Genomic DNA, 144,179 nt, shown 5'->3' with positions numbered 1-144,179 from the left:
ATTTTTATAATTTCAACTTTCCATGTTTCTATATTTGGAGTTTGGGGTTCCTTCCAACACCTCAGAATCAGACGAGCACAAGTCAATAAAGCAGATTTTAAAATACGAATTTTTAATTTATTTACATTTGGTACTTCTCTTCTGTCTCCGAGGAGACAGAGCCTTGGTGAGATTGGAAGTATACATTCTAGCCAATTACCTACTAGCTTCAAAACCGTTTGCCACAGAGGGAAGACTTGAGGACATTCCCACAAAGCGTGTAGATACGTTCCACGCTGTGCCTTGCATTTCCAGCAAAGGTCATCTTTCATTAATTTCATTTTATTGAGTCTAGTTGGAGTGTAGTAATATCTATGTATTATTTTATATTGAATATATTTACTTCTTGCTTCTCTAACATATTTTTCAGTGTCGGAAAGAATCCCCCTCCATATTCCTTCATCCAAACCACAATCCAAATCTTTCTCCCACAGCTTCCTTAAGTGATCACATCCTTTGCTGGTCTTCCAAGAACATACCTCATACCACTTGGAGGCTGTTTGAAATTTTAGTGGTAATTTAAAGAACTGTTCAATTACATTAGCTTCACTATTTGGAAGAATCTTATCTTTAATGCAGTGTCTAATCTGTAGATATTTCCAAAAATGGGCCCTTCCCTTTAATTTATATTTATCTAATAGTGTTTGATAAGAAACAAAGTTACCCTCTTCAAAGAGATCATCTAGTATTCTGATACCTTTTTTCAACCATTGGGCCCAGTAAACAGTTTGTTTACCTATTTTTATTTTAGAGTTATACCAAATAGACGCATATTTTTGGGTGTTAAAAGAGATTCTACAGGCTCTATGCATGTCCTGCCAGATTTTCCTGGAGTGAGATAAAATTGGGTTCATCATATTGTTGTCTTTCTGTTTAACTGTTTGTGAAAAAAATTCTATGGGTTTGAAAGGGAACATAAGCTCCTGCTCAATTAAGATCCAGTCTAAGTCTGTGTTTTTTCCATTCCAGTGTTTTGTATGTTTTGCCATTTCAAAAGAATTGCTGTAATAAGAAATATTTGGCAAGGACAGACCTCCATCTTTCTTTGGTTGATATAATTTATCTAAAGTAATTCTGGGTTTCTTTGTACCCCAAAGGAAGCATTTTATCATGTTGTTATATCTGAGTAGTAGCTGTGGGTGAATGCACAAAGGAATCATACAAGTAAGATAGTTAATTTGTGGGGCAATAACCATCTTTATTGTATTTACTTTCCCCCAAAGTGTTAAGTTTAGCTTGCCCCATTTCTCCAAATTTGCCTTAATTTTATTTAATAGTTTTTCCATATTGATTGTAATAATTTCTTTTACATCTGAATTTAATTTTATTCCTAAGTACTCCATGTCTTTTGGGAGCCATTTGAAATTAAATGCTTCCAGCAGGTTAGGGGAGCAATTCTGGGAGACTGGCATAACCTCTGATTTATGCCAGTTAATACAGTACCCTGAAACGTTAGAATATGTTTGAATGGTTTCCAGTAGTTGTGCAACAGAGTTGGCTGGGTCCTGACAAAGTGCCAAAATATCATCCGCGTAGAGGAAAAGTTTGTGTTCCCTGCCACCTACATTAACTCCTTGAATTCCTGACTCCTTTCTTATCATTACTGCTAATGGTTCAAGAAATATTGTGAATAATAATGGACTAAGACTGCACCCCTGACGTGTTGATCTGGATATTTCGAAGAACTGAGATGTCACCCCGTTAGTAAAAACTGCAACTTTCGGATTTGAATACAGGATCCTCACCCATTTGCAGAAATTAAAGCCAAACCCAAATCTTGACAGCGTTTCAAATAAAAAGGCCCACTCTACTCGATCGAAAGCTTTCTGGGCGTCGAGGGATAAAGCTACGATCGGTTGCAGATTAGATTTATTCATCCACAATAGATGTAATAGTCTCCTCATGTTATCAGACGATGTTCTACTTTTTTATAAAGCCCACTTGATCTTTATGTATAATTTTTGGGAGTACTTTATCTAATCTCAAGGCTAACAGTTTTGAAAGTATTTTGCAATCAACATTGATTAAGCTTATAGGTCTGTAATTAGCAGGGTCTGTTAAATCTTTACCTTTTTTTGGAATTAGGGATATAATGGCTTCATTAAAGCTGTCGGGTAATGATCCACATTCAAATGCCTCCTGCAAAACCTTTGTAAACACTGGGCAGAGCACATCCAGATATTTCTTATAAAATTCAGCTGGGAAGCCATCCACGCCTGGCAACTTCCCAGATTTCATAGACATAATAGCAGCTTTTACTTCTGTATTTGATATGGGGTTGTCCAAATGATCTTTTTCCAACTGTGGAACCTGTGGCAGTACAAGGTTTTCAAAGAAAATGACCAAATCCTCCTCTTTTATTGTATTTGAAGATGTATATAGTTCCTGGTAAAAGCTTTTAAATATTCTGTTAATATCGGTAGATGATGTAATTAGTTCATTATTTTCTCTAATAGCCATAATTGTATTATTTGCGTCCTGTGATTTCAACTGTCTTGCCAATAATCGACCAGTCTTCTCTCCATTTTCATAAAAATTAGTTTTAAGCCTAAACAATGCGTATTCGGTTTTTTTGTTATAAATTTCCTGTAAATCAAATTTTAATTGACAGATTTCACGAAATTGTTCTTCATCAAATTGTTCTGCCAAACTTTTCTCTAAATTCAATATTTTCTTCTCTAATGATTGTAACTTTTTGTGGTTTTCTTTTTTCTTCCATGAACTGAAAGAAATAAATTTTCCTCTCACAAATGCTTTAAGAGCATCCCACACTGTAGCTAGTCTCTCTGTTGAGCCAATATTTAATTCTAAAAATGTACAAATATCTTCCCCAAGTTTTTTGGCAAATTGTTCATCCTGTAATAAACTTACGTTCATTCTCCATCTTCCAACTTTGCTTTTATCAACATTTAAATCTAAATGTAGCTCTACCAGAGCATGATCTGTTATTGCTATAACCCCTATATTACTGTCTATAACCCTGTCGACAAGAGATTGGGAAATAAGGAAAAAATCAATTCGCGAATACGTTTTGTGGGAATGAGAGTAAAAAGAATACTCCCTTTCCCGTGGATTAACTAACCTCCAAATATCTATTAAACAATATTCTTCCTGTAGGCTGTGCAAGGAAGTTCTGTCTTTAGTGGGTAAAGCAGATCTACTTGTGCTTCGATCTAAATAATCATCTATTACTTGATTAAAATCTCCTCCCAAGATAATTGGGCCATCTAGGCCCTCAAGCATTTTAGAAATTTTGGAAATGAAAATTTGGCTTTCTTTATTGGGGGCGTAAATGTTACATAAGGTAACCTTTACTCCATTAATTTTAACTTCCATGCACAGAATGCGTCCATCAGAGTCCTTCACTTCTTTAGAAAGTATGAAATTGAGCTTTTTGTTAATTAAAATTGCAACTCCGCAACTTTTACTAGACACAGAATTGTGAAAAACCTTTCCCCCCCAATCACGTTTCATTTTCAAAGCTTCTTCCTCATTTTTTAAGTGTGTTTCTTGTATAAAGGCAACATCTGTATCTTTAGATTTCAGATATGTAAGTATCTTCTTCCTTTTGGCAGGAGTACTGCAACCATTAATGTTCCAAGAAACAATATTGATGTAGTGATTACCCATAAAGTTTAGAAAAAAAATATTTGCCTCTCTCTAGAAGTATAACCATACTGTTCCATATATCAGTGCAATAGATCCATGTTATGCCTCTGCAATAGTAAATATTTAAACATAACCACATTTCAAGTCCTGCAAAATCAACAAAAACAATAATACAAAAAACAAATGTCCACAACACAAAAAACACTGTCTCAAAAAGGAACCTGACAGTGTGAGCAGCATCTCCTCTGCTGATTCCGGTCCGTGTTGATCCTATGGGCGGCGCCGCCATGCTCGCCGCCTGGTGTTGACAGCACTCAGCTGATCCCCGCCCCTGCCGTCTCATTTAGAATAAAGTATCCCTCAGTCTCTCCATAGCGTTTACTACTTAATCTTCTTGGACCACGGTCGTAATGTTGTCCCGTACAAAGCACTCTGCCGTTTTCGGGTCGATAAAGCTCAGCCTCTTCCCCTTCCATGTAAATCTCAGGTTCGCTGGGTGTGCGAGTGTGTGTTTCACCTGGTGTTGCCACAGTAGCTTCATGATGGGGGAGAACTGCCTCCGCTGGTCAGAACGTTCTTTAGTCAGATCCTCGAACATTGAGAGAGTGCAGCCTTCCCATTTTAGACCTTTCGCCTTCTTTGCAGCAGCAAGAACTTTTTGCCGTGCTGTATACCGTAAAAACTTCACTAGTACGATGCGTGGCGCTCGGTCGTCATCTGGTCGTGGTCCCCCGTTTCTGTGGCTCCTTTCAATCTCGAATTCCTCTCCGTCCAGTTTAAAACCATCTCGTAGTATCTTCCTGACATAATCATTCATATCATGCCCAGCTATAATCAAAATGAGGTCTTGACTTTCTAAGACAATTAAGTATTTTTCTTTCAACCATCTGCAGCTTTGGTCATTAAAAAAAAACTGCTTGTGTTACTTTAGTGAACTGAGGTGTCTGATACATATCTTCTAAAATGTTTCTGTATTTTGTATTATCCCACTTTAGGCTAGTTTTTTAAACCCTGTCAAACAAATAACCCACCACAGTATGATGTTGCCACCACCGTGCTTCACAGGTTATTTCTCTGTTATTAAAAGTGTGAGGTTTATATTTGCCCTGATGGCAAAAATGTTTAGCCTGTGTCTCATTTAACCAATCTTAATCATTTTAAAATATTTATGGAGTCTGTTAGTTGCCTTTTGGATAGCTCCAATTTATTTATTTCAATTCCTGTTGAACACACAAAAAAAAAAAAAAAAAAAAAAAAACCAGCAGGGATTCTTAATCCTGGTCCTTGAATGTCCTGGAGGTTTTGTATGTTTGAAAAACACCTGAATAAAATCAGTGGGTAATTAGCAGACTTGGACAGAGCTTGATGTCAAGTTCTGCGCAAGTATGAGTCTGAATCAGATGTGTTGCAGCATGGACATTTCTAAAAAACTCAAGGACTCATTCAAGAAGGAGGATTGAAGATCCATGACATACATTATGATTCTGATTAGAAAACGTGACATCTAGTGATCATGAGAATATCTGTATGCGAAATGTCAAAATGATAAGTGAAATGGTCAAACAATTAGAAAGAACAAACAATACAAACATATTTTGAATCTTAATTCACCAACATGCTTTCATCCTGCCCCAGCAGTCGTGCCTGAAACAGAGCCAGGAAGTGTCAAAGGTTTTCTATTGAAGTGTTGTGGTCAGTTAAAAGCTTATATTCCCTTTTTGCTGTCTTCCTTCTAATTTCACGTTATATTATTTTGTGCAAGTCCAACAGAACACAAATCAATACATCCATCATCCTAACTGCCTAATCTAATGAAGGGTCACGGGGAAGCTGGAGCCTATCCCAGCAGTCTTTGGACAAAAGCCAGGGTACACCCTGGACAGCTCGCCAGTCCATCGCAGGGCTACTCACGCACACACTCACTCCTACGGGCAATTCTTTAGAGCAACCAATTAACCTAACATGCATGTCTTTGGATGGTGGGAGGAAGCCTGGACGACCCGGAGAGAACCCACTCATACACAGGTAGAACATGTAAACTCCACACAGGAAGGCCAAAAAACCTTGCCCCAGCTGAGGATTGAACCAGCGACCTTCTTGCTGTGAAGCTACAGTGCTAACAACCATGCCACTGTGCCCAGAACAGAAATCCAAACTCGTAAATGAATGTCAGGCTGCAATGCAACAAAATATTACAGCCACGAGGTCAAGAGTACTTTTAGAGGGCATCGTACATAATTGCTCTGTGTTATTACACCACAGCTTTTAGCAGCTGCTTGTCAAAGCATTCTCGTTCAATATGACAATATGACAAATATTCTTGCACCCCTTTAAATTACATTGAAATACTGCAAAAAAGGCAACAGCATAATCTTGTTTTATACAAACCTACGCATAATGCTACCTTTGTGGACCTGGCAATATTGATGTTATGCATGTAAAATGTAAAAGGGCATTCATTTCTGACCACAATATCTTTATGTATAGATATAAAAACAAATGTCTGAATTTAAATGTTAAGTGTGATGCAAAAACATAAAGGGAAACAACTTACCTTGTGAAACGATAGATCAACACAAGTGGCTGCCTCTTCACACACCAGGAGATCATCTTCTACACTCTGTTCTGTCCCACAGCAGCATCTGCTGAGAGCCTGTTATTCTTGACTGAATATTTGCTTTTTGCAAGTCAAACAAAGACACTTACTTTCAGGACGTGCTGTGATCTGGTGGGTGAGTGCAAAACAGTGATTGTGCTTCATCTAATCATCTACACAGCTATGGTTATATCTAATGCAGCCAAACAACATGCACTTTTTCAGTCGACTTCATTTCCTCTGTAGCTGTTTGTCAAACTTATGCCACATTTGCAGTATATTGTCTGTGATTGAGTCACAATTGATTGACTACTAGCTGTATGGTTCAAAGACAGCACATTAAAACAAACAATTATTGCATATGTGATTCTGCGGGACATGGTGTTAAAGTCTGAAGTGTATCTTCTGCCTCTGGTCGCTTACCTGAACACTGATAAGAAAAAACAATTTCAATAAGAATTTCAGCTCACTGTGTAATTTCTTGCTATCTTTATTTGATATATTCAGAAAAGACATGATTATAAACACCACCATATGGAAGGAAAATTCACGAGGAAAACCAGCTTTCTGGATTGTTAAATTAAGCTTTATTGTAACTATTCTATTCAGTGTTAGCTGGCATGTTGTTATTCAGTACAAGTTGTTTCATCCACAAAGGAGGATGCTGATTTAAGTGGCGGTGCATGTGAGTACGTTTTCAAGATTTCTTCTCATTTCTATTTCTTCAGTCCTTCTATTGGCTTTAATGTCACAGCAAGACTTTTGATAAATGGTAGCAACAAAGTAAGAAATATTTTACCAACAAATCATTTTCAACAATTGCCAACTCCAACTTTCAAAACATTTACAAATCTCCTAAATCCATAGTTAACTCCCAATAGAAGATAAATGTCAGATGTTTAAATTAAGATATTTTTATATTTATGTCTCCATTAATATTACCTAATATGAACAGCGCGGTAGCACCTCTCAGATGTAAAGTGTGAGGCACCGAGCCGAAAAAAAACAGAGAAGCACAAGGAATTTAAAAAAAATATATGTCTACTTTTATTTAACAAAAATATCAAAATTAATCTTTTAGTGCAATAACTTTGGGCCCATAAAAGAGGTCAAAGAAGACAAACATCAACATAGGCATTATCATAATACAATACAATACTCTATACCAGGCTTCTTCAAATGGCGGCCCACGGGCCACGTGCAGCCCAGAACCAACTTCTATATGGCCCAACTTATGTAAAAGAATAAAGATATTAATCAAGAACCTTCAGTCATTCCTACCCTGATTAAGTAGCCTACAATCCGACAGTTATGCAGACAATGAATGCAACACTTGGTTGCCTAGCAACATCAACCCCAGCATGTGTGTTGTGTTTTGAAGTTGTAAGAGTAGCGCGAGCAAACATGTCGCTCTCTGTCCCAAAACGCAACATTGACAACGAAAACTGCTGCTTTAACCCCGCCGGACTGATAAGTATTTGTTTATTTTACTGTCACGTTCGAGCGCCAAACCGACATGTTTAATATGCAATGAGTGTGTGGCGGTGTTTAAAGAACATCGAGAAGTTTAGTTTGATATGACCTTTTTATGTTAAAAGTTAAGAGAAAAATAGGCTCTGACTGGAAATTTCATTATTTTATTTTGTGCATTTGCCCTTGTCATGTGGAACTGAATTTAAAGTAGAAAAATTAATAAACTACTTATTTTTTTAAAATGTAAAAGTGTGTATTTTTAATTTATTTTTACGGATTTATTTCCCCTTACTTTAATGACTGGCTCTGATAATCTTTATTATTTTAAAGTCTGACCTACCTGAATATCTAATTGAATAGCCCTGCTCTATACCAACTAAAATATGAAATGAAATGAAAATTAAATTAAATGAAAAATACTTTTTTAATCCCCAAAAGGGAAATTCAATATTGTAGTATATAATAATAATTAATTTGAGGAGGTCTTGTTCCGGAGACTGATGGTTGCTGGCAGGAATGATCTTCTGTATCTTTCAGTCTTGCATCGGACCTGAAGAAGCCTCTCACTGAGCATACTTTGTTGTTTCATCACTGTGTTGTGGAGAGGGTGTGAAGAATCCTCCATCATCTTCATCAGCTTGTGCAGCTTGTGTCTTCTTTGGACAATCAGCTCCAGCGGCTCCAGAGTTACTCCAAGCACAGAACCAGCTTTCTTGATTAGTTTGTTGATTCTCTTCAAGTCTCTGGTTCTGATGCTACTACCCCAGCAGATGCTGCAAAGCTGACTGCACTCTCCACAACAGACTTATAGGTGATATGCAACATTGTGGTGCAGACGTTAAACGATCTCAACTTCCTTAAGAAGTACAGTCTGCTCTGACCTTTCTTGTAGATGTAGTCAGTGTTGCATTTCCAGTCCAGTTTGTTGTCCAGCTGAACTCCAAGGTACTTCTATTCCTCCACTACCTCCACCTCCTCTCCCAGGATGGAAACAGTGCTTTGTTTATTCTCGTTCCACTTGAACAATCATCTCTTTTGTTTTGCTGGTATTTAATATGAGATGATTGTCACCGCACCATTTAACAAACTGACTGACCACCAGTTCTCTGTACTCTGCTTCTTGTCCATCGCTGATATACCCCACAACTGCAGAGTCATCAGAGTATTTCTGCAGATGACAGGACTCAGAGTTGTACTGGAAGTCTGAGGTGTAAAGTGTGAAGAGGAATGGCGAGAGTACAGTTCCTTGTGGTGCACCAGTGCTGCTGACCTCCATCTCAGACACACAACATTTCAGTCTCAAAAACTGTGGTCTGTTTGTGAGGTGGTCATAGATCCAGGTGGTTGTGGAGGTGGAGGTATCCACCTGGAATTTATGGAGCTTCTCACATAACAAAACAGGCTGAATGGTATTAAAAGCACTTGAGAAATCAAAGAACATGACCCTCAGAGTGCTGCCTGAATGGTCCAGATGAGAGTGTGCTCTCTGGAGCAGGTATATGATGGCATCTTCAACCCCAAGTCCATTATGATATGCAAACTGTAATGCAAACTCTCCAGGACTTTCATGATGTGAGATGTCAGGGCAACCGGTCTGTAGTCACTTGGTTGAGGTGGTTGTGTTTTTATAGGCACTGGAACAAGGCAAGAGATTTTTCAAAGCACTGGGACTCTATTTATTCTCATACTGGTGTTGAAAAGGTGCTGGAGAATCAGACATGGTTGTTTTGAGCAGGTCTTGAGAACTCTGGGACTGACACCATCTGGACCTGCAGCCTTGTTCTGGTTCAGTTTCTCAAGTTGCTTCATAACCGGATTGCAAGACACAAACAAAGTGGAGGTCTCAGGATGTCCTGATGTGGAGGGAGATGAAGCTGTGTTCTGGTCCATGACTGAGCTGCAGGGTGACAGATTGGAGGCATGACAGGAAAGCAGTGGTCTTATGAAGGGTGTGTGGTCTGTTGGGCTGGAGGTAGGTGGTGAATTGAACCTGTTGAAGAATATGTTCAACTCATTAGCTCTGCCCAGACCTCCATTAGGCTGGTCCCCCTTTAACTTGAAGCCAGTTATCTTCTTCATTCCAGACCACACATCCCTCAGGTTATTCTGCTGGAGCTGACTTTCTAACTTCTTCCTGTAGTCCTCCTTGCACTTCTTAGTTTGTGTTTTAAGTTGTTTTTGTGTTGCCCTCAATAACTCCCTGTCTCCATCCCTGAAGGCTTTCTTTTTGATGTTCAGCAGCTTTTTCCGGTCACTGGTGATCCAGGGTTTGTTACTGGGGAAGCACCTCACTGTTCTTGTTGGGACAATGCTGTCCACACAGAAGTTTATGTAATCTGTCACACACTCAGTCATGGCATTGATGTCGTCTCTATGAGATTCACAGAGGACGTTCCAGTCTGTAGCCTCAAAGCCTCCTCTAAGAGCATCTTCAGCTTCAGCAGACCATATTTTGATAGTCTTTGTGATGACTGGTTGCTGCTGAACGATGGGCTTGTAGGTGGAGGTGAGAAAAACCAGATTATGGTCAGATCTTCCTAAAGGAGGCAGGGCAGAACAACTGTATCCATTATTCATATTTGTATAAAATAAGTCCAAGATCTTATTTCCTCTGGTGGAGCAGCTGACAAACTGCTGGAATGTTGGAAGAGTTGCAGAGAGGGAGATGTTGTTGAAGTCTCCGGAGATCGCCATGAAAGAGTTTGGATGCTGTGTTTGTAGCCAGGCAACGACGGAGCTGATGACATCACAGGCTGTGTCTGGTGCGGTACCAGGTATTATATAAACCACTACCAGAATAACACAGGTAAACTCTCTGGGTAAATAATATGGACAGAAGCTCACAGCTAACAGTTCGATGTCCCTTGTGCATATCTTCTCCTTGACAGTAACATGTCCAGGATGATACCAACACTGGTTAACCAGCACTGCAATTCCACCACCCTTTAGCTTTCCGCTGTGTTGTCTATTGCGGTCTGCACGGACCGCTTTAAAACCCGGTACAGAAACATTACAGTCAGGGATGTGTTCATGCAGCCATGTCTCGGTGAAGCACATAATACTGCACTCTCTGTATTCTTTCTGAGACCTTGTTAGCATCTCGAGCTCATCCATTTTGTTAGCTAGCGATCTCACATTACCCATTAAGACGGTCAGGAGAAATGGTTTAACTCTCCATCGCTTTGTCTTCTGTCTCACTCCCGCTCTGCAACCTCTTCTCTTTCTTTTCAACTCCATCGGGATTTGATGTGTTGTTTCACTGATAATCCTGATTTGGGAGAGGTTAATCAGTTGATCCTGATTGTAAACAAGTCTTTCATTGCCATGGAGACTCATCATGACAAGCCTCGAAAGAGCCAAATATATGCAGAAAAATCTTCCTTGCTGGACATCCTCCGAACCAGCATCCAATCCTCAGAAAAAAATACCTAATTTGAGGTAATATCTATGTGAGAAGACTTTGTACTTTTAAAAAATCCTGATAGCAAGTCAGAGCTACTACAATTTGCTGCCAACAGACGACGCAATCTAGAATGGAATGATGTAATATAAAGTTAACTAATCAGTATAGTGTTACATGTAACCTGTTAAGACAATGAACTAAACAATCTGAAATTCCCAAATAATGCAAAACACAACTGACAAACAATCAATAGAAGAACCTAAACCCCTCTTTCACTTCCCCCCTAACAAGATGGTACTACCCAATCAGGCCTCAGCCTTTTTAAGGAGCTCCAGTGCAGCCAGGACTCTTTTCTTTGGCAGGCTTGGGAACTCCACACAGGAACTGGCAACTCAGAAGGAAAGTATATTAACTGAAAGCAAAGCAAGTTTACAAGGTGACAAAATAAGTTTACTAAATGCATGCGCCCAGTTAGTTAACCCCCTGTCAACCCAACTAATGAAAATATGAAAAATGATAAAGTGGGTCTTTAAAGTGTTTACATAACTAATTGATGAAAAAAAAAAAAAAAAGAAAGCTACCAGACTTTTACTGTGTGGCAGCTGATGCTGAGATCACATAAAGATGGACACAGGTTTGCGCTCTCCAAGTGCTTTTCTAGTTCGCAGCTTTTTCCACCAATGATTTTCTCTTTCTCAGCTGTTTAGCGGTGTCAGGGCCCATGGCCTGTCATCTAGCTGATCACCATTCAAACCATCATCACTTGGGAGATTGGATACACCTGGTTTTCTTCCTGGCACTGCCCTCAGACAGATGTGCTGGATGCTTATTGGTCGCCCTCACACCCACCTACCTTTGATTGGCCAGATCTTCTGCTGAGCACCAAAATAAAGGCTGTCAACGACTTTCGTTCGGGGCAGCTGTGTTTGGTTGAGTCTTTGTGCCACAGCTTGCAACTCATTCACTGAGAGTGAATGAGGTTGACTGTTTGGTGTTTGTGTCTTAGTGAGCTTTTTTGTGATTATAGCTGGGTTGGTGCCAGCTTTGGTTTATGCTTTTGTTGTTGGTTTTTTTTTTGGCTTTTGTCTGTGACTCTTGATGCTTTTTAAGGACAAACGGGTCCTAAATAAAGCCGTCATTTCTGTGCATCTTCCTGATTTCCTTGTGTTTATGTTGCCACCCCTTTGTACCCCTGGACAAACTCCATCGGGGGTCATAATAAGCGGAGGAAGCAAATAAACCGAGCCAGGTCAGGGAAATTCTTCCTGCATTTTCTCAGCCATGTTTACCTTCCGAGTTTGTTCTTCACGACTATGTATTTTCATCCTAACACGCTATTTATATGCAGGGTGTGGCTATCAGGTATGCGCAAAAATACTTAGAAAATATAAGAAATGAACAATTTCAATTCAGCCCGAACGCTTTGCGTTTTTACAAATTTACAGTAAATTGAGGGGTCTAAGTATATTTCTTACTGTTCATGATTTAAAAAATATATAGATTATCAGAACGAGGAATCACTTCACTTAGGGTTTTCTCTGAGCAAGAGTTCCAACCCCGGCTTTAAGGTTCAAATGCTTTTCACACTATTTAGAACTTCAACTCTAATTTCACAGAAAATTAAAGAAACTTATATTTAGATAACCACTATATGATTATTAAAGTCTATACATTGTTTGAGACATATTTTATTATGATTTTGTATTTTTTTTCTCCCTATCTTTCCATCCCCTTCTTGCTTTGCTGTCTGTTCAACAGCAGAGAAAAAGTAGATTCTGGAGCAGAGATGTGGAAAAGAATCGTACTTGATTAATCCCAGAGGGAAATTGCTGCATTACAGCAATCGTTAAAACAGTCAAACACAGTGACACAGCAAGAAATGAACAGAAATAGAAAATTAAAAGTATGTAAAATAAGGTGCTCAATTAAAAATAAAAATAAAGACTTGAACAGATAGGTCAGACGCCATATTTAAAAGATTTGTGACTTAAGAACCCCCTGCCATGCACAGATATGGAGTTTGGTGGCCACAGGAAGAAAAGATTTCCTGTCTGACAGCATCCTCCTCTCTGACATCTCTTCACAACATGACTGGCTTCACAGATGTGTTTGTTGATTCTGTTGGCATCAGCCACGTTCAGTCTGCTGTCACAGCCCACCAGCCTTCACACAACGGCATAAAGAATCGCACTGACCACTCAAAACATCCCAACCATTGTCAATGGCAAAAGTTGGAGGAAGAATAAAGAGATTTTATAGTGAAGCATTTACTCTGCTAAAGTATCTTGGGTTTCACTTTCATGATCTGATGGTGTGTCTGCGGTGAATTTTGGGGTTATTCCTCAATTCTCCTGACTTATGAGTAATGGACGTGTCAATATTCAAAATGAATTAGGGTTCCTGTGATATTTACTTATGTACCATCTCTATTACAGCATTTGTACTCAGGTTGACTTTTGGCTTCTTATTCAGCACAGTTCTCCATCAGACTTTACTCGATGAAGCAGATGAAAGCAGCACAGTTCAGGAGGAACGTCTCATCAAGACAAGCTTTAGGTCTTCTCACACTGACATCTTTCAAACATCAAATGCCACATAAACTGATATAATCACTATTAAAGTAAACATGGTACTGTGGAAAAATTATCTATCTTGGACCAGAAATCAAATCAAATCAAAGATACTCTATTTATCCCCGAGGGGAAATACAAGGTTCAAGCCAGCTCATTCAAGGTTAGACATACAGACATTTACATTTGACAAGTTTACAGAACGAAACTGATATTTAGGCCCTGCAGCCAGTTTTTTTTTTTTTTTTTTTTACCAGTGCTGCTTTAAAATGCAGAAATGACATGAGGAAGGATGGGTGGGTGTGGAAAAAAAAAAGAAGTATCTCTACACTTCACCTAAAGGGGGAAGGATAAAGATGCAACAAAAAAACACCCCTCTAAGCATAGGCACAAATCCAGACAATAGACAACACACAAAATGGGAGGGTCTCCAAGTGAGGTTGCAGCCAGCCAAGCACCGCACCCATCCAACTCGACGTCCATGAGTGGAGGGAGGGGCAAGGTTCGGAGAAGGCGGTGAAAGATAGGAGAGTGTGTCTGTAACAGTGTGTGTGAGTGTGTGTGTTCAGTGAGTGAGTCTGTGAACTTTCCCCAGTTCATCTGTGCCTCCTGATGTAAATGCGGCCTTGAGAGCTGAGTTCAGTTTAAGTTCCACAGGCCTGAGAAAGGGAGGAGGGTTAGGTGGGGGACTGAGCGTCAGACAGCATTACATTCCAGGAGATGTGATAACCGGCCTGCCCAAGGCCAGTCAGGGAGCCAGATTCAGATAACAGCTTTGTTTTGGGTCAAGCTAAACTTCGTTTGGCTCAGCTTTGAGTCCTTAGTGGTCTCAGTCGGACTCCGAAACAGCTGAATCGGGGTCAGTTTCCACCAAAACTGAGCAACGATTCTCCAAGATGTTTCCTACTTACGGATGAGCTCCAGAACCACGACCAGCTCCAGTCACGGTCCAGTGTTGTCGCACATGAGTTCGAGTGCTAGTTGCGCGGCGTAGTCCATCACAGATCTTCCAAAATTTGCTAGACACCAGGAAACCGCACACACCAAAAAGCAGAAACCCAGTTATCATAAATCCAATTGTGTAGAAATCCTCCACAGAAAGAAGCAGCAGGCACATGACCTTCATCACATATCCAGCAGCATGCATTCTGTCGGGACCTGCGGGCTCCCCTTCACCCATTCTTTGGGGGGAAAAAAGATTTTATAAGTTGCATTGAGAGACCAGCTGACTAGATCCATGATTTAAATTCGGAAGGAAATGGAGCAAGAGGCTCAGATAGATAGATAAATGTTTTACAGTGAAGGAGGAAGTGGTGTGCCACAGATTTACTTCATCACTTTTACGTTTTTTAAATAAGGCATGTAAATAATTAAATTTAAATATTAATTCATATTTTAACAGCATAAAACAATTAGCGTCTATTCGCACCATGCTTTTTGTAGCTGGGTCATAAAGGACTCTAACAACACAGATTTATTTCATTTTATTTTTTTAAGCCTTGTGCATTCAGGACTGAAGCACATGAAAGCTGAGTGTATTAGTAGAAAGTGCAGGGCTTAGTTTAACAGGAAACAATGCTGCCTTTGTGAACCTGGCAATTTAGTTGTTTTATGTCCTGGCACTTTCGGCTGGTTAATGAATGCAGCTTCCAGTTCATAGCATTTGTCTTGTTTACACACCCTCCAATGCCTTGTTTTCTTTTTGTTCATGTCATATGATGGATTTTTCAAGCTGCAGGAATTCAACTGCAACATATTGTTATACTGGCTGGATCTGGTTTTAGTGTATGCAGATTGTAGGTCTTTATCCCATAACTACATATATGACTAATGAAGTTTAATGCATCTATTGTAAACAAAAGGAAAAAGAAAAAAGTTTTTGAAAAAAGAAAAAAAGGAACTGCAGCCTTGTTCAGATCTAAAGATATTATGCATGAAGGCATAATAAAATAGTCTGGTCTTTACTGGATCTAGAAATACAGTAAATGCAACATCAGATGAACAACACCTGTCTTGTACATAAAACATGCCATACTAATAAACTCAACTTCCCTTTTTCTGATTACATACTGTCATGGACATTAACATTCAGATCTAGTTTGTGTTTCTCCAGCTCATTGTCTCCTAATTTGTCTCTGAAGAGGTGATTAGCGTAGTGATGCCTTCACTAACTTGAAAATTAAGGCTGAAGAGGATAAATAGTGGAGAGGGATAATAGTTGAGATGGCTTGGTAGCAGATTTACTTGTTTGGGAAATTGAAGATGCAAAGGGGAGTGGAGAGTGACCACCGCTGTAAGTGGTCTATTTATATTGTGCACAGACAGTGGGAGCAAGTTTCAACGTACAACATGTAAAGACTTTGAAAATACTGGAAATAATGTGTGAAGAAACAAATTTACTGGAAGGAAAATACTTAGTTGTTCTTTCTTTTTCAAAATTTAATTTCTGTCCCTCAATTTCTGGAAAATCTGTTAGTCAGTAACATTATCATTTATAGTGCTGAAATTTAAAGTTCCAATTAAGAAAATTAAAATGAACATTTCATGAACTTCTGTATAGATAAAACACAAGGTCAGAAATCTGCCAACACTGTTTCCCTCTATTTTATTGCACCAAACTGAGGGCATTAAAAAAGGGGCTGATCTTTTGTATGAAGGTTGGAATTTGTCCTTCAGTAGCGGTTTGTACAAGAAAAGGGAAAAAAAATATTTATTTCACAAAAAGGATATTCTCCGTATTTGTAGTTGGGCAAATTTTCAGGATACTACATGTCACTGTAAATCTATCAGCAGAAACTTGAGGGGGCTGACATGCATCTTGAAAGAAGACCGGAAGCATGATCCTGCCAGCCTGATGGCAGTTTTCACTGTAACTTGTCTATGCTGTGGTAGGAAGTCTGGTCTGCCTGCCTGTCTTTGACATTATAATATAAATATTTAAACAATGCTTTGACAGCAATGGTGAATGATTTGTTTTTTTATTCAGCAGTGCAAGCCCTGTTGTAATAAATGACTCATAACCCTGATGATTTTGACAAACGTGTGATTTTTTTATATAGGAGTTGTAATTTTCCAAACCATTTCGGATGATTTGACAGATGTTTGCTTTCTTGTTTCTCCAGATCAAAAAACAGCTTGTTTTGTCGTAACATATAGATCTCGTTCCATTCCCATCTCAATCAGATTTTCAAATTCTCTCCACAGGGACAAGAAAAAAGCTCTTGTTGGTGTTTTCCTGAAAGCTTGGCTGTGACAAGTATACATACAAACATACATAATTATGTCTTGTTGCATTTTGTAGAATTTGCAAAACATTTATCAGAGTGCCTTGTGATGTAATTACACGGCAGACCTCAAAGTACCAAGAAAATGACGATTATTTTTCCATACATTTATGTCCGGTTTAAATAGATGTTGTTAGGAAAGGTAGACTCATGATCTGTTGCTTACATGACTAAAAACTATAAAGGGAACACTGATAGAACAAGTCTTTGATTTTGATGAATGAAACAGTTGAAAATCTCGACCTATTACATCGTGTAACGTAAAGAGAAAAAAACAACATAAGTGTGATTGGAGGAGTTCAAAATTATTAACGGTGGTCTGGAGTCAGAATCAAAATAAAAGTGGAAAGTTCAGATCACAGGGTGGAGCAACTTCTGTGGAAATTCTTCAAGATAATTAAAGAGGAGGTTCAGTAGTGTGTGGCCTTCCCATGCATGTGGTGCAACATGGCGGCAGTGGATTGGATGTCAGGCCATCATACCAGCAATCTGGTTCTGATAGTTGGACCAGAAGCATGAGTGGACATTTTGCAGCGCTCTGGCAATGCTCCTCCTGATCCTTCTTACACAAAGGAGCAGAAAACAATCCTGTTGCTGGATTGTTGTCCTCCTGCAACCACCCCCACATCTCCTGGAATCTGCCCCAAATAAAGAAGGGACCCACTTTATGTCAAAAAATGATTTATGACCCCTGTCATCCAATGAGAAGCTGCCACGTCACAAGTGGGCGTGGCTTAATGAACCGGAAGTCCCTCCCCTTTGTGATCCAATCAGCGTGTGCTACGTCACGAGTGGGCGTGGCTTAACGATCCGGAAGCCCCTCCCCTTTGTGATCCAATCAGCGTGTGCCACGTCACGAGTGGGCGTATCTTAATGAACCGGAAGTCCCGCCCCCTCCGTGATCCAATCAGCGTGTGCCACGTCATAAGTAGGCGTATCTTAATGAACCGGAAGTCCCTCCCCCCTCTGTGACCCAATCAGCGTGTGCCACGTCATAAGTGGGCGTAACTTGGGTGAGGGGCGGTCCCTGGACCACGTGACGTCCGGAAGTGACGTATGTCCGTACGTCATCTCCCTCCTCCCAGGCGTGGCTCTAAAAGTGACGTCATCCGTGGGCGGTCCCTGGACCACGTGATGTCCGGAAGTGAGGTCATCCGGCGGCGGTCCCTAGACCACGTGATGTCCGGAAATGACGTATGTCCGTACGTCATACCTGGGCGGACATGTCTTCTGGACGTACGGCATGCCTGGACGGTGTGCCTGGACATGCCCGGACATGTCTTCTGGACGTACGTCATGCCTGGGCGGTGTGCCTGGACATGTTAGGGGCATGTCCGAACGAGTCTAGAGGTATAAAGAGGGGTCCGGGGGGGGGGGGGAAAAAAAAAAAGAAGAAAATTAAAAAAACGTCTAAGAGAAAGAGTAATAAAATAAGGTAAAGAAAGTTTTGGGGAAAAAACAAAAAAAAATCCCTTACCTTCTCCATATGCGTGTCACTCTGATGCAATCAGTATTTCTTCAGCGATGAGACGTGGTTTTTCGCCTTTGAGTCTTTTGGGTCTACTGGAAAAGAGCAAACTTATCATGGGAAATGCAAAAAGTAGTATAAACAGAGTTTACAGGGTGGGAAGAGTGAAAAAAAGTTTTTTTTTTGCTGGCTGCAAAAATCCTCTCTGAGTCTGTTTGTATTTACACCCCCGCTCTTCTACTGGCCCGTGTGGCAAGCACCCCCTCTTGTCTGCAGCAGGCTTTTTACGACCCTCTGTTGGTGTGTTTTCAGTGACTTTCGCGTTGATAAACTATTGGAAAAAAGAAGAAGAATTAAACTATTATGATAAATGCAAAAAGAGAAGTAAAAAAATAGAAGTGTTAGCAAAAATAAAAAGTGCTTATAAATGGATGGGAAAAGAAAAAACGTTGTTTTTGCTCCTTCAGTCTGCAAAATCCTTTTTCCCCTCGGTGGTGGGACATGTGTTCTCTTGTTGGTCTGAAAGAAGAGCAAAAAAAAAGCCAACTTATTATGATACTTGTAGAGTTTTAACTGATAAAAGTTAACGGAGTACCTTTTTTCTACACATGTCTATCTGCTGCTCATGCGTTTTGAGTCTGTTTTTACTGAAGGAAGAGAAAAAAAGTTCCTTTGACTGTCCCTGTTAAAATCCTCTAACACTTGGGTTAACTTACAGAGAAGTGGCAGCAAGCTGTTAGCTGAGATAATACAAACAGAACATTCTTTCTGTCTCAAAGTAAGCTTTTATTGCTTACTTACCCCCCGTAGCCGGGAAAAAAGTTTTAAAAATCAGACACCTGGTCCATGTTTAAGAGAAAGGGTTTTTTAAACTATGGATGCTCATATATTTAACAGAAACGTGTGGTAAACATACATAACTTACAGAGAAGCGTCAGCAAGCTGTTAGCTGAGATAATACAAACAAAACATTCTCTCTGTCTCAAAGTAAGCTTTTATTGATTAATGACCCCCCGTAGCCGGAAGAAAAAAAAATGTGATGTTTAAGAGAAAGGGTTTTTAACCTATGGATGCTCATATAGTTAACAGAAAATGTCTGGTAAATGTCGGTTAACTTACAGAGAAGTGTCAGCAAGCTGTTAGCTGAGATAATACAAACAGAACATTCTCTGTGTCAAAAATGAGTTTTTATTGCTTAATGACCCCGTAACGGTCAAGAAACCTGTCAACAACGGTTGCTTCTTATCTGAAAAAAACAGAGAAACAAATTATCGATGTACGTTTCCAAAAGAAATATAAAACCAGTCCTTTAGTCACTTCTAAAAATCACCTCGCTCCGAGAGACAACCTCACAACGCAACCATGTCACGGGGTAGGGAAAAAAAAACTTCTTCATGTCTAGGCTTTTCATTTATCAGACTTACTGATTATCTTTAATTTATCCGATATTTAGAAATTATAACGATCGCACAGATCCACTCGCCTCCATCGAGAAACGATCTTGGGGCAGGTGAGTATTAAAATTAACGATTCATCTTTTTTTTCTAAAAGTTATTTTTTAACTAAAATTATTTGCTTTTTTTCCTTTACCAGATTTTTTTGATGAATGGGAGGGAATAACGCTTACGCAAACAGATTACGGTACGTCTTTCTTTTCTTATTTAAAACGTAGCGTCTGTCATTATATCATGATTTAAAATATTTGTTTTCCAAATGCTTTACTCACCAGATTTATTTAGAGCAGCGGCCCGGCTGCCGGAACCAGAGGACAATATACGTCCCGGCGTGATCCGGTCCATTCCTCAGCTTGAAGAGTCTGGATCAGCCCCAGACCGGTCTGGCATACAGGCTAGCATCCCGGCAATCCGTCAAGTCGTCAACAGGCTCCGCAGACGTCCGGTCGTCGAGGGTCCGGTTCCCGGAGATGAGGGCTCAGCTCCACGGATTGATTGTGAACAATCGGAAGCCATTACTACATGCACGATAGGTAATATTATTTATTTATTATTTCTTTTCAAAAGTCACCGCTGCAATAAGCTTCTGCAAACAACCTCGTGCATGTTACGTCACTTCTTGGCGACGCATCCTGTCTTTTACTTCACCTTTGGAAGTAAAATAGATTATGTTTTCCTCTCTCTTTTTTTTTTTTTCTCCAGAGACGCAAACCAACGCTTCTCGCGACGCGTCCCATGTAAAACAAGGTTAGTTTTTTTTTGGACTCTTATTATTATTATTATTATTATTATTATTATTTAGAAATATATACAAATATGTCTTCTTGATACGTTTTCAGAAACACCGGACGCCGCTTCACACGGCGCTGCCAGTGTTGGTCAAGGTAAGTCTTTGAATCAGAATAGAAATGAAAATATTAATATTAATTTTAATGATTATTATTTTATTGTTAGAAGTTCAAACGGAGGAGATCAGGACTTCTGCACCGACAGGCAGCATCGGCACGAATCGAAGTAAGCCCCACAAAATAAAAATAAATTTAAAAAAGATATCTTCTCATAGGAAGAAAAAAATAAATAAATAAAGTTTTATCCGAACTCTTATTTTTTGGGCTTCTCTCCACAGGAACTAGGCGCGCTCTTCCTGCCGGAAGGAGGAGACCCGGCTTTCAGAAACTACGTTGTAATAACATTAGTAACGTAGCATTTTATTTTATTAACATATCATTGTTTTATTAACAGAAGTTTTATATATCATCTATCTTTCGTTTTGTCTTGAAATGTAGCGCCGGCAAGACGGCGTAACCGCGGACGTCCACGTTGGACGTCTCTGACATATCGGAATCCGCTCAGCAGGAGGGATAATTACGAACGCCGAGGAGACACGCTGGAGACATTCCTGCATCTGAGCCGTACACTGTCTGAAGTTTTAACTACGCTGGGTAACATGCTTCAAAGGTAAGCTGTAAAGGTGTGACATTTTCTACTCCTGTACTATCATGGAAGAGATAAACAGATTGTTAGATTCACTCAATCAGATTCCAGCGGCGTTCGCTAACCCATCTATTCCGTTTCAAGCCGATCAGCCCGTTCAAAATAGCGCGGATCCTGTACCGACTGATTTTAACAACTTTGATTTAATAGATCACGCTCTTCTTAACCTACATCGGCCTTTGCATGACAATTTTAACACACAACCCATAAGTCTTCCTGGGACTGAGGTTGAAGAGATTTCACTCCCCGTACAAGATAGCTCTTTAGCACCATCCAGGGGACAAACCCGTCTCATCGCGGGAGAAGACCTGAGCGGTGCTGCTGAAGCTGCAGCTTCCCCTGACATTCTTCAGTTGAACGAAGCTGTACAGTCTGGAGGAGGTATACGTGGGTCAGGAGAAGCTGCTTCGCTCGAAGCAGGTCGTCAGCTGTCCCGCGAGCGCTTCAATAATCATGAATTTAGACATACACTGAATCTGCCTGCCAGAGACATTCCAGACCTCTGTCAGTTTTACATCGATGTGCAGACGGGTATTGCGGAATTTGTTGATGAAGTTTACCCTCAGATTCATCGCGGCGATCTGGTCCAACTAGAAATACTGAGCCAGAACAGTCAGAATCATATATTATTACCCGTCACTGAGCCATCCCAGGGAGAGATAATGGATTTATTCGGGGATTTGCTAGACCGGATGGTACAGTCAAATGATAGTGTAGCTTCAGATTCTCGCCTAGAGCTTGTTGTGCAAATCATAACAAACCCTTCAGGCGGTGCTAAACGGAAACTTGAAAAAACAATAGACTGTGAAATTGTTCAGAAAAAAAGACGTCATCTGTACGTCGTGAACAATAGACAGGATGAGCTGTGCTTTGCGATAAACTTAGCCTTTCTAATCTCCCCCCATTTCACAGATCAGCAGGCTGCGTCGTTTGGTACAGAACTGCAGCTTCGGGCAGGTCTGAATGCTAATTCGCCCGTCAACTTCAGCGACATTCGTAGATTTGAGGACATTGTCCAGCGTAAAATCATAATATTTTACAGAACAAAAGACCAGCGTCCCTTATCTAAATTTCAAACAGATTTCCCGGACCGAACAAATCCGCTGTTTTTTTTTCTCGCACAGAAACACTATTACGGGATTAAAAATATTGGAGGATTTATAGGGGGTAAATACATTTGCCACTTTTGCTATAAATCTTACAAAAACTCATACACGCACGCCTGTCCAGGGTTTTGCTCGGTATGCAACGTTTCTTCCTGCACTCAGGAAGAGGAGGCGTCTGAATTTTGTACGGATTGTAACAGAGTATGTCGCTCACATGCGTGTTTTTTGCGGCATAAGCAAACTAAACCCTGCTCCTCTGCTCAAACTGCTGATAGCATATGCTCGCTGATAAAACGCTGCAAAAAATGTCACACCACATACCGCGTGGCCAAAGGGAAGGCTTCTCACACCTGCCCTAAATTAAAATGCAACATCTGCGGCGAAAAATTAGCGGCCAAATCAGACCTCGATGTGCATCAGTGTTACATTCAACCGCTAACCCAGGATAAGAGGCAGGACAGTAATCTGATTTTTTACGATTTTGAAACATTCACAGACGCACAGGGTCAACACGTACCATTTCTAGTCTGTACCAAAACGTTGAAGGGTGTCCGATGGGAGTCTTACGGTTTGGATTGCGCACGGCAATTTATCTTGCATTTCAGGAGACCGATGTACCGCGGATCTACTTTTATAGCTCATAATTCCCGCGGCTTTGACGGTTACTTGGTGCTGAATGCGATGCTTGAGCTTGGCCTGAAGCCCTCGCTGATTATGCAAGGCGCAAAAGTTCTCTGCTTTAGCGAACCTGATTTCCGAACGAGGTACATCGACTCACTCTCGTTTCTCGCCATGCGACTTAGTCAAATGCCAAAAGCCCTGGGCTTCGATGATTGTAGCAAAGGCACGTTTCCTCACAAATTCAGCTCGGAGGAGCATCTAAATTACATCGGTCCGTATCCACAAGCGTCTGATTACGGCGTGGACGGCATGTGTCAGCGCGAACAGGATGAGTTTCTTAGCTGGTACACGGATGCGTGTAAAGGGGCCTTTGACTTTAAAGCTGAAGCTCTGCGTTACTGTCGCAATGACGTCGAGCTTCTGGCACAAGGATGCCTGAAATTCAGACAGCAGTTTGTCAGCGACACGAACGTGGACCCGTTCAGCACCGTAACAATAGCGGCGGCGTGCAGTAAAGTATTCCGTACAAACTTTCTGCCGGCTAAAACACTGGCTATCCCGTCCCCCGATGATTATCGACGGCAGTGTAAGAGTTTTTCAAACGCTTCGATTCAATGGCTCGAGTGGGTGGCGGCCGTCAGAAACATTGACATTCAGCACGCGTTAAAAGGCGGAGAAAAGCGGGTCGGACCCTACTTTGTAGATGGTTATGCGCAGATTGCCGGTGAGCATTGGGTGTTTTCATACCACGGCTGCTTTTGGCACGGCTGTGCGTCTTGCTTTGACCCTCAGGGCATTTCTCCTATCAGAGGGCTTCCCTACGAGGAGCTTCGCAATGCGACTGAGCAGAGATCCCGCACGCTGGAGACAGTTTACGGCGTGCACGTCGTGGTCATGTGGGAGCACGAATGGGTAAAATTAAAGGCTGAAGATGCGACAGTGCGCGCGTTCATTGAAAACCTAAACATTCCAGAACCTCTCTCACCGCGTCAGGCTCTGTTCGGGGGACGGACGTGCGCCGTGAAGCTTCGGTACACAGCGGCGTCTGGCGAGTCAGTGCGCTACGTTGACGTGACGTCCCTTTACCCGTACGTCAATTATACATGCGCCTACCCGCTTGGACACCCAAAAATAATCAGGCGAGAATTTCTAGATCCGCGTGAATATTTCGGCTTCATCAGAGCCGTGGTTCTTCCTCCGCGCGCTCTGTTCTTCCCTGTTCTGCCCTTTAAAACCTCGCGCGGAAAGCTCGTCTTTACGCTCTGCCGGACCTGCGCGGAAATCAACAATCAGTCGACCGCATGCGATCACAGCGAGGAGCAGAGGGCGCTGACAGGTGTTTGGGTTTCAGAAGAGTTTAAGAAAGCTCTGTACATGGGGTACAGAGTGTGCCGGATTACTGAAGTGTGGCATTTTGAGAGACGCGACGATTCCATCTTTCAGGGCTACATTCGCACCTTTCTTAAAAACAAGCAGGAAGCGTCCGGTTATCCGACTGACGCGGCGGATCAGGCGTCCCGTGAAGCATACATCTCGGATTATCAGACGCATCAAGGTATCCGGCTAGACCCTGAGAAAATCGAGGTTAATCCCGCAAAACGTCAGATAGCTAAAATCTCACTGAACTCCTTCTGGGGTAAATTTGCTCAAAGGAGCCATTTGACTCGGACCTCACTGGTCACTGATGACGAGGAATTTTTCCACTATGTGTTCTCCGGCATGTACAACGTGGAATATCTTTCCTTTCTGAGTGAAAAAACAGCCATGATTCAGTGGACATACCACGACCGCGTCATAACTCCTCCAGGTAAAACCAGCAACGTCTTCATCGCAGCGTTTACCACCGCTTACGCGCGCCTGAAATTGTACAGTTATCTGGAGCAGCTGGGGAACAGGGTTCTGTACACAGACACTGACAGTTTAATCTATGTCGTGGGAAACGGTGAGACGGGTCTAGAACTCGGACGTTTTCTAGGTGATTTGACGGATGAGCTGGACGGCGACAGCATACAGGAATTTGTTGCCGCCGGGCCTAAAAGTTATGCGTATCAGACCCGCGAACGCCAGAAAGTTGTCATGAAAGTTAAAGGGATTACGCAGACGCGCGATTTCGCGACGCACATAAACTTTGATAGTATCAAAGATTTAGTGGAGGGCTTTCTAAACGACGCCGACAGCGCAGGGCACATCACCATCCCACAGCACACGATTTGCCGTGATAAAACAAACTTCAAACTCAGGAATCTTTCATATCAAAAAAAATTTAGGGCCGTGTATGATAAGAGAAGACTTTTTCCTGACGGTTCTACTCTGCCTTTTGGTTACTAAATAGGAAGAAAATGTCACACTTTTCAGCACCTGATGAAGCAGAGGCCTTTGAGTACAGACTCAAAACTCCATTTTCATGTTTGTTAACAGGTCCGAGTTCCTGCGGGAAATCCCATTTTGTAAATATTGTTTTGAGAAACTGTGATCATGTCATGGATAAAGTGCCAAAAAATATTGTTTGGATTTACAGCTCTTTCCAGCCCATGTATGCTGAATTGCAGAAATTGAATAAAAACATCAAGTTTGTTCACGGTCTGCCAAATTCTTTTGACGAGGAGTTGTTTCCTTCTGATCAGACGCACTTGCTTATTCTGGATGATGTCATGTTCCAGGCCTCCGAACATCCTGAGGTGGTGAAAATTTTTACAGAGTACCGCCATCACCGTAACATGAGCGTTTTCATGCTAACTCAAAACCTTTTTCATAAGGGTAAACACAGCCGGGCCATTAGTTTAAACACAAACTATATGGTGCTTTTTAAAAATCCTCGGGATAAATTACAGCTGAAAATATTAGCTCATCAAGTTTTCCCATCACAGAGAGCCTTTTTTCTGCAGAGCTTCGAAGATGCCACCAGAGAGAACCACGGTTATTTATTGCTGGACCTGACAGCCACCTGCCCAGAACAGTACAGACTGAGAACGGGGATACTCCCCGGTCAGTGGCCTGCCGTTTACATCCCCAAAAAGTAAATAATAGATCATCATCAAGATGTCAGCGCGCATAAAACGGAATGCGGGTTTACTCAAAGCTCTGTATCATGCAACCCCTCGCCGGCGTAAGGAGATCCTGAAGCACTGCTCATCAGACTTTCTCCAGGCTCTGAGCGAGATTGCTTTAAATCTTTTAAAGGGTAACATTCCACTGTCGTCTTGCCAGTACAGAAAGCTTAAAGGTCAGAAGAAAATTATCAGATTGCTGGCCGATAAGAAAGCAGGGATAAACCGTAAACGGACGGTTTTAAGTAAGCAATCTGGAGGATTTCTATTACCGCTGCTCTCCGCAGCCGTGCCAATTCTGGGTAATATTTTAGGTGGAATCATCAGAAGGTAATCATGTCATCGCAGAAAATGTTTCTCATCACGCCTCAACAGTTAAACCGTCTAACCCGCTCCGGACCAGGGGAGAGTATTCGAGATAAGGCTGAAGAAGATCTGGATGAAAAAATGAGAGCTATATTAAACGAACCGGGCTTGGGTTCTTATGAAAAGATTAAGAAATATAACTCTCTGTTACAGAGATATCTCACCCTAATCAAACAAGGTCAGCAGGGTGAGCGAAGCGTTACTCTGACTTTACAAAACGACGCTGTCAGTGAGCGGCTGACCAGCGGACATCCTGCGGATCAGCCTCTGACCAGCGAGCGTCCCACCGGTGAAAATACTAAACACTCGGACTTGGATGAAACTGCCGTCGAAGTCATTAAAAACTTGCCCCCGCGCGACCGTCGAAATGCTGAGTACATTATGAAGAAATTAAGCGAAAGTGGTGGAAGCTGGACTGTGAGAGGGGAATTTATTCACCGGGGAAAAATAATAAAAGGTTCGCACATGATCGACTTACTGAAAAACCTGAATCAGTCTTTTAAAAAAAAAAAATCTCAAAGTCAACTGCCGAGAGGCTGGATGGATTTTCTAAACAGCTTGCGAGAGATTAACGTTCCTGTATCCACCGTGACAAATCCTGACGCGCGCGAGCAGTACCGCCTTCTTCTCCAGAAAGATGAAGATTTACCGGAAGCGGTAAACGCAGGTTGGGAAGCAGGGAAGAAGCAGAAGAAGACTAGAAAATTAACTTTATCCCCGCGCTGGGTTACGCCGGAGCAGAAAGAAAGCGGACAAGTTTCCACAAGACTGCGGAAAATTCGTAAGCCGCCTGCTTGGATAAACTTTTCCTCGTGAAAACAGAAAAAAAAAAAAAACATTTGTTTTGTCTTTCTCAATAAAATCTTTATTCATCACTTTTTTTTTTTTTTTGCGTCATACTTTTTTCATACACACTGAATTAACAAAGTCGGTAACAATCTTTAAACATTTGTAGAGAGCAAGTCCCGTGATTAAAACATTGTGACCGTTGATTTCCGATACAGCGTTGATACTGCTTTACAAAGTTAGTTACCTCCAGGTCATTTTTTAACACGTCGTCGGTATACAAAGATAAAACTTGTTTATAAGAGAATCCCCAGGCACGGTGACAGAGATAATAAACGCAGTGTTGTCCGCAGGCTGTAGACAGAGGATGCTGAAGCTGTAGAGTGTGATAAGATATCTGATGTGAGCGGTCTTCCAAAAACTGCAGAATGCTGGCTGGGTAGTGAAAAAATGTGGGACTGAAACCGTAAGAGTCAAAAAAAGTCGACGTTCCATCCGCCTCCAGGGTAAGACTAAGCCAGTGCTCTCCGGGTTTATGCGAAGGATGCGTGTTGACTATAAAATAGCAGGGTGGCTGAAGCTCGCTACTCAACGAATGTAATTGGTCGGAGGCCCACACGCCGCAAAATAAATTTTTCCCCAGCACGCGCTGTAAAAGACTCTCCAGCTGATGGTTATTCATTCTGTTTTTGTTTTTTCAGTTTTAATAATAATCCACCAGCACCTGTCTTTTTGAGTTGATCTCCAGAATAGAGTCGTAGCAGGCGTACACAATCAAAGTCGTCGTGTGCGGAAGAGGCACCCTGAATCTCATTTCCAGCCTCAGACTACCGCTGGAGATGGGTGACAGGGCGTCGCTGTCCTCGGTGGCGTTCAGATTAAAGACAAACAATGAGTAGCCCTGATTAAATTCAGTTCGGTCGATGCTCAGCGGTAAATCTTTAAGATGTCTCCCCGTGGCTATAAACATGTTGTAAAACTCCCTGACCGAGATTCCCTGGTTGAATTGAGGCTGGAAGGCCTTGGCGGGAACCTGTCGGCCGTCCTGACATAAGGCTAAATATTCCACGTCGTTATGGATGAAATTAAACGGGGAAAGATCTCTTCTTCCTGTGAATGCCTCGTGGTGTACCATCCCCAGCACCACGTATTTTGGCACGGCCCCCAGAAACAGATTCTCCTGGTTAGAAATTCTGGAATTTTCCGGAATAGAATAAGTTTTCACCGTAACTCTCTGGATGGGGTAGAGGGCGTGACCTTTCAGTAAGGCCGCAGAATGACCTAGCCGCACAGCGGGGGAAACGGCTACTTTTTTGACAAACAGGGAGGCCCCCAAGATTTTCAGACGGAAAGTGGAGTCCCTGGCTGCTGTGAGACAGAAATGGTCGCTGGCTCTGGTCAATTTTATCCTCAAATCCACCGAGTTCAAAAGCAGTCTTTCGCAGAAAAATATGTCTCCGTGGAGGGCCCCGAGCAGATGCAGCTCGCTGGAATTCGCTGTGAGGGCCGCTCTCTGATTTAAACCCCTGTTCGGTCCGTTATTTGTGACGATGGAGTCAATAGCCCCGGCTGTATCTTTCATGAAAAGCCCCGCTGAAAATTGACTCTTGAGCGTGTCCTCTGAGAAGTTCAGCAAAGTTTCAATCATGGAGCGGTAAGGATGCGTTGCGCTGCTCTGCGAAATCAGTCTATCCCCGAGGATGACGTCGCATTGGCTGAAGATCGTATTCAGAGCGTAATTGATGAGCCCCACCTGAGCGTCGTCGGCCAGAACGGTGTGATCCGCGTTAGTAATCCGAAGCCGTAGATGAAGTAAAGTGTCATTTAAATCCAAATATTTCTCCCCATCACCGGGAATAAAAAACTCAATAGGACCGCCGTCTGTAATGGCTGAAAGAGGAGAAATTTCAGTGTAGGTTTTATCCTCTATAGACAGCTGCGTCATCGGGGCCGAAAATAAATCTAATTCAGAAAGGGTGCACTCCGACGATTTCTGATGTAAAAGAGCCATGACTACGTGGAAAATTATTTTTTAATTTTTTTAAAATATGTCCGTGCTCCGAGCGACCTTCCTCTCTCGGGCTCTGCCGGCAGCGACTGATTTTCTCCTGGCGGGAGCTTTGCGTTTTTTAGCGGTGCGCAAACGCTCACCCGGAGGACGTCTCTTCGGTCTGCGCGAGAGGACCATGATCCCACCTGATCCCTCCTGATTAGCGGGATTCATAATTTTCCCCATTGTGTGGCTCACCACGTCGCTAGCTATGTTCTTTGCCGCTGATTTTAGATGAGGCTTGGCTATGGCGAAACCTTTTTTAAACAGAGGGGTAACGAAACGGAACAGTTTGGAAAAAATGGATCCTACTCCGCGGCCGTACATCACCGGCGCTCCGTAAAAACCGGGTAGGGATCCCCCTACTTGACCCTCATAATAATTTACGAAACGATGAGGATCTTGTCTCAGAGCCATCTTTATTTATTTGACGCAGCCGGTTTAAAGTGCAGCTTCACTATGCTCTTTCCGTACACAAAGTTTACGGGTCTGTCACGATCAGTTTTTATTTCTATCCGAATGCTTTTCACGTAACTTTTCGACACGCGCGCGTAATGCACTGTATTATATCTAATGCTCACAATGTCCCCGTAATCCCCGCTAACATTCACGACAGCCAGCAGCGGTACGTAACTGTCCCCCACCGCTTGGTACTGAATAAGATCGGTGTAGACAAAAAAGTTATATATCCCAGTTCTCAGGTCGCTGGGGTGAGGAGAAGAGCGGTTGGAGATAGTCCACCAATCATTCGCTTTTAAGCCTAGCATGTATGCTAAGGGCCTGTAAGCACGGATTTTATATTGACCGTCGCCTTTAAAATCGACACACTTTGTCACAGCATTGTATGAAACGTTCGCCGTGGGCATGTATCTTCTTAAGGCAGGCTGAATCTGATCCAGCAGCTCTTTTTGCCGTGCGTAATACCCTCCTCGGCTAAATTTTACGCTCACCAACGTTTGCGTTTGTGATTTTCCAGAACCTTTTTCCGTCTGTTCATCTTCCGATACTTTCATGAGCTCGAAAAATGCTGCGTCCGGTTGGAGATTATACCACGTGTGCGGGTAGACGATCTCGCACAGACCCACGAGCCACTCGCCGCTCAGCTCAATGGGTTTTGCTAAATCAACAGTATAGCTGGAACTCGTGTTATCTTTAAACACGTCCTTACTAGAGTTGGACGGCAGCGTCACGTAAAATCCGTCTTGATGTAATAGATCCATATTGCTGAATGCTTGAACCTCAACGTACGCAGGTTTTTACGCATTCGTTAGGTCCGAGGTTTTAACCCAGCTGTTGAATTTCTCCGGCCAGTTTTTCCAGCGTACTAAAACTTGTTTTTCACCCCCGATCGTTCGCCGTTTTAAAACCTCCTCTACCTGATACGTTCTGTCTTTACCAATCTTTACTTTCTGCAGCTCGGCTTCATAAAAGGACCCGTCGATGGACTCTCCGTCGTAATCTTGGAGTTTGTACACGGGCGGGGTGCGTGGAATGCACTCTGCTACCGAGAAAACCTCATCCGTAAAGCTCTGCTCATATTTTTTATCAAACACTCCTCGCAGCTTTGATATTCTAACCAGATCTCCCTTCTTGAATTTCATCTTGCTAGCCTTTGTAACATACCTTGCTCCGTACAGGTTTTGAAAGACTTGAGAGGCGGTCTCATCAGTCACCTGCATGGGGGTCATCTTTATACTTTGGTGATAGCTGTGGTTATAACTTTTCACCAAATCTTGCAGGACGTCTATGTAACGTTTGGTGTTGTTGGCGGTGAAATATTTCCACATTCTTCCTTTCAAAGTGCGATTGAATCGTTCAACCACCGATGCTTTGAGGTCGCTAGCTGTGGCAAAATGTGTAATTCCGTGTTTCTTCAACAAAACTCTGAAACTTTTGTTGAAAAATTCTTTACCAGAATCCGTCTGTAACTTTTTAGGTACGCCGCTTTCTTCAAATACGGATTCGAAAGCTCTCACCACCTCCACCGCTGTTTTCTTCTTCAAGACACGTACGAAAGCCTTTTTTGAAAACACATCTATGACCGTTAATAAATAATTAAAATTGTCGTTATGTTCGGCTAAGGCACGCATATCGCAAAGATCTGCTTGAAATTGGTTCAAAGCCCGTGGGACAAAAACGATATTTCTGGTAAAATGGATTCTGGCAGGTTTATGCAGAGTGTAAGCGTCTTGTTTGGATAGAAAATCTCTGACATTATCAATTCCGACTTTTTCGCCCGTTTCATCTTGCACGCCCCGTCTAAGTCGATCTATTCCTCCGAAGCTGCCTGGATGCTCAGGGTTGTAATACACTTTTTTCATGATCCTTTTCTCCTTAACCATCCTGTCCTCTAAGTTTTTACTGAATAAAAGAAAAAGTCATGAGAGCTCTTCTTTTATGCCATTTCTTTATTTTATTTTTTTTTTCATTCAACATCATAATAATAAAAACCTAAGAATAAATGATGGTGAAGACTTGCTCTATAATGGCGTCTTCCAAGTGACTATGAATAATACGTTGCAAACTTTTCAATTCAGACGTGATATTTACACTCAGATTGTTTTTCACACAGTAACACATCACATCGACAAACAGAGCATAAAGTGTAAATAAATGAATAGGTGATACAACAACACAAACTCTTGTCCATTCCCTAACAATGTTTTCAAATGTCTCTGACATCCCAGATGCATCGATACACACGGTACATTGTACAATCGTCTCCCAGGGTGTCAGGATCGAGTGAGAACGGACTTGGTGTAAAATGTTTTCCAGTCTTTGAGTTTCTAACTTTACGGTAAACTTCTCCGCACCTTTTTGAGTTAAAACTCTGTTTTCGATGACTCGCTCCAAAACATCCATCAGCCAGTAGTCAATGACACACTCCTCCGCATATTTAGTTAGTTTCCTCCAGTAATTTCCCATATTTTTTCCGCCTTCTTTATTAACTTTTCCAATACTCACTCAGCATTAAGAGCTGTCCTATTTTAACAGGATCCTGCTCAATCAGATCGTCTAACATGCTGTAAAGGTCCTCAATCTTCTTCACCGATCTCAGTTCGTATAAAATAGTCTCCGCTGCAGTTTTTACTCTGCCATCATCGGAATTAATGTTGCGAAGGGTCAACAGATGCTGGATGGCTGGAATAAAACGAGGAGTGCATAGCCCTCGTATGATGCCGTGAAAGTTGTCTCGGTAGTAGTCATCCTCCACCGCCTCTAGACAAGGATGCTCTCTCTGGCTAGGATGATTGATCTCGCAACCGTAGCAGTTAGCTCGTCGAAACTTGTGAAGGGTCATCGTGAGCAGATGGAGTACCGCTGTTTTCACAACTTTAATGAAGGATGAAAACACCCATCCGTCCGGCTCATCATCGTTGCCATTCGTGCTCCCCTCGGACGGGGTCGGGGAAGTCGGCGGTGTGAGTACTGACTCGGTCAGCCACGTAGCCAGAGACCCCGCCTGCTGGGAGTCCTCATACCCCTCATCCGTGGAGACTGAATCCTCCAATGCGCCCCTCGACTCCTCCGCGGAGGAGGGCTGGTGCGGCTGCTGGTGCTCCATCTCGCTCGACAGGACCGCCTCTGGAGGACTCTCCACCCCATCACCGATGTCATTCGCGGTGGCTGCAGAGGTCGGCTTCAAGAGCATGGTTGTCAGACGTCTCTGGCGCAGGGTTGGCATCTTGGTTCAACAGTGTTGACGTACATTCATGCGGTCTACTTATATCATGCTAAGGGGGGGGGGGGGGGGGGGGGGGGGGGGCTTCCTCCAGCACACATCGAAGGTCCAATGAGAAAAGATTGGAAAAGCAAAAAGGGGCGTGGTCTACAAAAATAAGGTTTTTTTCACCGCTAATGTGTCTTTCCAATTTCGACACTCGCGGAAAAGGGAGTCAAACTTGTCCTTCATTTCTTCCACCTTGCTCACCCAGGATTCGCTCGGCAAAACTAACACCGGTCTAAAAACACCGCATTCTGAATTAAAAGACTCCAAAACAAAGTCCTCTTGACCCATGCGCTCCCCGGAGGAGCGGAAGCTGGCTCGGAAGAACCACCGACTTGAGGCGCTGGTTTTTGACTGCCATATAGCGCTGTAACGAGGGATTCTTTGGCTCTCTGTAAATAATTCCCTTCTCGATCGTTTGGCTGGAGTAGCGAATGCCTGATCATCCTCTTCTTTTTCTTCTGCTTCTTCTTCTACCAGAGAATCCCGCTCAATCTCTGAGCTGCTGCGCGGCATCACCATTTTTAAGACAGCCCAGTCTCCTGATGTCAGTGAAGCGACATTCGCTAAAGGCCCAAAACTTTCTCCATCGCACGCCTGGTACAGGCAGAGCTCACCGGTTTCATACTTGAAATAATATCCCCAGCTTCCACGCACTCCGTATGCAGCAAGAGACCATTCATCCCGCAGAGATTTGAATGAACGCTGCTGGACCCGCTGGACATACACAGTACTTTTTGCAGGAGCTCGAGGAATTAAACCGTTGTCCTCATAGACGGTCACTGCCGTTTCGCTAATCACAGACGGCGGCGGTGTAGCATTCAGTCTGATTCGATTCTCTTCATTTGCCATATTGCAGGTCCAAAGAGCTGATTCTCTTCTCTGTTGCTCCATTTCTTTTTTCTTTTCCTTTTCTACCCCAGTAAGTAAGTAAGGGTTCTTTTTTTCCCCCCCCCGGACCCCTCTTTATACCTCTAGACTCGTTCGGACATGCCCCTAACATGTCCAGGCACACCGCCCAGGCATGACGTACGTCCAGAAGACATGTCCGGGCATGTCCAGGCACACCGTCCAGGCATGCCGTACGTCCAGAAGACATGTCCGCCCAGGTATGACGTACGGACATACGTCATTTCCGGACATCACGTGGTCTAGGGACCGCCGCCGGATGACCTCACTTCCGGACATCACGTGGTCCAGGGACCGCCCACGGATGACGTCACTTTTAGAGCCACGCCTGGGAGGAGGGACGTCACTTCCGGACATCACGTGGTCCAGGGAACGCCCACGGATGACGTCACTTTTAGAGCCACGCCTGGGAGGAGGGAGATGACGTACGGACATACGTCACTTCCGGACGTCACGTGGTCCAGGGACCGCCCCTCACCCAAGTTACGCCCACTTATGACGTGGCACACGCTGATTGGGTCACAGAGGGGGGAGGGACTTCCGGTTCATTAAGATACGCCTACTTATGACGTGGCACACGCTGATTGGATCACGGAGGGGGCGGGACTTCCGGTTCATTAAGATACGCCCACTCGTGACGTGGCACACGCTGATTGGATCACAAAGGGGAGGGGCTTCCGGATCGTTAAGCCACGCCCACTCGTGACGTAGCACACGCTGATTGGATCACAAAGGGGAGGGACTTCCGGTTCATTAAGCCACGCCCACTTGTGACGTGGCAGCTTCTCATTGGATGACAGGGGTCATAAATCATTTTTTGACATAAAGTGGGTCCCTTCTTTATTGCCCCATGCTCTTAACACTGCTAAGAGGCAAACATTCTTGCCATGATGCAGATGGATGTGCCATCCTGGATGAGATGCACGACCTGTACAGCTTCTGTGGCTTGCAGACACCACCTCATGCTAATTCTAGCGGTGAGGGCACTGGCTAAATGTAAACATGACCAATAATCAGCCAGAAAGGTTGAAGACAGGGATGTGGTCTGGTACCACCATTGACGCTGTCTAGCTAAATGCCTCTCGTTTCCACCTGTTGACTGTTCCTGTTTGTGGAGTAGCAGGTAAAACTGATTCACAGTCAGTGTTGCTTCCTAACTGGACAGATTTATTTCCCAGAAGTGTGACTGAGTTTGAGTTACATGGGATGCATGTTCCCTTTATATCTTTTGAGCAGTGTACATGTGTAAGAGGTATGATTGTAAATCTGTTAGCCCATAACTTCAATGTGGCAGCTAAACCTCCCCATTTTCTGCTTGTCCATTTGACTGACCTGTTCGTGTAGCAACAGGCCCACTGAGGCTGACTGAGCTGGATAGCAGGTGGTCAGATAACACTGAAATCTCACTGTTGACTCACTTATATGGTTCCTCTGCTGCTAGCATGATGCATAGTTGCAGCAAACGCACAAGTCAACATACTAAAACAGTTGTATTTATACATTTATACAGACTAGGCTGTCATGCACTTTTAGAGACTAATTTCTTAATTCAAACTGATTGCTGACATTTTTTAATTTCCTACATTTGAACAAATGTTTAAGCTTTGAGGTCAAAATGACACATGCAATGTGCACATCTGACAGCCAGCCCGATTATTTGGAAGGTGTTGGATGAGATATTGGATGCAAAGTTTTCTCTTGACATGGAGGATGGTTGGAAATCAATATGTCTGCAGGGAAAAGTGAGTACAGCTTTAAAAAATGTCAGACCTGTTATTTAGAGGTATTTAGATATAACCAAATCTAAGTCAATTTAAAATGTTGCCACTTTTTTTTTTTAATTGTCACTTTTCTTAGATCAAGCTTACTTTTAAATTTTAAAAAAACCAAAAGTTTTCAATTTACCAGTTTAGACTTGGTCATCGTCTTTCTAATCTTTTCTTTGCATGTCAGAAAATATGATGAATTATCTGTTATGTCAGAAGAATGTTGTATACTCAGCTGCACTAGCAGCTTTTACAACCAGTGCAGAAAATGAAAATTAGTTAATTTCATGCTAACTTTTGCTGACTTTGAGGAAGTACGAGTGAAAAACAAGTCCCAGACAACTGTGGCATTCTGCACAGGCATGGCGAGGCATGGCCTATCACTATGATGGATCAATAAAGTCAATTTGTAGTTTAAGCTAAACAAAATACAGGTTTTATTGGAAACTTGAACCATACAAAACATGTAAAAGAAAAGCCAGTGTGCTGAATGGACAATTTAAATAATGAGACTGATTAACTGGGTACCAAGTGACTGATCCTTGCTGGAAAAGACAACATTAAGAAAAACAAAAATATTTTTTTGGCATTTTCATGACAAAAACACTAAAAAAAAAACCAACTTAGAAAAACATTTAATTTGTTCAGTTGAATTTATCATTTATCCTGATTACTTTCCCCCAAAAACACTATCAAGTCTGATTGGCTACTGTAGGAATCCATCCTCCACATTGTCTGGTGATCCAAAATGTTCATTTAGAAACCCAAAACCCTTGTGATACAAGCATGTTCTCTGCTTTTCCCACTTCAGATATGCCACAAAATCTTGATGCCTTTTTACAACTATCTCACAAACAAAGCGTTCACCGTTTCTATGCAGAGGTAGAAAAAAATGTTGGATTCATGGGCAGCACTGCTGAAAGGCTGGGAACAGGAAGACGTAGTCATGTAATATGGCGAAATATGAAGAATTTATAAACGTTTTGTGTTCTGCGATCTTATGGAAGTAATCATATAATGACTTCAATTGAAAATGTATAAGTTTTCATGACTATATTGCCAATTTCACTTTACAGTCACTGCAAAGCTGCAAAGTTTTGACGTTTTCAAAGTAATGTCTCACATGTCAACCAATTCAGGCCCACACTATGGGTAGGAAAGGGGAGGTGAAGACCTGGCACTTGTGCCTGTATATGTCTTTGAGCTATAATGCTATATCTGTGAGCCTATGACTTTGATGTAGCAGCTGAACCTCCTCCTCCTTTCTTTCTTTCCTTCTTGAAAGACTTGTGCCTTTATAAAGTGCCTGCATTCCTTCAAGCAGTGTTGCAGAGTCTCTTTAAGGGGGCATGATGTCCTAGAAAGGAGAGCTTGCATATATTTTGATACACATATTCAACCAAATCTGTGTCAGTTCAACATCAGTAGGTGCTTTTCTTTTTTTTTAACCTCCCTTTTACCAGCTTACTTTACCAGCTTACTTTGCTTCAATCCATGGTCTTGTTGAGCGGAGATGACTTTGTCCTTTTTGTTCTTTTTGATTGTGGAGCTCTTATACTGAGAGGTGAATGATGTTATTGTGCAATCAGGGAGCAAACCTTGGTAGATATCAAGTTATCAGGGGTTCTATAGAGTACTAGGGGTCATTCCTAGAATGGTCTTTAAAATACAGTGCCTATATAAAAGTACCCCTGAGATGTGCTCCTATTGCTAAATTGAAACTACATTACCAATGTGAAACACGAAAATCCTAAAATTTCAAATGATAAAATAATGAAAACCATTTCCTATAATATAGTGTATACGTAAGGGATAATGTCTGACGAGGAGTCCATTATCAGACCACTGCTGGTTGGGACTTTGTGGGACGACAAAATGTTGCTCTATTCCCATCTCTCCTGGACTGACAGAGTCCTGTAAGCCTGCAGACTGCTTTCACAGCAATGTCACGTCACAGACATGACCTGGCATGTCTCCAGCCCAGCGTCTGAGAGGCGACATGGTTGCCACGGTTACCAGCTAGCTAAAGTCAGTACAATAATTTAAAACAATCAGGCTATTTGACTTTCTAATATGGTTTTTAGTCTACTTTGGACATAAAAACGCTCCAGATGTTTTTCCCTCATTGATATTTTTTATACCAATCTGGGTCAGCACAAGCTAACTTGGATTTTAAGGTATTTTTTTAAGGTATTTTAAGGTATTTTTTCAATTTATTTTAGCTCCACTGTGAAAATCTTGATTATATAATTTTTGTCTGAAGTTCCTAAACAAAATTTCTGAAAATCAAATATGGTGTGAATTTCCCCACGTTATCTTTAAACTTTTCTATTGCTACATTCTTCCTTGATTAGTACTGCTACACTCAGACTGACATCAGGTTAAAATCCTTACACAGCATTCAAAGTTCCTCCCGTGGGCTCACCATCTGCGGGAGGAGCCGTAGGGGTCGGGTGCAATGTGAGCTGGGCGGCAGCAAGGGGCGGGGACCCTGGCGGTCCAATCCCCGGCTGCAGAAGCTGGCTCTAGGGACGTGGAACGTCACCTCTCTGGTGGGGAAGGAGCCTGAGCTTGTGCGCGAGGTTGAGCAGTTCCGGCTAGATATAGTTGGACTCACCTCGACGCATGGCTTGGGCTCTGGAACCAGTACCCTCGAGAGGGGCTGGACCTTCTTCCACTCTGGAGTTGCTCATGGTAGGAGGCGCCGAGCAGGTGTGGGCATTCTCATCAGCCCCCATCTTGGTGCCTGCACGTTGGGGTTTACCCCGGTGGATGAAAGGGTAGTTTCCCTCCGCCTCCGGGTGGGGGGACGGGTCCTGACTGTTGTCTGTGCTTATGTGCCGAACAGCAGTTCAGAGTACCCACCCTTTCTGGAGTCCTTGGAGGGAGTGCTGGAGGGTGCTCCTTCTGGGGAATCCATTGTTCTGCTGGGGGACTTCAATGCTCACGTGGGCAATGACAGTGAGACCTGGAGGGGAGTGATTGGGAGGCATGGTCCCCCCCCTCTGAACCCAAATGGTGTTTTGTTATTGGACTTCTGTGCTCGTCATGGATTGTCCATAACGAACACCATGTTCCAACATAAGAGTGTCCATATGTACACCTGGCATCAGGATTCCCTGGGCCGCAGTTTGATGATCGATTTTGTAGTCGTATCGTCGGACCTGCGGCCACATGCCTTGGACACTCGGGTGAAGAGGAGGGCGGAGCTGTCAACTGATCACCACCTGGTGGTGAGTTGGCTCAGGTGGTGGGGGAGGAAGCCGGTCAGTTCTGGCAGGCCCAAACGTGTTGTGAGGGTCTGCTGGGAACGTCTGGCTGAGTCCCCCATCAGAGCAAGCTTCAACTCCCACCTTCAGCAGAGCTTCAACCATGTCCCGAGTGAGGCGGGGGACATTGAGTCCGAATGGGCTGTGTTCCGTGCCTCTATTGCTGAGGCGGCCGACCGGAGCTGTGGCTGTAAGGTCGTTGTCGTGTCGCCTGTCGTGGCGGTAATCCCAGGACTCGTTGGTGGACATCAGCAGTGAGGGATGCCGTCAAGCTGAAGAAGGAGTCCTATCGGGCCTTCTTGGCCTGTGGGACTCTGGAGGCAGCTGATGGGTACCGGCGGGCTAAGCGGCATGCGGCCTCGGCTGTTGCCGAGGCAAAAACTCGGGCATGGGAGGAGTTCGGCGATGCCATGGAGAAAGACTTCCGGACGGCTTCGAGGAGATTCTGGTCCACCATCCGGCGGCTCAGGAGGGGGAAGCAGTGCTCCATCAATACTGTGTACAGTGGAGGTGGGGAGCTGCTGACCTCAACTCGGGACGTAGTTGGTCGGTGGAAGGAATACTTCGAAGACCTCCTCAATCCTACCAACACGTCTTCCGATGAGGAAGCAGAGCTGGTGGACTCAGGGGTGGACTCTCCTATCTCTGGGGCTGAAGTCGCTGAGGTGGTCAAAAAGCTCCTTGGTGGCAAGGCCCCGGGGGTGGATGAGATCCGCCCGGAGTTCCTTAAGGCTCTGGATGCTGTGGGGCTGTCCTGGCTGACACACCTCTGCAGCATTGCGTGGACATCGGGGGCGGTACCGCTGGATTGGCAGACTGGGGTGGTGGTCCCCCTTTTTAAGAAGGGGGACCGGAGGGTGTGTTCCAATTACAGGGGAATCACACTCCTCAGCCTCCCTGGTAAGGTCTATTCAGGGGTCCTGGAGAGGAGGGTCCGCCGGATAGTCGAATCCCGGATTGAGGAGGAGCAGTGTGGTTTTCGTCCTGGTCGCAGAACAGTGGACCAGCTCTATACCCTCTTTGGGGTCCTGGAGGGGGCATGGGAGTTTGCCCAACCAGTCTACATGTGTTTTGTGGACCTGGAGAAGGCATTCGACCGTGTCCCCCGGGGGCTCCTGTGGGGGGTACTCCGGGGGTATGGGGTACCGGACCCCCTTGCTGTCCGGTCCCTGTACGACAGGTGTCAGAGCTTGGTCCGCATTGCCGGTAGTAAGTCGGATTCGTTTCCGGTGAGGGTTGGACTCCGCCAAGGCTGCCCTTTATCACCGATTCTGTTCATAACTTATATGGACAGAATTTTTAGGCGCAGCTGAGGTGTTAAGGGGATCCGACTTGGTGGCCTCAGGATTGGGTCCCTGCTATTTGCGGATGACGTGGTCCTGTTGGCTTCATCTGGTCGTGATCTCCAGCTTTCGCTTGAGCAATTCGAGTGTGAAGCGGCTGGGATGAGAATCAGCACCTCAAAATCTGAGACCATGGTCCTCAGCCGGAATAGGGTGGATTGCCCTCTCCGGGTCGGGAGTGAGGTCCTGCCTCAAGTGGAGGAGTTTAAATATCTCAGGGTCTTGTTCACGAGTGAGGGAAGGATGGAGCGCGAGATCGACAGACGGATCGTTGCGGCGTCTGCAGTAATGCGGGCTCTGCGCCGGTCTGTCGTGGTGAAGAAGGAGCTGAGCCAGAAGGCGAAGCTCTCGATTTACCAGTCGATCTACGTTCCTACCCTCACCTATGGTCATGAGCTGTGGGTCGTGACCGAAAGAACGAGATCTCGTATACAGGCGGCTGAAATGAGTTTCCTCCGCAGGGTGGCCGGGCTCACCCTTAGAGATAGGGTGAGGAGCTCGGTCATCCGGGAGGGGCTCAGAGTAGAGCCGCTGCTCCTCCGCATCGAGAGGAACCAGTTGAGGTGGCTCGGGCATCTGGTCAGGATGCCTCCTGGACGCCTCCCTGGTGAGGTGTTCCAGGCACGTCCCTCTGGGAGGAGACCCCGGGGAAGACCCAGGACACGCTGGAGGGATTATATCTCTCGGCTGGCCTGGGAACGCCTTGGGATCCCCCCCGCAGAGTTGGCAAATGTGGCTGGGGAGAGGGATGTCTGGGCTTCCCTGCCTAGGCTGCTGCCCCCGCGACCCGACCCCGGATAAGCGGCAGAAGATGGAGATGGAGATGGAGCATTCAAAGTTGTATTTACACAGGAACCAAATCTCATAGAAATGTGAAGCTAAATGTAAACATTTTAATATGATGACTTGGAAACTATGTTCAAATTGTCTTAAGATAGGTCTTGTGACACGAAGCAGAACCTGGGGTCTTTGATCAGAGTTCAGAGGTGGACATTGCCACCTTTGCCACCACTCTAGCTCCACCACTGATCACAGATCAAAAGACAATTTCTCTACCTTTGGAGTCTGCCTTTTTTGCATAATCTTTAAACTGCAAAAATCAATTATAACCGTCTGTCTTCACTTGCTGTCATACAAACAAAACAGGAGGATGGAGGGCGAGGCAAATCTAAGCCTGGAGCTAGCATCTTTTGATCCGAGTGTCAGGGCCATGTGACACCTGGAGAGCTGGAAAGTTCACTGGAAAGTTCAGATCTGAAACTCTCTCCCAGTCTTCGTTTGATGTTGACAGAAAAACACAGACATTATATATTATAGACAGAGAGAGTTGGTTGATATCGGACAACAAAAAAAAAAAAATCGGCATACCACAGTTTGAAAAGCATGGACTTCAAACATGGCAATCAAGCTACAGTCATTTGTGTCTGTTTGTGTGTGTGTGCATGTATATGTGTGTGTTTGCAGCCAGCATGTTACATGTGCACAAGAACAATTATCTTCTCTCACGAAGCAAACTAGTAAGAATTGAAATGTTAACATTTGAAGAAAAAGAAAATTCAGTTCTGGCTTTGTGGCATCGCCTAGAAGCTGTCTTAACTGTTTACTATAACTTTTCGCCATATTTCCACTGTTTGCATTGTACCTTTTCCTAGTCACCCTATCAATCCTGAAAATAGGGGAAAAAAAATATGTGGCTAAAGAAGAAGAAAATAATAAATAATTCTTGTCACTTTCTTAACCCACTGAAAGGTCGCGAGAAATTATTTATTTTGCTGATTACTTCACATTGCAAGTCACTTAAAATTATGCCTGATGAGGTTTTACATAATATATTGACTTGATCACCACTGGACATAGACTACACTGCATTATGATCCTAAAAAGTCCTAAACCTTTCTGAAAATGTATCTGAATGATATAGTTCACATAAAACTCCAGATTGCTGAAAAGGGTTGAAAAGTCTATAAAGAATGTGTGACTTGTTTGTGTAATGGATTGTGTGCAACCTTTGGCGATCTGTTGGTGTTCTCTTTTCCTTGTACACATGTTGACCATTTTTGGCTTTCTGTGCTTTATTTGTGTAAATTTTCCTGAGTATTCGGTTTCCCTCTGAGGTAATCTCAGCTCATTCAATCAGGGTCTTGAATGGACAAGCCCCCTGGTGTCCACTCAAGTCATCATCTTGTGAATTGAAGATCTGGCTTTTATTTACTTGGTGATTGCTTTAATCAAGTTTGGCTGAGTGGGTAAAGTTAAACTAAAGTATGAAGTCTTCCAACAACAATGAAAGCTAGCTAACAGGTGTGTTTTAGAAGCTTATTCTGGTGGATCATATTTGGCATATTCGTAACTTAATTTTGTGAAGGACTGGTTTAACTGGTTTTAAGAAGTGCTGTGAAAACATGCTAATTTTGAATTGTATCTTAAAATTAATATGAAATCACTTACTCATCAACTGCGATGAAAAAGTGATTCAAAACTCTTAATCGGTAGTGTCATGGTGAACCATGCCTCCTAGTGAGTAGGTGAACCAGAATGGTGAGTGTCCAAATACCTTTATAGACCCTATATACAGGTGAAAATGGCATGTGCCATGTGTAGAGATCTTGAAGGGGTGTTTCCTGTTCATGTTAATGTGACTGATCTTTATTGAATAATCTATGTTTTATATGTATATATTGAGCCATGTTGGAATGTTAATAGCCTTGGCTACATTTTACTGGCAGGTTGATGTACGTAGTATAGTTTGTATCTAAGCATTGTATTAATTGTAAAGTGAATGTCAGTTAATGTTGGTTTGTCCTCTTAGGGGGGGCCTCCAGTATAAAGCTGGAGGAGAAGCTTCAGGCGCGAGAGAGCATTTTTGTTGTGATTGAGCAGCCATTGAATATTGCTTGTCCAACTGCTAGCTGGTGCATGACTGACTCATGCGTTTTATTTTTGTAACTAATAAAGACAAGACAAAGTTGAAGAGCTGAGCTTCTGCAATTTTCTCCTACCACTATAACCAACCTCACACGTGGTATCAGAAGTTAACCAGGGAATGCCTCCTAAAAAGGGCCGGCAGCAGCAAGTGGATGACTGTGTGGAGGAAAATACAACAAATGATATGAAATATACTGACCCCCAACCAGGAGTTAGTGTAAGTGCTTCAGCTGATGCCAGCTTGGCCACATTGGCAAGGATGTTTGAGAGCTTCATGCACGTGCAAATGGAAATAGATAAAAGACATGAGAAGGAATCTGCCAAGCAAGAACAAAAACTTGGTGTATTGACTCATCAGGTCACACAGCTGCAACTGGATTTGGAGGCCTCCAGGTCTGGTCAGTCAGCTCAGGAGCACTCTGGAGTACCAGGAGGGGAACCCAAGTTACAAAGGTTGGAGGATTCGGATAATATTGAACATTATCTTACCACTTTTGAAAGGCTTGCAGAGGTTTATGGTTGACCACAACAGCAGTGGGCGGTCCGTCTTATTCCATTGTTAACAGGGAAGGCCAGGTGTGCTTTTGGAGCCATGAACCCTGCAGATACTAAAGACTGTTTTGTTAAGGAGTGCAATACTAAAAAAAATACAAAATTAACAGAGATACCTACCGCCAAAGGTTTCGTTCCTGTGAAATTCCAGCAGATGAATCTCCTCATGAGTTGTATACTTGCCTCAAGGACTTATTTTGTAAGTGGGTTCAGTTTGATTCATGTAGCAAGGAGGAACTGATGGATAAAATGGTCCTAGAACAATGTCTGGGAGTGCTGTTGCCAGAGGTAAGGGCTTGGGTTAAAGAACATAACCCAGAAACTTCTGAGGATGATGCAGACCTTGTTGATGCCTATGTGACTTCTCACAAAGGACCAGGAGTTTATTGCTTTGCTGGACAGTTTCAATCATCTGGAGGTACGTCTGAGGGGCCTGGTAAAGGTGGTGGTTCATTTACTCACACTTCAGGTCATACTAAGAGGCCATCAGTATTAGATTCTTTCAGTCGTAAGGGTCAATCAAGCAATAAAGCTGAGGTGGTGTGTCACAACTGTGGTGAAGTTGGTCATATCTGCCCCTTTTGCCCTCTTAAAAAACCTAAAAGTACAAACATGTGTTATGTTCCAAGACCTGAGCGGTTTGCTTCTCAAGATGCGTCTCTTGTGGCACCAGTATTAGTGTCCTGGTGAATGCAACATTGTTACCTGCACTATCAGACACAGGTTGCTCACAGTCCCTTGTGCAAGCTAAACACATTCCAAGAGGGTTGTGGGATGTGGAAAACACACTCCCATTGGTGTGTGTACATGGACATAGTTCAGAAGTGCCAACTGCTGAGATCTATGTTGAAATTCATAACCAACCTTATCTTATGAAAGTTGGCGTGACCCCAGACTTGCCTTATCCTGTTTTGTTGGGAACTGATTTTCCGGTGTTGTTGGATCTTATCCTGGAGAGTAAGAACAAGTTGTGTGGAGTTGTTACCAGGGCTGGCACAAAGAAATCTGGGGAAAAAATCACTAAGTCTGTTGCTGTTCAGTCAGAATTTGGAATTCCACATCCTGCTGAGCCTAATTCTGTCGTGGCAGCTCCAACTGTTTCTGGTCTGGATGCTGAGACCAGTGACGTGTTACAGTTAATGCCATTTTACAATGAGCAGGTGGATCATAGCTCAGGATGCAGTCAGGAGGACAGAATGGAGAGACGTAGGGGGCAAATTGAGGAGTTATTGCTTCAGTCAGCAGAGCAATCAGAGCAAGAAGTTGAGGCTCCAGAACTTACTGATGAGTTCACAATCTCTGGTGATATGTAACTTTAACAAAAGAACGATCCCACACTTGTTGAGTGTTTTCAGAAAGCAGATGCTAATTCCAGTTTTCTTTCTGAGCATTTTGTGTTGGAAAATCTCCTCTATAAGGTTTCTGATGGATGTAAATAGCTAGTTCTTCCAGAGGGGCCAAGAGTTGAAGTTATGAAGTTAGGCCACACTATCCCATGGGCAGGACATTTGGGTTTAATGAAAACTTTCCACAGAATAAGCAAGAGGTTTTATTGGCCAGGAATGTACACACAAGTCAAAAAGGATTGCTAAGCATGCCCAGAATGTCAACTCACGGCAGGAAAAGGTACGCTTCTGCAATTTTTTTCCTACCACTATAGCCAACCTAACAGGTAGTTTAGCTAAATACAGTTTCAAAATCAAACAAACAAAGGGAACAGGTCATCATTACCATGTAACTCAAAGTCAGTAACATTTCTGGAATAACTATCTGTCCTGGGAGGAAGTGCTGAGAAATTTCCTTCTCAGCAAGATGTTTTGCATTGGAAATTAGTAATCACACACTCATGTATTAAGTTTAAATATTTTTTAAAAAGTTGAGAAATATGAATACACACACATACACACACACACACACATATATAGATATATACATATATAACATATGTATAATATATATACATATACATAAATAATTTTGCCTGCTGTTGTACAACTGGAACAGACAACAGGTGAAAATTAGAGACAATTAACTAGACAATCCCCATAAAGAAATAATCCTACAGGTGCAAGAAAATGCTTGGTCTCATGTGGTTGGAGTGTGTGAGTAGTTCCTGCATGACAAAGGCATTCATGCTGTGGACTGGCCTGCCCATTCACCAGACCCAACTGCAGTCGAGCACTTCTGGAACATTATGTCTCGTTCCATCCACCCATGTTGCACCACCGACTAGCCAGGAAATGATGCAGCGATACCATTGTGGTTCTGAAGCAGATACAGAATGAGTCTTTTACATGGACAGTTTAGTTTAAAGTTCTGCAAGATGGTACTGTTAGCAAGAGTAAAGTTATTTCTATCTACTCTATGTGTTTTGTGCCTTAAATTCCACATGCTGTGCAAGCAAACAGCTTATTGATTCAGACAGCCTCCCTCCTCCTCTAAAGACAGACCATGATGGATAGTTTCCAGCAGAGACATCCTGATATTTCTACAAGCAGCAACCTTTCAACAGCTGATCTGGATAATCTGCAGAAGCTGGAAATGGTGGTAAGTAAATGTAGCAAGTAACTAAAGTGCTTTGTTCTCGAACTGCAGATACAAAACTGCTTACAGGAGTATTAAAAACATGATTAAATGTCCTGCCATAGTGCATTATGAGAAGGCTAGTGTATATCAACAACAGCTGCGAATGCGGTATTCTGCAGCACAGGCGCACACCAGGGAATGGTGTTCTCACTGCTTCTGTTCGCTTTACACCTCTGACTTCAGCTGCAGTTGTCTGATGACTCTGCCTTAGTTGGCTGCATGCCAGAGAGGCACCAGCAGGACAACAAGGGAGGTCATTGCCAGTCGTGTGGACTGGTATTAGCAAAACTACATACACTGCTACACCAGCAAGACCAAGGAGCTTGTAGTTGACTTCTGCAAAAGAGCCCATCCTCACCCACTGGTGAACATGCAGGGCAGACATTCATAGTGAACTTTAAGTACCTGGGTGTTGCCTCAAAAAGCTGGACTGAACAGGCAAAATGCAGAATTCCTCAGTTTGGTAAAGTTCCTGCAACATCATAAAAGATCTTCATAGTTTGCATTTACACTAACAGAATAAAAGCTGAAAAAAAAAACGTTTTTCAATTAATCTGCACACTGTAAAACATTTCAGTCCAGATCTGAAGAGTCTAAATAATGTAGTTTTTATCAGGACCTTGTACAATGTGGAGAATAGTGATACTGTGGGCACAAATAGCAAAATGAGGAACATGGATTATCAATCCATGAACGTAGATTTCCACCAGCTTTTTCTTCCTTTTTACCCACTGGTCGATTAACTATTTAAGTTAAGCAATTAAAATGATGTATCTAAAAAAGTGGGCAGTGGGTAAGACAAATGCTACACAGAACCTAAAGCTGAGAAACCATCTCTCAGTCGCTGCCATTGTAACTTTGGGGAGTATCACAAAAACAAAATATGATCTGGAGTTGCATAATGATCTGATTATAGTATTAATATTTGCACTATAGGAAAGAATCCAACAGAAAAACCTTCATGTGTTGTGATGCATTTTGCCTCTGTGTGTAAAAAAAACACTACATACTCTCACTACGTGCACAAAAGTAGCAGAAGGAAACATTTCCTCCATTTCTGTTTGGTTGCCGAATAATATGGTTAACAAGCTTCATGATATATTTTATTTGACTATTTACTGCACTAGACTTTTTCTTCTTTTCCATTGTGTGAATGCCTAACAGGCATCTTATTGGTATGGCTACGGGTCCCTGCTCTTGAGTGGGTGCTGTGTTTTTCTTTTCCTTGGCTCTGGCTGCAATTAAGGGGAGGCTGTATGACAAACCCCACGAGAGAAGGTGCATGTCTTTGAAAATTAAGTGAAAACAAAGTGGTGTGAGTGGGTGGAGAGTCGTAGAAATAAGACATGTAGATAAATTAAGCAGCATATTTAAAATACATCTACTTGAGCAATTATGACACTTCTATTGTAAAATAATACACAGACCTAATTAGAGATGAAGGCATGAGAGAAACTTAATTAGGGGTCAAATGATTTCTTTTCTTTCCTCTGACAGCAACGTGTATTTACTGAAAATACAGAAAGAGACCATAAATGAGCTCTTTGAGTTTCAACTTGTATCTAATAGAAGCACCAGCAAAGTCAAAGATACGCAAAGGGGAAAAAAAAAAAAATCAGGTAAACATCTTATTTTATGAGGCATAAAATCTGAATTTCTGTTGATGAGTCCTTCCGTGTTTGGCGTATAGGAAAGAAAGTTGAATGAAAGTGCTACAAAAGTTATTAATCTGATAAAGTTGGTCCACAGTACGCTGATGGACCAGAATTATTATTAATTATAATCTTGTTTTGTACATGGCTTTTTGTGAGATGTGGAGAATCTGTGCTGCGCTTCAAGAGCAAAGCAGGTTACCAGAGTGGTATGGTGGTTTTTAAGCAATCTGTTTTTCCAACTGGTTTTCTGGAAAATACCAATAGAGTTGTCTTTAACCAGAGAAATGATTCATTTGTTTTATTCTGAGTTACAGTTCAAAATTTATTTTGGCCATTTGATTGGACGGCCGTTCTTGTCCCGGCATGCATCAGCAGGAGGGGAAGTCAATTATTGAAGGTAATATGCTCAAAACTGTGATGCGGCTGACTGAGTGTGAAAACATTCCAGATATCCTTTGGTTTCTTACTCTATGAAATTTCATAATAAGTACAGTCAAATTCACAGCTCACGTTCTCTCTGGTGATTTTTAGATGATGCTGATGTTATAAAATCAGAATTTTATAAGATAGCAGCAGCTTACAGGAACCAAGTAAAAAAGGTGTTATTGGACTTTCTAATTCAAATCTGATGCATTTAGATCTTTGACAAACAGGAAAAAATATATGATTGAAACCAGTTTATTTGAGGATTTAGTAATGACAACACACACATCAGCTTTACTGTTTTAAGAGAAGAAAACTGCAGGATCAGCAGAGTGCCTCAAGCCATTTCTGCTTAGATGAGTGTCAACATGCCGGAATAGTTAGATCTCCATCCTCATTATTTGTATGTTTATAGAGTTGTAATTGTAAAGAACAAATCCAAATCTATTGAACAGCTCTAATACAACAAAAACAACATGTACCTGCAAGCTGTTTTTTGTAAAACTCTATAAAAGTCTCAGCACCCAGCTGTGAGAATATAGAGGACATGCAGCGGTTACAGGTTTCAGCTTTAAAGGGTCTTTATTTGACAATTACGGTTTTGTACAGTAAAGGATTTTAGTTTGGCACACTTCCTGTGAAGTTGTGGTTGGAAGAGGTTGGAATTGCAAAGTGTTTCTGAGAATGCTTGTCCTCTTGAAAGTCAAACTGAATTGTAAACAAACATGGTGCAAACAAAATGATGTTCAGGTTTCATGGTGAAGCACAGATGTGTTCATTCAGTTCAGTATTTTGATCATGCCAGTCCATAAAAAAGGCAATCTTAGACATAAACATTCTGTTACTCAATTAGCTACAATCCAGTTGACAGTCCAGTTCAACTCAACTCGTAATCAAATCAATACAGTTCAATCAGTGTTATCAATGAAAGGAGATCCCAGTAGGGATCAATAAACTCTTTCACTAAGCTGAAACATCCATTAGAAGTAAGAATTTTAAGTCAAAAAACAGGCGGACGATAAACAAACAAGTCTTTGTAATGGCCCGTCCAACACCCCCACACTCTCCTTCTCAGCATGACTCACTACAGAGAGGATGGGGTTAATTTCCAGCACTCATTCAGCTCTGCTTTCTCTAACCATGATGTAGGAAATCATTCTTACCATTAAAATAATCACCCTATCCAGCAGCTCTCCCGTCTCGCAAAGCGCTTCTTTGCCCCCGCTTTCTTCAGACGCAGTAAACAAGCTTATAGTCTAGTTCAGTTCCAGAATTACAGATGTGTTTGAGTCTTTTGCTCCTACAAACATTAAAAACAAACTCAAGTAATACCTTCTCTAACGATCTGATTTTTAATACCTTAGATAAATAAGCTTTTTTTTTTTTATTTAAGCTCATCCTGTCCATGAACATCGGGAATATCAAAGAGCAGCTCAACAGATGGTTTCTGGACACATTAAACATTTATTAGCAGCTTAAAGACAGAGGAGGAGGAAAATCATGAGAGAAATACAGTAAAGTTCAGAGAGAAAGACACAAGCCTCACGGAGAATAAACAGCCGAATGCATTTTGCACATGAAAAGACGAGATTACCAAAAATCCTTTCGAGTTAAGTTGTTAAAGCTTCTGCTGGAGCAGGAGAGGCACTGACAGCATGCAACAAGCCGACACAGTTAGTAGCAACCATAAGTACTGGACTGCTTCACAGTCAGTCCTTTAACTGACAGGAGAAATATAAAACACTTTCTGAAAGTCACATTTTTCGGAACTGTGCATCTCATGGTGAAAAAGTCATTTACAGGTCATATAAATCATATCTGCATGAGATTACACCTTAATAAACACTTTGCTGAAAATGGCAACATTTCAATTTACAGTAAAAAATACAAGATGGAAAAAAATTAACTGCATACCTTTGCATTTTTTCCAGTTTTTCTTCACTAAATACATGATTCCTCACAATGTGGGCTGCATACACACTCATTAACATTGTAACTCAGCACCCTGTGTCCAATGGTGCATTTAATTTAGTCTGAAAATCAGAGTTTTTTAGTCATAATGGTAAAAACTAATAGTTTTTCACATTTTCTGTGGTAATAAAACAAGTATTATAGAAGACGTTGCGCATAAAAACACCTGACATTATGTTCAGTGCCCGGTTGGGGAGTGCTGTGTATGTGTCTTTTTTAATCTATCTATTCATTTTCTTTACCTCCTTGATCTAATTCAGCATGGCACAGGGAGCTGGAGTCTCTCCCAGCGGCCGTTAGGCGAGATACAGGGTCTACCCATTGGTTTGCCAATTTCACACTCACTCCTATAGTCAATTTAGAAACACCAATTAACCTAATATGCATGTTTTTAGAGTGTTGAAAAAAAGCCAAAGTGCTGTGAATGTTGTTACGAGGCAGTGGTGTGCTAACCCCATCGTGAAAAGCACCAACACTGGAAACTAAGAAATTCAGACATCCCATATGAAACAAAACCCACCATTTGTATTTTTTATAAAGACAAAGAGAATTTTTAACTGCATGATAAAGCAAGATGTTGTCACTCTTCATGTGTAAAGATGCAATCAGAAGGTTTAAAAACATCCACATAAAACTTAAAAGTGAGATTTGGCTCCGTTTTCCTGAAATATGGTGCAAAAGAAAGCAAAGACAATCTGATTAGGTGTAAACACATGACTAGAAGCAGCAAACATTGCTGGAAACCACAGGTGCCATCAACAATCACTCGCAACCAACGAAAAAGAAGCATTTGCTTCCACAATCTAGATTATACATATCAGATTTTTTTTTTTAAATTAACTTAGTTTAAAAAGATAAATTAAAGTCAATCTACTTTTTTTCCCACAGTATTTTTCACAGTTTTGCTGTTTCATGTGCAGAAGCAGAATAAAATCAAGCCGCATGCACACTGTCTTCATAAAAACGATCAATCTGACTGGAACAGGAAAAAGGCAACAACTTGCTGTTGAAATAATCACCTCAACAATTATATTTGTGCTTCTTAAAATAGGAACAAATCTTAGAATTTGGTGAGAATGCGAGGTGAATTTGCTGACTTAAACAGACTAAACACTCCCTTAATTTCTCTTACACAGTCTTTCTGTACAATAAACTGCGTAGAAACATCAAAGATCTCCTTTTGTCCATTTGAGGCTTCTGTATAACAGTTGACATGCTGCCTCTGTATTCTTATGCTGACTTACTGATCTTTTGTCCCAAGTTTGAACGCTTCCTCATTGCTCACAGAAAATGCTGACGGACAGGTTTACACAAAACGACCCTCTTGCTTTAAAGTTATGATGGCAGGTTCATCATATTCAGACAAGATACTGCAGTGATAAATCAAAGCTTCCAACTGCCTCACTTGCAGCGAACAATGTGATTGACAGGTTCTTTTACATCTGAGAATTTATGTGGAGTCATGGCTTCGCTCGTGTCCCACTATGCATGTGATTATGTAAATGCAACAATTCATTACTCTGTTATCGTTGCTCACCGCGCCAGACTGCATCTTTCTGCAGATTGTATTATAAGTCAAAGGATTCTCAGAAAAATACTCTGACCCGAGCCGTTAAACAACATGTTTTGTTTACTGAACAAAAGAAAAGATCAAAGAAATTCACATAATTCTAAAATTTAAGGTTCTTTTCAATGTAAAAGATAATGACATAAAGAAGCTCATATAATTTCCTAATTTGGTGTAATAAATCAAGACATTCAGCTCAACTTTTAGAAGATTTCATCTTTACAAAACTTCAGAAGTTTCAATCTTTAAGTGTTTAGAAATATAAATACAACCCTAATTCCCCAAAATTTGGGATCCAGTGTAAAATATAAATAAAAATAGAATGAATTGCAAATCCTGTGAAGACATATTCCCAGTAAAGAATAAACATCAATCCAGATGTTAAAACTGAGACATTTTAACATTACATGGAAAATATTAGTTCAGCTGGAATCTGACGGCAGCAACACATCATTAAAAAGACGATCAGCAGTCCTTTTAACATCTGTCTCCTAACATCTGGGAAGTGAGGAGACCAGTTTTAGGAGTTGTCCTATTCTGGTCTGATGCAGAAATTAAATTCATTTTATGAAATTAAAGATATTAATTTAAATATTTCATTTATTCAACGATATGAAATTTAAAGATATGAAGAAATTGCCCTGTGATGGACTGGCAAGCTGTCCAGGGTGAACCCTGCCTTTCACCAAAAGACTGCTGGGATAGGTTCCAGCTTCCCGGCGACCTTTAATCAGACTAAGCGGTTAGGACAATGAATGAACAAATTTAAGAAATTAGTTTATGAATTTCCTTTGTGGGGAGGAATAAAGTATCTATCCATTCATCCTCCCTGAAACAGATGTCTGAATGGGAACAGATGTTGCTCTGAAATCTTTTCAGCATTCATGGAGCCTTTCCAGATGTGAACGGATCCCCCGCCATCGGCACAAATGACACCATCAGAGATGCAAGCTAATGAACTGTCCCCTGACAAGCTGAATGGTCCATCTCCTCTCTAGTGACATGGTGTCCAAACCTCATACAATATATACTACAATATATCTACAATAATAAATATTTTAATTTGATTTAATTGATATTTAATTTAATAAATAATTTAATTTACAATAGTATTTATATTAGCTTAAATAATTATTAAGATCCAAATAAAATAATTAAAATGTATTTAAATAAACTCCTTTAAAAAAGTGACCTGTTTTGTTTTGTTTTTTTGCTGTTGAACCCAAATTAGAAAGTCAGGCAAACCGGTAAAAGTTCATTTGGGGCCCTGCCGCTGCACACAGATTCCTCACTCTTTTCTTTTTTTTTAATGACATTACACACTGTAGATCGTGCACTGACAAACTTCTTGTTTTCAGACATTTTTGCACGAATTTAGACAGTTTGCTACAGTCTGGTGTAATGGGTTACTGTGAGGATCCGTAATTACAGCCACATACAAGGAGCTCTGGACAAATGACCAGTTTATTGGTGAAGGAGAATGAGCAGAGGATCACTCCAGGTGACTGGTCTGCTGAAGAAACCAGGCTCCAGATGGGAGGTAAACGGAAGGGCAAATTACTCGTCCAGGCAAAGACAAGGCTCGGAGATCCAAAGACAAGCAAGGGTCGGTAACCAGAAGATCCGAAAAGTAAAGGTGTAAAGGCAAGTTGGGTAATCCGGGGGCGTGAAGCAGAAGGTCGGCAACTGAGGAACAATCCGTAGAACGCTGGAACACAACTAGACATAAGTCTGATGATTATCTGGCAGAGAAGAGGAGATTGGAGGGAGCTTAAGTAGGCAGAGAGAAATGGAAACCAGGTGAACTGAATGAAACAGCAGAGACAATTAGGAAGCCAACAGGTGGATAGAGTTACCACTGATGAGCGCCAGCCGATCAGGCAAAACACGACAATCTGGTGCACTTCTGTCCATCTCCACAACTCAGATGCTCCATTGCTCTAAAATTCTCCTTTTATACTCGTCTTACTCACCTGCTGCCAGTTCGCCTAATTAGTTGGCAAATGCTCCTCCAGGTGGTTTTAATTTGTGCCAATTAACTTTATGGCCTTTTTTCCTTTCCTTGTTGCTACTATTTGTGATGTGTTGCTGCCATCGAGGTCATAATGAAGTAATATCAATATGAAATAATAAAATGCTATTTCATTCTATCTGGAATAAAATATGGGCTGATGATATTTGCAAACTATTGCATTAAATTATTTAAATTGTACATGCTTGATTTCCAATTTCCTCAGTTTCTTAACTTAAAGAAAAAGTACACTTTAAAATAAAACAGGTTGTTTCAGATTTGTTGATTAATGTTGTGCTTATTTGAACATAATAACTTGCATTTTTTATTGTAATCTATAAAAATGAAAGATGTCATTCCAACGCTTTTATCATGATTCAGAACCATAATTTCATGCGTCATATAATCCATAAACCACCGACTGCCACTGTGCTAAATTAAAAGAAGAATATTTTAGTCATTTATGGCGTTTCTGACAGTAGATACATGCAAACTGTTACGTTTGCACCTTTTTTTCAGGTTTTCTGTTGATTATCAGTTTAACTGTTTTTTTAATGGAGCTCATTTTTGGTAAACATGGTAATAATGATGATCATTTTAATGATGATAAAAATAAAATAAACATCTTGGAACACATAAAGTTTGCAGAATTCTCCCTGTGGACATAAGGATAGAATGCGTTAAAAGCTAAAGCTTTGGTATAGCACGTCCACAATCCGGTGTCTGAACAGACTTTTCTGCTGCTGTCCGCCATATACACGCCATTCACAGCTAAATGAAGGTTGTGGAGATACTACACTACACCGACTGTAGATCCAAACCACCTGTTTCAAAAAACAAAGTTTCATCACTTCACAACATTTCAACAGATTTTTTCACAGCAATCATGCTACAGGTGGCACCACGGTTTTCTTACAACGTTTTTTCTTGTGTATATATCTTGTGTATATATATATATATATATGTATATATATATATATATATATATATATATATATATATATATATATATATATATATATATATATATATACATACATATATATATATATATACATACATATATATATATATATATATATATATATATATATATATATATATATATATATATATATATAATTTTTTTTTTTTTTTTTTTTTTTTTTTACACTGCATTTTTAAGTTTTTTTCTTTCAGTCAAACTTAAGAGAAGCCTTCTGGGGATTTTGGATAATGAAGAGTGTAACGGTGTTTCCTGCCATGAGAGACAGCGAACAGGCCTTTTTGTTTACCTTTCATCTTCACAATTTCTCACCAGCCTACCTGATTATCCTCCTTTGACTTTTGTTCTAATGTCAGCTGTTTTATTCAGCTGTCAACAGCCTTTAGCATACTGTTGTGGCGTCACATGTCAAAGACTTTAGCAAGCGTGCAATTCTTTTGTTTTCTATACCTGCAGCTTAGGCTTGCAGCTTGAGTCCCACTGTAGCTCCAACTGGTCTTGCAGACATCACTGATGTGAGTGCATTTTGGTTACTCCTGCTGGCATGATCACAAACAGAATGACCACTTGCATTCATCATCACCGTTTTTATATTTGCCCCCCTATAGCTCCATTGGAATACAGTCTTTTTGGTGATTTGCTTCCATCTTCAGAGCTTAAATCGCACAAGAGAGTTAATCGGTTGAACAGTTCCACCTGGTGACTCCAGTCTTTCTTGACTTTGTTGGCTGCTACAGTGTTTCTTCTTCATCTTCACCTGTTGCACTTGTATATAGGACTGGCGGGTTCTCCTGCAGTGAGATATCATCCACTCTCTTAGGACCACTGTCCTCAGGTTCTTCAGGTATGGATGGATCAGAGTTGGTGATTACATACCCCGGGAGGGTGGCGTGAGTGTTGATCGTAGGGGGACCTGAGCTCCAGTAAACGCGGCTGGAGGCGAGCGTGGTGGAGCGTGTGGAGATCCCACCCCCGGCCAGGTGGGACTGACTGCTGGTGCTGTTGTTGTTAAGACCCACAACCACAGAGCCGTAACGGTAGCGGCCGCAGACCACCGGGCCCTCCCACTCAAACGCCAGGTTCCAGCGTGTCCATGTTTTCTTTATTTCTGTCTGGACCTGTGACAAATTAAGCAATAAAGACAAAGTAAGACCAGTATTGTTTTTAATATAACTTCAAAATAAATCTGAAGTTGGTACAAGTACAGTAACGCTTCATTTTGGTTTACATATTTGTAGTAAAACATAAAGAAATGTTATTGTCTACAAATGAATTATGTTTATTTTATTACACTGCTAAGAAGTGCAGTTAGCAAGTACTCCAGTAAGACCATTCTCCAAGTTCAGAGTTTATATCTGTCCTTTAAATTATGATTTAATAATTCTTTAATAATTAAGAGAGTTCTTAAACAAACATTAAGTGTTATAAGATGTGTTTTTACAGTTGGTTAATTGAACTAGACTCAGTTCAGTGTGATATAGCCTTTAACATCTTTTTCACAAAATATGAATCTCTCTTTGTAAGAAAAAACACTAACTATTCTAAATAAAATGAAATAACAAGCTATGTTTTATTCACAGGACCAGGTGGCTGTGGTACTTTTAGTGCAGAAAAAAAAATAAATAAATAAAAATGTACCATTCCCATTACACTGCCTTAAGCTGTTGTTGGTAAAATAGGCACCTGGGTGGGGTGACATTGGCATGATCACTCTACTCCGTACACGTTCCACTGCGTATGTTCTGTAGGTGACGTGTATTCATGCGTATAGATGTGTGTGTGTGTATATATGTGGATATGTATGGTTTTCTCTCTCCCTCTCTCTACAAGGTGCTTTCTGTCTCCTCTCTACTCTGTCTGCTTCTTCTCTTTTCCTTTCTCTGTTCATTTTCTATCCTCTCCGGTCGGGTCCAGCAGTACCATACAAACGTTGTGATACAAACACTTATGCTAAATAAACAGAAAAATAAATTATGAATAATTATATCTATAAAGCTTCCCTTGGCAAAGTAAGTCTGCTCAGCAGAATACAGCATCCATACAATCATTCTGCATGCTTAAATGCTGGACAAGACAAAAAAAAAATACACACCCCACCCCCCCTCAAACAAACTGATGGTTTGTCACCAACAAACAAAAGAAAACAACAAAAAATGCTATAGTTATTTATATTACTTTTTACATCTTTGCCTGGATGTGTCCAAGGTAAAGCTGGGAAAGGTTTTTACAGCCTTCATCTTGTGTGTTGCAACTATAGTTAATGCTAGTTTTATTAGCATCAAGGGGTTTAGCATGTCTCAACAGGTGTGTTATACTGACACTACACAGTCAAAATTTGACAAATTTTTGTCCAGAATTTCTTTTCTCTCATAAAATCAATTTAATTTCCAGTCATGACAATGTGCTAAATCCTCTCGGTGTGTATCTTTTGACACGTTTGGTGTTAAAATGTCACCAACAATTTTAGATGCATTCGCGTTTTCACTTGTGAATTTAAGCGAAGGAGTCAACAAATGGACCAGCTTACGCATTGGATAAAAAGCGTGGAGACTTCCTTTAGCATCCTGTTTAACTTTCATCAGAAACAACGGTGTTTGATATGGAAGAATCTTCTGACAGAAGAACAAATCCGATTTTAAATGGTGTAACTCCACCTTTCGGAAAATCCCAGTGAGATCCCACTTTATGTTACCACCATTTAAAGGGAAAGAATCTATTTATGGTTTTTGCTTTTCACTACCTCCAGTGATAAACGATGTGAAAGTAAAAAAAAAACACTCACCTCTCCATTGCAGTAGCAATAAATGATGGAAACAAAGAAGCCCTGCAAAAGAAGAGGCTGATATGTAACTTTGGAGTTTGCAAAGCGTTACGCATCAAATCGTCACAGCGATCAAATCTTAAATGTCTAAAGTACAATGACTTATCTGATAAAGATACCAAACAGGTAATAGAATTGTCTTTTTGCTTTTTTTTTTATCCACTAGAAATGAAAGAAACTATGATTTCTCTGGTTCTGTCTGTTCCGACCTGCTTCACTCTGTGTTCCAGCTTCACGGCATGACAGCAAGAACTGAAGCGAGAGTTTCTTTGAAATGCTGAATTACAGAGAGACAGGAAGCTGTCTTTTTCTGTTTGACTGTACAGCCTATTATCACTCCTGCTACAGGGATTTCAATCTGCTCATATTATCACATCATGGATGTTTCACATGCTTCCACGTGACTTTAGTACAGATCTACCCATGGGGATTGAAGCGACCTTGAACTTTGAACTTTGTTTTTCTTGTGCATCTGCAGTGTTTGCATGTATACATGTGAACCTGTGTCTATGGTTACCTGGATATACTACTTCTTGTCGAGGTTCATGCATGACTGTATTGAATTTTTTTTTTTTTTTTTACTTTATCTTTTTTGTTTGGCACAGACAAATAATGAAATGTGCTATTTAGATATAATTGCTACTATTTGTGGGGAAAAAATCACTAACCATAAAGATTTTTTTAAAGTAATTATGTGGTATAAAGTAAGTTAAACTCCCAGTTAATTGCAAATATATAACTATAAGGTATTACATCACTAAAATTAATATTAGTTTATGTAATATTCTCTGAAGTCATAGATACACTACTGTATGTGCATGTACTTCTGCAGTGAGTATGTTTGCAAACCCTGGTAAATCACTAATATCATTGAAATGTCGCACATCATAGTAGCCAAATCATAATAAAAATGAACACAAATAACTTTGCCTTTCAAAATTTTTCTTTGTTTTCTTTAGAAATACTATGACTTTGAGTTCTACTGTTCTAAAAATAAATGATGAAAGTTACACAGAGAGCACAAATACAACTGCTCTGATGTTGGACTAATACAGTGTTTCTCAAATCTGGTCCTCAGGCCCCCCCCCTGCCCTGCATGTTTTATAGGCAACCCTACTTGAAACACACCTGAATGAAATAAAGGGATTGTTAACAGGCTGCAAAGAACTTGATGAGAAAGTTCAACAGTCTGACTCAGGTGCTTTGGAGGAGGAACATGTCTAAAACAGGCAGAGTGGGGGGGGGGCATGAGGACCAGAACTGAGAAACACCGGACTAACACATAGATAGAACATAGATGCTCCTGAACTTCACTGCTGATGTATGTTTAAAATGAACGCGTCATCTGGTTGATGTTACTTTAATAGGAAATTCACCTCTCTCTCTTTATTCATGGCGTAAGCCGTTATGGAAGCACCATGACAGTCTGCTGTCTTGACGCTGCAGCTTTCAGTTTCTTTTAGAAAAAAATGTTCTAGAAAAACATTCCTGAGCTTCAGATTCTGCTTTTAGGGAAATGAAGGATCCTCAGATCTACTAAACCACATGTTACATTGCCTTAATGGAAATATTTATACCATACATAAATGAATTGTTGGCAAATGTGGTGAGAAAGACAGCTGCATGTTTTTCCTTGCTATGAGGTGAATCCTCTACAGGGAGAATCTCGATGATCTGCAGAGTGTCATGTAAACGACAAGTCATGTCATTTTACTCAGTTTACAGTAAAGAACCTGAGAACAGCTCTGACAGAGGAATCATATCCTCCACAGTGTCAGCATAGTACATATACTCTTGTACTGTTATTGTATCTTGTAGGAAAAACACACAGTACAGATTGTACTTGTCGTCTTCTTTCCATTTTTCAGAAAAGCCAACTCTATATATGAGGAAAGTAAAACGGCTTTTTCTTGAGTTAATAATATTTCTTCCACACTTCTTTTTAATATTTACATTGTAATTATTTAACTAATAGCTCATTACTGAATGTTTGTTAAAGGCTTGGATGGTGCTCAGACAAGAGCATAAAAAAATACCTAATAAAGAGTAAGCCTCTTTATATTGGCCGTTATCTGACTGATGTTCAGAGGTTTTCTGTTTAGTATTCATCCATCACAAAAACAGCCAAATAAATTCTGTGAAACAGGGAACCAGTGGAAAGTCCACTGGGATTCTGGTAGACATATGCAGTGTCTTTGTTTAGTTTAGAATGGGCATTACTTTAGGTCGTCCGTGAAATTTAGCATTTGAGACTTGAGAAATTTGAATTTGAGACTATCTCTATTTAAAACAATTAGACAAATAGTGGGCTTGTCCTACGTTTGTGATGTTTTTAATTAATCTGGTTTTATTGGTTTGTTGGATGGATTGATGCTGGCAATTTATTATTTTTTGACTCACAGAATAAAACAGTCATTTAATTGCTCGTTATGGAAAAAAAATGTGTTTTTGTTGAACCTGATGATGCATTTCCAAATGCAAAGATAGTGGCAGAGTCACATGCAAATAAATCCCATCAAATTTATCTAAAAACTACAGATGTGAAATAATTGCTTGAGGGTTTAACAAGTCCTTTCCAACTGACTGAACTGCTGTAGCCATCAGTAAGAATTATGTCTGCTCCATCTGTGGCATATTTTAAGTTATGTTTATGCATAGTTCATGCATTTTGATGCTAATACTAATAAGGTGAATACCCACACAGACATCTAGCAAGATATGGTTGGGATTATAAAACTTTTAATATCTTATGAACCAAGTGATCCCTACAGACTAAACATGAAGTCAGTGTGACTCATGTTTTCCTGTTTGTGAACTCTTCTCTTCTTAACGTGAACAAGCTTAATAGATACAACATATGTAGGCAGGTATATAAATATGTAATTATACAAGAAAAAACAGGATAAACAAGGCTGACGGATGACGGTGGACACATGAAGAGACCAGGTGATGACACATTTAAGTCAGTTTTTAATTTGTGTGGGGTTTGTTTTTTAATCTAACCCATTGCTGAGACTGGCCCTTCATCATTTTCTGCTCCTCTAATGGATTGAAGCATCTGAAGATGATGGAACACCTTTTATCTTTGGCCAATTCATTCAGTCTAAAAGAGGACTTACTGTACTTCTTTCCAGCTCAGTATCTTTATTCTTGGTGAAGTAGGTTTGCATGATTCACAGTTCACAGACCCTTTTTGGAGCCCCCACAGTTGTCCAAAACAAGCTGTTTCAACACACATCTCTTTCAGCTCCTTCACCTTTTGTTGTACTGAAAGCTTAGAAATCAAAGTGCAAACTCTGAGGTAACAGAGTCTTATTTCTGGCAAATAACCGTAGCTTATTAAACCTACTCACACGTATTCGTAGGTTATGTCAACGTCTGCACCAACATGAATCTTTTTGAACTGGTTTTTAGGAACCACAGAACTCATCTAAAAAGAGACATCATCATCATCATCATCTTCATCTAGAGCTCTAGCTTACTTAAAGTCATTAGGAAAATTTAAATATAATACCTTTAGATTTTGCCAGCCTAATCCATTTTTTAATTCTTATTCATCTCTTAAAATCATTGTAATAACTGCATAAAGTAGTATTGCACAGATAACACATTTATGGTGTGTCTTACCAGTAAATACAGCTTCTTACAAACAATAATGTATAATATTTATATAATGTAATTATTTATTAAACATACAATAAATGCAGGAGTAAGTGAAAATGTTCAGATCGTGTAGCGATAAAACAGGCCTGATCATTACCCTTCCACCACCATGCTTGGTATCTGGTGTTTGTGCTGATATAATGTGTTTGGGTTTCTATAAATCTTCATTTTAACTGAACGTCTCCACTCTGATCATCTGATAAAGAAATATGGTTCCAGATGTGGTTTGTTCTGGTGGAACGCTGCAAACCAAAGTGCTGTTGTTTTCCTTTTGCAACCCTTCCAGAGAAACTCCACTTATAAGTCTTTTTCATGAACTTTTATATTTAACATGCTAACTTCCTTGTGATAGACTGGCGACCTGTCCAGGCTCAACCCTGCCTCCCGCCGGAAGACAGCTGGGATAGGCTCCAGCTGCCCAGCGACCATTAGTCAGACTAAGCGGTTCAGAAAATGAGTGTATGAACGAATGAATGAATGAACTGAGGAACTGCGTCTGACCTTGCTGGGACACCTACTCCTGGGAAGATTAGCAACTCTCTTCTGTGTTTTCTACATGTGAATAATAATTGCCAGCATCATATATTGGACTGGAAATTGTTTTATAAAACTTCAAGGACTGAAGTTTCAGCCAATATTTTTTCAAGACCACTGCTGGTGTTTTTCCTCCTTGGCGTTGTGTTTACACACACCCTAACAGGAAGCTTCTCAATTGATCTAAAGAACATGGTCTTTCCTTCCATTTCGTTCTGTACACAAATGTTTAAACACAGACATTCCACACATTTAAACATTGTCGACATCACAATGATTAACAGGAATAAACCCAACAATACGTTGTGATGCGGCGTTTAATGTGACTGGAACATCAATGACGTGTTGCGTCTGAAGTGGCTTTGGGTTTCCCCAGCGGACATGGCAACACATGATAAGTTAACAACCCCTATTTATCTCTGTAACGAGTCCGCATCAGTGCACATCCCTAATAATCCGCTACCTCTGAGGATGAACTCGCTACGTGGTGTCGCGGGGTTCCTGGTGACGTCTCAGAGATAACCAACGGGAATGTCCCTTAGTGTGTGTGTGTGTGTGTGTAGTGACGTCGGTCGGCAGCCAATGTGACGAGGCCGCTTTGTCACACCTTCTAATTGAAAGAGTGTTTTTATTTTCTCACATAGCAGTGAATTGGTCAGTAGACTGGATTTATGTTTCACTTGTCCTGTCTTGTTGATAGCTAAAAGTGCCTTATTGAGCTACTTTTGTGTTTTTGATAGATGGAGTACATTTTAATCATAAAAGCTTTATGAACCACAACCTCAAACTGCAGAGTTTACATTTTCTACTCTACTTTATGTACTTTTGGTCACATTTTGACAGCATTTCCTTGACAGCAAACTTTGATAAGACCAGCTATTATTTTATTTATAAACTTTTCTCACAGGTTGATCGCCCCTTTTCAAAACAGCACAAAAGTAAATAAATAAATAAAATTTGATTACTGCCGTTTGCAGTTACAGTTTCATCCTGATCTCAGATGCATTTTGTTGGCTTGGGCTGTGCCAAAAGTTACTTTCAGCTTTTCATTTTATCACGCTTATTTAGGGTGATTGCACAGTTCAGCAGGTAGATCTAAATCTATGATTTCGGGACATGGAGGGGATGAGGATGGACATTTACAGGTACTTTCACTGGGAAACACAGTGTTTTCCCCACAAGAAGCCTGTTTCAGATAAAAATACAGTCTAAAAATGTCCTTTTAAACAAGCAATTGTTAGTACAGTACATGCAACACTTTCAGCAAGTTCAGCAAAATACTCCGTACAGGAACAAGTTCCAGAGATTTTTTTCTTTTTTTTTTTTTTTTTTTTTCTTAAAACATTTTATGTTCTGTCAGGGACACAGAGTTCCTGCATGCTAGTCTGCCTTTAAAATATTCCTATTATGATTTTTATGATGTTTTTACTGGGTAGTTTGTTCAGATTTAAAACTTCATGTCTGAAATACTCGTTTAGTTTATGGAAATACTGCTTTGGATTTTGCCACCATTTGTTTCTATTGAATATCTAAAATGACAATTTCATTGAACGAATCTTCAAAACCTTCCAACCTTTGTCGATACCAGTGGGTGAGCATCTTCTCCTCTTTGATTTCACATATTTCTGCGAGACCAGGCTATTTTCTACTGTATTGATCAATCCTTTATTATCATAAACAAAGGATTTCACACTTGAAGGCAGTTTCCCTCCAAGTATTAGGTGCTTCAATGCTTCAACACACCTTAATCAAGTTAAATAGATCTAAGATCATGTTAAGTTCTTCACAATTATCTGTCCACACCGGGAAGCGTGGAAATGTCTCACCCCTGCAGAACAGTCCCTCGCAGCATCCCTGCTGTTAACAGATAGGAGCTTGCCATCAGAAACACTGACAGCATTTGCAATATTAGTTTATTCAAACCAGTAAAATATGGTTTATTTCTTTTCCTGGGGCTTCCTGAAGCTTCCTTCACAGTTTCTGAGAAATGATTTAATCTTTCTCGAATACTGCAGATAAATGGCATGTTATGGGGATCCTCAGTCCTGGTCCTCGAGGGAAGGTGTCCCGCAGGTTTTTCCAGTCTCCCTGTTGGAACACACACATCTGACTCAGACTCAGACAAGCTCTGCACATGTCTACTAAATACACATTGATTTGAATCAGGTGTGTTGCAGCGGGGACACTTGGGAAGCCTGCAGGACACCAGTCCTAAAGGACCTGGATTGAGGATCCTTGGAAAGAGTTTCCAACAAGCATGTATGGTATAAAAATTATTTTAAAAAAAAAAAACATTAATTTTTTTCTATTTTCTTTATGCTAGATAATTTATTCGAAGTGAAAACATATTGAAATAGTATAAACAGTTTCCAAAGTTTCTTTTTACTTAGGTCCGTATATCAAAGCACGGTTACTGGGGGGGACACAGACTCTTATTTTAAACTTGAAAATCACATCAGCTCTGGAATGAAAAAAAGAGGAAAATCCTCGAGTTTAGTCACAAATTTAAGTCCGTGGAAGAAGTATGAAATTCATATTTTAACACAACCAGCCAGAACGGCTGCTCTTCATGCCTGCAGTGTGTTGAAAGTGCGGCCGCTTACCCCTTTAACTGCAGCAAACAGTGCATTTACCAAATTCTGTCCTTCCTGGTGGCTCCTCGTGTGGCGCAGAATTGATTTATAAAATACTCCTTCTAGCTTATAAAAGTCTAAATGGTCTTGTTCCACCTGACCCTTCTGACCTGCTTCAGCCTCCGGCCTCCTCTCAGTCCCTGACATCTGCCAGTCAGCTGACTTTGGCTTTGACAGGGTCTAGCCTTTAGCTCAGGGGATCGGGCTTTTGCAGTAACACCTCCTCAACTTGGAATTAGTCACCTTTGATTTTCAGACCAGACTCTCATATCTTTCGGTTTTTAAATCTCATTTAAAGGCACACTTGCCCCTACTAGTTTTTCTGTCTTTTTCTATGCGTGTTTATGTGTTTGTGTAACATTTTGAACTAATATTTAAACTAAGATATATTTTTAATGTATTTACTCCCTGTATAATACACTGGTTTAAGGCTGCTGTTCTAAATGTTGGGTTAGCTGACTCTAAATTCTTCATGAATGTAAGCATGAATGGTTGTTTGTCTCTGTGTGTTGGCCCTGCATGCACTATGGACATGTCCAGGGTGTACCCCGCCACTCACCTGATGATTCCCCGCAAGCCTTAATTGTATTAAAGGTGGAGTATGTAAGATTTTCAATAATTTCATAATAAATTAACTAATAAAATAACTACAATCATAATTAGATAGTTTTTTGAACATGTAGGTTCCAGTCTGTTCATATTTGATGTGTTATTAAATTACAAGTTTAATTAATGACGAATGACAAAAAGCATATTTTTTTACTGGTAGGAAAACATTTAAGAAGGGTCTTTGTCATTAATTAAACTTGTACTTTAATAACACATCAAATATGGACAGACTGGAACCTACATGATTAAAAAAAAACAATCTAATTATGATTGCAGTTATTTTTTTAGTTAATTTTTTTTAAATATTGAAAATCTTACATACTCCACATTCAAGCAGTATGGAAAATGAATGAATATTTATAAATGTGGCAATAGCTTTTTTTTTTTTCTTTCATATTTGTATTTTGACATGAAAGGTTGCAGATTCTTATTTATTCACCAAAGCAGTTCATGGTTAGAAAAGGATTTCACACAATGAGTCATAAACTGAAGGCAGAAACATACAGTCTGCACCTGTTGATTAACTATGCCCTGTTCAATAGGAAGTGATGATGCATGGTGTATAATTTAGTTTATTAAGTCACACACAAAAAAACTTAGTAATGAAATAAATCAATCTCATAATCATGCTTCTTCACATCAAAATGAAGCATAGTATTGACTCTGACACACACAGTAACCCTGAGTAATTTATTTATGAGACTATTCTGGCTTCGTTCCTCTCCTGGAAATGAAAAAGCAAAGGTTACAACAAGCCAAGCTGTAGCACGCTCTCAATTTCTAGTCTGTATTAACAAAACTGTGCTTTGTGATTTTTTATTGAGTTAATAATTTATTATCATTAAATCACTGATATTTTACTTCTGGGAAAATAAATTTATTATTTCAGTCTGTCTTACTTGTTTAGCATCTTCAAATTTACTCTATAAAACAAGAATTTATTATTTCTGCTTGTTCAAATGTATTTAAGCAATTAAAAATGTTATGGTTGTTTATGTGTTTTTTTTATGACAAAGCTGCTTTAATCCAATCGTCCAGCTTTCTAGACTTTATATTAAGATAATGAGATGCAGAGGAAGACCATTTTCAAAGTGCATCTATCTCCAGGGTCAATGCTTTTCAATTTTATTTACAATGAAATTATATGAGTTATGTTTCTGGTCATGTTCTGTAGCTCCAACATGTTTTATACAGTTTTTGTATCTTTTGACCTTGACAGAAAAATAATGTTTTACAGACTTAATGCATAATCGGCTCCATAGTTACAACAAAACAGTTCAGTTCTTCCTGCAAAATGCTTGTCAGTGTGTATTTGTAGTGTTTCAGGGCCATCGCTGCTAACGGAGCCCAAAAACAGAAAAGATGTTTCCAGTTGCAATTTTCCAGTTCAAGAGGACCTGAAATGCGGAGCATGCGGAACTTGCTCTAAAATGGCCTTCGGGTCTCTAAATAGCTGAAGTAAATGCTGAACTTGTGACTTCATGGTCAGTTAGGGACGGCACTGATGCATGAACACAAATCATGTCTTTCTGGTATGAATTTGAAAACGTTTTCTTCTTGTCTGCTGAGTAAAATGTAGCTTTTCATTTTGCTTATTTTTCCACTTATATCATATTTTCTCCCTGTGAAGGTTTGTGTTGAAGGTTTCTTCTTCATTCAAATGATCCAACAATCAATAAAAAAAAAGAAAGAAACTGGTAACAAAATCCTTTCCAGCATGTTTAAAATTTGGACATTATCGGCTTCCTGCTACATAAATGTGAGCCTCTTTATTAAGTTTTATTTTTTATTAAACCTTGTATTTATTAGGATCCTGATATAAAAACTCTACATTCTAAGTCACATTCATGATTAGTGCAGGAGCAGATCCGACATTATTATAATTAAAAATGCAGAACAGAAGTTTGTTTTTTCCTCTGTTTAATTGACTTGTGATGTTCACGGGTCTGTGCAAAGTGTCTCTAATGTGTTCGTATCTTAGACACCTGCTGATTAACAACAGAAACAGAAGAGTTAATCAAATAGACAAGTTTGATGTTCACATAGTCACAGCGTTGTGTGGAACAGCGTGACGCCGGCTGCATAAAAGCTGCAGCTCTGCTGTATGTAAATGTGTGTTCACAGTGCACAACATCAGTCCAGTTAGACAACAGATGGAACAGACGTTTGCAGTCTGGAGACGCATATAAAGTGACTCACGTCAGTGCAAACGTAACCCTGAAGAATTTGAACATTAAAATGGAAGAAGTCACTCAACTTTAATACTCTTGCCAGCAGCTATGCTATAAGTGACAAGCTGTAATACATCCACTAAAGAGAGAAAGAATTATGTAAAGAATCTTGACTGACAGACATTAAGGTCATGGCAAGTGAAATGAAATATTACAGGCAGCAGGTAATAAAAGTACATGTTTTTAAGCAGCAACGCTGAACTGTGCTCCTGCTCTGGCTTTGCAGGAAGAGGAACATTTCCTGGTGGAACATTCCTATTAGACCTTGATCTGCAAGAACATGAATTTGTCAAGTGCTGGAAAGTACACATGAATTACCTGAAATGAGTTGAAGAAAAGTTCGCAGTACATGCGAATCTCCCAGCTGGGACCCTGAAACGTATGCGGCATCCCAACAAAGATGATGTAATGGATGCCAAACACCAGCACGAGCACAAGGGTGGACTTTGCCAGCTTCCTACCGAGACAAAAAAAAAACACAAACAACACAAACAGTGTCAAAACGGAGACGTTATTTCACCAAGTAAATTTTAAATTTTGTAGCGTTGACGTAAACAGCCTTAACCACTTGATAACTGAGAAATAAAACAGAGATAAAGACAATTATAAACTGCTGTAAGATGAGCAGCAAACTTTCTGATCATTAGAAAAACAAACTAGCAGTAAATTTGATGTTTTTGGCTTTAATGGCTTGGAAAGCTCAACGTACCATGACTAATGGCTTTCTTATTTTCTCTCCAAGTCGAGCTCATATTCCTCTCTTAACATGAGATGAGTCTTCTGACTGACATGGAGAAGTACAGGATACGATTTCAAACATGTCTCTGCGGAAGACGAATTTCCTATTTGCTCTGTGACAGCTAGTCAGATGAACGAGAAATGTCTCGGCTTACGACTTAGGCTTGGCGTAATGGGAACTCACACTCTCAATTCTTCAATTAATCTGGAGATCCCTGAGCGGAGTAAAGCTTGTTGTTATTCAGTCCTGACTGACTGAAGTCCAGTTCTATGACTTGTATATATATATATATATATATATATTGTATATATATATATATATATATATATATATATATATATATATATATATATATATATATATATATATATATATATATATATATATATATGTACATATATTACTTATGTACATGTATCACTGTGAGCAGTCCACTACTCAGGGAAGTGCTGGGCAACCCAAAGGCACATAAGGATTCACTATTCTGCATTGCCTTTGAATTAATTTCTCAACCATTTTAGATGGCTAGAACGAGTGAGATATTACCGTGGGTCCCTGGAAATTACATATTGCCTGATAAGGCTTTGGTTTCCTGTAAGAACTGTTGATGCCTAAAAAGATTCAAATGAAATTATATAAGTTAAAAGAAGAGGGAGAGAGACATATTTTTAAATTTTTCAAACTACACTTGTAAATATATTTAGAGAGAAATTTTATTCCCAAACTCCCATTGTCAAGCAATACTTACACACATCCACACCCTGCTGTATTTTCACATCAGCAATTATCTGTATTGTTCTCTCCTGCTGGCACTGGCATCAGCGTGTCAGATAAAAACTTCTAATTACAGTGTATCATCTGAAAGCGGGAATGTTTTGAATGCTGCAGGCGAGGACGTTTTGTATGGATGAACGGGCGATTTGTCAGGAAAAATAGTAGCGATCAGGTGCTCGGATTTGACAGCCAAATGCAGCAGGTGCCATATAGACGAAAAGAAAAAAGACAAATAAAGTATGTTAAGTTGGGGCAGTAAAAATAGAACCAAGCAGGTGGGAAAAAACAGAAAAGCTAATAAGTACAAGGGACAGATTGATGGTGGTCAAACCAAACCTTCAGCCTCATGAATAGATTTCGCAGCTTGTTCATAAGTTAAATAAAAACTACAGTTCAGAACAAATGATTCTGTAGTTGTGGGTTTGTTAGTCCTGGACAAAAAGCTTGAGTTGAGGAAACAGATTAACCTTTGACACACATTCATGGGCTCGATTTTTGCAAGTGCTCGACAGCTGCCGGTTCATGAATGCGCCGAAATACAGAACCACAGATCACTGTTGGTGAACCTGCAGGGCCACATTTAGAAGAGAATGATGTGTCTGAAGGGGAACTGTTTGAGCTTTTCTTCACCGAAGAGATCATCGCTCTGTTCGTCCGCGAGACTAATTGCTACGCGGACCAAGTAAAAGATGCAAAGGGGGACAGAGCAGGACGATCTAGTTGTGTTGCTCACTTTGAGTTTCCAGTTAGATGCACCCCTGATCTTCACCAGTAAAAAGTCCTAAAGCAAAACTGTAAATAAATTTTTGTGGGTTTTTTTTTTTTTCAAGAAATATATGCAAAAGACAGGGAAAAGACAAGATGAACATATTTTTTCATTCTCTATTACAACAATAAACAAGAAAGATATGTGTTTTTGAAACAGGTAGGCATGATTTTTTTTTTCTGTTTGTGAAAAAAATGCAGTTTTATAAGGAAAAAAAGGTCATTTTTTTATGCAGTGTGATGAAGGTTAACCGCTTTGTGGCTCACTCTGGAGACAATCATTTCATCCTGCAAATGAATATCAAAGTGCAGATTATTATTGTACTTAGGAATAAAAAAAAAAGTAATTTTTGTATTATTAATCAGATACACTTGTTGAAATGTTGTCTTCAGTCAGAGGTCCACAGCAACAAAGGGCAGTACAGAAGGCCATAACTAGTCACACAAGCCCAACAGGAGCCTTTACAATGAATGTTTGTTGTTGTTTGTAACACAAGATCATCTGCCCAGACCCATTTTCCAAAGCAAGTTAAACACAGCTGAGCTAACTACTGGGTTCAGCTACCCTGGCTAAAATTTAGTCCATCAGCAAACATAAGTTAACACGCTACCATTCATGGTTCGGTTGTCACTCCGTGTGCACCCAGGAGGCATTTGGGCTCTGGGTTGAGCTGTTTGCCACAATTGTTTAGGAATTGCTGAAAGCCCCTAAAACAATTGTTTTAGTTACACAGTATATGTAAATCCGAGAGAAGAGACTAGAAGAATATGACATTTGGTACATTTGTGGGTGCATAGTGAGGCTACATCCACAACATCTGGCTAAATTAAAGAATCTTCCATCTGATGCAGCTGTGTCGGCTTACTGCTGTACTGCCTTTTCATACTGTTTTAGTATAACGCATGGCTGTTTGACGATCTCTCCAGTGTACCTCAGCCCATGCCTCTAGTTAGTTGTGATAGGCTACGTAGTGTTATATATGATGTCATAAATCGGATTCAGATTAATTAAAATGTAGGAATGGACTTCTTCTTTTCTTAGGAGAGCTGTCTGAGTCTTAAGGATGCATGATTGATGACTGTGTTGCACTGAGGGTTTGTGCTATGCGTACCGATGCATGAAAATCAGCCACCAGTCCTGAGTTAACAATGCGTTCCTAATGCTGATTAGGTTCAAGTGAAATTGGGAACACATGCCACACACTAATTTGCTGTAAAGTATTTTCAGTTTACAGCTTATAAGAAGTGGAACATGGCACACTAGAGGTGTGTAGAATCGTACTGCATGCATACAGTAAGTACTGAACACACCCAGTTGTCACTTATATCTCCACATATATATATATATATATATATATATATATATATATATATATATATATATATGTATACTATAGGATTCCCTATAGTTTGGAATCCTAACAAATATATACATATATATATATATATACATACATACATATATATATATATATATATATATACATATATATATATATATATATATATATATAAATATATATATATATATATATATATATATATATATATATATATATATATATATATATATATATATATATATATTTATATATATATATATATATATATAAATATAATGTACATATAAATATATGTACATATAAATATATACATATATTTATATGTATATATTTGTATGGATTCCAAACTATAGGGTGCACCCCAAACTATAGGGTGCAAAAAAGCTCAATTCATACAATTCATACAATACTGTGAAGCGTATGGACCAGATCTAAACTGGGATAGACAGGGCTCCAGACTAACTTTTTGCACTGGTTTGGGTGCACCAACATAAAGTTCAGGTGCACTAAAATAAGCACCATATTTTAATATAGTTTAAAGATTGTCTATTAAATATTACCTGACGAAGGGATACATTAATCTGTTTCTGTCCTGAGTCTGATTATGTAATGTTAGGTATATAAAAATTATATTTATATTTATATTTAATTATATTTTCTTTTCTGTTTTTGTGGCTTTAGATGCATTTGTTGGACAAAAACCTGACAGGAAGAATGCATGAAAGAAAGAGGAGAAACTTAGCCAGGACTCAAACCTGGCTTGGTGAGCTACAGCCTCTGTATATGAGCCAGATGCTGAACCAGACATAAACATCAATTATTGTATTTTATTTATTCTTTTAACATAAAACACAGCAGTCTTTTGCGTCAATACTTTGGTTGACAATGATGTTACTTTTATGTGGATCTCTGCAGGAGAGCCTCTCTGTAGCTCAACCACACAGGGTTTGATGGAGGCTGCTGTTGTTGCTTGGTGAGACACCCTCCTTGTTTTTCAGTCAGTTTCTATCTTCAGCCTCCTGCTTCCACAAAAACGGATGCAGCATCCCAACTTCTTTAACTGCAGGCCTCTCAGCCACTGCTAAACGTCTGGAAGAGACTTGATCCCCAAACGTGCAGGTGACATCATATATGCAAGAGGCTACAGAGGCCAAAATACCTTCAGATTATCCTCAGTTTCTTTTTCATTTGGCTCAGAAATTATTAAAAAAAAAAAAAAAGGTAACTCCAGTTTGTTTTTGTTTGTTGTTTATCCACATTGCAGAGATCACAAGTTGTCTGATCTCACTGGTATTAAAGATTAATTTGCGTGTATGCATGAAGTACACAGCTTATATATAAGTGTTCATTAATTTAAAAATCATTCATAATAATCACTAATGAAGCAGGCAGAGATGTTTTTAATATGTTCATGAAGGTACAACCCTTTTGGCAATGAAATCTAAAAGTTAGGAAGTATTACGGGCATTAATACCGTTTTCTGGTCATTTTGTGAGAAGAGACACACATGACCAAACTTCCTTCTCATGGTGTTTGACCCTGTTTTAATCCTCTCACTCTCTGCACAAGTCAATTTCAACTTGGTTCGAGTAACTCTCCTTTTTCACTCATGTGAAAAAGTTGGAGATTAACGTGGCAATAAAACTCTAAAATCTCGATTAATAAGAAGTCCCAACCTGAACAGTTTAGTTTCAGTGTCTTACAGAGTATCAAAATACTTGTGATTTTATCATTTCTCAGAAGTTAAGATATTCCTGACATCCTATTGGAGAACATCTAAGATTAAAAGGTTATATTCAACATATTCAGCAGGTACTATAACTTAACTGAATGTCATTAAAGTGGTATGGCTGTAAAATAAGAAGAACAGTAAGTCTTACAGAGGTACCAGATATTAAAAAAGCAGAATTAAGGAAACATCAACATCCAAACTATTTAATACAACTTTCGATAAACTTCTTATTTGGACATGGGAACAAATGGCTTCTTTTGGAAATGTGGGCAGTTTCGTACAAACCTGTACTGCTTCCTGGTGTCGTATCTCCCTGCGTTTGTCTCTCGGATCTTTGTGGCCAGGACTCGCACAATATTCACAAACAAAATAAAATTCAGCTGAAAGAGATAGAAAAACATGTCATTTGTCCAGCTGAATATAATAAACCAGAATAGCATGTTAGAATGTGATGGATGTCAGCTTAACTTGCAGTATATGGAGGTGCTGCATGAAAAAAGAGCAGCCCTGATGACTTTAAGTCTGTTAATCATCTTGGATAATATTCTTTTTGCACTCAGCTTTGGATGATTTTGATTATTATATTCTGCACCATTATTGAAAAGTCATTTAGGTTGATAGAAAATGAGTTGTAAACTGAGTTATGTCTTTCCTGCAACCATTAACTTGTTTTTCAGAGTCATATGTCACTAAAAAACTGTAACTGTGCCTTTCGACACCAAAGAGGATTTCAATTCAAGCTGCAATTAGTACTTTGATTTTTTCTTGATGTTGCATCTATATATTGCGCCTAACCATGCATCATATACTGCAAATTTAATCTAGCTACAACCCATATATGGCAGATGTGTTCTTCCCTGGCTAGTTTCTGTCAGGCTGTCTGGGGGCATTTTAAGATATTCAGGCGAGCCAAGGCCAGCCTTCAGTGTTCCTGGGTCTTCCCTGGGGCCTTCTCCCAGTGAGACATGTCTGAATACCTCATAAAGGAGGTTTCCAGGGGGGAACCCTCCAAGCTATCTAATCCGGCTCTTCTCATTGTGGAGGAGCAGCAGATCTACCGAGCTTCTCATCTTATCTCTAAAGTAGAGCCCAGTCCAGATGAAACTCCTTATGTTTGCTTGTTTTTATGATCTCATTATTTCAATTACTACCCACAGCCCATAGGTGAGGGTAGGATTGTATATCAGTCAGTTTATTCTGAGCTTCCACTTTTGGTTCAGTTCCTTTGAGTGTTTTTGATAGTAGTAAAGGGCAAAAAGTAGTAAAGAGCCATTTATACACACACACACACATACATTTATATATGTATGTATGTATATATATATATATATATATATATATATATATATATATATATATATATATATATATACATACATATAAGGGCCCGACCGATATGGATTTTTTGATACCGATACGGGTATAAAGACTTTAGAGCAGGCCGATAGCCGTCACTGTTTTATCAGCTGACCTCTTTCTTTCTTCATCGTATTTGACAGGGAAACCAAAGTGTTCCCACACAGGGGATTTGATTGAACTGAGGCGTTCAAGTTCCTCCGCTCGCCATGACCACGCTGCACTTGTGTGGAACGAATATGCACGCAGCTTTTCTTTTTTTTTTTTCTCGTATCAATCCGCGGATCACGTGTGTGCCGAACAGTAGATACAGATCCGAACGGATCGCGGATCAATGATGATCCGTTGCACCACTCATAATAATAAGTATGCAGAAGTTGTGTAAATGGCACACAGCCACCAACTTTCACACACATTCACGAGGCTAAACACTGTTCCTAATCCTCTGTTAGGAATGTAATCAAGAAATGGCAGTCATCAGGAAAAGTGGAAGTTAAAGCAAGATCTGGAAGACCAAGAAAAATATCAGACAGAACAGCTCACAGGATTGACAGAGAAGCAAGTCAAAACCCACGTTTGACTGCACGATCCTTCCAGGAAGATCTGGCAGACACTGGAGTTGTGGTACACTATTCCACTATAAAGAGGGACTTGTACAAATATGGCCTTCATGGAAGAGTCATCAGACGGAAACCTCAAATATGTCCTCGCCACAAAAATCAGCGTTTGAAGTTTGCAAAGGAACATATAAACAAGCCTGATGCATTTTGGAAATAAGTTCTGTGGACTGATGAGGTTAAAATATAACTTTTTGGCCAGACTGAGCACAGGTACGTCTGGAGAATAAAGGACAAAGAATTTAATGAAAAGAACCTCTATCCAACTGTTAAGCATGGGGGTGGATCAATCATGCTCTGGGGTTGTCTTGCAGCCAGTGTCACAGGGAATATTTCACAAGTTGAAGAAAAAATGGATTCAATGGGATTCCAGCAAATTTTGGATTCTAACCTAATGCCATTTGTGAAAAAGCTGCAGTTAAGGAGAGGATGGCTTCTACAAATGGATAATGATCCTAAAAACATCTCAAAATCCATGGTGGATTCCATCCAGAGGTATAAACTGAAGGTTTTGCCATGGCCTTCACAATCTCCTGACCTCAGCATGATTGAAGGTCTGTGGATAGACCTTAAAAGAGCAGTGCGTCACAGACAGCCCAGAAATATCAAAGACCTGGATGATTTTTGTAAGGAAGAATGGGCGAAGATACCTAAAACAAGAACTGAAAGACTCTTGGCTGGCTATAAAAAGCGTTCACAAGCTGTCATACTTGCCAAAGGCGGTGTACAAGATAAAAACTCTTCAGGGTGCCCAAACTTTCACATACGCCAGTTTTTGTTTACAATTATTTTAAAAGTGTAAATGATGGAGGAAAGATATAAATTTTTTTTACATGTTATAAGAATGTCTAGTTTGTAATTTGATACTTTTTGGAGATTTTCCCTCTTTTGTTGGCTTCTTTTTGCACCTCAAAATAAATTTTTACCAAGGGTGCCCAAACTTTCGATAACGGAAAGGTTTAAATTATTGGTACTCTTATGTTTTGAATCTGGAATCCTTATTAAAAAATGAAACACTGATATAGTTCTGTTTTATCATTTAATTACTGAAAAAAATGTCAATTTTTGTGGACTTTTGAAGCACATTTTACAGAAGAAAGAAACAACTTCCCCACTTTTCATGAATAATTAACAATTATAACTAACTTTCTGTGTCAGTGCGCAGGAATGGTAAAAGCAGCATATGGTCTAATTTGGAAAGATTTGCTTTTGCTTTCAGGAGATAATCGGCAAACGCCAGCAGGGAAAGGGTTCTTGTACGTAACGTTAATGCTGCTTCTGATTAGAATCAGTAGGAGATTTTCCAGTCGCAGCTTGGTGGCAACTTAATTACCCCTGTTTGCGCTGATGACTCAACTCAAAAGTGTTCCTTCAACAACTGTGTAATTTTTTAGTAGTCTGGTCATTAATTCAGAGCGTTTGGAAAAGTGGCCCCTCACAGCATGATGGCACATCAGTAGAGATCCCCTCTTCATCATCACTTGCCTTAATTTAGCTTTTTTTGAATACACACACAAACATTATAATAATTATATATATATATATATATATATATATATATATATATATATATATATATATATATATATATATATATATATATATATATATATACACTACTCACACAAAAAGTTAGGGATATTTGGCTTTCAGGTGAAATTTATGGAAAATGCAATATGTTCATGCTACAGTGATATAATATAAAAGTAAGACATTTAAGTAGAAGGATGCACTACTGATTTCCTCATCTCAAAAAATTCATTCAACACAAAAGGTAACAACAATGGTAGTTACACCACAACAAAAAATTAGAACGTCTCAATATCTGGTCATGTGCCCTTGAGCATCAATTACAGCTTGACAACGACGTCTCATGCTGTTCACAAGGCAACTTATTGCCTGCTGAGGCATGGCATCCCACTCTTCTTGAAGGGCAGCCCTCAGGTCATTGAGGTTCTGGGGTGCAGGGTTTCGAGCCTCTACACGACGGCTCAGCTGATCCCACAGGTTTTCAATGGGATTCAGGTCTGGAGAGAGTGCAGGCCATTCCATTTGAGGTACACCAGTCTCCAACAGCCGTTCCCTGATGATGCGGCCTCGATGAGCAGGAGCATTGTCGTCCATGAAGATGAAATTAGGCCTGTGCTGTTCATGTAGGGGCACAATCACTGGATTAATGATGTTATTCAGGTAGTATGGGCTTGTCACTGTACCATTCACAAAGTGTAGGGCAGTTCTGTACCAAGTGGACACCCCTGCCCACACTGTAACACCGCCACCACCAAAAGCTCGCCTGGTGACAACAGTGGCTGATGCATAGCGCTCTCCCTGACGTCTCCAACATCGTTGCAGGCCATCATTTCTGCTCAGTGTGAATCGACTTTCATCAGAGAACAGCACTGAGGCCCACTGGTTCCTCGTCCAGCGTAAATGCTCCCTGGCCCATGCAAGACGATGATGCCTGTGCCTGGTGGTGCGGTCAGGTACCCGTGCAGGTTGTCTAGCACGCAGACCACGCTGATGGAAACGGTTTTGAATGGTCTGACGTGACACTTGGGTGCCTCTCACCTCTCTTAAACGTGCCTGGAGTTGAGTGGCATTTATCATCCGGTTTCTCAGGGCAGTGTTCACAATGTAGCGGTCATCAGCACGGGATGTAGCCAAAGGACGTCCACTTCTAGGCCTTTCTGTGACTCTTCCAGTCTCTCCATATCTCTGTTGCAACCTGCTGATGACACTCTGTGACACTCCAAGCTCAGTGGCCACTTCTGTCTGAGAACGTCCTGTTTGAAGCATCGCAATGGCAAGGGACTGTTGTTCCATTGTTAGGTGTCGTCTTGGTCTCATGATGTCAAAATGTGAACAGCATGATGAGGACAACTGTTTAAACACCAGCTCTAATTGAACCAGGACATTTATTGGTCAATTCAAGGATCACACACCTGCCGTGATTTTTGCCGTTAAGCTCCTTGTTAGAGAACAGCAACTTGTGCAAAATTTATTGAAACATTTAACAGTTGGACATGTGCATTTAAAAGCTTAGAGAAGATCACATTAAGTTCACCTGTACAGGTTTGAATGCATTTTAGGCTTGTTGTGAAATTTCACCCAAAAGCTGAATATCCCTAACTTTTTGTGAATAGTGTATATATATATACTGTATATAACTGGTCTCCACTGCCTAAAGATTTCTCAGCCCCTGAAGCTTCATTCATTCATTCATTCATTCATTTTCTGAACCGCTTATTCCAATTCAGGGTTGCTGGGAAGCTGGAACCTATCCCAGCTGGCTTTGGGCGACAGGCAGGGTACACCCTGGACACCTCGCCAGTCCATCGCAGCCCTGAAGCTTCATTACATTTTACAGTGGATGATTTTCATCATTTCCATAAGCAATAAAGGCTTTTGCTCCATACTACGTTAATTGTTCTGTATGTTATTTAAATGTGAGTAACATGTTGTATTTAAAGATAAAAGAGAGTGTCTGTTGGGTAAATCTGGATTATTCTTCATGCATGAAAATACAACTTTTTGCTGCACATTTTGTGTAGCCATTCACACCCTGTCACCTCTAGGATCTGCAGAATATGTCCACTTTTGGTAGAATTTTTCTTTTTACAAACCACTGCTAATTTCTGCGAGAAAGAAAGTCAGACTCAGTCTATTACTTATTTTCTTCTCAGTTTCTTTGTCCTTCATAGTGCTTCTTTTTTCTTTTTCAAGTAAACCAAACATCATTAAAAGAGTCTCAACAAACTCTGAGGTTACATCTTGTCTTGGTGTTAATTGTGTTCAAACGCCATTTAGTTTTTTTTAACTTTATTTGTTTTGTCCCTAGTTCCGAGGTAAGTAAAAGCATGAAGTAAAAACAAGGCCTTACCAAGAAAAAAATTAAAAAAAAAAAAAAAAAACAAGATAAAAAAATACATACAACGCATGCATATAAAAAAGAAATATAAAAAATTGTTGCATGCTTGATGTTCCTTTAATCACTTTTTGAATGAGCCTTGAAGATGAATTACATCAACATTATCTTATATAGGGAGAAAATACTTCATGAAAATACTTCCTTTTACTGACAACACAGACTTTCTAAATGCAATATGTCTACAAGGTCCCCTCTCACAGTCATCTGGTACCACTGCCAGGTCTTTGTTTTAAAAGGTTCATTTAAATGAGGAGGAAGAAACCAGGGGAGAAGCTTGTATACATGTAAAACAAGAACATTTCACATTTTGAAATGATATAAAAAAGAACGTTTAAAGCTTTAGTTTTTTTTTTAAAGAGTGATTCTATTCTTTTAAGCTTTGTTCTCCAGTAAACGATCAACTAGTAGTCCAGTTTGTCATTGCAGGGGGGAAGATCATAGACAGTTAATATATCTTAGCAGCACTGTAAAAAATACCTTCATTTTGTTTAACATTTTGTAAAATACACTGAATGATTTGGGCTATTTTATTAACATGACCTTTTCCAAAAAAGTTCAATAAAATTCTAAGATATAAAAATGCATTCACCTTGTTCAGCTTCTCAGACCCTAAAAATAAAATAAAAATTAAAAGTGCTATAAATGAGGCAAAGCCTGAGAACTAGCTCATGCAGATAACTCCAGCTGCTGTTCTGCATCCCATGTGATCTGCCTCAAACGTTTCATGCCACATATCAAACAGACCCACCCAATCTGAGCAGTGTATTTGAGCTGCAGACTTCCTCTTTTGCCTTCTGCTACTAGCTTCTACTTTTGCCTCTAAACACTGCATAGTATTTCCTTTTGTTCTGGGCCTCCACCATCCTATCATCCACCTGAGAGCTTTGGGCATAAAAGAAAATATTGTTGTTGGTATGCGCTTGAATATTTAATGAATGAATATATCCATCCACAAAGAGGGATGGGATTGGGCTCCAGCTCAAGCTTTTGTCATCAACTTGGGGGTTTTCTTACTAAACTTCTAGTTTACTAAGGACACACCATGTTTTTAATCTTCAACAGAAAACATTATTTTAAAAGCCAGTCTTCATCCTGGTTTACTGTAGCTGTAAAAATTAATTATGCTTTTTTTTTTTTTACATTTCCAGCTTGAGTAAAGATAACTGCATCCATTATAACATTGACATGTTGACAAATATCAGGGAAATCATTTAAGTAAAGTTTAAATAAAAGTGCTCTAAGGGTTGAACCATGAGGGACCCCAACAGAGTCATCATGGTAAGGAGATTTAGTGTCATTTATATATACAGTCTCAGTCAAATGTTTGGACTGGTGTTCCATTGAATCTAATGAAAAAAGATCAACATTTTACTAGTGTACATCATTTTCAACTGGAAATATACAATTTTATCCACAGAATTGCCTCCTGAAAAAAAATTCAAATGAGTTCAGGGACATAAAATAATATATTGGCTGATTATCAAAACTGAATCTAAACTTCACTAACTTTAATATTTCTTTTTTTTTTCTTTTTTTTTAGCAAACCTTGAACTTTCTCCAGCAACACATAGGTTGCAGATTCTGTGACGTGATGGCAATGAACCCCAAACTGCAAGGCTATGGCCTTTATCAACGAGCATGACTGGTCATTTTGGCACCCAGTTCTTCTCAACATCAGAAATAACAGGAACAATGTGATGTGACTGATTGGACCATGATTATCCATATTCATTTTATCACCAGACATTTCAATTGGGGTGAAGTCATTTTCCAGACAGAACTTCTGATTATCTGAATGTCAGATTTCTCTTGGTTTTGGGTGAAAGCCATGGTAAATTAATAACTCATACTTTTTTTTTTTTTTTTTTTTTTTGTCTTTTTTGTCTTTTTTAACATCTAAATGTAAATTAGGTCAATTTATCCAACAGTATGTTGTGGCAATGCAATTCACACATTAAATCATAATTTGTGCAGTTATAGTGCCTTCTTTGGCAAAAAGATATCAGTAATAAGTAAGAATATTCATAAGTCTTTATCTCCATTTTACCACAGAGCACCGGTCACAGAACTTACTAATGAATGAATATGGAAATTTCAGATAATAATTTTCTGCATTGCAACCTATTTCACTTCTGCACTGAGGTGAAATGAGCCTTCAGTATTTCTTGAGTTACTGCAGGAGTTTTTAAACACAACCAGGTTTTATAAGGAACATGCATGTTGGATATATAGCTGAGCCTGTAATACACAGTGGTTTGTTCCTTCAACATATGCAGGTTTTTGTAACCTTGACACACAGTAACATTACATAACCTGTCATTAGAGTGACTAATCAGTGTGGCGTATGCAAAATGGTTCAATGGATGTAAATAATTTCCATTTCATGCTGACTTTATGATCCTTTTGACAGCAACCTAAATTTGACATTTACTTTTCATAAGACTGTTCAACAGTTTTATTCAGATGTGAAATTGTGTGGTCAATGATGATGTATACAGATCAAAGAAGGAGTTTTTTAATAAATAAGTTTGAGTGTAACATGCCAGGAGATGGTTAAGGTACTCATCACCATTACTTAAAATGCCAGAAACATTTTGGCACTTTCTGACTTTAGGTCTAATATGAACTTTCAATGAAAAATATATCAGTTTAAACATCAAATATTAAGAGCTGAAAGAAATATTAATGTTAGATTTAGGTCTTCGGTCAATATTTCAGCAAATGCACTAAAGTACTTTACATTTCGGTTTCATCCATATGGGGCAAAATGAGTTGCTGGTTTTCTTTTCTGCTGAGTGATTCAGTAACAGCGTCTTGTAGCATCATGCAATCATGATGAAGCATTACTTTAACTCTCTGACCACTGTCCAACACATCGACCACATTAGCCATTGTGAGATTATGGCTGGGATCTGTAGCAGTTCTGAAGTCTGATCCAAGCACTGTTTGTCTTTGTCCCAAAAAACACAGAACCATATAGTCAATCCCACTGACTTTGTTTTCTCCTGCGCAGTCACAGATATTCTAAAAAAAGAGGTTCATTATTTTGCATTAGCTGCCAGCATAAGTGGTTTGTACATGCGATTAATTAAAAATTGGACATTTTATTCGCCCATTGTACTCCACTCAAAACAGAGAACGAGCTCCACTTTCATACTTAAACTCTGCACAATAAACATTTTCCCTGTATTACGTTTTTCCTACGGTAGATGTGGAAGCACCTTGGTCAGGAGCTCTTTTAAGCTGTTTAAAAGTTCGTTAACTATCAAGAAACTGTTGTGGAAATTTCCTGTTCTAGCTTTTCATTCATATAAACCATTAGATATTCATATAATCCAGAGTCCATATTCCTTATGTCATAATCCTGATGCATTTGTTACAGGTCTGAAGTGATTATGCTGAACCCATGAACTTAAGTCTAGTAACACAGTGTCTACTCAGTGTCTTTACAGACAGACATAGCTAATTCTAGTGCCTTGAGATGTCTGCACTCTGTGATCTGATTTACCAAAACACTCGATGGGTTTCTGGCTGCGTAGTAGGATGTCATGAGGCCATTGCAACTTGGTGGCCATCTGGCTTTTACTCTAAGATAACAAAATACCATTCTTGATTAGATTAACACAGATTTAGGGCAACTGACGCCCTTATGCGAGGGTAAAACGGATGGTTCGAAATGTAGAGCATCTTCAGATCTCTGCGCCTTTAGCAGCTCTGAACCGACTCAGCAGATTTAAATCTGTATCACTCTGTTCATTTAAAACTGCTCGATCAACTTTGTAATCTTTTCACTTCAGAACCAGCATCTTTGTGATTGACAGAATTTTTTCCTCGACAATACACAATAAAACAATTTATTGTTTTATATCGAAAAGCTTCTCATCATTTTTCCACCTTGACATCACACCGCCTTCTGAGTTGTTAGTTTACCAGCACAGGAAACATCAAAAACTGCTCCTCAGGGGAAGTTTCTGTGTTCACGAATGATGCAGCAGATTCCTGACCAGCCTTTAGTACAGTCATGTTCACGCACACACTTGCTGCGTACTGCCTCTCTTCTGCTGAGAGGTACACTGCTTACCAATTGTATCTACAATAGTAAACACATTCACATACATGTATGTTCTGACATCAATACATAGAAATTCATCTGCTTTTCTCAACTTTTTCAAACAAAAACGTGGCTTTTTCAAAGAAAAATGTTGCTATTGAACCAAATTAGTAAATAATGTAATGATTTTCCTTTCCTTTCTGCATTGGCAATTTAAACCAGTCATAAAACACCTGCTGTGGAGCTGATGCACGAACATCCTGAGCAACTGGACCAAACTGCATGTTTTCCCAAACATGTCTGGTGTTCATATGTAAAAACACCTCAATTGATGGGATGCGGATGATGATACATCAGTGACGCCAGAACGAACACATCTTTGTGGCAGCAGGATATAAACTGAAGTAACGGGACACAAAACGTCAGTGTGCAAGCACAACGGCCACCGCAATGCGGAAGCGCCTGACTGAATGTGGTGCAGAGATTTTACACATCTTTTCTGTATAAAATATCAGCTGTGAGGAAACTGGCTCACCTAGAGTCAACTGAGAGAATGAAAAAAGTGTTCAAACGAAGGCCGGTGTGTAGAGAAGCTGGGATCTGCTCCAGACATATTGCTTTTATATCCACAGGGTGGTGTTTCTAATGACGATCCCTTCTGTAATTTTTATGCTTCTGGGCTTGCTGACACCTCAACGGTGCTAGTACTTCGAAAAAGTGCAATCCACAATGGAAAATAAAAGAAAAGCCTGTGGAGTTGAGCTGAGTCATATAAAGCAGAAAAAAAAACACCAGACTGTAAAGATTTAGCTTGGGATGCAAAGCTTGGGTATACTATCAGCCATAGAAATTCCTCTGAAAGTTTTTTAAGTTGGATCCACAACCAGTTGGTAAAGTCTACTTTTCACTCTCTTACCCCAATCGCTGTCAAGATGGGCACCTGGTAGATCCACTTGATGTTACCAGCGCTTAACTCCCAGCACCTGCAGGGGGGAAAAGGAAATTAATCTGAAGAGGCAGGAAAGGAAGGCTCAATAGTCAGCCTGCAACAAGTCAGCCTTTAACTTTGGAGTAAAAATGAGATGAGAAATAAAAATAAGGAAATTTGATTGAACATTTATTCAAAAAGAAAATCTACTTAGCAACGAAGAGGGAGGATATAAAACAAGGAAGGCTCAATCATCATGTATTAATTGATTTTATTATTATATTTTACTTTGTTTATCCAAAAAAGTGTATTTTTTTGGTCGATAATTCTCAGCAGGTTCCAATCGTGGAGCAACAATAATTTAATAAGTATCTCCACAAAATTAAAAACGGGAGAAAGGATGGTTTTTTTTCATCAAAACGTTGCTCATCTGTTTTCTCTCTCTCTCTTTTCCAAACACAACTTGGCTGACGGCGTCTTTACCTTGGTCTTTCACAGCACTTGCTCTAAAGCTTCCAGCTGCTGCATTATATGCTCACTCCTCCTCGGGATTGTGCTGCTTACTAAACCATCCGCGTTTAATTGGATTTCACACATGGCTCTAATGTCACCACAATTAGGCAGTCACCATACTGTTTCCTTCTCTCTCTCTCTCTTCATGCTTATTTTGTGGTATTTACTTTAGACTGCTTGGCCTATTTTAAACAATTTTGATATGTTTTTTTCTTTTTTTTTTTTTTTTTTTTTTTTTAATCTTATGTGTATTTTTTGTCTGCTTGGCATGACAGAAGCTGCAAATACTGTAGGAGTTTTACAGTGTCCTGCTCACTCACCTTGCATCTGCCAGCGTTGCCCTAACAATCGCCCACACTGCCACAAACACAGCTGGAACACCTGAAATAGCAACAAACACACACAAACACACACACAGACATATATATTATTTCATATTCATTCAGCAAATGCGTGTGGATCCTGGTAACTGGTGTGCCTTAGAAACTGAAAGACACTGGCTTGTGAACAGTTCTTTATACCGGTGCTATAATGACACACGCAATTACACATTCACCCAACATGACATCCCTGCTTCCTTTCCACCGACCTTGATGTCCATCAAATCTAAAGAAATGCAGCTATTCCAACAAGTTCAATCTACTGTATATGATCAATACAAACAGAGGAAAACTTATACAGAGGTGTTTGTGTAAAATCTGTTCAGACGTATTAATTCAAATCTTTGGAACAAAATGTACTCAGCTATAAATTCTGAATAAAATCTTACATCTCATGTTGAATTAACAACAGTGTAGTAGGGAAGAGTAGGAACTTATTTTACACATAAAGTCTTTTAACTTGGGAGCACATACTGATTTGCTTTTCATTGAGTTCATCTGAATGTATGGAGTGACAGATCGATACCCTGAGTGAGAAGAAAATGTGTAAAATGAAAAGTTGTCATGATGTGGAAAATATAATTGAAGGTTAAAAAACTGTGAAATAGGAACACATCAGCAGGTTGTTGTTTTATACTGAGTGGCATCATGGGAAGGGAACCTCATACATACACACACGTACATATACATATATACAAATATATATCGATATATATATATATATAGTTATCCTCAGATTTATTCATACCTTTTCTTCAAAGAAAAGGCTGAATTTAAAACAGTCACTCAAACAACTAGAGACAATACCTACAAATTTGATAAATTATAATTCAATGTTAAAAGACACCGTTTTTTTTTTTCTTTTTTTCATTTAATTGAGTTGAAGAAAAAAAATTGGTCCCGGACAAATTAAAGCATTTTTCTGATGAACAGTGGGACAAAATACCTGTCAACAGGTGCAAAAGTCTGACTGAGAGGAACAGAAAACACCTGACCGTACCAGAAACATTAAAGCATTGTTTAACAAAATATTAATTTATTAGTGATGTGTCATATATACACACCACCAACTGGTAAAGAGTGTGGACCATGATGTCAGATGTGACAACTGAGTGATTAATTGTGGGATTTATCAAACGGGTTCTCCTACAGCCTTCCTCTAAACCAGTGCTTCTCAACAGGGGCGGTACCGCCGGCGTTCAGAGACTGTCAGGGGGCGCTGGGAGCAATTTTTCAAAAAGGGGGGGTGAATCAATTGTTCACTTTTAATGATAAGTCCTTTTAGGTCAGTGGTCGACAACTGGAGAAAATCCGTCTCACAAGATCATATTGCTAAAAAGTTCTCTGTCAATGCGCAGACACAGTTCACAGCAATGTGCTAACAGAATGGCGTGGTCAAGCTAGAGAGAGAAGAGAGACGTACAGCACGTCAGCTGCGTTGGGAGCAGAAGAAGTTAGCTGTAAGCAACTGCCTGTTTATTTAGCTGTGAAAGTTTTGCTACAAGCGATTAGCATTAAAACCACACAGCTTTTCTAGTTCCAGCAGATTCCTGTGTCTGCTTTACTGCTACAGGGTGAAGTGAAGGGAGTTTACTCCGAAGCTAGCTGCAGCGTCTCCTCCTCTCAGCCTTCAGAGCTGGTAAGTTTAGCTGTTTCTGTCTGAGGTTTCACAAGCAGTAGGGTAGAGCAATGCGGTTACTAAACCAGCAAAGAAATGTTGACGGTGAAAATGAAGACAAGGAAAATAACTCTTTTTTTAAAGTCGAATGCTAACATAGGTGTTTAGTTCACCTGGTACAGCAGCCAGGTGTAGGTTCAATTCCGACATCTCCCTGACCCATTTTCTCATCTACTGCTCAATAATAAAGGACAGTGAAGCCCACACAATGTTAAAAATATAACACACACACAGTGTACAAATAACATGTTTAACAGTTTTCATTTGAATATAATTTATAAATAGATAAAATTACAATTAAATAAAATAGGATGCCATTCAGTTGGTCAGAAAAAGTTTGGCGCCACGTCTAGTTGCCCAGCCCAGATATATATAACAGCTAAAGATTAGCAAGTCGCATAAAGTGCAATTAATTTACTTTCCATATGCCACTCATCCAGGTTTCAAACTGGCAGTACCACCATTTTCATTGCTTCAGACGTATTTAATGTGAATGCCCATGTGGGCATTCACATTATTGAGATCCTGTTCGGCCATTTTTATTATTATTCCGCCAAACTTTGCCGCGCTACTCCTCCTGTGCCGTTCAGGTCACTTCAATCATTCACATCTCAAACCCTGCAGCTCTTTCGGGAGATGTGTGCTACTACTTTTGTAGTTTCAAATCTTTGTAGTTTTTGAGATATTTAGCATTTTGTAAAAAAAAAAATTAATTCAGCCTTGTGATTAGATGAAAGTCCTTTCAACCAAATGCAGAATGGACCTTTCAAAAATTCAGCACAGCGGTTGGTCGATTTTTTCATAATGACCTGAAAACTGCTTCAACAGGGTTTCGGAGCTCTGCACCAGTGTGCAGTGTCCAGTCCATCAATTTTTCCGTCCCCACTGTATTTCCTGCAAAATGTTTGAAACGCTACTCCTCCTATACCTTTTGTCTCACTTCAATGATTCAAATGTCAAACTGTTCAGCTCATTCAGGAGATATGTGCAATGACTTTTGGTCTTTGTAACATTTAAACTTTTTAAAGTATTCAAGTTTTTGTCAATTTTTCCAATTCGTTTCTGTGATTGGACAAAACAGAAAATGCAGCTCAGTGATTGGTCCATCTTCTGCACCGGTATACAGGTGCGCATTGGTATGCAAGGCAATGGTTCAAACCCGGTCCTGGACATTGTACACTATAATGGTATGTCAGTTATGCACACAGACTGGGCTTCGGCTTCAAACTGTGTAATCAAAGTGTGGCCTGTCTACACAAATAAGATATATCCTGTGCAATATTTGTTCTCAAAAGTTGTACAATTAATACAGAGGATTAGTTTAAAGTAAAAAAAAAAATGTAGATATGACAGTAAAATATTACTTTTGTTGTTAAAATGCTTCACACGAAACAACATTGCTCATGTTTAGCAATAAAGTCTTGAACTGATTACACAAGCAGTTCTAAATGGTTTTCTGCAATGATTAATGTTGTTTAACAACTGACTTAGGAATTTTAGTTGTATTTACAAACTATTTAAAATAATCTTTTTGCAATTCTGCTGATTACACAATGGTGGCAAAGGCAATCCCATACCAATGGCAAAAAATATTAGCTCTCCTGCCAGGGTGTGAAGAAGAAATTTAATGGCATAGTGGTAAAACGAATTGCATTTCATTCAGAAGGTCATAAGTTCAAATACAGGTGCTGGATTTTCATAAATCATATTAGATGGTTGTGCTGATCTATATCTACTAGATCTTGTGTGCTACTTTGCACATTTAAATCTTGAGCTCTTTTGCCAATTCCACACTCCAGGAAGTGTAAGTTTAGATGATTCTGCCATGTTTACATTGGATTTATGTTTGAGTTCCCACCACATTATTGTGCAAAATTGAAGAGAAAGTGTTTAATTACTCTCCCTTGTCACATATCAATTGCTGTATTTGTAAAAAAAATAATATAATCATTCTTAGATTTTTTTCCATGTCTTTTCAGGCACATTTGAAGTTTATTCATACACATGCTGACGCATTTAGCATAATTTTCACTTCTGTGAACAGACCACTGTGTGCATGTAATGTTTTCTAAGCATGTGGGTCACTTCTGGGGTGTAGACTGGAGACTGATGAGGGTTGAGTTTAAATTATGTAAACAACATAAAATAAATAAATAAATCAACACTCAGCAAAGGATTGGAATTAGAAGACGAGTCCTGCAATGTTAATGGTACAGAGTGGGTGGGTGGGGGTGATGGGGATATAAAAAAGGGGGCATTGGTTCAAAAAAGGTGCTGCTCTAAATGTAAAGCAGGAAAACTGACAGAATTATCTAAAACAAGGTGGATAAAGTCATTTTTTTGTGTTTGGTTCACAACTGTGACAAAGCACTACATGCCCAAAATATTTTATAATGCCAAACACATTTTTTAATATGATATGAGTAAAATCTTTTTACATCCATCAAGGCAGAGGCTATGTTTTCAGCGCCATTGGTCTGTTGGGTGGCAACACAACTCAAAGAGTTATGACCAAGCGGCAACCTCTGGCGATAAAAAGTGCATAAAACTGCAGTTCCCCCCTCATCCGCTAGGGGCTGGCTACAAAACAGAGCAACTCCCATGTTAAAAAGACCAACTTCATTTCATTCATTCATTCATTCATTTTCCTAACTGCTTAGTCCAATGAAGGGTCGTGGGGAAACTGCGCCTATCCCAGCAGTCTTTGGGCAAAAGGCAGGCTACACCCTGGACAGCTTGCCAGTCCATCGCAGGGCAAGACCAACTTCACAGCAGAAATAAACATGTTTACAGCCTGGTTCAGAAATACATTTTTGGTTTAATAGGTCTGGTTTACCTTCATGACAACTGTGGGGGGAGTGAATTTTTTTCTAACTCGCCCGTTTTAAAGTAATTTATTCTCAAAATTTGGCATATTTAGGGGCGTGTCCTTTTGATTGACAGGTACCAATCTCTGGCTTCAAGTCAGAAGAACGTAGAACAACAGCAGTTTTTAGCGGGTTAACAACGTGACTTAGCTTTAGCCCGCTTACTTCCGTTAGCTGGTTAGCTCCTGTTATCTCTGGGTTAGCTTGGTTAGCTCTCAGCTACAGGAAGTTCAGAGTTCACTTGATGTCAATCATCCACCATGATGCTCACAACCCCTCTCTCACATCCACCTCTTTGCCCATATTTGTATTTTCTGAGCGAGACAACACACATGCCCCTGCCAAGATGGCGATGGTAGGAATCGCCCATCGAGCTTCAGTTCAGCTCTTCAGAAACCCATGGGTGATGTCATGGGGGCTCCGTCCATCTTTTTATATACAGTCTATGATTATGACAAAGTTTAATTCAATTTCAGGAAATGTTAGAAATGGAATAAAGAACAAGTAACTACATTTTAAAGGTGATCTGGATCAAGGTCCAGATCAAAGCCATTTGTTTCATCAGTATGAGGGTGTGTTCTCAGTCAGGGATTCAGAAGAAGATGTAGCATCTCTCCTGATGATGAAACCAATAGTGATATCAGCTTGCAGTATACATAAGTGTTGTGTTGTTCCACTGTACACGAATTAGTTTTGCCCTTGTTTGGAAAAGGCAGAAGTTAAAGTAGATCTACTGTATTAAGGTATTGATTGTTTTGATTCATGCTCTGTGATGAAATCTGTTGCTGTCAGCCCCCCTCTCAGCTGTTGCTGACCTGCAACCAATTCAACAAATCTGTGGCGTTACCACTGAGAATTTTAAGCTTATTTAATTAATGCACGCAAGTCCATCTGCACTGATAAATAACCCAAATCATTCCCTCTATAGGAACTGGGAGAATAGCAGCCAAATCTTTCCAGCCAAGTATAAAAGGGACCTTTGCATTTCGTTACATCAAATTCGTATAGAACAAAATACTTAATCTGAGAGACGAAGCGAGGCAAACAGCAGCAAGACAAAATGCAGTAAGAAGCATAAGCGAAGCTGTGCGATAAGCAGCGATTAAAAATAATGAAAAAGCCTGAAAACATTTCTTCTCATATATCTTCAACTTCAGAATTATCAACACAGCTGAAAGTACATTTGGTGTCTCCTGAATATTCAGCTGCTTAAGCAGATGTGCTTGCAGCCGAGGGGATAAAGATGGGCAAGATTAATTTCTCCTCAAAGTAAAGACACTTCTGTCCGTCCTCCTCCTCAGAAACCCGTCTAACTGTGGCAGCCTCATTACAGTGAATATAATTATGAACAGGAACTCTAATGGCCTGATAAGTGCTCAACCATCTTCCAATATATAATCTGCTAACTAGGGACATTTTAATCTAATTCTGAATTTTATCTGCAGCTCAGAGTAGAAAAAATAAGTTTTCATAACTGAGTGAATTGTGAAAACAAAAAAAAAGCAGCAATAATTAACTTATTGATCACTACTGCTTATATTCCCCATCAGAAAAGGTAAAGATCTGTAGTATTATTCCTTGTTAAATATATACTTGATAAAAAAAAAAAAATATGTAATTATTTTTTATGTTACACAAAATCACACAATGACAATGTTTTTCCCACAAATATAAATATATGAATAACTGAAAGATAATTGAAATTTTACTCAAGAGAAAACCAGAACATTTTACAGGCTTAAGTTAACTTTTCTGATAAAACAAATAGTTTTTGTTCACATTAAAATCCTGTCCTGTCTACAAAGTATTTTTATCCTCCCTAGATTTGCTTCCCCTCTGATCTCTTGCTTTTTTAATGCTGTCAAGACAAAACATATGCAAAACATGTTAAATGCACTGTAAGTTTCAATAAATAAAAATGAGGAAGGAGATTGCCATTTGTGACAACCCCATGCTATGCTGCTGTAATCTGCACACATATGCAATCTCTTAAATCAAACCACTAAATCAAATAAACCAAAAAATGATGCTAACCTTTTATGATTAACTCATCTCACCTGTGCATTCCTGAAGTGTTTTTCATTCATACTAACAGTTGTCGAGCAAATATAAGTTATTTTGTGTTCTTAAGAATGAGGTTTCCTTATATAAAGCAAAGCTAATGGAGTGACACAATCGTGATTTAACTTGCCAAACCAAGTGTACATTTGTATAAAAATAATGCAGCCAGTTGGCAGTGGACTAATCACTGACCATGGTATTCACCTGCATTCCCTGATTGCATTAATGCAACAAAGATTCGATTCTATTCTATTCTGTTCTGATGACTCTGCAGTTGTGGGGTGTATCAGTGATGGACAAGAAGCAGAGTACAGAGAACTGGTCAGTCAGTTTGTTAAATGGTGCGGTGACAATCATCTTATATTAAATACCAGCAAAACAAAAGAGATGATTGTTGACTTCAGGAGGAACAAGAATAAACAAAGCACTGTTTCCATCCTGGGAGAGGAGGTGGAGGTGGTGGAGGAATAGAAGTACCTTGGAGTTCAGCTGGACAACAAACTGGACTGGAAATGCAACACTGACTACATCTACAGAGCAGACTTCTATTCTATTCTATTCTATTCTATTCTATTCTATTCTATTCTATTCTATTCTATTCTTTAGTCATTTAGCTGACACTATCCAAAGCAATTTACATATGAGAGTGAGAACAACACAAGCACTAAATCAAACAGTAGAGGACATCATAGGAGGGTGTTAGTGGACTGCTGCGAGTCCAGTCGGGCACAGGTGTTGACATGTCGTATATATTCGCAATGATAAAATACAAAGAATGAATACCACATTATTTGTTGCAAAGAACAGGGCTAAGTTCTCCAACTCCTCTGATAAATATAGTTAAGTGGTGGTAACACAAGGTGTCTTTCATTGGTAGATGTAACTGTTGAGAGTGAGTGTAGCTCTGGATTAAGGAGTGAAGGTAGACAGGAGCTGCTTGAGTTATTGTTTTGTAAGCCAGAAGCAAAGCTTTAAATTTGATGCGTGCTGCGACTGGAAGCCAGTGGAGTGTGATTAGCAGAAGTAACCTGAGCCTAATAATGCCTTAACATCGACAGCCATTGATGAAATATACTCTTTTGCAAATTGTCAGCCTCATGGAAGTTTGCCTGTTGGATTCAATGACCATCTGCTTTGCTTATGCTTCTTTGTGTCTTCAGAATAACATTAAAAAAAAAGCTATTTTCTCACTTACCCCATCCAATGAGTATAAACCCCCAGAGGTATTTGGAATCTGACCGAAAAGCCATGAAGATGAGACTGTGCAAGTAGAGGCCTTCTACCAGGATCCAGAAGTAGTTGGTGGCCAGAAAATAGATGAAGAGCAGTACGGTCACCTTGCAGCCAATCTAAAAACAGAACATTAACACCAATCACATCCAGTTGTAACGTTTTTAATACTGGTTATTCGTTCACTTTTGTACTCACAAACTGACTTAATACATGACAGGTGCTTCTGAACAACCTCATAGAGGTGTAAAAGATGATGCTACATGTATGTTACATGTTGCATGCATAACAGTGAGGAAATGCTTTTCCTACTTTGTTAAAATGGCAGGTACAGAGATACCATTAAATCTATTCATTCAGTCATTCATCATCCTAACCGCTCAGTCCGATTGAGGGTCGCGGGGAAGCTGGAGCCTATCCCAGCAGTCTTTGGGCGAAAGACAGGGTACACCCTGGACAGCTCACCAGTCCATCGCAGACCATTAAATCATTAAAACTTTTTTTATTCACTAAAACATAAACACACAAATTAGTACTTTTTGGTTTAGCTGATGATAAGGTGATAAACATTCAACAATAAAATAAGTTTAATTCAGCAGAGTTCCAGATATGGTTAAGGTTAGGGTTCCACATACACATACACATAGTGTATTTTTATAGTGTATATAAAAATACACTATGTGCTTAAAAATATAACCCCAACATCCAGACTTGTAACGTCCACCATGTAAACTGATTTAAGTACACTTTGATGAACCACTTCCACCAATCATAGTTAATTTATAGTTAGGATATGACTATTTCCTGAGTTGGAGTCTGCATGTACGAGACCCAACTGTCCAGGTTATGCTCATTGCTCTTATAGTTATGGGTAGTCTAGCCACCCATTACTTATGTAGCAATGGGGATGTTACCTGATGCACTGAGAAGTACCTCGCTCTATTTCTCTAATATATTAATGTATAAATATATACCAATATTGCCCTCTCTAACTTATTTCTCCTTTTTTCTGCAGGTCTTCCTGAATAAGTGCAGTTGTACATGTAGATCTGTCTTTCCTGTCGTCTCCACCCCAACCAGTCGAGGCAGATGGCTGCCCTCCCTGAGCCGGGTTCTGCCGGAGGTTTTCTTCCTGTTAAAGGGGAGTTTTTTCCTTCCCACTGTCGCCATATGCATGCTCAGGATGGGGGATTGGATCGAAGTCATGACTTGATGCAATCAGTTGGTTTCTATTATAGGATATGTATGAATTGGCTTGAAATGATGTGTATGTTGATTCGTGTATGTAAAGTGCCCTGTGACAACATTGTTGTGAAGTGGCGTTGTACAAATAAAGTTGAATAGAACTGGAATTATGACACTGTGGTGTGGTGGTTAGCGCTGTGGCCTCTCAGCAAGAAGGGCACTGGTTCAATCACTCACTTGGGGCAGTGGCTCGAAGGTGGCATTTCTGTGTTTGCATGCGGTTCTCCATGTATGCATGGGTTCTCTTTTGCTCCTCCCAATTAACCTAACATGCATGAAGTAACACATTCCTCAGAAACATAAACCTTTTCCCAGGTTACTGTGGCGTGTCTTTAGGAAGTTTCTTTCTTACACTACAGAAGAAACTATTTTGGCAATTAATGACACAAAAAAGCTTTTGTTGGTCTGTCCTTTCTGAGCTACTGTGGAAACACAGCAAAAACATTTTCAGTGTTTTCACTAGCAGTGCCAGTTCTCTGCTGTGGTGTGCTTTGGACTCAAGCTAGTCACAATAACAAACTCAAACTCATCTGAAAATTGGGCTGCTTGATTGATTTTCTGAGTCTTTTGTCAAATAAAGGCTGCAGTCTGTTCACTGTTCACCTCTTTTATGCAAAGCTGCACCTTATTATACATCTTCAGTCTAATTGTACATTGCTTAAATCCTAATTTTCCATTTTTATCTGGATATTTGTAAATAATAATGTATTGTACTTTTTGCATCACATTTTATATTAGTTTTTGCTTTCTGATTTCACTGGCTATGTGGGATGACCTTGCATCTCTTTCTCCTTTCTGTTCTGCTCCTGTAACGCTGCTTAACATGAGAATTTCCCAGTCTGAGTTTATTAAAACAATCTGATTCTGATTCGAATAAAGAATTATTAACAGTGATTTCAAACACTTTACACTAGAAATACCAGGATTTTGTAAAACTGAATGAAGTTTTTTGTAAACTCAACAATACAGAAAGTTAAATCAGGACCTAGACTGGAGCTGTTATTTATCTGATTTTCATTCATTTGTCTAATCGTGTTATTACAATATAGTACACACATCTTGTACAGCTGACCTCCAGTACAACTTGAAGTTGTGTCAGAAGTCTTCAAGTGACTGTCTGCTGTATCAGGGAGGAGCAGAAGCAGGAACATTTAGCAGAGGACTTTATGATCTGGTGTCACCAGGAGCAGATTAACACAACAAAAGATGCTCCTGAACTTCTGCAACTTCTGTAATCAGCCTGTCCTGATAGAAGGGCTGGGCATGGAGGTGGTAATGTCTTACAAGTATCTCTGTCTACAGCTGGAGGACAAACTGGACAGTTTGTGGTTGTAGACCCAGGATGTACTTCCAGAGGAGGCTAGCTGCCTTTAACTCCTGTAGAAAACTGCTGCAGATCTTTCACCAGTTTGTGGTTCCCAGCGCTCTGGTGTGGTGTACTGGGAGGGAACACCAGGAAGAGGGACGACAAATAGACTGGACTGATTGATAAAATGTGCTGGCTCTGTGGTAGGGTTGGAGCTGGTCTTAATAGTTTCATACAGGAAGACATTGGATAGGCTGCTGGTCAGCATTGATGATGTCATCCACTCGCTCGCTTAGCAACAGGCTGCTAAAAACTCCCTCCTACCCAGGACCATCAGACTGTTTAACAGCACAATAGCACCACAGTATTATCATCTTTGTCACCTGCCTGCCACTTCTTATTGACACCTGCGAGTTGTTGTCACTTCCTTTAAACCACTGTTGTCATCATTGTGTACACATATCAATATATATTCTTATTTTTCTCCACTGATCTGTCTATGATGCATTTTTGATAGTAAGATCATTGTTTTGCTCTTTACAGAGCAAACAGAGGTTACTTTATATTATTTCTATTGCTTTATGGACCGAGCGCCTCTTATTGAAATGTGAAAAAATGATGAATGATGTAAAATCTGAAGCTACACATCACATACCTTTAAAGGTTCCTTTTTTCATTTTGCATTTGATTTTATTTTAGTTGTATTTCTGTTTTTCAAATCAGAAAACATCCTTCTTGTGGTTCTTTTAGCTAGTAAAATGACAACTAGGAACTATAGTGATCATGCTTCATCATTCCGGAGATGTTCGTCACCTCAAATGGCATCATTTGTCTGGGGGTGCAGCCCTTCACTCCCAGACTGTCTGCTTTATTTGATGCCTGCTGCCTTCAGCGCTGCTCTCTGTCTCGTCCATGTCACTGCTGTCAGACACAAGTAGCAGCAGCAGCATTGAAACATTTGAGGCACTTTGATGCTGCTTGAGATATGGATACATGCACCCATTTGGTGGATCAAAACCAGTCGAATGAACGCTTCCTCCCAGCTCTGGTACTGAGCCAGCAGTCAGGACAAGCCACTAAAATACCAGTCATGGATCCAGCTTCAGTTCTCCCCTTTATAAAGTCTTTATATAGACTGGAATGTGAAAACTGCAAATGACAGAAAAATACTCAAGTGGATTGATTTGTGTGTGTGTGTGTGTGTGTCTGTGTGTTTGTGGTAGTGTGATGATGGTGGGGACTTTCGTCCTCTTAGGGCCCTGAGTCCTGGGCTCCATCTGCCCTGGGTGGCCGATGTCCATAGAGTTAGAGGCTGCTGGTCTTGGCCCATCATGACTTGTGTGGCCCCTGGCTGGGGCTACCTTTGCCGCCTCCAGGGCAGATGCAGGGTCGTCTTTGTTGTGGGGTGGCTGGCGTCTGTGCTCAGTGGTGGCTACCGTTCACAGCGGTCTTGGGGTCCCCCTGTCCTGCCTCTGACCTTTGTGTTGGCCGGGTCGCATATGCATGATCATTCATCTTCGAACACTTTTCACTCCATATTTTCTGCATGCTGACACAGTCCCTGTGTTGTCCTGCAGGTTTACTCCCTAACAGCCATTTTCAGTTCGTTTCCTTTGTGTGTGTTGGTTTTGTTGTCTACATGGCCTGTCTTTGTCTCCTTTTTTGTCTGTTTCTGCTTCTCGCTCCATTCCTTTTTCTTTTATCTCGGGTCAGGTCCAGGAGGACTATGTAAATTCCATAATAAACAATAACTCAAAATAAACAAACAAATACAAAAGGAATCCAGATCATCAAGGGGAGTTTTACACACTACCAGTCAAAAGTTTGGTACACATTCTCACTAAATATAATGAGAAAAGTGTATCCAAACTTCTGACTGGTACTGTACATATAAAGCTCCTCTTGTCAAAGCAAATTTGCTCAGCACAACACAGCAGCCAGACCATCATCGCTTGCTTTAATGCTGGACAAGACACCATTTAGATACCACATTAAGCCATCTACAAGTCAGTGATATTTTTATAGTGTCTGCATTTAAGCGTTGTGATGCACTTGAAGTGTACTTGAAAGAGACTTTCTTATGATATGAGAGAATATTTTAAAAATGTGACACAAACAAGCAACTGAATGTTTGCATTCTGTGCATATTCATATGCAAATGCTGCAAGTGTGCATACTATCTACAGCCTGCCAATTGCTTTACATAAGCCATAACGCATAAAGCACATACATGCAGGCACATCATGTGCAATGGTAAATTGTGTGAACAACTTAATAATTTGTCAGTTCTATTGGCTGCATAACTATGACTGAGTTTTTATTAGAGATCCAAGCAGTGCACAGCTTCCCAACTCAAATTTACAACCCCAATTTTTGCTTAACCTTGACTTACTTTGACATTTTCTCATTGGAGAACGCTGAATCTGCAGTTTCACAACAAAAGGCAACTACCAGGTTCATCTGATAAATCCATAGAGCAGCTTTAAGCCCCAAACTGAATGGCTTTTACATAAAAATACACAAATAGGCTGCATTTCAGGATGTTTTTCTAAAAACCACAAAAGCAACAACACAAAAATGTGCTGTGGAGCTGCACTGCCAAAGCATCCACATATTAAATGATTGTTTCCTCTTACTTATGCTGCTTTGTGGGAGCTGCTTCTTTATACACTCCTTCTTTATGTTCATCTGTATATTAATCTGCCACCGTATGACGGTAGCGGCTTATTTATTGCATCATTTGGAAAATAGTGGAGAAAGCCTTCCAAACTGCAAAGATCCCCACAAACAACAGTATTCTGTATTATTCTCAGGATGCAATTCAGCAGCCTGTCTGAGACACACTGCACTGATTTGACAGCCAGGTGTTACATTTTTCATTTTATTTTTCTTTAATAACAGACAGAAAAAAAAACCATTTAATTTCACAGCACATCTCAGCATACACTTGGTTTAAAGCCAAAAAATAACTTGTTTTTGTCTGTCTTCATCAGTTATCCTACTCAATAATCACCAACTATTTCTCATTTATAGTCTCTGTAAAACTGGATATGTGGATGCACATGAATGGTTTACGTTGAAATTAAATCCCAGAGAAAGAGACTCCTCTCTTAATACACTTTGGGGAAGATTTCTACATCTGTCTTGTAAATTTAGCAGTTGCTTTGATGCCACAGCTGAATTTGTTTTGTTTTTTACCAGAAAGGCAAATTAATAAATCATTTTTCTTCTCACTCTGTAATTAACTCGAGTTATTTGGTTTGTCTGTTGAAATCCTGTATATTCATTAGTACAAATTTATGAGCATGTGGAGTTTTATAGTTGTAAAGATGTGACGGCTGTATGATGTGATTGCATTTAAATTTCAAATCACCAGATACTGTCGATGACTATAATTAGGCTGGAGGGGGGGGGGGGGGGGGGGGGGGGGGGGTTCCAGTACACTAATAAATACAGCTTAGAATAATTAATCAACTTTTAGAAGAACAGCAAACATGATTTAAAGGGTAAATAGACAGATGGATTTACAAATCCTTGATGAATTGCCAAATTGTTTATTTATTATCAGAAAGCATAAATGTGTTGTGTTACACTGGACAGCAACGGTTGAGTGTTTCTATTGGAAAACTTTTCTCTATTTTAATTTTAATCCATAAAACCTCATCACTCTTATGTTTCATAGACAGCATGTATTTATCTGATAGTTGGAATTAGGTCTTATAAATCTTGCTCAGTATATAGTAGACATTGCTATATATTAGTCTGTTATTTTATTCCTTGTTACTTATCCTTAAACTTCCACTAGAGCCCAAAATGACCTGGCGATTAAAGCTGATTCTGATGTATTCACAAAGCGCTTTACAAGAAGGGATAAGCTGAGTTAGGTTGGGTGGATCTTCACTAGAGCAAAGTGGGAAGACGAAGTGTGTCAGTCTGACCAAAGGACAGGAGAGGTTTATGGTGGACTTTAACATGGCTGAACTTCAGTGGGCAAAGAGCTCCACAAAATTCAGTCTGGCTGGATAAATTATGTGAGACATGAAGCTGTGAGGCTGCTGGGATCTGTCATCGCAGTTGAGCGTCATCAGCATAAAAATAACGTCACTACATACAACCACTGGCTGCTTTTTAAGGTATTCATTACTGGTACAAGGTATGGCTTCATGAGTGTTGCAATAAACCAATTGCAAAGGAGCACAGTTTGTTTTCATGTTACACAACATGTTAATCCAGGTTTCATAGCTCGTCTTCTGACTTCAACGCATTTTGATCTAGACAACTGCTGTTTACTGGATCTATTCCTTTTTTGGACCATGCTCTCTAAACCCCGAACGTGGTTGCGTGTGAAGATTCCAGTAGAGCAGCAATCAGAAATACTTTGACCAACAACCATGCCACATTTAAACTCTCTTAGATCTCCTTTCCTTCTCATTCTGATGCTCCGTTTCAACATCACCAAATCATCATGACCATGTCTACATAACTAAACGCACCGAGTTGATTTCACGGTACATATCTTTATTAAGAAACAATTGACCATAATGTACCCAATGGTTAACTATGGTTATACAGTTATAGAATTTCAAATTACTTATATTGTTTGTTTATTTTCCAATTTGGTTGGTATTATGTGAAAATTGTGCATGAAAGCAACATCTTTTGCGAAGCCACAAAGTGGGGCTGGGCGATATGACCAAAATCTCATATTAGGATAGTCCTCATTTTATATCCCCATAACGATCTACATAACAATATAAAATTGTTTGTGTAATTTTTTGTCAGTCATCAGTTATGTGTCAGATGTGCTTGACAACGGCAGCAGTGATCTCCTTCCATCTGGGGGAACCATAGCCGTATGGCGTTTATGGTAAATACCTTTGGCAGCGTTTGCGTTTGGAGTTTATTATGAGCTTTCGCCTCCACCCTACGCTGCTTTTGCGGCTTTTGCTCGTTGACTCTATTCTTTATTCTGTATTCTTTATCCTGATTCCTGCGCTGGTGAGAAAATTTGTTCGTTGTGTCGGAGTCCGTTGTTGGGACTGTGAGCTAGTCCATTGTTGGTTCAATTCAATTCAATTCAAATTTATTTATATAGCGTCAAATCACGGCAATGCCATCTCAAGACGCTTTACAGACAGAGGGGAAAACATAATGAAGGCCATGGTTCCACATCCATGCGACAGAAATTTCCTCTATTTTATAAACAAGCTCATCAGTTTTGGTTAGCGGGTCACCTTTTAGTGAATTATCCTGCTCTGAAACACGTCTTTCTCCATGTTTGTTTATATATTGCAGCATGCATGCCGTAAAGCACATCTTGACATAAAATACTGCAGTAAAGCACCTTATTGTGGCGTTTCATATGAAACAACATTTTCTATCATCCAAAGGATATATATCATCATATCGCCCAACTCTACCACAAAGTAACTCTTAGATGCATGAATTATTAAAAAAAGTAATGCCACATTTTCTTACATGCAGTATTCTACTTTTACAGACATGCACGGATACTTTTCTATGTATTTATTTTTTTGACTTTTTATTTAGTTTATTTATATTATCTATTCTATAGAAATATTGAAAAATATATATCATCATATTTATGTAATAAAAATATTCCATGACAATGGACTATTTTCAATACAATTATCACTGTCCTGTTTATCACTGTTGGTAATTATGTCTATATATGAAATGTTATACTATATTTGTTTATCCTTCAGTGAGTGGCAGTGTGTGTTGGTGACTCTCCTAATGTTCACTGAAGTGACAAAGTTGCAAATATACCATCCTAACTTGTGAATATACTGGAAAACAGCATTTAAATAGGTGTGTCCTGGAGTGGACATGATGCATCAAAGGGTTAATCCTAAATCATTATGAACATGAAAATAAAATGTATGAATTATTACATAAAAATAAAGAATTACATAGTTAATATGGAACAAATGAAACATTCATTTATGCACCCCATTAACAGCAACTGTGGCTTACTGGCAATAAAAGCTGGCTATTTCTGTAACATGAAGGTACATCAATCTAGCAAGACAGAATAATTATATTCGTTGGACAATGTCTTATTAACACCTACTGATGTGTGGTAAGAAAAATCTATTTAAATATGAATTAATGTGGACATTTTGTGCAGAAAAGTCTGCAAGATTACCTTCAAATATTGACATCTTTGTATTTGATCTAACAGAAGAAAGAACGATAAGAAAATAAAATGATGGAGGCTTCATACTTACATACTGAGACTTGTCAAGTGATGCTACGCTGACTGTCTTCAAGTTGTCCAACAGGGCCGAGTCAAAGTCCTGCAGTCCTGCACTTGAATAGACAACTTTGTCCTTCACAAAGATGCTGGCGGCACGTAACATGAAGGAAACAAACAGGTGCATGTGGATGTAGTTTCTGGTGCAGTGAAGACGTCTGTCAACAAACCAAACACATACAAGGTGTTAGTTACAGCTTAGTTAAAACAATTCCATTAAGAACCTGCAGATTTTCTGCAGAACATGGACAGCTTTCCAAAAACCTGAAAAGATTTTGCACATTTAACAAGAGATATTGGTGTAATGTTTTTTCTTTGTATATTTTTATGTAAACAAACAAAAAAAATGTGTTGGAGCAGCCATGCAAAAGTTTGGGTTTAGTAACACACACACACACACACACACACGGTGTGCATGCAACTTTTTTTGACATGATTGACAAGAAATGTTTAAACCATTTCCAGAAATTGTCCTAACATTTCACATTATTTCACTAAACTTTGGTGAAAACTAGCTGTCCTTAAAGTTCTTCCACCCAGGGGGCCTGGGTCTGGGCTGGCCCTGGATGGTGCTGGATCGGCTGCATGTTGTGGGGTCCTGATCGGGGCCCTCCTATCCCCTGCTCCCCCGGGGGTATCTCACAGGGGACACGTTGGGAAAGAAAGGTGAGGGCGTGCATGAGCCAATGGATGAAGTGGTGAATGAATGTTAGAGTAGAGGGGGAGTAAGGGGAGGAATCAGGGTGTAAGAATTTAGTAAAGTGGGTGGCCGCTGGGATAGGAGGGGGGGGGTGTATGCAGATGGGTGGGGGTGTGTATGTGGGGTTATGTTGGTGGTACGGGTGAGCGATGGGGTGGGTGTACAATGAGGAGTGTGAATGTGGATAGAGGGGTGTAGGGATGTATGTGTGTGTGTAGAGTGGGGTATGCGTGTATGGAAGAATGGGTGATTATAGAGGGAGCAGGGATGTGTGTGTGAGGGGGTGTGTGAGTATAAAGAACGGGGGTAGGAGAGTGTGAGTTTGAGCGTGTGTAAGAGAATGGGTGGATAGGGTGTGTTTAAGGAGGAAGTGTAGATGCGTGTGGGTGTGGGTGTGTGTGGGTGTGTGGGGGTGGAGGTGGGTGAGTGGGTGCATGTGTGTGCCCATGTGTGTGCACATGTATGTGTGCACATGTGTGTGTGTGCGTGTGTGTGTGTGTGTGTGTGTGTGTGTATATGTACGTGTGTGTATGTCTGTGTGTATATGTATACATCTATAGGTTGTTTTTTTCTTTTTGTTTTTGGGTTATTTTTTAGTTGGGTTTTTTTTTTCTCTCCCTTTATCTCTTTCACTTTTCTTATGAGGTGTTTTTTCTCCCCTCTCTTTCTGTCTTTCGTCTGTCCTCTCTGGTCCAGCAGTACAAACTCTAAAATTCAAACAATAATACAAAATAAATATAGAAATAAAATAAAAATTCAGAAAGTCAAGGGGATCATTATATCTATAAAGCTTCCCTTGGCAGAGAAAATTTGCTCAGCAGAACACAGCATCCAGACCATCATTCTGCTTGCCTAAATGCTGGACAAGACAAAAAAAAAAAAAAAAAAAAAAAGTTCTTCCACCAGCTCAAGACTTGACAGCGTTTGACAATCTCACAAACTCCTGCAGCATTGTGATTGGTTCTGCAGTGTTTGTGTTGTTTTATGCAGCCAATCCTTAATACATTAAGTGCCAGCTTTATGGGCCAGCTTGTAAAAAGCCCTTGAAGCAAATTTAGCACCTTCAGTTATTATTACCATGTGAACAAAAGGGAGACTGCTGTATATATGTGATAAACTAAAAGAGATTAAAGAGATGGAGATGCTTCCTTTTAATATCCTCTTCAGAAAAAGCCTTTGTGTACACACTTTAGCCAATATCTAACTTATTTCATTTCAGGGTTGCATTATTACAATCTCTTCTGTATCCTCCCCATAACTTCTCTCTTTCTGGGAGGATTTTTGTTTGGAGGGAAAATATTTGCAAATTTAATTCACTTTGAAGGGAAACTTTACTATGAAGCATGTTGGTAGACTCATGATGTCAGCTTGTGTTGCAGCGTCAAGAACAATTTACTTAAAAGAGGAAAAAATGGTTGAATTTTTCGGCATATTCTGACAGATAAAACAAGTTACTTTGAAAAACATAAGATGGGCTCCATAATTTTACTATTATCCTTCATATCCGTCAAAATCCACAATGAACCACCTGACAAGGTGCTTCTTTAAGATGTTTCTGTGACACTTAATGAAAATAAAATAACCCAGGAATCTCACAAAACCTGGAAACTTTTTGTAGAAAAAAGTGAATGTCCCAAACAAGCAAAAAGTGGCAGTAAACTGTAACTCTAAAAGCGGTGCCTTCCAAACCAGACAGGGGCCCAAAACATTGCATCAAACTCTCTGTTTTAAAAATGTCAAACATTGAAATTGAAAAGAAAATAGAAGTTGTGGAAGTTAAAATATCAAAGAAATGTTTAAGCATGGCTTTTGGAAATCAAGCTTTTATTCACTCAGATATTCACACCACAACGAGTCCTGACTGTCACTTTACTGTTGATGCTCCTGTTAACTTCTTTCTCCCAATGTTCTCTCTTTACTGTCAGGTTAATAAGCAACATACTGAAAGACACCTTATTCATAAGCAACAAACTTGGCATCAATCAGAAAATGCAGCCAGTTACAGAACAACAGAGGGTACTTGAAAGTCCAGCTCTGCTCTAATGGTAAGAGTTCACAGAGCAGATGGCTCCTCAGAGACCCAACTCATTATTGCCAGTAAAGATAAACTGTTGGTATGTTGCGTATGAACTGTGGCATATGTATGACCTGCAAATGCATATCATTACACAAAGATGTATTTTCATACTTGTTTACAAGTATGAAAATACCACACTAGAACCCACACTATTGCAGGAATAAAGCTCGAGCTCTTGACACATTGCTGTCCTTGCAAAATACAAAAGAAGCCAGCACAGCACCTCTACACAAATTTCTTTCTCTTTGTTAGACCTGAAAATGGTTTTGCTCCTGTCAGTGACTGCAGAAGTAGCGTATCTGTAGCGGGCAGCATTTTTAGTGTAACTAGCGCCTTTACTGCTGCTGCTGCCAATTATCCTCAGGATTGAAGATGGTGACCATGTTTGTCTGTGCAATTTATTCAATGCTGAATATCTACTACTATGTAGAACCAAAGCATTTTCACACCAAAACTGGCAAAACACAAAGTGGTGCACATTTTTTGTCTGTTCCTTTCTCTCTCTTTTTTTTTTTTTTTTTTTGTTTTAGTTATTTTACAATTAATTGTTACTTTCAGAAAATTCATGCCGTCATGTTTGCACTGGTCTCCCTACACTGCATCAAGTAACCTTAGTATTGATGGACTGGTGTTTGCAAACAATTTTAATGAAGCTTTAGACTGTTTTTTACTAACTATATGTAAGAATATCCTGAATAGGCAAAAGAAAGGCTTAAAACAGCTATTAGAGATGCAAAAGTCTGATGATGGATCAAAACCAGAAATTAAACATGTCATCGTGACAGGGAAAAAATGGAAAGGCTGAGGACTGGACAATGTTTGTTGTCCAGTCCTCATGATCTCAAAATCAGATCATGACTGAAACGTGTACGAGACATTTTCAGCCGATCCATCAACAGACCCAACTGTTCATCTTTCAGCACCCTGTGGTCCACTGGTTACTAGCAATGCACCTCTGAGCTGGTTGCAAACAACCAAGAATACCAAAAAGTAAGTGAGGGAATGCCATTCCTGCCAACTGAGAGGAAGCTGAGCAGAAACGCTGGAAAGAACAATATTAAATACAGTTTAAAATGATGGGCTTGTTGTTTCATCTATCTCTCTCAGGGAGGTGTCAGAGGAAACATATCAAGCTTCTGTTTTAATTTCCAAAGTGTCTGAATTACTTCACAACCCAGTTATTAAAAAGTTATTAAAAAGAAAGGCATTGTTAAATTACATAAATTTTGGAGCAACGTAAAAGCAAGTCCAGAATCCATGGTAACATACCAAACACTGTTCAATATTTGATGCTAAAACACCCATTTTAGATGAACAATGTTCAGTCTCCCGTTGAATAAAGTTGCTGTTTGAATGTGACAACATTACATGATGTTTTACTTACAGAAAGCAATGTCTTTTTATTGTATTTTGTTAATGTGAATGCCCATGGGGGCATTCATATTATTGAGATCCTGTTCGGCCATTTTTATTATTATTCCGCCAAACTTTGCCGTGCTACTCCTCCTGCGCCGTTCAGGTCACTTCAATCATTTAGATCTTAAACTGTGCAGCTCCTTCAGGACATGTGGGCTACGATTTTTTTAATTCTAAATATTTGTAGTTTTTTGCGATATTTAGCATTTTGTAAAAATAAATTCAGCCTTGTGATTGGATGAAAGTCCTTCCAACCAAATCCGGATTGGACTTTGCAAAAATTCAGCACAGTGATTGGTCAACAGGGTTTCAGAGTTCTGCACCGGTTTGCATTGTCCGGTTCATCAATTTCCTGTCCCCAGTGTCTTTCCTGCAAAATCTTTGAAACGCTACTCCTCCGACACCGTTTGTCTCACTTCAACCATTCGAGTATCAAACTCTTCAGCCCATTCAGGAGATATTTTCTACGATTTTTGGTCTTTGTAACATTTAAACTTTTTAAGTTATTCAAGTTTTTGTCAATGTATTGAAATCTGTTCCTGTGATTGGACGAAACAGAATTCAGCTCAGCGATTGGTCCATTTTGTGCACCAGTACACAGGTACACACACAAGGCACAGTTTCAAATGCAGCATTTAGCATATAGCTCCATTCTTGTTTGTTGGCTGTTGCTTGTGTGACGGCATGCAGTTCTGCAGACTGCTCAAAGTGAGCTATCAGTCTCAGCTGCACACTTCAAGGAGCAAAGGAACTTATTTGCAAATATCTCAGTTAAATATGGAGAATTTGTTCCAACAATGCTCCCTGCAACATTTCAACATTTTGATTAATGTTAAACAACTTTAAAAAAAAAAGTTTTTCACATTGAACAATAGTCTGTCACATCTTTACTGGAGTTTAGTTCAACCTTGCACATGTTTTTGCAATCCCGCTAATTAAACCCTGCTGGATGAGAAAAAAAAAGGCAACTGGAAAAAATGTGAACGCTTTTTCCAAGGTGCAGGAAAGAGTCCAAGTGGTGTTGTGAGTAAATCAGTGTGCTTTAATGCAGGAGTTCATGCGTTCAAATCCTGATGTGAGCCAACTAGAAAAAAGTGTCGGTTATGCTTTTTTTTATGCTTTTTTTTTTTCAATTTCTAATACATATGCAATTTCACTTCAATCATTCAGCATAGTTCAATAAATGGGCATTCACATTTGCTATTATTTCAATAATAGCTGTTTCTAGGTTTTTTTTTTGTTTGTTTTGTTTTGCTTGTCCTGTCCAGCTTCAAAGCAATCATTACTCTTTTGCTGAATTTACATATCAATTCTTGCCCTTACAGAGAAAAGAGTGAACAAAGAGAAAAGGAAAGTGAAGATAAAAGATACAGCAGACAGAAAGCAATGGTACCAGTTGATCAATGAAAGCAGAACAAACAGACACCCAGCTACATGCATAGTAATACAGAAAACTACCTCTGGTATCTGCAAGAAATCAAAGCTGTCAATCATCAAGAGCATCTATAAAATGCCAAACAAGCTCAATACCGTCACTACAGCAACACAAAGGAGAACAACAGTTATCAGTGATTAAACACAGCATAAGTTAGTGAATATTAGAGCTAAGTATCAGGAATAAATAGTGTTCAGTAATAAGTGCAAAGATCATAGGGAGACCAGGAGAGTCCCAAGACCCCAGAGACCAGCAGCCCCCCCCCCCCCCCCCCCCCCCCCCCCCCACTGTTCTAACTTTTTTTTAAGTTCTTTGTTTTATCTGTTTACTGCTATAGTGGGCCGTCTTGGCTTCTGTAACTACAGAAGCCAAGAGAGAAAGTTGTCAGTGCAATTTGGAGGAGAAGAGCCCTAATACAGGTAAGCTTCATGTTGGAAATCAGCACAGAATCATACATACCGCAATGTGGCGTCTTAATATCTTAACATTGTCTGTCATGCTGTGAGCTACTTACAGCTAAGTGGTGAGATAATGTGAAGCATATTTTATATGTTACACCAATTCTCCCAAGTTTATTTTGTTTCACCTCTGATTCTACAATCCTGTACATACTGGTGCAGGATGATACCCACCAGTAAAACTGCTGACTCACTGAAGATGGTAACCTGGAAAATCACACCATGGGTATCATCACTTCAGACACCTTAACTTAATCCTTTCCTCTCAGGTCCTACTAAGAAACCGCTGGTTTCTCACTCATAATGAAGAAAGTACAAAGCCGTGAAAAGCTCATGATTATCACACTCAGTCGCCATGTTCATACCGCTGGGTTGCTCTCTTAAACCAGTGCATGCTTGTAATGTAAGGCTTAACACTCTCAGCCAAATAACTTGTTTCATTTCAATTGAGGGGTCACAGGCTCTAATTTGCTGGAAAAAGAAACTACCAACAGCATGGAGGAGGAGGTTGTTTCTGGATCTGGATCTGTTAGAAGTGAAACACAACGTGACAATAGATAAACTTTTCAGTCCACTGATTCAGTAGCACAGATGCCTGTCTTCTTTTAGTTCATGTCTAGTGATTTTGTACATCCGGATACTGAGGTTTTTATCCAGACAAAGCTAATAATGCTAAAATTTAGAGATTTTCTGGTGAAAGATGTGAATTTTTATTATAATAACATATAAACAAACTGCTGAATTAATAGCAGCAAAGCAAACAAACTCATCCCAATCCAATTTCCATAAAGCTGTTTGTTGTATAAAACATTTAGGACTTTCTCATCATTACTTAAAGCTACCTTACACTTTTTTAGTAGACAAGATCTTTGAGTTGAAATGTTTTGCTGGACAGCCAAAGAGCTGCACAAGGATGTGCTTCATGTATCATCTCAGCTCTGGTGAGACAAACCTTGGCTGTGTTTCAATCAATCAATCTTTATTTAAAGCACTTTTCATACAATAAAAAATGTGGTGCAAAGTGTTTTACATTAAAAGCTAAAGGAAGAGCAAAAACAATATTGCTTATCAAATTCCCCAAAACCAAACACCCATAAAACCCACACATACAAAACATAGGAAACATGTAAAATCATGTCTCAAGAGGCGCTGTCCCGACCCCATTAACTGTGTCGGGAAGCTAAGACACTGGAAAAATAAAAGATGTTCAGACTAAATGAAAATTTAAGAGAATAAAACATGAAACATTAAAATAAAGATAAGAAACACTAAAAGACAAATAAAAACGTTAAGATGAGATCACAAAATTAGGAGAATACAACATAAAAATAAATAAAATAAAAATGAATAAACAAAAAATAGTTTGATTATTGCTAAGACTATGAGCGGCATGGATTAAGTTCTAGGATATCATGCTCTTATTTGAGAAGTCTCAGTTGACACTTTGACCTGAGTTAAATATTCATGTCTTCTTCTCCATCAGCTGTTAGTGTGGCAGGTCCTATCAGGGCCATCTTATTTCTCTTTTCCTTTATTTTTCTCGCTTATATTAAGTGCTCACACTCACAGAGAAAACATTAAGTTTAGAATGTTATGGTGGAAACAATAAAAACAAATGTTTTGAGGTCCAGTGCAGCGCACGTTTCTTACAAACTGACAAAGTCTCGTATTGCGGCAGAGAAACCAGGCTTCTTTGACTCAGGTGTGTACTTATGAGACTTTACTGTGAGTCGTTGACCTTGTCACAACAAACATGCACTCTTTAAAAAGCCAGGGCAGCTTGCTCAAAAGCAAAAGAAAAACAAGCGTCCTGAAGAATACCAATTCATGTGACAAACTTTTCTGTAAGCTATTACTGGTTTTGTTTTAGTAGAAACAATGACAGTCAATCACTATGTCATTACCTTGTTGACGAAAATATGCTAAACAAAACATGAAAGGTCATCAAGCAACATTTATATACTTTCCAGATGTTTGAGCGAGATAATTACCCTACTGGTAGAGTAAGCGCTTAATCCCTTTTACAACGATAGAGATAGGCTCATTCGTTGCTTTTATCCATTCCTCTGGAAGCAGCAGAAATGGTTTGGATGCACATCTGCCACAAACCAACTAACAAGCAACCCAACTATGGGCCAGATCTATTAAAGGTTTGCAGGTAAAAAATATGTGCAGTCGTTGTACATGCAAGATAAAAGTACAAAGTGATTAATAAACAGCGGACACCGAGAGCTGCAAAACAGCACATCTGGACCCAGAATGTCTGTAGCAATGAATATGCAATATGGGCTGTTCTAACACTATTTTATGTGTGTTGGGAGGAGACAATATAAATATATTATATATATTAATATATAAATTATATTTCAAATAATGTCTTTAGGATTCCACAAATTTTAGAAAACAAGCAGATAACATGAAGTTTTGGCTTGACAAATTGCAAATACTGATGTAAACTGAACAGATAAATATAAGTAAGAATTAAACAACGCTGCGCGTCGTGTTGTTCTCGACTTGGCGCTGGGCATTATAACCGTCTTAATGCACGGTTCCGAGTTGTGTAATCCGCTTATGCCATAATCCCACACAGTAAACATTTTATAACAAATTTCTATTTATTTTTTACATTTGCTAAATATACTATTTTATACGAACTATTTCATGTTGACCTGGATGTAGTTCTTATGCCAAACAACCGCTGTCAGACTACAGCACGTTTCTCTGATTCACCTGTTAAAAGACAGCTGATCTGAACCAGCTGATTAACGAGTTGCTATGGTGACGCCCTGTGACGGAGGGATATTAACAGTGTTTAACTCACTGAACTACGTGTGCATTTATACGAAAATAATGCAGCCAGTTGTCACTGACAATGGTATAAACTATGTTTAGGTGAACTTCCACAACCTACTGCAGTTATTCTACATCGACCTGCAGCCGGAGCCGACTGAGACTGGCCGCCTGGGAGTGCTTTAGGACGGGAGAGGCTCCCGCTGCTCCTTCCTTATAGCAACTGAAGAATAAAATGTGCCTTCAAGTCAGTCGCCAAAACACCAGAAAAGTCTCTAGTCGCTAGTTGCTTTTAACAAAAAGAAGTCACCAAGGGGGGTTTGGAAAGTCACCAAGTTGGCAAAAGTGGTTGAATAAAACCAAAGCGGCTGTGGGAGGAGTTTACAGCACAGCGCTGCAACGCCAGAGACGCTCGATTAGCAGCTGAAGACACCAGGAGAGGAAACTGCAAAGAGAAAAATAATCACACCATTTTATTTTCATGATCGTTGAAAACCCAGATCGTAGTTGAGATTAAAATCCCAACCCTACCATTTATGAAATCACTCTTCAGCGTGTGGTTCAGGTAAACGTGCAAAATTCTAAATTCCAGATGCATTACTGCTCACAAATTGGGATCTTACACTGTGCACCTCATTCACCTTCTTCATCTCTGTGAAACACTTTCTTTTACACTTAAAGAGGTGATATAAACCACAGTACGCAGCAGCAGCCCCACTTCAGACCACCACAGACAAAACTCAAAGTGGAGCCGAAGGTGAAGCCTTTATAACAGATCATAAATCTCACTATTAGATCGCAGCAATTGTCTTATTAACCACAGAAAGTGTGTTTGTTAAATTGGCTGAAAAGATCTTTGTCCACTTTAAAAGAGTGGGGGGACTGGTGCGCGTGTTGCCAGGCTATCTCGCTGCAACAGCTCAGGAAACATCAATACACCACGATAACTTCACACAGCAAGTAGTTTCACATAATGAATTGGAACTTAAAGAAACTCCTCAAACCCTAAAGAGCATCCCTCCAAACGTCTGTGTTTTATCTCAGGGGATGCCTTAAGGTCTATAATTCCTTGTGAGTGACTACTTTCTTCAAGGTCTAATCTGAACTTGCAGAGGAAAGAATTTGGTGTGGTCATCGCTATGTGAATGTGTGTATGATGGAGAGGAAGCACGTACATAAAATATGAAGTACTGCATACATATACTTGAGTCTGAATAGATTTTTTTTTTAAAAAGCACCATAACTCTACTGGTACAGCTTAACCAAGCTTAAAAGGTGTTTTAATGGGTTGAACTATTGACATTTCTTTTCAGAGATCATAATCTAATAGTCGATTTCTATTCATTATAGATTCTGAATACATCCATACTATAAATAATCAAGCACGCTGTCTAGACTAGATTCAGAGTCAATGGATTTGACGTCTTCATGAGCTTACTTGACACATTTAAGATTTCAAAAGAGTCATGTCATTACCAAATGTTACGCTGTATTCTCTGCAGAACTGACCCATTTGGCACATTTTCACACGTGTGTAAAAGATTCAAGACTTATTTTTTATTTTAACTGCAGACTGCAGTATCTGCAGTGCAAGGAGAAGGATCTTAATGAAGCAACCCTGTGTTTTCCAACACCATCCTGTCATTTCAGCTCCTGCAAAAGGACAAATTTACCTCATGAGACCAGTTCTGTTTTAAGTCTTTTCCTATAAATCAGAAGATTCTGCTCAAATCTGACACTCGTCTTCACTTGGGGGGGGGGGGGTTATAAATTAGTATATCATTAATAACGGTGTTTAAAATGTTATAAGTTCTATTTTCTAATTCTATTTCGTTTTGGGTTTTTTTTTCATTTTTAAGTGCCTAAAGAAACATTCTGATGAGAAATGGAGCTATAGAAACACATTAAATTGAACTGAAAAGAAGTAGTTGTAGCAGTTGTATAATCAGGTAAAGAATTGGCTCCCGCCAGTACCTTGATGATGGGAGTTTCTGTCACCCTCTGCCTCTACAGACAATTTGTGATTTACTCTGCACTTTGTTACAGAGACAATGCAGAAAAAAACCCCTGACTTACCTGAAGTATCCAATTATCATGATGGCCACAAGCAGAGAGCTGAAGGACACGGCGTAGCCAGTGGTGTACATGACATAAAGCCGCTCAAAGAAGTCTTGCTGTGAACACAGAGAGAAATGGTTGCAATTCAGTCCCATTTTTTTTTTCCTCAGAAGAGCTTTACAGACTGGAATGACTGAAATATAACAGCTCAGACTACTTGACTGCGACCGTGTTAGCAGCTGAAAAAAAAAACACATGTGCATTCAATCCTGAATGAATTTAAGGGCTTAAACGACGACTCACTTGAGATTGGAGGAGAATTTTTAATGCCACACCTTTTCATCAGAAATTTGAGATAACACCATCTTTTCAAGCACTGGTCAAACGAAGAAAGCCGGAGGATTTAGCTGATAACATGTACAAAAGATGGCTGCAGCTCTTTTAAGCAATGGTGTCAGTTCATTTCCACAGCTCAGTGAAACGTCCTTTATCCAGAACGGCTGCTTGGATGTCACACGGTGGGTAGAATCAGCATCCAAACTTTAATTCCAGTCACATTTTTCATTCCTTTGTTAATATTTTTAGTATTTACATAACTGCATGATAAGAACGAAAGATGCATTAGAAGACTTTGTGAGGAGCAGCTTTATGTGTATAATGTATGAAGGTGAATGAGCTGAGCTGAAAGGTCGGAAGCAGCTGTGAGTCATCCGGTAAACGTTTGTCTGGTTTCTGTAAGCAGCCAGTACCAAACCACAAAGAACTGAGTTCATAGAAGGACCTGAAATAACTTTCACTCCTTATTTTCTGTCTGAAAGATGATATTCATGTCAGCAGCCAGAAGTGGCCGTGCTCGAGTGTCAGTCTTTGGTTAATCGTTATCTGGAGATAATGAGTTAATTGTATCATTTTCTAGCGATAAAGAGATACATTTTTACCTGTTTTTACCGACGTTTATCTGTTTGTTTGTCTGTTTGTGCTCAAGATAACTCAAGAAGTTATGGACTGATTTTCATCAAATTTTCAGGAGTTGTTGGAAATGTGAAAAAGAAGAACTGATTAGATTTTGATGGTGATCCGGATCACCGTTTGGATTCAGGAACCTTTTAAAGGATTTGTTAACACTGTGCTTGGCGGAGGTTTGCGCTCTCCGAGTGCTTTAGTTATCATGAGAAAACAAAGTTTGTTTTTTTTCAAAATAATGATATGATTAAAGGTGGTTTCTGTTTTATAACTGATTTTATTGATCAAAGGAGACCTTTGTCAGACTGGATGGAAGTAAAATTTGATGAATTAATCAGAGATGCATGATGCATATCTCACTGTACTGATGCATCCCAGTAGCCTACAGAACAGCTCTGCACTGGGATGCCCCTTGGACCCACCAACTGAGGTGTTGGGAGAGAAGGAGATAATGGCTAAACTTCATCCATGTTGAAGGACAGTTCCCCTCCCCATCCTCCCACTTTCCTCCTGAACACTGACAGTCCTGCAGAGCTCCTTCAGTAACAGACTGCAGCATCCAAAGCATGAAGGAGTTGGTGTAACACAGTGGCAGTTAGACTGGAAACCAGAGCAGCTCCCAGTAAATCAGAAACACACTCAATAAATTCCCATAACATGTATTAATGTACGTATTACTTCTTATCTTTATCACTCATATATAAAAAATAAGTAGGTTTCTGGTGAGAACCTGTGTGGAGCTCCCCTCCATGCATGCATGTTTTCTTTCCCACAGTCCACAGACAGGCATGTTTGGCTGATTTGAGTCTCTAAATTCTCGTTTGGTCTGAGTCTGATTGTTTGTCTCTCTGTGTTGGTCTTGTAAAGGACCAGGAACTGATCCATCTCCTTGGTGACCCTGTATCTGAACAATATGTTGGGAAAATAAAGATTAATTTCTAGAAATAAGGTGATGACTTATTCCATTACCACAAGAAAATGGTGTTAAAAAACACACAAGCACGGCCGCTCTTGGCCTCTGTTGATCATCTATGAGGATTGTGTTTGATGTTGAGGAGGTGAAAGCCGAGTTAACAGTGAATTTCTTGCAGGGAAGGAAAAAAAAAAACAGTACAATTTGACTTTTTTAACCAGTTATTTCAATTAACACAAATTAAATTATCTGTCCATTTCAACTTTTTATATATTTCTTGTGCATGTCTTTCTGAGTATTAATGATTTTGTTCTGTGACTCCAGCACAGTGTGAAACAGGGGTCTCCAACTCTGGCCCTGGAGGACCACTGTCCTGCAGGTTTAAGATGTTTTCCTGCTTTGACACTCCTGACTCAAATTGAAGGGTAATTGTACTGGACCTGACAACAAGCTGTTGGCTAGAACCTGCAGCAAAGCAGCCGTCGAGGACGGGAAGCTGAAATCCCTGTTGGATGAAGTTTGCAGCTGTGGAGATGCAAAGTCCCCTCTAATGGCCCCCTGCCCTCTTTTCTCTGACTCTGCTCAAACCAGATGCATTTTAATTGGTTTTCCTGCACCAGGCTACCTAGTTTTCACTTAATCATGTCTGACTATAATCATCATTACACCAAGTCCAGCCACCTCACTAAGAGCATCTCAGATTTTTACATGTAGCGCCGCAGCCTGTTCATCTTCCTGCACGTTGACCCGAGTCAGCCACACTCTGTCCAATCATATTTATTTCTTTTCTCTTTTTTTTTTCTTTACTTTAAAATGGACAACTGAGCGTTTTTATGAGTCACCGACATTCTGCCATTATTTTCTGTTCATTACGGATCCAGAGAATAAACAACCCAATGATTTTTTTTCTTCGGACTTCCGCCTCTGTGATCAGCTCTTCGATCACGCTCTGATGTTCTTCTTTGCAGCAGGATTTGCCTTTATGGACTGAACAATAGGTGAAAAGAGGGGCTTGTTATCACGCTGCGGAGAGTCGTTTTTGGAAAAAAAAACCTATGCGGACTCATTTTCTTGTGCATGTACGCTCAATTTCACACTCACTGACTCTTACAAAGTGAGCTCAACAGGACAAATGTAGGTGGGTACGCTCCACATGGTGCACATATGTTTTGGGTTTTTAACTACACCAGCATTCATAATAAAATCTCCTGAGGAGAAAGAATCCGACCTAAAAGGAAAGACTCGGATTAGACTCACAGCTGGCATGTCACCAGAAACTCAGCTCCAAATGAATAAAAAATACAAAAGATGTCACTTGCTTGCCATGTAAACCGACACATTATTATTGAGATATTTGCATTATCTTTTATAGAAGATGCTTTATAATAAATTAGTTTTCTCGGCTGCTATTTGTGCAGCATCTCAGACTGAAATATCAGTTGATGCAGCATTTTGTGACCATGGTTCTTCACAGGTTATCCTTTCCCTCTGTCATTTTGTTAATTGGATCAAACCTTGCATGTTTTCATTGTCTGGATTATACGCATAATCCATCCGTATCATTTACCAATTCTACAATAGTTTAATTTGTCATATAATTACTTAAAGTACAGGAAAGCGTGTCGCACCTGTTTGTCCCTGAAGTTGATTTGATGCGCATCTCCATATGCTGCCGGCAATGCAATACATTAACATTACAGTGAAGCCTGCTGCCGAAATGACAAATCATTCATTCATTAATAACGATTAGACTTTGTATGAAGGGATTCAGTTCAATGCAGTTCATTAAACCATTCAATACAATTTAACAAAATATAAAGAATTTAAAAGTACACATCACAACTATTTTCTCCTTTTTCCTTCCCTGTGTAGCGTGTATTTGACACCTGACCGAAACTATGTAATAATCTATGTAACTATTAGCATCACAAACGTTTGTCTCAAACCATCAATTCAGATCGATGAATCTATGCTGGTATACACACAGTGAAGTTGGAACAGATGATTATATAAATCTTCCTGATGCACATCTTCCAGTCACACTTACCTTCGCCTCCTCGTCGCTGAAGGGCTGAAGGAAGCGCAGACACTCTGAGTAGTTAGTCCATGTTTTATTCCACTGCTCCACAAATACCCAGGAACCGTTGACATCACACTTCCTGTAAGCATGTCCTGTTAACATAAATAGATACAAATTATTCTGTTATATTCTGCTATCATATTTTTTAAAAAAAACTATATTATTTGTCATGCAATTAGATACATATATAGCTAAATCAACTGTGTAGATCAGGGGTGCCCAAAGTCAGTCCTCGAGGGCGGCAGGTCCTGCAGGTTTTCCATGTTTTCCTGTTCCATCCCTGCATTAAATGGACCCAACAGCCAATGAAGTTCTGCATTATGACTGATTGATTTGAGTCAGGTGTGTTAGAGCAGGGAAACATGGAAAACCTGCAGGATTCTGTTCCTCAGGGACAGGAGATGGACACCCCTCGTGGAGATGCTGGATAGATTAAAGTAGATTAATATTTCATTAGAGGAAACCTTCATCTCATCTCATATCTCTGGCTTTCACAAATTTGCCTTTTAGATATGAAGAGATACTTCGAAAATCACTTGCAATGCAAATGCAAACTGAGTCTGGATTCATTTGAGCTGCTTCCAGTTCAAGTTGTCATTTTTGGGGATGCATTTACAGAAAAAGGAAAAAAAAGGTTAACCTTTGTGATTGAAGTCATAGATGTAAGATGGGCAGGGAACCTTTGTAATCTGTCCCGGGGAGCCATGGGGCCAACAAATCAGACCATCCCAATCTGGAGGGCACACCTCATCTGCAATGAGATGGAGAGCAACATCCACATCCAGCAGCTGCTTGATGGTTAGATTAGCACCACTTTCCATCACAAATGTCTATTTCCTCACCTACAAAATGCATTGTTAGAAGTGGAAATAAAACTGTAAAGGTATCAGATTTAATAAATGCACTTTAAAATAAATTAGTTTGATATTAGCTTGAAACATACCAGCAAAGGTTAACCCTCCCCCATGCACACACCCACACCTCACACACCCTTCACACCCATCCAAAATGCTTTGTTTCTGAGCAATAGTCAAAAAAATTAAATGAAACTAATGTAACAATCTTAATAAAGTTGTCCCAGCAGTCACGATGTTGCTTAAGATCCATCTATAGAAGAAAAAAACTAAATATTCTACAGAGCGACGTCAGAAATAACATTCTCAGGATGAGTGACCTCTAGTAAAGAAAAATGTTCTAATAAATCTATTAAAACTTATTGATTGGTGTGAAGCTTCTAGTGAAAAGTAACAACAATAACAACAAAGTATAGAGCAGTCAAGGAAATAACAAGCAGGTTTAGATTAAGTTAAATTCATAAGAGGCATTCATAAGAAATAAATAAATAAATCCCAATCACTCTGCTCCATCGACACTGCGCAAAATCACCACTGATCTACATGCACACCATCCATTTTCTCGACCCACTTATTCCAGTTCAAAGCAGCAAAGGGACTGCAGCCTATCCCAGCAGCAACAAGGTGGGAGGCAGAGTTAATCCTGGACAAGCTGCCCAGTCTATCCCAGTGCCAACACCAACAAACTACAACCCTCACTCACACTCACTCCCATGTCTGATCTTAATTACTGACTTTAATTAACCTAACATGCGTGTCTTTGGACTGTGTGGGAAAGTCAGAGCTCTGAAAATAGGAAGGATATGGCTTCTCACAAGTCATCAGAGCAGTAGTCACCAACCATGCAGCTTCTATTGTTTCCCTGCTGCCACCTGACTTGCATCAGATGCGAATGAACAGTCTGGAGCAGAGGTTGATTTTTTTCATTTCAATCAGGAGTATTGTGCCAGGTAAACACCAAAAACCTGCAGGATGGTTGATCTTGAGGACCAGAGTTGGTGACTTCTGCATTAGAGATAATCAGGTACACTTTCACTTTGGTGTGATAAACTGGTTTTGTTCCAAGGTCACTGTGAGCAATGAAGAACACAGCACTAAAAGCTAGCTCTTTGTTTCAAAACCACACATTTATAGTTGTATTTAGGTAAAATGTGCCAAATCAAAATAAAACTTGTTGAAATTGTTAGATCTGTAATGTTATTATTTTTGTATTGTTGAGGTAACTTCAGAAAGGATGGGTCATTTATTAGAACCTAATGAAATCTTACACAGTTATAACGGCAATAATCAGGTACACTTTCACTTTTGTGTGACAAACTTGTTTTGTTCCAAAGTCACAGTGAGGGACCAAGAGAAACAAAGGTGGCTTCAAAAGAAAAGGGGTTTATTTGCCCAAAACAATGTAAAGGAATCAGGTCTTTAAAAGAGGTCAGCTAAGCAAAAAACTAAATCCAAGTCCTAAAATAACTAAACTAACAGACTAGGTAACAAAATCAAGATAAAAAACATCTGACCTAACAAACAAGAAAGGGGAGCTTAAATATTGGCTGATTGGACCAGTTACAAAACATATGGGGTAACGGTGTGTTCAGACCAAACGCATTTTGAGCGTCAAGAGCGGCAGGTTTCCATGTAACGTCTATGAGGAGGCGCGGCAAGGGGGCGTCGAGCTTTCTCGCGTCGCGTTTTGAGCGTTTTGGGCGTCAAACGCGCATCAAAAGCCAGAGATGGACAAAGCTGAACTTTTGCCGCTTGACGCGGGGCATCAACCAATCAGAGCGATCAGCTCGCAGCTGCTGGAGGATTCCTGTGGTGAACCCAGACACGGGGCTGAGATGCGACTCTGTGCAATATTTAGGATAACCATTCCTTGCTAAAAAGCTGAATGTTACTGATTTGGCAACGTAGCATGATACGTTGCCTAGCAACGCTTTGTTTGGGGTCGGCGGCAGCTCTCAGCTGAGTGCGGCTCTTGTTGCATTAACAGTGACTATCACTGCCCTACGACAATGTTCTCTAGCTTTATTTATTAAATAAAACCATGCCATCGCTCTACTGAATCCACCATCATTCAGACTGACCGGAAGGAATGCGCCACCTCCCTCCTTCTTTTCCGCCGCCTTTGCCGCTCACTCCAGACAAGCGGCAGGAACGTCAGGAACGTTTTGGGTGTCGGACACAAAAGTGGCAGTTTAGTGACCAGCGTCGAGTGTTCAGCATTTTGAGCGTTTAAACGCGTTTGGTCTGAACACACTGTAAGACATATTAGCGTACTAACAAACTAAACAAAGAAACAGAACCTAAAAGCCAGTTTAATTATTCATAACAAAACTACAACCAAAAGAAAACACAAACTACTCAAAAGTTGGGAAAAAAATTCATATAACAAACATTTAAAGAATCTTAATTAAATAAAAACTACTGATCTGCCCCTCTAAAATAGAGGTCTTCAAAAGGGCCCGTGGCACTTCCTGCCCACTGGCTTCCCTCCTGTGCACACTCCCGCCCCCCAGTGCCTAAGCTGCTCCCTTCTGCACCATAAGAAAGAAACATAAGGTTAAACAACACACAGTTGAAAATACAGTGGCTTCTTAATGTGCACGCTAACAAAAAGGAACTGAAGCATTTCAACTAAGTTTAAATATAAAGAAAACTAAATCACTGAAAATGTGTTGGTGCTCGCAGTTACCGCCTTTAGATGTGTGGCTGTTGGTCTGGCGTTCACAATCACATTAGTACATTAGATTTGCTGTTTAAGATTCAATGCAAAGAGAGTCTTTGGAGCTCTACAGTTTACAGTATTGTTGAGTCTCTGCAGGCAAGTGGAAAAAAACCCACCTTGAATATAAAATACACTCACCCTTATAACACAGCAATGGCCTGCAGGCATCTTGTAATGTGCAACAATTCAAGTTCTGCTTCACTTATACGTGATTTGAGGACCAGAAAAAACAAGAAGTTCTACTGTTTAATATTTGGATAACAAATCTGGGGCAGCATAAACACCCCCCCTTGACACACACACACACACACACACACACACACACAAACACCCAACTCTGTTCCTGTCCACATCCAAACAAGCTCATGATGTAAAATCTCATAAGTATTTCCCAGCAGTTTAACTGAATACTGGCACAAAAGCTGCTGACTTCACACATTTTAACCCCAGTTTATTATTCCAAACATTGTTATTGTCAATCATTCATTATTCTAACTGCTTGGTCTGATGAAGGGTCAAGCTGGAGCCTATACCAGTAGTGTTTGGGTGAAAGGCAGGGTACACCTTGGACAGGTTGCCAGTCCATCACAGGGCCACACAGAGACAAACAACCACTCACGATATTCATGTCTTTGGACGGGAAGAAGCCGGAGTACCCAGAGACAACCCACGCATACACAGGGAGAACATGCAAACTCCACACAGGAAGGCCACTTTTCAAAACTCACCCCAGCTGAGGATCAAACCAGCAACCTTCTTGCTGTGAGGCCACAGTGCTAACCACTATGCCACCGTGCAGACCCACATTTTTATTATAATCCCAGCGATCATCATCATTAAATTCATTCAGATTACTCCAGTGTTTCCCAACACAGGCCCCCTGTCACACACACGTCTCAGACATGTTACTCATCAGAAACACCTTTCTGAACTTTCCCTCCAAGTTCTTTGCAGCCTGTTAACGAGCCCTTTATTGCAGTCAGGTGTGTTAAAGTAGGGTTACCTACAAAACCTGCAGGGCAGGGGGTCCTGAGGTCCTTAACCGTTCTGTGTTGTTTGTTCTACAACAAAAGGTAAAGCAACCTGTACCTGCAGTTCCTGGTTCCATGTTGGAGAGGTTCTGATAGCACTGCATTTTGACTTCATACAGGATGAACATCTGCTCCTGAGCAGAGAGAGGACCATCAAAGCCCATCTGTGGAGCACAACAAACCAGATCAGGTCCGTGACACAGTGTCTGCAAAATGTGCGAATGAATCATTTACTGCTTAAAATTTCCAAGAATTTGGCACGTCGTGGCATCTGCCATCTGCTCTGGACAGATGGCAGAACATAGTTCACAAAAAGCTGTGAAATAATGTCAGAAAGGAACAGATAAGTCTACAAAATCCATTTTAGTGTTGATGTTTAAATATAAACAAAGACAAGATGTCTCTCGCCTGTGAATAAGTGGTACAGAAAATGAATGACTGAATAAATGCAAGACAATTTAAATGCAAACATTTGCAAATACTTTGACCATTTTTTTCTGTTTTTAATTATAGGTTTTCCTTTTTATCCACAGGTTTTGTTCTCTGAAGCCTTCTTAATTGTGATTAAAAAATATGACATATTCACGTTTGCCTATGTGATGAGACTTAAGGCATTACTACAGCCTTCTGTAGTGTGTGTAGCAGGATATCTCACTAATCCAAGATATTTTTTTCCCATTTGGTCCGTCATGCACACGAAACCCAGATTTATGCAATCAAATACAATTCTTTAAAAAACTTCCGCCCAAAGTGAAGATTTAAAATCATATCTGGTTAGGCGGATAGGTGTGGATGGATTTCTTCTTGAAAAACAAGGTCCTGTGAACTATTTTGTTAATGATCAGATGGAGGAAGGCATTTGCTTCTCCTGCTACACACTCCGCCCACAGTTGTAGTAAAGTTAAACCTGTTCTATTTAACTTAAAATGTTTTTTTTTTTCTTATACCAGCCTGTAAACATGTTTATTACTGCTGTGAAGTTGGACTTTTTAACATGGGGCTCTATGGGGATTTGTTTTGAAGCACCTAGTGGATGAGAGAACAGCAATTTTTGACACAACTGCATAGGCTTCACTTTAAACCGCTGGAGGTTGCCGCTTGTTCTTAACCTAGCCAACCCTGGCACCTGATCAGTAAAACACTTGTCATGTCCACAAATATATGAAAGGAGAAAGAAAGAAAAAAACATTTACCCCATGATATTTAATCTAGCCCATGTTATCTTTACCTGTGAAGCTGTGTTGCTGCAGGAGTACCGCCCTGATGTTTCAGCTATGTGAATTTTCCAGGTGGTTTGGTTGCTTGAGTTAAGTGCAGTTTGAACACAAAACAGACCGAAGGAAAGGAACGTGTGAAATGTTTTGAAAGCCCTCGCCTAAACGATCGAGTCCTCAGGACTATCTTACAGTGAAAGCCACCTAAGGCAGAGTTCCTAGCATCAATCTGAAAGAAATGAGTGAACAAGAGCGCTGGACTCCATGTAGTAAAAATAATCTTAACAGGTAACATGTTTAGTTTTTGAAATATTAAACGGATGGGCCAAACATCAAACAACCAAAAGTCCTTCTTTTATTGTTGTTTGATATTTGGTTTTTGCATAACTAATCATTATATTTTCTATTACCTCATTATGTCCAAATAGAAAATCCTTGCAACAACTTTTCTTTTTCTTGATCTCTTCTTCAACCATTTAGGTTCATTCATTCATTCATTCATTCATTTTCCGTAACGCTTACTCCAATTGAGGGTCGCGGGGAAGCTGGAGCTTATCGCAGCAAACATTGGGCGAGAGGTGAGGTACATCCTGGACAGGTCTCCAGTCCATCACAGGGCATTCATATTATAATAATTTAATTAAACTAATCCGTTTCATACTTGAAATGATACTGTAAAAGATATCAGGTCTGACTTAGTAAAACTGCTATCTTTACTTTTACAGACAACTGAGCAGAATTCTTCAGTCAAGACCCGAAAATGTCAAAGTCATTCTGTGGGGACGATAAATGTCACAGCACAGTTTCACTGCAATAAAAGCAGGAGTTGTGGTGGTATTTCAGTTTTGGACCAAAGAGGAGAGCCAACAGACAGTGAAAACAGAGATTACAATACATTATTCCACTGGAAGCCTGATGCACCTTTATGTTTGTGTTAAATGACGATCAAAAGGCTTTTTTGGTTTGAGGCACAGCACACACTCCCCCTCTTTCCTTTGTATTTTCAATACCAATTCCAAGAAGGTGTTATGAAGCATTTCTACTGTGAGATGAACTGACACTTTGTTTTTTTTGTCTGCATGTTCTGGTTTTGGAGGTGCTGATGGGAATCAGCACCTCCAAATCTGAGACCATGGTCCTCAGCTGGAATAGGGTGGATTGCCCTCTCCGGGTCGGGGGTCAGGTCCTGCCTCAAGTGGAGGAGTTTAAATATCTCGGGGTCTTGTTCACGAGTGAGGGAAGGATGGAGCGCTAGATCGACAGACGGATCGGTGCGGCGTCTGCAGTAATGCGGACTCTGCGCCGGTCTGTCGTGGTGAAGAAGGAGCTGAGCCAGAAGGCGAAGCTCTCGATTTACCAGTCGATCTACATTCCTACCCTCACCTATGATCATGAGGTCGTGACCGAAAGAATGAGATCTCGTATACAGGCGGCTGAAATGAGTTTCCTCCACAGGGTGGCTGGGCTCTCCCTTAGAGATAGGGTGAGGAGCTCGGTCATCCGGGAGGGGCTCAGAGTAGAGCCGCTGCTCCTTCGCATCGAGAGGAACCAGTTGAGGTGGCTCGGGCATTTGGACAGGATGCCTCCTGGATGCCTCCCTGGTGAGGTGTTCCAGGCACGTCCCTCTGGGAGGAGACCCCGGGGAAGACCCAGGACACGCTGGAGGGATTACATCTCTCGGCTGGCCTGGGAACGCCACATTTGTCAACGCAGAGTTGACAAATGTGGCTGGAGAGAGGGAGGTCTGGGCTTCCCTGCTTAGGCTGCTGCCCCCGCGACCCGACCCCGGATAAGCGGCAGAAGATGGAGATGGAGATGTTCTGGTTTTATTTGATTGAATAACTGATGTAAAGACTAAAGATTATGTGTACTGATGGTATTTTTATGCATTTCCCGGTTTATCTTTGTATTCAGTACTTTCCATCTGCTTAGTTGTACCATTTAAAATATTTCAAACTATTTTACATGTATTTGCTTAGATTTTCAGTTAATATAAGTTTGTTTTACTTTTATTTTACTTTTTATTTCTATTTCTGTTTTAAGATAAGTCATATGAAACCAGTCTCACCACAAATAAGAGAAGAAGGCTCATTCTTTTTAATAACGTTTCCAGTCAATGAACAGATGAGAAAAAGTTTTAACCAACTTAGTTTTCACCTTCTCTGATTGTCTGCAGACTTGACAATTATTCCAGCAATTTTAATTCCCTTTTTAAATTCATTGAAATGCTGAAGAAAGAAATGCATCGTTATAGATCAGTGCTATCTGACAACCTGTCACACTGTCCGGGGAAAAGCATGCTGTTATTGTGCCATGTCGAGTTTACAGAACCATTACAGAAATGACATTTGTCACTGTTTGTTTTGCCGTTCAGTAGAACAATCAGGCCTCTTGAATGTATGGTCTCAGCAGACTCTTGCACCACTGATAAGACGCACAATTTGATGTCTCACTACTTCCCAGTGTATGTTATCACAGTTCATTATCAGTTATTTTCAGCAGTTGAGTCAGGATGGTGGCAGGAAACACTCTATGGTGGTCTTTAGGGCTGGGCGATATGACCAGAATCTCATATCCCGATAAACCTCCTTTTATATCCCGATAACGATCTACATAACAATTTTAAATTGTTTGTGTAATTTTGTGTCAGTCATCAGTTATGTGTCAGCTGTGCTTGACAAGAGCAGCAGTGATTTCCTTCCATCTGGGGGAACTATGGCCGTATGGAGTTTAACGAGTAAATGCCTGCTGCAGCGTTTGTCTGGAGTTTATTATGAGCGCTTTCGCCACCATTTTACGCTGCTTTTGCGGCTTTTGCTCTTTGACTCTGTTCTTTATTCTGTATTCATTATCCTAATTCTTGCGTAGGTGTTAAATGAGTTAGTTGTGTCGGAGTCTGTTGTCGGTTCCACGTTGGTCTTTTAATATCCAAACCGCATCCATGCGACAGAAATTTCCCCTCTTTTATGAACAAGCTCATAATTTTTGGTTGGTCATCTTTTAATGAATTGCACTGCTCTAAAAATACGTCTGCTACCGTGTTCCCCCATGTTTGTTTTTATATTCTAGCATGCATGCTAGGGGTGGGAAAATCAAATAAAAAAAATAGAAAATCTGGATATTTTTTGCTTGACAATTTTAAAATCTTTTTCTTTTTTTAAATCTTTTTTTTTTTCAAATAAATAAAAATAATTCATGATGAAATCTTAGTCATTTTTATTGTTTTGGTTGATCTTTTAACTTGTCTTCTTGGGCAATATAGCAGCAGAATGATGGTCTAGTTACTGTGTTGTTTTTTCTGAATTGAAATCAAGAAAAAAGACAGGCAAAATAAGTTTAATACATTTTTTTGGGTTTTTAATCTACAAAAATTATCAGTAATTAGGATTGAATCAAATCGGGACACAAGCATATCGTCACAGCCCTAATACATGCCATAAAGCGCACCTTGACGTAAAATAGCAGAAAAGCACCTTATCGTGGCGTAAATGATAGAGTGTTATATGAAACAATCCACATTTTTGATCGTCCAAAGGATATGTATCGTCATATCGCCCAGCCCTAGTGGTCTTTATGAAAACATGATTGATGTTACCCAGATACTCATTACCCATCTTATTGTAATTTTATCAAATAAAAGGACTGACACTGTTTTTAGCTGATCAACTTAAATAACCAAGTTTATAATAAGGTAAGCTCATCGAGGCGAAAGGCTAAACTTAACATAAGCGCCAGCAGAGGATTTAAATATCCACCAGCAATACATAAACCAGTTTTCATTCTCATGCAGAGGTGTATAATTCAGGTACCATAAAGTAGAAGTCCTACCATGGCGTTGGATCAACCTGTGCATTCAGAACGGGTGTTTTCACAAACAGACTCATCTGCAAGGCAGTGGAGCTGAGCTGGTTTAGTGACTGGTTGGAACAGGACTTTTACTTTACGGCACCTGGATTACACACCTCTGTTCGCCTGTAGTGGGTAATAAAAATATGATGGGATATTGGGGCAGCGGTGTCAGAGCCAACGACTCAAACACAATGATTAAACTGGGAATCAAAGTTGGCTCAGTTCTGAAGACTAGAGTGCAACCCCTGCAGCTGACTGTGTGAACAAAAATGTTGCAAAAGTTGCTCATCATCAGGGATCAGACTGAACACATGTATGCTCAACCAGCAGCTGCATCAGCGCCGCCTTCTAGCGTTGTGTTTCAGGACTACTCATAAATGACTGAAAAGTGTTTTTGAATTTTTATGCCACAAAAATAATTCCCTGTTTGTTGGAGTCATTAACTTAGTCTGTCGGTTCAGTTAATAAAAACTATTATTGAATACCAGCTGCAGGCAGGAATGTCCACCAGTAACATGAAACGGCCAGAAGTTCAAACTGAGCATAAGACTGAGCAAGAATTGGATTTAAGTTGGTCTGAGGGTTTCAGAAACTGCTCATCTACCTGGATTCTCACACACAATCATCTGTGGGGTTTCAGCAGCAGGTGTCTGGGACAAACTGTCTTGTTGATGTCAGAGGTCAGAGGAGAATGGACAGACTGGTTGGAGATGACAAGGTGTGTAGAATGTTGTTCTGAACAACATGTCCAACATTGAGGGAGATGGGCACCATGAGCAGAAGATCACACCAGATGCCACTCCTGTCAGCTAACTGGAAGTGGAGGTGATGATTAGCCTCCATTTCTGCTGCAACATTCAGGTGGTGGGGTCAGAATTTAACACAAACAGTATAAAACTGTAGATCCATCCAGCTTTCTTTTAATAGTTAAGGCTGGTGGTGTAATGGGGGGTATTTTCTTTGGCACGCTCTGGGCAGCTTATTAACAACGCCACATGGGTTAAACACCACAGCCTACCTAACTATAGTTACTGAACATGTCCATCCTTTTATAGACACAGTGTAGCATCTTCTGATGGACGCTTCCAGCAGGATGATGCACCATGTCACAAAGCTCAAATCATCTCCAACTGCTGTCTTCACAATGAGGATGAGTTCACTGCACTCCAACTGCCTCCACAGTCACCAGATCTCAGTCCAGCAGGGCTGTTGTGGGATGTAGTGGAAACGAGAGATTCTTATCATGGATGTACAGCAACTGTGCTTCACAAGGTGTAAAGTCTGCTTCATGTCAATATGAAGCTAAATCTCAGGAATGTTTCCAACATCTTGTTGAATCTACGACACGATGACAGTTCTGAAGGAAAAAGAGGTCCAACACGGTACTAGCAAGGTGAACCTAATGAAGTAGCCAGTGAGTGTATAAAGGTCCAATAAACTTGAAGTAATATAGAGCTGCACTGCAAAAACTGAAATCTAAGTAAGATTAAAAATCTTAAATTGAGTACACATATGCCTATGATTTTTAAAGGTAAGAGAATAGTTTTTATGCCAGAGAATTCCTCTTGTTTTAAGAGTATTTTGACTTGTTTTGGAAAGTCTTGACTTGCCAAATTTTCTTGTTCTGTTGGCAGATAATTTATCTTATTTTAAGCAACATTTACCTAATTTTTGTATATTTTTTTTTCTTGTTTTTTAAGGCTGAGTTTTTGCAGTGTGCTGCGTACTTGGTCACACTTTACGTGAAGTTACAAAAATTCTTGCTAATGTTCCACAACAAATATGAAACTAATAATGTTTCATCGCTACAGTAAATATCTGTCAGTCAGTTGAGATTTTTTTAACGCCACACTGTTCCTAATTAACTCCTCACACATTGCTGATGTATTTTAGTGTGTGCAAAGTGCACGGCAGCATGCGTCATCCTCTCAGCGATCCACACTGTAAGAACATTACGTATACTTCTAGAATAATTTTGGTGGGAGTTACGTCTTGGTTTGACTTCAAACAGAGATCTGACTCCATCAAATGCAGCAGCAGCCGCAGCTCTCAGCAGATGAACCACGTTGTGCCTCATTCTTTCATCCCGTCCGCGCTAAATGCTCTTAAATATGCTGAAAATCACAGAGGGCTCTTTTTGTTGCATTTATAGCATTCTGGCCTTTTTCGCTGTAAAATTTCCAGCTAGGCACAATAATAAATGTTAAACGGGTTCAAGTTCTTATCTGTCTAACAGAGTCCTTTTTAAATGGCAGACTGCAGATGGCTTTGTACCACAGCTTTATTTCCACAACTCCTTGCAGGGGGGCTGGAGCCTTCTTCACCAGGCTTTTCTGCTATCAGATATATGCTTCATATTAGGCTTGATACTGTAAGAAAAAAAATTGCCAAAATGTGAAACTCGCACACCCTGACAGTGGATAAGAGGTTTCACTCTGAATCGTACTGGAAATCCTCTCATTTCATCATTCCTTTCATGCATTCAATGCCTCCCACTCCAGAAGCAGAAAAGCAGTCCCGCAGCCTGTTTCTTGCTCCACTGTTGCCGCTGCTCTTTCCATTACCGCCTTCTTTTTGTCACCTACACAAACCAATGCTTTCATTCCCAATGAGCTTTATTCAAGAAAGACTGGCGTATTTAATAAAGTTTCTTCCAACCTGACGCTTCGCTTTTTGTGCTTTTCACTTGATCGGGCTGTTCTGTTTGGTTAAAGCCTGGAAAAATCAGTAAATATATTTTTCTTCTTGTCTAAAATGTAGTGGTGTTCCAGTCCGTGGGGTTAAATGGAAATGTATTACGAGGTTGTTTTCTGTTGGGCAGCATTCACCTCACATAGTGAGAATTATTATTTGTATATGATTTTTATAGGATGAAACTATTTCGAGTTTTATAATAGCCATCTAAACATGTCTACGCATGCATTTTTTTTTTTCAGATAAACAAATGCATGAACGTATTATATCCTGCAATTGATTATGCTGAAGAATGACCACTTCAAACACATGTAGGAAACAGAGGAAGACAGAAATCATAAAATATCTAAGTCGACTGTATTTCTTATTACGTTTATTGACCAATTAAAAAAGGGCATTGTTGATTTTATGCTGCGAATATTTTCCTTTTTTTAAGCAATGAAATATTATTCCATTCCATCTCATTACTAATTATGAGGATTCAGTAGTTCCTGTGAACAGAAGCAATCTCCAGTGCTTTGGTGCATCAAAAACGAAGAAGCCTCTGTCTGAACACATTTCTTTGACTATGTCGTGTACAAGGTATGCAGTGCATATTGTTTTGTCGGATGTCTGCTGTCTTTATGCAAGTTGGTGTAAAATTTTACAGATGTGAATCCACCTTTTCTTGCAATAGCTTTTGTGTACGAGGGCAGTGTGTACCTGTTGTTTGGGTGTAAATATTTGGTCTTATCACCAGTCATAATGTGCACTTATCCTTTAAAATCACATTTAAATTGAGCCTGTGAATATTAACAGAATCCAGAATTCATGTATTAGACATTTTAAAAGACAGGAATTGAAACATAGTACTACGTATCAAACCTCTGTACAAAATACAGTTAATTAGAAAGCTAGACACTGTTTTAAATGCAAATAATGAAAATTACTACTACAGGATCGGATCATTTTCATTTTTAGCTGATGCCACCTGCATTTTCTCCAGGTTAAGGAGGACACATTGACTTGCTGTCATGGGGATTTGTAGGACGTGATCTCCATTAATGACATTCTTTCTCACTGCCCAAACACTCCGCATTTCCAGAGTTAAATTATGTCATTTACCAGCGATTTTGGAACCCAAACCGATGCTGCACATCATCAACTTAGTTTTCTCTGGCAAGACTTCATTTTTTCCTATATCATTTAAATAAGTCATTAATATTTATTGTAAGCTTAAAAAAATTATACAACTGTAGATTTTATGTTTTGTTTTGTTTTGTTTTTTTTATTAAATCAGAGGCATTTTGCTGTTTTGATATGTAACTTCACACATATTCTTAAAATAAATTGGCCAGGCGGAGTTGCCTTATAATTTCTAAAAAATACTCTACATTCTCTCCTAATCCTAGGAACAAAAATACTGGTGACCAGGACTAAATACTGGTCTTACACAAAATAGCTGTGTAAGACTAAATATTAGTCTTACACAGCTAAATATTCAAATCAGTGAAATTTCACTGAAATCACCGATGGCTAGCATTTGCCTAATTGTTCCTCATGTATTTTTGGGAGAGTGTGTTCTTTTCATACTTTTCATTCAGTATTTCTTGAGTGGTTGTGGTACTGAAGCCAACACTCAGGCTTATGTAAGAGCTGAAAGTCTGTTCTGCCCACAGTCAGAATGGTGAGGACCATACTGAGGAGCTCACACACTAAACTCACGTTTTACTGGTCAATGACTAACAAGACCGTCTGGTAACTCATGCGTCACAATTTCACTCAGCCAAGATTTATATGTGACATTCATCAGGTGATTCTGCTGTTTTCCTCTCAGAACTATCCAGCGAACATAACAGGTATGTTCATGTTTGTTTAGATCAGCTACTTGATTCCCTTTTTAGGGATTGTTCTTTTGTTGTTTGTTTTTTGTTTTATCTGTTTTACTGTCCAGACATGCACTGAAAAAAGTGATTTTGACCCTTAGTAAATGTTACATATCTTATTTAAGTATTTGTTAACAGAAATAGTTGTGTTATTTAACTCCACCTATAAACTATAAGTAATTTTAACACATATTGTCAAAGATATGACTACCATATTTTATTTAATTCTATGCAACTCGAAAAAATTAAGTGTAACAAACTGTTGCATACTATCGGGTTAGGAGTTTGAATTTTGCGCATGCGCAATAATATACCGCCATTTCAGAATTTTGGGACGCAGCTGGTCAGTTACCTGCAATCTGGACACCCTGCAGACGCTGTTTACCTCGTTACAGGCTGAACTCTACGTGTTTTGGTAAGTGTTTAAAAATCATTGGTATGTTGTAGTTTTACATGGACCACGATATAAGCCCTGTTTAATTGTTTAAAATTAATATATACTCAAGTATTTACAGCTAAGGACGTATTATATTCGGGCGGTTAAGCTAGCCTTATGGGAATGCTTTAGTGTGTTAAGTCAAAGTCGATGTGTTATAGTCAAATAATTAGGCTCCGGGCGGGGTATCAGAAATGGTGAGTTAAACTTAACTTAAGCGGATTGGACTTTGATGCTTATTGCGTGAGGTTTTTTTTTTCTTTCTTTTTTTACATAAACGCATTTAATGACAGTTTGCATTAGAAGCAATGCGGAACGTTTGTCAGTGCCGATTTCCGGGTACACCGATTACACTGATGCACACAGGAGTACTCGGTGACTTTTATTCCTATATTCAGCGAGTTTCCCATCCCCTCTAACAACAATTCTTTTTTAAATAAAACATCTAGCGACATTTTCAGGTGTTACACGAGACTTCTAAAGGCAGACGTGAAAAAACATGTCTTTTACTCTTCGCTATGACACGGGGGCGGGGGGGGGGTGGACTAAAACAAACAGACATACAAAGAAACCTTTTGAAGTACACAATAGCACCCGATTCCAACTAAACTCAGCAGTGTGGTCGGCACTTATCCATTTGATTTTATTGCTCGTGTTGTTCTCTGATTGCAAGTCTATAAGGGCTATTATTGCAGAATATTATTTAAACAATGTCTTGTCAGTAATATTCCTGCAATAATGGCCCTACACAAGTTGCTTTGAAAACAAAGCATCTTCTAAATAACAGTAGTAGTAGTAATTCCTGTTAATGAAGACAACATTTTAAAAGTGAAAAGTACTGTAACATATTGTACTCTTATTTAAAGGGAAGCATGTTAGTTAAAGTATTAAAAAATGGCACTTACATTTTGTGTTTGCTCAATTTGGATAGCTTATATTTCTTTTCCACTTTAAAAAATGTATTTTTGATTGTTTGTGGCTATTATTTCCTTTTGTGAAATTTAAATATACTAATAATGATACTTTTTGGGACAATAAATATGCGATTAAAATGACATTGAGACTGATAAATTAAAAGCTTTGTGGTAATTAGATGAGTTTTTAATTGAGTCCCACACCTAAAACCATACACAGATGACCTAACATAACATAGCATAGCATTTCTTTCCTTTCCCTAACTAATCTGTCATCTGGTGCATATTTCAGTCATGCTGAGGCACAGTTGAGATGTGGACTTTTTCTACTCATGATTTTGTATCCAATAAGAAGATTTACATTACATGTCTTTACAGAAATAATGTTGATAACATGTTTTTTGTATTGTTGAACCTTGTCAGGTTTATCACATCGGATTTTCAACCAAGCTTCAGACTTTTAATTTTCCTTAGGTGAGTACAATAAAAAATCCTTACTGCCATGTTCATCTTGTAAATCATGCAAGTTATAAAAATATATTAATTTCATCTACAAAACTGTGAATTGTGCCATGGAAATGTAATCAAATTTATGTTGTAGCATGTCTCTCAATCTCACCGTGATCATTAGCAAAAGATGGGTTAAACTAAGAATGCTTTTCATTTTTAAAAGTGTTCATAAAATCAAAAGTAGGTTGCCAATAATGTGTTTTCGGCGCCTGTAACGTATGATTACCATTGTCCTATGGGGCAGCAACACCATTTTAGTATGTTAAACAGTTTTACTCGCTTTAGGGGAAATTTATTTTAATGTACCTTCACATTAAGTATTTTCAAGGTAAAAGTTACTAACTTACAAAGTTTTTTTTTTCTCAAGATGTAAGGCTCTTGGTGATGCAGTGACTGTAAAACACTTAAGGTAATGTTTGATTCTCTGTCTTCTTTTCATCCCTACTTTTATGTGTTTGTCTAGTTTATGTGGCAGTGTAAAGACTGTGGTGTTGAATTGTCTAGACGCTCAGAGCTTCTTAAACATTACAGAAAAAGACATAGTCATTTTGGACGTGGCCATCATATTAAGTGTATACATCTAGATTGTCCCTGCATCTTTAAGACTTGGAATTCACTTTTGACACACCTGTCAAGAAGTCATAACAATGCCTTAAAGCACTCTGATAAATTTACATTTTCCTGCCAACTATGTGGCTTTAGTGAATTAGGAACTGAGCATGATTATTTTGTACATATAAACCATCATCTAAAAAACAACGAGACAGTCAATTGTGTTTTTAAAGGCTGTGAATACAAAACCAACATATATAGTACATTCAAGTCTCACAAAAGTCGAAAGCACAGTGTGCATTCCTTTGTAGATTTTAAGGACGGTATAGTCCATGGACTTTCTGTGACTGAAACTGGTGGTTCAGACAATGACGATTGCTGTGACAACAGCCAGTGTGATGTTGATTTGAATGCCACAAAGGATCAGACCAATGTAATTGAACAAAAGCTTGCAGCATTATTATTAAAACTAGAAAATATTTTTCATGTTCCCAGTGCAGCAATTGATGAGTTGCTGGAAGAATTTCAGTACTTGTTAAGTACAGCATCTCTGTCTAGTACAGCAGATGTGATACAAGACAGTAGTTACAGCCTTCAAGTTGATCAAACTTTCATTAAAGAACTCTCATCCACTCTGTGTGTCTAATCCCATATGCAAGTCAATTGGTAAAGGCTGTCCCTTGGCAACATCATTTAGGCGCAAAAAATACTACAAGGATCATTTCAAAGTTATAGAACCCATAGAATATATATTGGATGATAAAGGTAAACGAACACTGCAATATGTTCCAGTATTAAAAGTTCTGCACCAACTTTTCACAGACTGTAACATTCTTAATGCAGTGTTAGGCAGTAATTTCACACCAGAGGACAAAGGAACAGAGGTGATCTACAGGTCCTACCGAGATGGTTTGTTCTTTAAAGAAAACAGCTTTTTATCCGGAGGCCAGTTGAGAGTGTTACTTAATTTGTATGTGGATGATTTTGAAGTTTGCAATCCGCTTGGCACATCTCGCAAAAAACATAAAATCTGTGCTGTTTATTGGACTCTCAGCAATTTACCGCCTGGTTCCCATTCCTCATTGACATCCATTCATTTAGCTTTACTGTGCAGATCTGAAGATGTAAGGAGTTATGGTTATGAAAAGGTCCTAGAGCCCTTGCTGAAGGATCTTGTAACTTTAGAGAGTCACGGTATTTTTATTGCACAGCTTGGCAATCTTGTGAAGGGCACAATACAGTGTGTAATAGCAGATAACTTGGGAGCACATGGAATTGCTGGGTTTACAGAGAATTTTGTTGGTGAATACATTTGCCGTTTCTGTTTGGCCCAGAAGTCTGAAATTCAGCAGAAGGAAGTGAGTTCAAATGCGTTTACTCTCAGAAGGAAGGAGACACATGAAACACATGTTCGCACAGCACTGAGCAACATGAAACCCTGTTATGGTGTTAAAAGGCCATGTGTTCTCTCTGCAAATCTTTCTCATTTCAACATTTGCACTGGCTATCCCCCAGATGTTGCACATGACATCTTTGAGGGTATAATACCAGTTGAGTTGTCACATTGTCTGAATCATTTCATGTCCAAAAAATATTTCACACTGGACAGTCTCAATGAGTCCATTTTGAATTTTCCTTTCAAAGGGATAGACAGGACAAACCGACCACATTGCATTCCAAAGGCCTCCATGCAGAACAAGACTATTGGAGGAAACGCTCACGAAAATTGGAGTCTGTTGCGTTTTCTCCCATTTTTGGTAGGACACTTGGTTCCCTCAAATGAGCCCGCCTGGCAGGTCATTTTGGACCTGAAAGATATTGTAGATTTAGTTGTTGCACCAGTACATACTGAGCAATCACTTGCTTTCCTTGAGGAAAGAATCTGTGATCACAGATGCAGACTACAAGATGTGTTTCCAGGTATAAAACTTTTACCAAAACATCATTTCCTCGAACATTATCCACAGATGATTCGGTTTTTTGGTCCACTTGTTTGTCTGTGGACAATTAGGTTTGAAGCAAAGCATAGCTTTTTTAAACAGGTTGTTCGTCACACACGCTGCTTCAAGAACATACTCTTATCACTGACAGTAAAACATCAATTCATGATGGCATATTACTTGGAGTCAAACACAACCCAAAAATGCAACTTGACTGTCTCAGCTGTTTCAACAGTCTCTGTTGACATTTTGCATCAGGATGTACAGAAAGTTTTGAAACAAAAACACCCTGATATTGCACACATTCAACTCACTAAGACTGCATCTGTCAATGGAGTGACATACAGAGAGGGCATGATTGTTGTTTGTGGCTCTACTGGTGGCTTGCCAGACTTTGCAGAAGTTGTCCAGATGGTTGCTTTGGAGGGAAATTTGAGTTTCATTGTCAAAGAGTGCAGTGCTTGGTATATGGAACATTTTAGGTCATTTGAGTTGTGCCCAACCTCTCAAGTCTCCCTCATTCAATTTGATGCCCTCATGGACCCGTACCCCTTGGCAGATTACAGGATTGGAGGCCGCCGAATGGTGACACTTAAAAGATTCATACATATACAAGGTCATATCACACTATATCATGTTGTTCTTATATGTTCTTCGGTTTACTCATTGGTTTATTTTTATTTTTCATGTATAGATTGAAGAATGGCAGAGCCCATAAAGCTGAGAGTCATCGTAGAAGAGGATGACTACAGAAGACTTGATCTCCACTCAGGAAAGCCAAAGACTTTAATGGACTTGCACAAAACAATTTGTGATACATTTGGAATTGAAAAAGACTTTCGCATTCAATTCATGGATCCTGATTTCAACAATGAGTTCATGAACATTACATCAGTGCAAGACATTCAGGACAGAGGAACAATTAAGCTTGTGTATGTACAAAATTCTTTGGATATGAATCCCATTTCAAGGCCAAACTCTGCAACCCCTGCTGGATCCTCTGCAAGCCCCACAAGCATTCACACACCTCAGAGTGTGTCCTCATTGTCTTCATCTGACTCTGACACCACCATCATTCTGTCTCATTCAGACAGTGAGCTGAGAACATGTGCATGGCCACGTGACTTCACCATTCCTCGCTTTCCATACAATGTGGAGGTTCAGCTTCAACAAGGAAATGGGATATTCAGAGAAACTAGCACAAGTCTTAAGATTTCACCAGGGCTGAAGTCTGACATCCTTGAAAAACTGGCTGAAGAAATTTTCCAGTATACAGCATATCCACAAAATCAGCAGATAGATGATGTAGCAGAGGCGCTCATCAAAAAATTTCCTTGTTTGCAAGATCAGTCTGCCACTGGATACTACAGCTGGATGATTAGCCTGAAATACAAGATGGCCAATTACCGGACAAAGATGCGAAACATTGGATGTCCTGAAGTGACTGTTAATGCATTGAAAAATAAATCAAGAGATGAATGCTTCCCAGCCAAAAATGTAAAGAAAGCTAAAAAGGCAGAGGTCAACTATTGTCCTTCACACCCCACTGGTCAAACAGATGACAGTCTGGAAAACTTGCGAGTTGAACTTTTGACTGATGTCAGACAAAGAAACCGGGAATCAGTTGTCAGAGAGAAGATGTCTAAAACGTTCTCCTACCGAAGAAAAGAGGTGGTGCATGGAAGTCCAGGTGCTGGAGAGATGAAAATGAGGTGGCCTGCACTTTTCCATATTCATGAGGTAAAATGCATATTTGCTTCCATCCAGTGGGACTCTCTTCATTGTGCAATTCCTCTATCTGTTATGTTATTTTGTAAATAACTGAGCTGTGTTCTTTTTCTTCTGCCACTTTTTTATGCAACAGATAAATGCTGAATTTCAGCGAATTACAACACATCCACTTGAGACGACCTTCATGGCACGGTTAGACAGTCTTCAGCCTCATCTGACATCCATTTTCCAGAAGAAGGGAGGTGTCACTGGTCAGAAACTAGCCAAACATCTGCAGATCTTACAAGAGGTAGCTGTTCAGTCATTGTTGTCAAAATGTGTACTTTAAGATGTTCAGTTCTAGTATAGGCTAGATTGTTAAAATAAAACACATTTCCAAAGAAATACTTGACATGTTGACATGCTTTGGTAGATTAGCACAGCCAGCCCTTTCTCTGGTGGGACAGTTCATGTACACCACCTGCACTGAGCAAGATTTTTGATGCTTAGCCAACATGTTCTCTAAACTCATCATAAATTAATGCTTGGTCAGGTTCCCTCTGTCACATTTCACAATCTCTGGAAGCCACATAATAACAAAGGTGTACGCGACACGTAAAAATGTGACTCAGATGGCGCTTCACCAAGCGTTTGCTTAGTACAGCTCTTTCTGTCTTTACATTCATTCAAGTCACATATAGCCACACCACCATTATTTTGTTATCAAAGGGATAAGGATATTAAGATAACTGGATTGGTAAATAAAAACATTTTTGTAATTATTTTAATGACTGGAAATGTTTGTAATCAGTGCATCTCTTCACACAGGCATCAAATGATGTTCATTCAAAAAGGGCAGCAGTTCTTAGAGCACTTTGCATCTACCTTGGTGAGGATGATGGACATCTGATTCATGAGTATATGGTAAGTTTAATGTTCTGAATGTAACCTGTTTTTCAGATTCTGAAGTTGTTTGCCCTTTAGTTTTGGCTCCCCACTGGGTCTCTTCAGTGTACAACAGAAGTGTCTGTTGTGTTAAAATCTGTAAAATGCACAAATAGAAATAAGCAGTCAAACACTTTTTGCCTGCTAGTTGTGGTTTTAGGATGCTTTAAAAAATGTGTTTTACTTCTTTTATTTCTGTTCATTTTCTTTCATTTCAAAATTCCTTGGCAGAACGTCATGGCTTGGGAATGCCCATCGCCATAAATACCAGAAACAGTACTTTTCTGTCTGATGAATATAGTTTAAACTTTAATTTATTACTTTTTTTTCTTTTTTACATAATTTAAATCTGTTTCATTAAATAATGACATTATATTTCTATGGCCATTTTTGTTCTCCATGAATGAACAAAAGTAAGGTGCAGAGTCTTAAGCTGTTTCATGTACCCCTCTAAAGGCCAGATTCCACCAGGTCTGTCAGCAACACGTTCTGTTTAAACCACGGCCACTGGAGCTGATCGCGCCCATTTTAGTCAATCGTGTGATTTACACCGGGCATGCAATGGCACGTGTCCGTCAGATGCAACATGTTGCCGCTCTCTGCTTAAGATACACAGCAGATCTGTTTTTGACAGACTGCTTTCAGACCGCGTCAATCCCACTAGTTCAAACAGAGCCAGACAGGAAATCGGACACGGGACCAGTGTAAAACATGCGGTATATTTAAATATAAAATCTCTCCTCTGGTTTAGGGGGAAACCAGCTCCCTCTCCTACCTCTTCTAACCCTTCTACCTTCGCCAAACGACCAGAAAACGATCCTCCCACAGGCAGACGGACATATTTTTCTTTTTACTTAAGCATCTTCATCCACACTCGATGCTGTAGTAAATGTTGATGCTTAATTCATGCTACTTCCTGAACTCTGACTGTTATCCATACTGCAGTTACAGCCACTCCGCATCTGAGGGACTCTGTAATCTGTATATCGACACGCCACAGAGGCTGGAGCAAAACTGCGGCGGAGACAAAATGCGTTGCACACACGCTTGGTGTAAATTGGCCATAACCCACTGTTGCAGTATTGCAACATCAGATATAATGAGCTCTAAATCTAGTTTGATTTATATGTTCCAAACATAATGTATTGAATTTCCCTTTGGGAATTAATAAAGTATTTTTCATTTTCATTTCATAATCTCACAAAAATACGGTTTTTAAGATTTTATCTACTTGAGTCAGGACCAATCTAGTCAAACAATATAAAAATAGATTATTCTGATGAAAAGTTTACAGGTAGTGTAAAGTCGTGAGCAAATTATCGAGCCATAAAAACATCTTTTGTCTTTCAGTGGTGTGAGGACAAACGATAAGACCCAATTATTATGTAAATGTGGTTTAGAGTTTAAAAAAATAACATTGGCAAGTCATTTTTAAGGATGGCTTAAAGTGATGTATTGTTACAAGCTGGGGTCTTTCAGGGTTAAAAGAATAAGTTGGTGTTAATTCAATTTCAACTCAACTTTATTTCTATAGCACCAGTTCATGACAGTGTCATCTCAAGGCACTTAACAATCAGTTTGAGCCAACCTGACTGTCATGCATTGATTCATACAAGCAAGTTTATGGCAAATAGTGTTACAGTACATAATTCTCAAATCTTTTACATGTAGTGATGAGTCTTATGCTGCTTTACCTGTTCATGTCAGAGTAAAATGCTTTGTTTTTGTTGCTTATATAAAAGCACACCTTGGAACACACAGTGCCCATGAAACACTGGATGCACAAATGGACAGTGCCCTGATTGAAATCTGAAAATGACTGTTGTGCAGATGTAAAATGTCTGGTTAAAATATTGTTTTTGTGGCAAAGAATTCTAATCTTTCCATTTTTTCCTTTTTACTTAAAATATGCAGGACATCGAAGGAAATGCCATCCAGACAGACATGCAGAAGTGGTCTATGGGCATTTACGTCATCAGCAAGGACGGTGGAGATCCTGGACACCATGATGACATTGGAATTTGTGTTGATGGAGCAATCATCCTGGACAACATTGTATCTGCAGCCCAAGCTTGTGCAATGATGCTTGGAGTGATCTATGCATTGAACCTGGCCTACCCCAAGGAACTGAGACACTACTATGAATTCATTCAAAAGGTACTCATGGAAATGGATGGGGAAAAGCTTACCCCCAAAGTCCTTGGAATAAAGAACAAAATCAGTGTTGGACTGTAAAGATTCTTCAGCCACAATTGTTGTTCAGTGTTGTGAGTTGTGAAAGAAATGGTTACTGTGAATTTTAAAGTAGCATCACAAAGACTTCCACAATTTCTTTTTTTATTTGTAGAAGATAGCTGTATTCATGCAGGCAGTGGTAAGGAGACACTTTTATACACATGCTTGTTGTTATGTGTTAGGGCAGTAATGAAGGATCGCCTCTTGCCTGTTTCAGACCAACATTTTAAGAAAGTGACAGGATATGCACTTATACTCAACAAAGAGATGAAACGTTGCTTTTTGATAATATGGTTATTTCAGAGTCAGTAACCTGTAATTTTTTTTTTCAGATGTTTGCCCAGTATTTATGGTTTGGGATTTAAACGTTGCTGAAAGTTGTTTTTTCCTCTACGTAAAGTTCTCAATTGAATACATTGATATTTGTGCAAAAAAGCTGTTGAGTAACTTCTATAAAGGATGCCTACCACTTAAACTGCAACAGTAATTGTACTATTGTGAAGCATACACTGATAAGGACACTACACAGTGTCAGTTTATGTTGTTCATTCCATCCCTATGCTTACAGTCGGCAGGTGATTAGCAGGTTACTGCTTTCTTGTTTTTGATATTTAGAATTAAAAGCTAATTAAGATAAATAAATATTGCTCATTTGTACCTTGCATTCAACTAATTCTATTGTATTATGTACATGCAGACTTAATGTACCAGATTTTTCTTTATTAATGGTTCTTGTTTACACAATCAAAGCAGCATTTTTCTTTTGCAAACAGATTAATATATCTGTTAATGTTAACAGTGTTATTTATGCACTGCAGGTTTGACTTTTTTTTTAATGGTGAAAAACATATTCTGAAGTCATTACCTTTGATGTGACGTGTTAAATATGGAAACGATATTAAAGATGGTTGTCTAAACACATTTTGTGGTTCAGTGGGTTGTATAACTAAAAATCTTTCACTTGTCAACTTTAAAAAAGAATAGTATTTAATTCATTTAATTAAAAGTGCACTTTTTTTTTAAAAAAAAGCATACTTAATTTATTTAAGTACATTTAAAATGGGTTTAATTGAATATACTAATGACATTAGTTTAAAATATACTCAAAATAATTGAGTAGGAGTTCCATAATCAATTTTATTTGAATTCACTTAAAAATTATTTGTTCAGTCAACATAATTAAAATATCTAGCTTCAGATAAAATTATTTCGTGCAACCTCTTACCTTAATAAAATTATGTTCACCCAACAAATCATTTTTTTGAGTGTGTGTTGCAGGCAGTCCAGGCTGCTCATCGCAAATTAATACCTGGGATGTAAGGAAATTTGGAAGAAGGTGGTTGTTAAAATACTTTACTGTGAGTTTAACCTTGGTTAAACTCACAGTAAAGTATTTTAACAACCACCTTCAAAAGCTGACAGTAACTGGTGTTGGTACTAATTCAGCCAATAATGCAAAAAGATAAATTACTTAGAGTGTGAATGTCTGAAAGATGTAAACAGACAGTGGCAGCAAAAAATGATTATAAAATATGACTCATAAGCAACAGTTTTCTTCTCCTGTTGACACTTTAACCCTTTTATGTTTGTAAGGATTCACTAGAAAAAAGGGGAAAGATACATGGAAGATGGGCTAACTCCACACACACATAAAGTCTGGATATTTTGTCTATACAAAGAATAAAACTAATAATAAAAAATATTGCTTTAGTTGACAGATTTGGTGGATTCGTGTTTATTTTCTAATGGTGATTGTGGTTGGCGTTGTTACTCACCCATCATTTTATACATTAGATGGGAACAATTGTTCCAAAGTGTTATATCAGAAAAATATATTATAGTGGGTTTTTTTTTTTTTTTTTTTTTTTTTTTTAAATAAAATAAAAATAAAGCTGGCAATGTGGTGTTTCTTACCTGTGCGTCAATTCCAGTCCAATAAATAAAAAAGTTTAACATCCATAGCGGCAAGTTCATTGTCGGTCGGTGCGTTTTCATCCCTGATAGTGTAAATAATAATGATAAGAAAATGATTAAACTATAAAATTAGACGTTCAGTTTAATCCTCGTCGCGTCGCCATATATTTGGATAAATCTTTGGATAAGTTTCTCCCCAAGTTGTGATCCACAGATTAAACGACTTCATCAGATCCTAAATCCACGTGTTCCCATCCAGATGTGCAATAGTTTCCCAAAAAAATATGACTTTAAATAAAATCTCCGAACATGTTGTCATTGCTGCCTCTGCAGAGGAAGAGTCCCAGACGCGCGCTGGTGCTGGTGATCCACGTTCAGACCGCGATGTGGAAAGCAGCGCGTGCAAACCTGCGCGCGACACGAGGAAAAGAGGGCTTCACGTTTTCCTGTCATCATTTTATCTAAACTATCCTGACTTCCAGAACAAGCAGCCCTGCATTGTAAAGGTGGAAAATCTGCAAACTGCATCTGCGCTACCTGCTGGTATCTGCTGCTGGCCACAGCCAACATGTGAATGGTATAGATTTGTCTCCCTCTCCGCGCGCATATACTCAACGCACGCGTTGCTGATAAAGGGCAGCGGAAGCCGCGTCGTTGATGCCACATATTATTTCCCATGGGGAAAGTTTAGGAAACGTCATTTTGGAGCATTTAAGTTGTGCACAGACACCATCCAGAACCAAAATATCTTATATTTAAACGCAGTGTTTTTTTATTAAGATATTACCACTGCAGACTTTGGCTTGTTGCAGTTTAAATCGCAGGTGTGAAACATCAAAATAAAATAATTCAGTCCCATTTATTGCTTCATGAAGAACCAGGCAGAAAAACTGCGAAATTTCCAGGTTGTTATGAAGTGGAGACAAATATCTCGGTTTATAACCTAATTGCATAAAGGCTTTATTAGATAGGGTTATATAATAAAATTAGAATAGGGTTTGTTAGGTAACAAAACTAAAAAGTTTTCGGATTCGTGGTGCGTTCCAGTTGTCTAGTAATTCCCAGCTTATAATTCAGCTTCAACTCGGTAATAACAAAAACCTGTAAAGCAGAGGTGCCTAAATCTGGTCCTCGAGATCTACTTTCCTGTAACTTTTAGATGCATCTCTCCAACACACCTGAATCAAAGTCAGGGGTGCCCAAGTCCAGTCCCTGAGATATCCTGAAACCTTCAAACATCTGAATCACTCTGTCATTCTGCAGAGCTGAATAACATGTGGATGAGAGAAATCCACCATTCAGTCAGGTGTAATTACATCCCCTACTTTTTGCATAACTCCACCCCATAGACCAGGGGTGTCACACTCCAGTCCTCGAGGGCCAGTATCCGGCAGGTTTTTGCTGTTTCCATCTACCAACACAGCTGATTCAAATCAAATGGATCCAGCAGCTTCTCATCAACCTATTCATGAATGTTGGTCAGGTCTGTTGGAAGATGGAGACAACAAAAACCTGCAGGATACCGGCCCTCGAGGACTGGAGTTTGACACCCCTGTGCCATAGACTGTATATGGAAAGATATATGGAGCGTCCGTGACGTGACCCATAGGTTTCTGAAGAGCTGAATTGAAGCTCTTTGGGTGGTTGCTACCATCACCATCTTGGCAGGGGCATGCGTGTCGTCTTGCCCAGAAAATACAAATATGGGCAAAGAGGTGGAGCTGAGAGGGGGGCTGTGAGCATCATGGTGGATGATTGACATCGAGCGAACTCCGAGGTTTCTGTAGCTAAGAGCTAACTGAGCTAACCCAGAGATTACAGGGGCTAACCAGCTAACAGAGGTAAGTGGGCTAAAGCTAAGTCACGTTGTTAACCGGCTAAAAACCGCGGTTGTTCTACGTTCCTCTGACTTAAAGCAGGAGATCGGGTACCTGTCAATCAAAAGGACACGCCCCTAAATAAGCCGAATTTCAAGATTCAATTTCTTTTAAACGGGCGAGTTAGAAAAAAATTCACTCCCCCCACAGTTGTCATGAAGGTAAACCTGACCTATAAACCAAAAATGGATTTTTGAACCAGGCTGTAAACATGTTTATTTCTGCCGTGAAGTTGGTCTTTTTAACATGGGAGTCTATGGGGATTTGCTCTGTTTTGCAGCCCCTTGCGGATGAAGGGGGAACTGCAGTTGTATGTGCCTCAGCATCGGCTTCACTTTTAACCTCCAGAGGTTGCCGCTTGCTCCCCCCACTGAAATGCCAGAAACTGCAGGTGTGAGGGTGCAAAGTCTGGGTGCTGGGCGGCTCGTGCTGCTGCTATGATTCAAGCTTGTTCTCTGTCACCAGAAGACTTTCAGCAGGTATAAAGTCTGGTGTTACTTCTACTCCCCCCTAATGTACAAATCCATCCCACTGCAGCAATGTTTTCTCAAAAGCTCTGTAAAAGTCTACAAGTCTAAAACCAATAAATATACATTAAATTACAAGTTCACATGCGTTTCTAGGTAAGGCAAGGATCTGCCTTTTTCTGCAGTCTTTTCTGGAGGGAGGGGGCTGTTTTTTTGGTTTTTTT

The 144,179-nt window shown here is 39.7% G+C and overlaps 2 protein-coding genes and 1 long non-coding RNA gene across 3 annotated transcripts; all 3 read right to left on the bottom strand.

Moving 5' to 3' along the window:
• Positions 1 to 17,644: 17,644 nt before the first annotated feature.
• LOC306766731 lies at positions 17,645 to 20,692 on the bottom strand. The gene is made up of 3 exons (XR_013771603.1): positions 20,169 to 20,692; positions 18,452 to 18,961; positions 17,645 to 18,318 (listed from the first exon to the last, which is right to left on the bottom strand). It is a non-coding gene; the product is annotated as an uncharacterized lncRNA (long non-coding RNA).
• Positions 20,693 to 28,019: 7,327 nt separating this feature from the next.
• On the bottom strand, positions 28,020 to 29,261 carry LOC306766897 (uncharacterized protein F54H12.2-like; the record flags this gene model as incomplete). The annotated part of the gene is made up of 1 exon (XM_079254755.1): positions 28,020 to 29,261. The coding sequence occupies one exon, from the start codon at positions 29,259 to 29,261 to the stop codon at positions 28,020 to 28,022; it is 1,242 nt and encodes a 413-aa protein (XP_079110881.1).
• Positions 29,262 to 55,786: 26,525 nt separating this feature from the next.
• pth2ra (parathyroid hormone 2 receptor a) lies at positions 55,787 to 141,671 on the bottom strand (the record flags this gene model as incomplete). The annotated part of the gene is made up of 13 exons (XM_079254429.1): positions 55,787 to 56,173; positions 57,838 to 57,879; positions 67,865 to 68,003; positions 73,185 to 73,279; positions 83,768 to 83,834; positions 84,613 to 84,673; positions 92,474 to 92,627; positions 101,311 to 101,494; positions 112,289 to 112,386; positions 116,194 to 116,318; positions 116,867 to 116,977; positions 120,892 to 120,997; positions 141,612 to 141,671. The coding sequence occupies 13 exons, from the start codon at positions 141,669 to 141,671 to the stop codon at positions 55,787 to 55,789; spliced, it is 1,629 nt and encodes a 542-aa protein (XP_079110555.1).
• Between the last annotated feature and the right edge of the window lie 2,508 nt (positions 141,672 to 144,179).

Source organism: Telmatherina bonti (genome assembly GCF_933228915.1).
Source record: "Telmatherina bonti genome assembly, chromosome: 15".
NCBI classification, from domain to species: Eukaryota; Metazoa; Chordata; class Actinopteri; order Atheriniformes; family Telmatherinidae; genus Telmatherina; species Telmatherina bonti.
Note: the sequence above shows the minus strand (reverse complement) of the source record. Positions and strands in the feature narration are given on the sequence as shown.